Here is a 121,896-nt window from a genome sequence, read left to right as displayed (position 1 = left end):
TGCGTCTGTGCTCTGCTTGTCAAGAGCTGAATTTAATAGTCATGTCGGTGTAAATAAATCCTGAGGCAAAAAAAAAACCCCCAACAAAAACACAAGCTTGTCTCATCAAAGAGTCCTGGATTTGAAGTTATAGATGGTTTATGACACAAATTGTGTATTATAGAGAATGATGTTATGTATGTTAAACCTTCCACTGCACGCTTAATGGAATGTAATCAAAGCCTGTCACAGACTATTATGATTAACTCTCCCATTGTTGCCACACACATTTAATCTGATGATATGGCATGCGGAACAGTAATGGCTCAATTCTGCCCGATCTATAGGACCAATTTCTGAACTCCAATCTGTTGTAGATACGTTTAAATCTCCTGAAGTGGTTTTTTTTTTTTTTTTCACGGTAGGCACAGCAAGAGATGCTATTTCCATGCAGAAAATATGTTGCCAAGGTAACAGAGAAGAGTGTGTGTGTGTGTGTGTGTGTGTGTGTGTGTGTGTGTGTGTGTGTGTGTGTGTGTGTGTGTGTGTGTGTGTGTGTGTGTGTGTGTGTGTGTGTGTGTGTGTGTGTGTGTGTGTGTGTGTGTGTGTGTGTGTGTGTGTGTGTGTGTGTGTGTGTGTGTGTGTGTGTGTGTGTGTGTGTGTGTGTGTGTGTGTGAGGGAGATAAAGGAAGCTGAGATACCCCGTGAATACCAGGACTGCTGCTGCAGACGCTGACCGCCCGGCTCCACCAAGCCAGCATCGCTACAGCTGATTCCCAGCCTTGCCTAAAACACACACACACCCGAAAACATCCTTTAAATGTCAAGACAGTGTTTTTTCTTTTTTTTTTTTTTCTGCCTTTATTTGCTCAAGTGACACAAAGCACGCAGCAGTGTAGGCTGTAATTCACCTCTCAGTTTCCTGTTCTTTCTGCATCTCACCCTCTTTCTCACCCCTGCTGCCCTTATCAGCTCTGCCTCTCTCCGAGTCTGCCTCCGCCTATATATAGACCGCCTTCTCTCGCTTCCCTCTGATTTTTCTGTGTTCCTCAGCCTGCATACACCTGTCTCCCCTCTCATTTCCTCGCTCTGTCTGTCAAGCTCAAATTTACTTTCCTGACATGAACATAATTAACTGCGTTTCCCTGTTGCCAAAGTGGGTTAGACAACATAATGCCAGCAGCACCGCTCCAGTTTGGAGGAAGGCAGCACATTAGCACTTTCCGGCAGCGTACATCCATTCCCAGACACCGCTTCATCCAACTCAGGGTCAGAGCTGATGAGACTAACAGCCACACACACTCAGGTTCACAGCGACATGCGATTTAGCCTCAACGCTTAACCTCAAATGCATGTTTTATCTCCAGTACCTCAAGAATACCCACACATTTTGAACATACGAAGTCCGTACAGACAGGCTCAACCTGGAATCAACCTCGGAAAATACTCACTATATGGCAATGCGGACCATTTTCCTGCACTATATACAATTCGTGTGCAGAGTACATCATATTGATGAAACTCTTTTTTTAACCAATCAAAAATCTTCCATTTCTTCCTCATGGGTGTATTTGTTTGTTTTAGTCATTACATATTTACCATCTCTGGGATTGCAAGTGTTTATTGGACAAAAATGAACAACCTGATGAGAAATGTCGATGATAATTCAATTTTACTGAAATCGAACAGAGAATTATTGGGTTTTCTTAGCTGGAGGGGAAAAAAAAAAAAAGGATGTGAATTTACTCTGAACTGCTTGTACAGGTACTTTGCTTGAAAGCATCTCGGGCTAATTTACACTTTCACTCCGCATGTTTCACTCCACTGAACTCCTCTGGGAGCGTTCACTTATGGTGAGCTTTCGCATTAGGATTTTACATTAAACAGACAGATGATAAGATTAGAAAATACAAAACCGTGTTGAAGATTAAAGCAGTGGCGCCAAGTCTCTGATGTGTGCAGTGGTGAAAGTAGTATTCAGATTTTTTTCGCGGGGTAAAAGTACCAATAATAAACCCATCAGTCACTCTGAGGGATATATCATTTATACATTGCATCAGATGAGCATTAATACCAAGACGTCAGTGTGTAAATAGCATACTTTTGTCAGATGTGTAAAATGAGGAGTTCATTCTTATTTCTTTACATCTGGTTTGATATGTGGTCGATAGAACTGAGGGGCCTTAAGATGATTTATGGGAGAGAAACTATTTATGGATTTTTATTTTCACCCCCCTGGTCTGATCTTTGCTGATACAAACATTTATTATAATAAACCTGTGTGACGAGGCGAGAAGACTCTGTCTGTGCTGTGCTCTGAGAAATCTGAAATTTCTGATTGCACGTCATACTTTATCCTACTTTTATTTCTCTTTTTCAAATTGTGATTGCTTCTCTTCTTTTTTTTTTTTTTTATAAATGAGAGAAAATATTATGGATAGAAATGACATCTCCAAATAGAACATATCGGACGTGGATGTTTTACCGTCCAAGTGTTTCCACGTGTTCATACAAGCTCCAGAGTAGAAATCAGTGTTCCCTCTTGTTTTGGTCACATGGGCTTCGTTCATTTTCACTGTTGACAAATGAATGTCCGTGGCATCAACCTCCCGATTTTGATTGTTCACTGTTATTCTTTCAACTCTGAGTTTACTTTATTTTCTTGCTGCAGTAGTGCAGAGTTTTCAATCTTGTTGTCGGCCTTTCGCTATGAGTTTGTTGGTCCAGATTTGTGTGAGCGCTCAAACAGTCTTCGGTGTCGCTGTTGTTTTTTCCCTTCTCCCCTCTGCCTCAGAATCTCCCTCACATGTCAATCACAGATCGACCTTTATTTGATTAGCGCTGCATTTTAATATCCTCGTCACGTTCTTGCTTCGCTTCACCGGGTCACCGGGGAACCGTCTTCAAAAGAGCGTAGCCATTGCATCTACATATCAAATACTCCAACTGTACCACTTTGCGGAGATGTGAGCGCCCCGAAAGCTCCGCATTGCGAATGTGGTCACAGTCAGATCAAAAGACCTTTAAAGACTTGTTTATGAGGAGCTACCTGACATTCTCTCTGTCCCATCAGCCGCAGCAGATGACGACTGATCAAACAATAGCTGCAGGGCCACTGCACCGCTTCATTTTCCGTCCTTCCCCCATGTGTTTCAGCATGTACAATTTATATGTCCAATTAGCGTAGAATTCGTGTTATATGTGACACTGCGGTTTGATATCTCAACTTTAGCAAGCACGCTTCAATTAGCTCACTGCGAACAATAAATAAGATCAGTGCGTAGAAGCACAGTCAGTCGGTAATCCTGGCGTGAGCTGCTAATGAAGCCATGCAGATTCGAGTGTGAGGATGGAGAAATTATTCAGTAAAATCACAGTCAAATGCAGACATGCATGCAGAAACATGGGACCTCTGTGAGCAAAAAAAAGAAAAGAAAAGAAAAGAAATGTCGCACACGACTCACTGCTCCCCATCCTCTATTACTAGAAGCCCGAGGAGATAACAAGATTAGCATAAGCACTTTTAGTAAGTCACTATGAATGGGACCCTTAAAGAGGCTTAAACTGCCCACTTCACCAGGGGTTGATAGTTGTGGCGCTGACTGCCACATTTACTTGTTTGCTTCGCTGTTCTCTTAGTGATCTTCCCAGCACTGGGCAAGTCAATGTAGGATCCATCACTGGGGAACCTGCGAGCAGAAGAGAAGAGCGGATCACTTCTATAAGTGATAGCAGCTATCAGGCAAATGGGCAGAAAATGGTTCCTAATGGTGCCTGGTATGTCTGGTGTAAACTGCAGCCAGCTTCTTTGTCGTCCATCACCCCAGAGCATATGTAACTGAAGGAGGGGAGGCAGGAGAAGAGGAGAGAAAGAGGAAGAAGCATCTGTTCATTCAGCGTGGGAACCCTTCGGGGGGGACACAACGCGATAATCAGGGTTTACGTCCAACCAAATCTGGTGACGGCGCTGCGGGATGATGCTGTGTCACTCACTCAGTCTGCGTGTCAAACAGTGCAAGTCGCCCAGTCAGCACCCCCAGCGTGTGACCTTCACTCAGCTGACTGCTGCACTTTCTGATGGGATTTCAAAAATGCTTGCTCATTTTCTCTCCCAGCTTTGTCAAAATCCTGTTGGTAATTGAGGCGTCGATGACTCAAAAGCTTAGGGTCATCAAAAATGAATGACTGCAACCCATCCTGAAAAAAAAAAAAACAACCTTTGAACAAGCAAAGTCGGAGACGGGAAAACACTGGTCAAGGCAGGGTGAGATAATAGTTTTTAGGAAGAGCTAACAAACACCATAACGGGACACTTTGACAGCATGAGTTGTCAGCTTTAGTCATGAGTTTGACTTGGTGGTAACAGTTGGTGCTGAGTAAACAAGGAAGTCTTTAGTTTAGATTTGACCATTTCAATTATCTCCCCCTTACCCAGGCTGCTGTTTTCCCCGAAACAGTAATCACATTCACTATTAATGAGCCATGATGTTCATTCTGGACCCATTTACTCCTCTCAATAATGCATACTCTTTGGAATTGCTGGTGCATATTTTACACTTTGCCACCTCCCCAACTGTCTGTCCCTTCCTGACCACCCCCCACCCCCCCACCGCTTCCCCGACCCCCCCTCCTACAGAAGCCTGCCAGGAGTGCTTTGTTTGGATTCGTGATCTCAGCCTGCACCCACTTCATATGTACTCCCAGGAATAGTTGTTGCCGGTGAAATAATGCCTCATGTGTGACTTTGACTAACACCGCCTGCTGCGTGGAGATAATGAAGCACTGAACTGCAGCACGGAGAGCAAAAGGTGCTAAAACACTTGTTGAAGCGCTGCGGTTTTCTTCGATTAGGCACTCCCATCATTTGTTTCTGTGATAGTAATAGGCTCTTCAGTTTGTTCAAACAAGCACAATGATCTCTTTAAATAAGAAAATGGACTATATCAGTGGCCCAATGTGATTTCCACCCACTGCATGATTGGCATAAAAGCAAGCAATTGCGGCATAAGAGGCCATGTTAGTATAAGTGCTCCATAAAGGGATGTGTACTTCAGAATCAACTGAAACTCAAGCTAAGGAATGAAAAGCCTATTAGCAACAAGAGCAGGGAATGAATTCATCTGCAGATTGCGATGCTGTGTCAAAATGGTAATCACAATGTTTTTGACAGTCAGTCATCAGATCAACCCAGATTGATGAGGAACAGGCCTGTCTGCTTGTGGAAGGCAGGCCGGACTCAGAAAGACTGGCTGGTTCAGTTCTTGAGCGAGCCAGCTGGTGGGTGGTGGTGGTGGTGGTGGTCGGGGTTCGGAGGGCTGCTCAGGAGCGTGGCAGGACTCTCGCAGTCGAGAGGAGTGAGTCAGCATGATGCAAGACAGTAGACCAGAGAGGAGGGAGGCACTTGGAGGGAGGCGGGGTGGTGGGTGGTGGGGGGGGACTAGACAAGGATCAGGAAAAACATCACAGCAGTTTGGAAACCGGGTCAAGTTCGTGCAGTTTTGTGAAGGCGAACGTGTGATTCTGGTTGGCCGCAGGACTCACTCCGCTGCTCGTTGCCAGACTTCCAGCCAAGGTCCATCACCCACATTCACCCCACGGCCGCCCTCACCTCGTCCCTCTCCTCCCTTCCCATCTTTGTGAAGGTACAGTGAATACCGAAGAGCCAGAGGCTGCACGGCTGGCTTATACAAAGGATGCTCTTTTCTCTGTCTGCCTGCACTCCTCGTTCTGTTCTGCACTACATTCTCCCTTACGCTCGGCTCGCCGTGCCCTCCTCATCTCTTGTTTCTCTCTCCGTCTCTGAGCTGTCTCGCTTTCTTCTCTGCACCTCTCACTCAAGCTCTCTATTTCTTCATCCTCACCCATGCCTTTTCCGCCTCCCACCCTCCTCGCAGTATTTGTTTCACAAAACCTTCCATCTCACTCCTTCTGCCTCCCCTCATCTCCTCCTAGTTTTCCATCTCTCCCTTCTCTGTCGGTGTCCCTCTAGAAATGCATCTATTATTAACATACACTTCTGGCTCTTGCCAAAGCCTGAACCAACAGTCAGGCCAAGCGCCTCAGCATTTCAATCACCCATAACAAGCACGAAATAATGAATAAATATGCTAGAACACAGCTTGTTTAGGTGACAGCAATTAATTTGTGTGGTACATACTGTATGTGGAGCTCATCTTCGCAAGTTTTCTTTGTATGACACTCCAACCGAAATGTGCCGTAGCTTTGCCTCAGGGATCCTTGCTTTGAGTATCTTTGTATTGTACAAAAAAAAAAATAAAAAATCAATCAACCACCAAAATACTTCTGTTCCAGCGGGTAAAGCATGTCACGTCTGTCCCAAAATCAGGGATCGTTGCAGTGACTGTAGAATTTGTCGTGCACTGGTTCCCACTGTTCAGGTTGTGTTTAACCTCTCCTGCGGCAGGTTTCTGCGGTAGCTGCCGTCCGAAGGCATCGGCCCGGTGCTGTCAGATGAGTGCGGAGATGTGCAGGCGAGAAGCGTCCCTGGTGACTAGCATGGCCTCTTTTCATCATCTGCTTCCCTTCTCTCTTTGAACAAACACAAGAGCTCTGGGCAGGGATCTGTCAGAGGTCCACAACTTGCTGAAATAGAGGAATTATGTTGCTGGTAGACTTCTTAAATCCCAAATTCATTACTTCTTCACAAGGCAGGGCTCACACGACTGAGAGTTGGGGCTTTTGTTTTGTTCTGGAAATACATCACAGATTATTAATGACTGCTCTCTAATTGTGATGGGGGGTGGGGGAGGTGGGGGGTTGGTACTTGAGCAAAATACACAAGGCAAGCTGAAAATGAGATAAATATGAGTGTGTCCCTTTTATCACTGGTTTATTTATACTGGTAAACATCAAACAGAAACAACAGCAAAATCAAGAGCAGACGTCCTCCCATTCTTGTGATTATCGCTTCTTGTACATCGACAAGTTATTTTACAATGGTTGTCACCGGCGTGACATGATAACTTCAGCTTAAGTAAAAAACATGGAAATGAACCGTTCCTCTGGAGCTCACCCACACGTAATACCAGATTACTTCTCGCACCTGTCACGCTGTTGGTGTTGGGTCAATTGTCGCTCAAATCAGCCATGACAGGAATCCTATCGGGGTTGAGTCCTTATGTAATTATGTGATAAAAATGCATCGATTCAAACCGGAGGGCAGTATTAGGCTGAGTCGACTTGTGCCACAAAAATGCTGCATTGTGCTGTGTCTGGGAGTGTGGGGATGAAAACGATGGAGCACTGTCTGTCTACTACATTCTGTTTCTACACCTCTGGGATGTAAAGCACATTCGTAATCTCCCCAAACTGCCGCCAAAGGTAATTAAGACATGTCACCATCTGTGTGTAAAGCTGGAGACAAGAATCGTGTTCAAAGTCTACAGAGATTGTATCACTTTAAGTAACAGGCAATGAGACAGAGAGTATAATAACCCCATCCCCTGTGTGATGGTTTCTTTGTTATAATACAGTATGTCCAGTTTACTGCATTCAATACCACATGAACACTTATGGTTGTACTGAGATATACAGCATCTCACACAACTGTACAGGAAATTGTTTTTATACATTGTTGTGCCTTTCATCAAATTTTGTTCAAATGTTGTCATAAAGAAGACTTTGATAGGTTATAAGGTAGAAAACAAATTCCCATTACCCTGTGTGCCTGCCTCTCCCCAGGTACATGAGAGAGTATCGCAGGTCCCTCAATAAAGAGCTCAAAAGCTCAAAACAAGGCATGAGATCCCTGTCTGCTCCATAACGGCCACAAATCCATTCCAGGTAAACAAGAGGTCTTAAACGTCCGATCATAAAGTGCTCTCCAAAAGCCACTCGGACCTGGAGAGCTTGTCCCTGGCCCGACGAATGTTTGACATGCCCTCGATCTGCGGCAGCTCCCCGCTCATCGACAGGCTGCGTTTGGAGCGCAGACTCGCCCCAGGTTTTGGGTAGGCCACGTAGCAGCGCTCCCTATATGAGTCTGCGTTCAGAGAGTGTCTGCGGTTCACCCTCACGCCCCCTGCGGGCACAGTCATGTACTGTCGAGAGGCCTGGTGTGGCCGCGAACCCCTGGGGACCGCGGTCCATTTGGTGGGCTGCCCGGGCATGGCCAGAGTGATGGCAGTGGCCATTTTAACCTCCGAGGAGTTATTCCGGTTCATGTTATCCAGCTCGACATCCGCCTGAGCTTCAGCCCGGCGAGCCTCTGAGGGTTTTGCTGGGGCGCCGGAGCGTTTCGGCCTCGGGGCGCCCGGGGAGGCCGGGTGCCAGCTGTGACTGCCAGCAGAAGTGGAAACTGTGCAATCAGGAACAGAAGGTTTTGTCGAGGCAACTACGACAGGAGGTCGCTGCTTGGCTGGTTCCGGCGGTGGCAGGGTGACTCGGAGGCAGTCCTTGTCATTCTTCTCTGGACGTAAAACCTGCTTGGAGAGGGACTTGGGAATCCCACAGCCTTGGAGCTGTCCATCACTGCTCAACGAGCGAATATCCCCCATCTCGAGTGCCTGACGTGACGAGAGACAAGTACAGGATGAATGAGCACAATGAAAGTAGACATCCATGTTTCAAAAGGAATGGAAATAACAAACAGAAACGGAACAAAAAAACGGGGAGCGGTGCCAAACTGACCTTATCTGCATCTCCTTGGTTACACACCCGGTAGCGCACAATGAGGAAGATGATAAAAGCGAGCACAGAGGCCACGATAATCCCTCCGATGATAACCACAATGGTGCCGCCGAGAAACTGGGACTGCATGAAATGGCATCTCAGGTATTGTGGCTCCGTAGTGAAGTGAACACAGCCGATCACTCGGGTGGCGGTCAGCGAGGTCACCTGGTCGTCGTAGATGGCCAGCACACACAAGTCATAGTGCGTGCCAGCTGCCAGATTGTTCACCAGGATATTCTTACTGGTTGGGGGTATCATTCTGTAAGAAGACAAAAGCCTCGTGAGGTCTGACACAGATTAGAGAGGGTTAAAATAAAGGAGACTTGAGCAAATCAGATTATCCATGTTATTGTTTTGCAGGGATAAAAATGACATGACAATCATTTATCTCTCAGGGGGCTATTTAACATCTGTCTAGGAATAATCTCCAGTGACATTTGATTTATTCTCTCCAACATGGAAACTGATAAACAGGAGCTTTCAGGAGCTGAGATTCAGGATACTGTCGTTTGCTCACACATCAGGCTTTTGCACACAACCAGTGGCTGTCTCCTGAATTCAGTCGTCGCTGTTCAAACACCAAAATTGGGTACAGACTTCGGAGTTCATGTTTAAAATGATGGGTTTGTGTGATGATCCTATCGCAGCTCTGTGATTAGCACTTAATATGGAGTGAGTGGTGGCAGAGATGAAAGAAGCTGTGTTACCCCGGCTCCTCGGATAGGCATGTGTGAAGCCTCTGATGCTTTTTGTAAAACACTGGAAGACTACTCTTTCATCTTTCTACGAGTCTAAAGCGCAGCGCGTGACATTCTTTTTTCGATTCTGTTGATTAAGCATTATCAAGGTTTTGCACATAGTAAATGATACGTTGCGTTTGGAGCAGATTAAAAAGTCGAAGAATAAGAAGTCAGATACAGTGCGTGAGTATGTTGTCCTCAAGGGATTAATCGTCACATTACAAATAGCCAGGTCCACCACTCAATGGGTACATATCTAAAGAGAAGTAAGAACTAAAAGAAGAGGTAAAATAAAACACATAGAGATGGTTGGTGCTTCACACTATTGTGGCAGGTTTCCTCTGCTTACCTGTATACCAGTGAATCATCATAGGTCCCATTGTACTGGATTTGAAACATGCGGATTCCGGGAATGCTCCTGTGGAAGTTAAACTTGACCAGAGCTGAGGTAGACGTGGCCTCAGCAATGACCACTTTCTTCTCCTGGCTTGTCTTGGCGTTGCCCAGAGGCACTCCGCCTGCCTCCGGCCCTGTCTTGGTCACTGTGGCAATATCTGATGATCCGGGGTCAGGCTCCTGCTCTGCAACTGTATTGTTGATGATATGAGGGAGCTTAGCGATGACCAGCTCCACAGTCTGCTGGGCCTCTCCGGCTGGATTTGAAGCAACGCAGGTAAAAGAACCTGTAAAAAGAAATAATGACTATAAATCTGTTTTTATTATGATATTCAAATAAAGAACATATGTCCCACGTTAATTCAGTCAACTCAATCCTAAATAGTCCGTTTGTACACATTCATCCCAATCCACACAGCCAGGCATGTGTTTCAATGAGATCTGTAGCACTCAGTGCAAAAAAAAACTGCATGCTTTAAATATGCAAAAAAAATTCATGATCATTTCTGTGGGCCACAAGATGTCTCATACTGAATGCATCCTCTCAACGGTGTAAGTACAAGATACTAAATCAGGATTTGCTTCTAAACAGTTTGTGACATTACACATCATCTTCATCATTCCAGACCCATGAAATATGATTGTCAGCAAGCACAGAGTAACGCTTCCCCTCAGCAGTTAGATGTGAAAACACCCTTCTCGTTTTAAATCTGCACAGTGATGCTCAAACAAGAAGAAAAGTACATTTTGTGAATGGAGAGGCACTTGAAGTAGATCATTCTCTGACCTACTGATGGGGATGGAGAGATTCGGGATTTCAAAATGCTTTCAAGTGTGTCTTAGAGCCCAAGGTTGTTCATGTTAGACTCGCAATTTTTCAGGCATAGATTTGAGGAGAAAAAAAAAGAAGTGCTTTTTGGGGTAAGTATCAGCTGCTGACGACACGAGGCACGAGAATGTTATCGATCCTCGTATTTCACAATGGATTTATAAGAACTGTTGTTGATGCACTGTGTTCACCCATATATATGTAAAGATTTATGAACAAATAAGTAACTAAATGCATAGAGAGGAGGTCTTTTTCCTTTTGTTGTGCCTATAATCACAAAACATCTCTTCACTCTGAACTTTGTCACAGAGAGTAGACAGACACTTGAGTCTTAAAGGCTTATGTTTAGACAAGCAAACCACTAATTTTGTTCAGTAAACAAAACACAGCACAGCCACGGGGGGTGTAAACAGACCGGAGTCCTTGACGGTGCTGATGAGGATGTCCAGCGTTCCGTCTGTGTGGACCGCGGCTCTGGAGGAGTTGGACATGAGGCGTCCATCGGGGGCGATCCAGTGGATGATGGGGTCGGGGTCGCCCCGGGCCTTACAGCGCAGAGACACACTCTGACCCTCCAGAGCCCGCAGCTCCTGAGATGGAGGGAGGAACTGCAGTCAGCAAAGAGACTTCTTCATATACAATCACCCACAGAACAAAAATTTGAAAATCTAATTAGAAACCGTAACTGCAATCTTTGCATAGCTATTATAATTATGACTTTTATTGATGTCTGAATCAGGTAAACTGGACTTAGTTGTGTGTCTTAGAAGGCGTTTTTGCCCCAGTTCATGTGAAATGTCTTCCACGACATATGAGCAAGTCCAGTTGACCTAATTCTGTTTGCATTGAGACGCCTCCTACCTGGCCAAATGAGAATATGCATATACTGATGGTGTGTTTTAAAACGTTTTCTTCCTGCAAAATGTAATCAACGGTTGTTTGTCATGATACTGAAGCAGCAGACAGAGGACAAAATTATCAATATGACAGCATATGCTAGAGTCCAAGTGAAAGTTAATTTTGTCTGCAATTATACAGAAGACCTCCGCTGAATATAAATGAGTTACTATAGCTGTGGTTATTCAGGAAGGATGTCATCAGATAATTTTGTTTGGATGCCTGAATCAAGGACTAAATCACTGTAAGCTACTGCTGTGTATTAAGAGCTTCAGTGCGGATCCATCATAAAGCTGCAAAATAGCTTTATTAGGATGATAACTGAAAATCCTACTAAAGAACTCCTCTAAAAGCGCTGCCACAGCTTGATTACACATTTTAAGTAAGTCCCCCTCCCGCCCTTTTTTTTTTAATTCAACAATAATCCGTTAGCTGAGTGGCCTGTGAAACTCCCACAACTCTTGTAACACTCCTCTGGCGCACAGGGCTAATATCTGGTGTAGCAGTCATAAAAAGCTCAAAGTGCCACCTCGGACTAACTAAGGGTGAATTGAATATCTGGCTCAGAGAGGGGAGCAGCAGCGAGTGCCTCGTCTGAACACTGAACAGCTCTGCACAGAAGGGATACCTGCGAGTGCCTGGTGATGAGAGGCGGCTCACACAGGAACTCTTCTTCTGAGACAGTCCAAAAATATCGCCCAGCGAGGTGTTGCGGCGAAGCGCAGGTCTCCAGATCATCCTCCCTCCGCAACCTCCGCAGCCAAAGCAGCTCGCAGTTACACCTCAGCGGGTTCCCTCCGAAGCTCAGAGCGAAAGACGTAGGCCCCATTATCCCAGACGTAGCCAGGACCCCCGCCCTTTGGAAGATAGGGTCCGGAGGAAGCTTCTGGAGTTTATTGGAGGTCACATCCAGTCTCTTTAGCTTCTGCAGCCCAGAGAAGGTCCCCTCTGGGATGTAACTGAGCATGTTGTGGTCCAAATTGAGGGTGTGGAGGTTTGGCATCCTCTGAATAGCCACCCACGGGGCGCCCTCCAAGTTGTTGTAGGATAAGTCGAGCTCCTCCAGCGCTGTGAGGTCATTGAAGGCCCCGATTTGGATGTGGGTGAGCTGGTTGTTGTTGAGGATGAGGTGGTGCAGCTTGGACATGCCGCTGAAGGTGTCGTTGGTGATGCGGGCGAGCCGGTTGCTGTCGAGGTGAAGAGCCCGCAGGTTCTCCAGGTCTTTGAAGGCGTGAGGCGCGATGGAGCCGATGGTGTTGCGAGAAAGGGTCAGGTCAACCAGCTTGGTCATGTTGGCAAAGTCTTTGCGCTTGATGCCGGTCACGAAATTATCCCCGAGACGCATTTCCACCGTGTGCCTGTCGATGTTCGGCGGTACAAACAGAAGCCCCTTCTTGTCGCACAGCGTAGCCAAATTGGGATTAAGCATCTGGCAGACGCAGCGTTTGGGGCAGATTTGAACTTTGTGAGCCTTCACAGCCACACCGAGGACAATCAGATACACCAGAAGTGACTCCATTTGGCTTTCAAGTCAGGTCAAAACACCTAAAAAGATAAATGCAAAGAGTCAGTTTGAGACAGACATTTAAAAAAAATAAATAAATAAATAAAAAATGCAAAGCATGAAATCTGTCATTGAATTTGTATCACCTCATTCATACATTGAGAAATCTCCCCTGCTAAAACAAATAAACTGGGGGCTTCTGCTCTGCAAGGTTAAACCTTTTCCACCAGATTTGAAACACTACCACTGTCAGCTTACAGAGAGTCCAACGTCTGAGCAGAAAGAAAACTCAGTCAAAGCCCAAACAAACACAACATTTTGTGCAATTAGACATGAAGCTATTTAGTAACCTGCAGACTTGAGAGTGAATCATCCAAGGTAATCTTGTATGATTTTTGTGACAGACTCTCTTTAAGCTGGTACTCCCCTGATCATACTTTTTTTTGATATGATAATACCAGGCCTTTTAACTTTGTGTACAGAAGGATGAAAGTCTAGACTGGCAGTCCAGGGCCTCATCAGAATTAGACCGATATCTCCCAGGATCATATCGCCAATAGGAAGGGATGATTGGGCCCAGTGCCTCAGCAAGGATGTGCTATGCCTTTCTATTGATTTTCTCTCTGCTCTCACTGCTGGTACTCTTACTTATGACACGACTGAGATGGGGGATAAGGAGGGATCCATTTGATGAATCCTGAGACATTGTCAGGGATATAGCATGTCATAAAACTGAGACTTTGGAGATCAGATCACAGCTCTGCAGGTGTCCTGTAAAAATGTACTAGAGGAAGCGTGTCATCCGTTTTCAGTATATGTAGAACCAGAAATTGTGTGTAATTTTGGTTGAACGGGCAGTACTCAGCCATCCGGGTGTCCCATTACAGCACACAGAAAGGAACACCAATCCAATGACACCTGGACAACTAGAAATCCAATACCACAACTGTAGTAAAAATACAAAGCCAGCTTTTAAATACAGAAGAGAACAGCTGATTTATGATTATAGCTTTCTGTGGTTTGCTGGTAATGCCCCTGTTGTCGACGTTGGGTCTTGGAGAGTGTGCATAAAAATCTTGCCTCAGCAAAGAGCCTGTCTGACGAGCGTCTTCATGCTTCAAAAGCTTCCATTGCACTCGAGCAGTGACACACAACTCATGTTTTAATAACCTTGACAGTATGAGGAAATCATCATAACGTAAAGAAAACAGCAGCAACGACAGGAGTGACATGTTGCCATGTGGGGGCACTTTTTTTCTTTTTTTTCTTTTTTTCCATGTGAGATTGGAAGTGAAGGAAGCCTGGTGGTATCCGCTGACAACAGTTGCATTGTGACAGCTGGGTGAAATGCATCGCACCCTGACAAGGAGGGAGAATTGAGGTCACTTTAAAAATGGTCCATAATAGCTAGTGGGGGAATGATATTATTGGAGAGAGCATGCAAGCTATGACATTTTTCATGAAAGCAGCAACCAGTAAATGTCTTTTCTCAACTCTTTTTTTTTTTTTTTCTATACGGGGACCTCTTTGCCAAATCACACATAATTTGTGGATTTTATGTTGGGCTGCAGCCTGAGCTGCTGAGAAATGGACTGTGGAATGATTATTAAATGTTTTCATGACTCCCCTAAAGACAGCTGACGACTTCACTGTCGAGCAGTGCTGCAAAGCTATGTGGAGTGTATTCCAAGTACTTGCGAGGATACCTTAATATCTACTTTATACGTCTGCGTGCGAATGTGCGTGTGGGTGCATGTGTGTGTGGCAAGGTAGTCCACTAAGTGCATTTGTGTTGGTGTGCCAACCACCTTCTGCTCTGACTCTGAATGGTACGGCCTCTGGTTGTGCAATGACTCGGACAGGACCGGCTACTTCCAGACTCGGATGGCGTTGAAGACGTGATATTGATTCACTCTGTGGAGATGAGGCTGTTTTTTTGTTATTGTTGTTGTTGTTGTTGTTGTTGCTATAAACTCGGGCCGAACGTGAAGAGAATAGTTGCAATGGTAATCCCAACAAAATCCATCCTGCGAGGACAAAAGGACTGCCCCTCGTTGGGGAGACGGTGCAGGAAATGTCTGTTAATGTCGCCCTAATTTGCATTTAATTATGGGTGTTCCACAGAGATTTGCATAACAGGTTGCAGCCATCAGGTACATGAACAAATAAGTAGATAATCAATCAATGCATTCATCAATCACACACTTCATCTTTAAATGCCACACACACCCCCACACACACAAAATCATTATCTTCCAGGTTGTGCTGCTCATTATACTGATGCGGCTTGGGAGGGCCACCAATAAAACAAATAAACATGAAAACAGATGATCTATTGATGTATTAACAATAATCTCCGTGTTGGTCAATCAAATGTTCGTTTACTACCTCTGAGCTGGTCTCTTCACCCTCAGAGAACGGAGGAGACTGACAGTACACACCCACACATGCACACCAGTGGGTGGATTTGTGCCTAATAGAGGTAGCTCACTACACAACAACCCCCAGCTATAGAGGCAAATTCATGTGCGGCAGCAGCAGCAGCAGCAGCGGCAAACTGTAGGAGAGGATATCTATGGTCTCCCTGGGGTAGCATTCTCCAAGAAAAGCCTTATGCAGCACACTGCATGCCAATCGGCCGGTGAGGTCATGGGGGATATGTTTTCAGATGGTCTAACTCATGCTGGAGCTCATGTGAGAAAGCCTCTGCAATCCACATTTGGGCAGGAAATCAGGGAAAGCAGCCCTGCGAGGGGAAGTTAATGAGATGAAGTCTGCTTTTGCCTTCACGCAGGTCGACACCACGGCACACGACAGCGTCTCAGAGGCATCTCACCTGGGCTGTTTGGGAAAAGGCGGTCGGACGTCTGCAACTGCCAAAATAAAGCTCTGTTGTGTGGAGAGGGGGTAAACTAATGCTGAAACTCAGTGGTGGTGAAAAAAAACCAAAAAGTATCGACGAAGCAGTGAAACAGGTCCTCAGCCCGCCTGCTTTATGAGACCAAATTGAACTGCAGCATCTGCTGAAGTGGATCACATTTTGACTGAGCTGGTAGAAATTCTATTTTGTCGGGTAAATGCTTGTGCAGTCCAAACCCAAACATCCTGACCAAAAACATTGATGCTGTCATTGTCATGGACTGTCTACCTATAACACAGGGGGGGGGGGGGGGGGGGGGGGGGGGGGGGTTTGTTGGGTTTTTTGTGAATGTGGTATGAGCTGTGACATCCTTTTCTTAACAGTGTCTGCCAATGTTAGAATGTGATAGCTCTTGGGTGACAGCCTTGATGCCATGGCAACACAGAAAAACTTCAGTTTTGGGTGAGATGTAATCAGTGGCTGATTTTCAGATAACCTAATAATATTTAGAGTTAAGACTCTTCTCTGGCGGGAAGGACCTTGACAATTCAGCGGTTCTGGTTGAAGGCCAATGCAGGGGCCATTGGATCATTTATGGCACAGTGGTGACGATGGGGAGATTGTACACTCACCTAATTTTGTGTTGTTTGGATTATTACCCTTTTTCCAATCTCGTGCCTAATAAAAAGCTAAGTCACTTGACGTGAAATCAGATGCAGCTGAAATTATCTTTGAGGCAGAAGAGGTTATATATGTGTGTGAATGCGAGTGTGCGAGTGTTTGTGTGTGCGCGCGTGCATGTGCATGTGCGCCGGGGGATAGCATACTAAGCAGACCCCACTGCATCAATAGAAGTGCTGTTCATCAGCATTTACATCTCCCCCCCCTTGTAATTCTCAGTGTGTGTTTTATTTCTTTTTCTATTCACACCGAATCACAAGAAAAGCAGCGTTACCTTGATGTGCTGTTTATCTCGTGGCTCGGGCATCAATATCATAATTTTACTTGTGGCTGAGGACTTGTGCTGAACTAGGTGATAGGGTTAGGGTTAGGGTTAATACTGTAAATTCTGAATACTGTATTTAGATGTGAATTCTTGCACTGTTGTGACGTGACGGCCTTATGACTTGGGATTTTCTTCTGAGAGGAAGAAAGCCAAAGGATCCATCCTTGAATGCCAATACAGCCTTCTTGAGTAATTATTCCGCACTATATTGACCAGCCAGTCATATTCCAATATCTCGGTATGGTAAGTGTAAAACCACATCTAAAACTATAAAGGCACTTTTATTCATCCTATGTGGACCAGATATGTGCATACACAAGTATTGGCCAGCCATATCCGAGTTTTAAAACCCTAATTCAGCGAAATCATGCGCATTTATCTTTGCAAAGGGTAGAAATTTGGGTCACCGAATGTGAAGCTGGCCCGCGGAACCGCCTCAGAGCCCAGGAATCACACATCACTCCTCTGGCATCATGTGAAAGGTAGCCGAGCACCAACAGTGAGTACATTCACACAGCAGCAATGAGCAAATAGAAGCAGCAAAATGAGGCGTGGGCCTGGTTTCACTGGTGTAGCAGTTACAATGGTGCCTCGGGCACTCATGAATAATAAGATATCTGATAACTAATGCTAGACATAAAGACAGGACCATTACACCTCATCCTTCATGAACATCAGCAGGACCACATCGCCACCTATCCTCCTCCATCACCTGGCAACATGCCCCTCTCCAAACAGACACTACCTATTATCATTTTTTACTTAGGTTAATTTACACTCCATCAAGGCTCAATGATTGATGTACAATTTGCATATCGGCCTGGTTTTAAACAGCAGGCTGTCCTATCAGTGGATGCTCTGGGCTGATTATTTAAATAAAGCACAATTAAACACAGATATGTCTCTAGCATCTGAAATCCATTTTTCTCTGCACACATCTGAGAGCTGGCTGAAAAATGAGAACATGAGCCATGATTCTCAGCTTTACCTGTAGGGAGGGGGGGGGGGGGGTAAGCAACACAGGATGCAGCCAAGTATACTAGAAACCAACATTGCTTGCCAATTGGAGAGGGTTTTTTTGACCTTGCGGTGCAGGTCCTGGGCTGGTGGGTTACAGCCACAACCCCTTTCACAAGGGAAAACCTGAGCCCATTCAGATGGGTCCTGCGAGAACTACTTCAAGTCAATATTTTACCTCCTGAAAGCCCCCCTCCCCCCTCCCCCCCTAAAGAGTTCAGGGGCTGCGATTCACACCGATCCCAACCTGTGAAATGTTGAATTTACCTTGCAGATGAAACATCAAGTCAAAGGGAGGTGGGTATGAGCACATTTCCTCCCGGGGGGGCTGAGAGCATACTGACAGACCACCAAAAAAAAAAAAAAAAAAAAAAAAAAAAAAATGGGACCGACGGATCCTCTTGGAGATAATTCAGGTGTCCTGAAAACACGCGTCTTGGTTGTTATAACATGTGAGGGCCTGCGAAACCCGCGATGTCCTTCACGAAATCCATAACCGGCAGATAAAGGACGATCCTTCCTCGATCGCCTCACACCAGCGAAATGTCACGCGCTTCTTCTTTCTTTCTTGTTAAATTCCCGTCGTAAGAAAAGGATGTTGCGATGCAGCCTGGAGGGTCCCGGTGTGGCTGCGAGGAGGCTGCAGCTGTGCGGGATCGCCTCTACTGCGCATCCGCCCGTGTGTGCGCGCGCGTGAGAGATTGTGTGTGTGTGTGTGTGTGTGTGTGTGTGTGTGTGTGTGTGTGTGTGTGTGTGTGTGTGTGTGTGTGTGTGTGTGTGTGTGTGTGTGTGTGTGAGAGAGAGAGAGAGAGAGAGAGAGAGAGTGTGTGTGTGTGAACACCTCCACCAGAGAAAACGCCTTTGTAGCGACAGGCTGCTTTAATATCTCCAGCGCGGTGAGTGACTGCCTGGTGCCGCGCTGAATCCGGCCAGATGTTCGTATCGCTTTCAGGGGGTTGTGCCGGCGACGCAGGGCTCAGTGCGAGTTAATCCAGATTGACTGAAAGGTTGCTGCCATAATATAGCCACCCCACCCCCCTCTCCTGCCCCCGGACTACTGTCAACCACCGACCCGGCTCCATTTCTGACCAGAGGTGCTGTGCTCGGAATGGTAATCGGTGCGCTCGGAGCTGCACAGAGACCATTTGTGTGCACAGACAGATGCAGTGCCTCCCTCCCAGCCTATCTCACGGGCTGGCATCATTTATTCATGTAGATTGAACTCCACTGCACGAAAATGCAGTGGACCAATAATATTCTCCAAGAATGTTTAAAAAAAAAAAAGAAGAAAAATCAGAAAAGCTCAGATCTGGACCGACAGTAACTGAACTGGGCTTTCAGATGCTTGCTATTTGGATCAAAGCTTCTGCAGGTACATCGGGTCTGGGTGAAGCCAAATTTAGCAGCCTATAGCTGAACATTCCTGCATGCATTACATAGATTATTGGCAAGAAAGTGTTGAGTTGGCGAAAAACAGAAATGGCTTGTGTTCCCTCTGGGTCCGCTTGGCACTGGACCCAACCACTATCTGATTCAATGATCCTTTGGTCTTTTGTGCAAGTTGGCGAAGTATCCCATATGTGAACATGTTTATTACAGTATATGGCAATGCCTTTAAGGGGAGGGTGTGTTTTCTTCTCTCTCCTTACTCTTAGGAAAACGGTGGCCCATACCTCCCCCAGGCCACTCAGCACTTTGAAATAGGTGACTATTGTCATCCAGAGAATTACCCCAGCAGATCAATAACTCCATCCAGTTACATCCACTTTAGATCAATATAAATAGTCTAAGTGTTTTAGGCATTCATAGTATTCCAGAGCTGGAAGGACAAAAGCTCTTTGAACAGCTGATCATGTACCAGCTGACAGACACATAAAAAAATAGTTGCAGTCAGTCTGTGTTGTTTCACTCTCTTGGTGTGGAATCACCCAGTAATCACATTTTTCAGCGATTCATCTTTGGAGGAAAGAAGACATGCTTACAGGCGGTGGAATAACAATGCAGAATGTTTATTTGCCAATCACAACAGCGACAAAATACCAGCATTTTGCTGGTGGGATGTGTTAATGTCAAAGCTCCACTGTGTGACCCATTGTGTGAGTGTCCCATCGAAGTCATTATGTACTGACGCTCAGTGACGTGGACCGACGCTGACAGGCCCTGGGTTTCGTTGTGCTCCTTTCCTGGTGTGATTCAGATCGGGTTCTCGCTCTCTCTCGGTCTGACGCATGTCATCCAGAAACTGCTGCCAGGTGAGGTTGTCCGCCTGAACACCCGTGCGACCCTTCCTCTCTAGGAAGAGGCCCATGGTGTCCCGCTGGGGGTCAGCGATGCTGCGACTCCACGGGACCTCTGCCATCCCCAGCAGCTCGCGCACACAAGCAGAGATGACCTGCAGAGTGCACAGCGCGATTCAGTCCCATGATGATAAAGACTGTTCACATTTTCAAACCTTGTTTATTAAGTAAATCCTACTGATAAGTGAGTCTTTCAACAGCTTTCTTGCATAAGAAGCACAAAGAATGAGTCAGACTCCAAAAAGAAACACATGAATGGGCTTAAAGTTTAAAAACAAAATAAACATGAACCAGAGAGAATATGAACACACCTTTACTAAATCAGTCTCCTGACCCTTCATTATCAACTTGCACTCACTAAAGAATCTCGTTTGATGTTGTGACAGAGTGAAGCAGACTGATGCATAAAGGCATTCTTTGCCAATTTAGCTGTGACCTCAGGGAGACGACGAGAGAAAACAGTGACTGTAACTGTAAACAGCATATATGTGATGGAACAGATCTGAAGTGTTTCTGCTGGCAGTGATGCTCGGGTAAAATACACAACTTTAATTGGCTGTGATGCTGAAAATAAATGTGCGAGTGCGAAACACCATGTGCTAAAGTAGAAAAAAAAAAGAACCTATTTTTTTGATTATTGATAAATCTCCACAATAGTGAAGGGCAGTGAACATCTTAGTTTCATCGATTTAAATTGCAAGGTACCCCTTAAAACTCAGGAAGTGCCTCATAGTGTAAATAAAGACAATGCAGAATCAAAGATATATTAACAATTATAAACCAATGACTAACAACCATAGGAATAAAAGTGAGCATTACATAAAGAGGAATTGTGCCTGCACAACATCTCCAGGCAGGGAGTTACATAAAAAACCCTGGTCACCTTCAGTGAAAATGGTTCTGCTATAGGATCTCAAGTGGCAAACAGACTCTATATGGAGCCAGCGGATCGCAGATACAGGCGAGATCCAGACCAATCAAGCCAGTGAAAAACAAGAAGTGACATCTTGAAATCAATTGCATCGCTCCAACGTAACAAGTGAAGGGCGGCAAGGATTGCTATCATGTGGTCACTTCTCCGGCACGTTAAAAGCCTGACAGTGGCGTTTTGACTCATATCCAATCTTTGAACGTGTTCCCTGCTGATACCAGCTTAAAGTACAGTGCAATAGAGTGAAAAGAAAGAAAAAGAGGTGAAAATGTGAGTCGCAAAATGTGACTGATACTTTAGTCACTTACGACATTATAGAAAAACTCAAAGAATTAACATTTTCTCCAAGTACTGTTGGCTGCAGGAATGAATATTCAAGCATTATAGAGGATTGATTAAGGAGCCACAATGATTCCGGCGTACGGGGCCATACTGTATCATCACAGGTCAGAGAAGTTAAAAATATACAGACGAGCAACATTATGATGAAAAGTAATAATGATCTCTACATGAAGCCCCCGGCGAGCTCAGTTGGTAGAGCATGAGACTGGAAACCTCAAGGTAGTGGGTTCATGTCCTTCGCCGGGCACCACCTTCCCGTGGGCTCACCACCTGCAGGAAAGGTTCTTTCGGCCACCCCCGCGACCCGGAAACAGATAAGCGGGAGAAAATGGATTGATGGATCTCTACATGAACAGATTGAGTTACGTTCAAATGAACTGATTGGCATTCATTAAGAAGTAATGGTTGAGTCTTTCATCATAAACTGTTACTAATAAAGCTTTAAAATGAGGGGTCATTAAACCTGAAAGGGTGGGTGGTAGACAGCAAATAACAGCTGACTGTTTTGTGTTTGGACTCTCTGAAATACAGCTTGTTGAAAACCAATAGGGAAAGCAATGTGGAGGATGTTTGGGCAAATATTAAACCACTTACCAAGCAGTAAACAAAATAAAATGAACTGAGGGAAAAAAAGATTGTTTCAGAATCAGATCATAGGATTAGTTTGAGCAATAGGCAAAGCCATCGTTAAGGATGTTCCGGTACCACTCAGCTTGTTGAAACTTCCTTGAACGCTGTGGGAGCGGCTTTTGTTTGATATGTAAACAAGCATACTTAAAAACATAAATCTCCTCTGAAGGTTGGAATAAAAAAAAATAAATAAAAGTAGGAGTTTCTGCCTTGTCTTGATACCTGCATGTCTTTAAAATGTGTGACTCCCAGTCTTGGCAAGGAAGCACAATTGACATAAATGAGCTTTCTCCCAGTGATGTAGTTCTCCGTGAAACATGCCTGCAACAGAAAAGCATAATGAGGAAACGACTTTCTTGCAGGCTGACAGCCACTTATTTTTTGCGTTTTGTTGGAACTGACTTTGTATTGTGGGAATCCTATAGACTCAATCCATCTCGCAACCTCATGACGATCCCACTGAAGGAACTCCATGTTGAACGTAGCCATGTTGCCATGGAAACCCTTACCTGCCACAAAGCGTTAATAAGAATGTCCTTCAAGATCCACAATAACCTTTAGGCCATTTAGAAAATCTACGTATTGAATAATAACTACACAGAAAGCGTCGAGTTTTATTAAGACAATAATTGGACATTTAAGTGCTGAAGTCCACCCAAAAAATTTGATTTTGAGAGATTAGTCAATTTACTGAAGCGACTTCTGTTTTGCTGGACGAGTCAGCCAATCAGCGCCCTGTGATTAAGGGCGGGTGGCTCTATGGGCGTCGTGATTGGTTTCCAAATGAACAAGTTCCACCCATCAGGACCGGAAACAACCAATCGGGACGCGCACAAATAAAGCAGATTAACAAATGATATGGATAGTGGCGTGTTGGTGGTGACCCACGTCTTTACTGTATTGTAAATCGTACAAACGCGCAGCAGCGTGTCCTCTGGAACACTTGCGATAGCTCAACTTCTCTCCACTTTGGTGTGTGTGTGTGGTGGGTCGGTTGAAGGGCTTTGGAGCAGAAAAAACAAAAGACAACTGACACTCCACAATGGCAGCACTTCTCATCCGGTCATTAAGAAGCACAAAGGTAAAACAAGCAACAAACTTTTGTTCTACAAAACTGCTCATTTTACTTCACGCTTATGCAACTCCACACGGCTAACGAGCCGTTAGCTAGCAAAGTGGCTACATGCGCGCTGCACATCGTCCACTCTTTCTTTTTAAGACATTTATTATTCATGTTAAAGTTTCAAAAAAAAAAAAATATCAATAGCAGAGGACGTGCTTGCATCAACAGTAGTGACAGTGGACAAGTGGAGCTGTCACACGTGCCTCCTGGACTGAGTTAGGTGGCGCTTGCTTTGTGTTGAATAGGAATCAGAAGAGATTAATGTTGTGGTGTTTTATTTCTTGCAGCCCCTTCAGCTGGGTCGCGTGTGCTTCTCCTCCTCCTCCTCAGTGGTAAGAGTCGCTCACTCTTGCTTGTGTAACTGAGCTGCGAATGGATGTCACGTGTACAACGCAACGTCTTGTGGTCCTGTTTAAAGTGTCTCACTTAGTCGCATTATCAACTTAACTTGATTGCCACCAATGATACTTGCCTTACACGTCTCTATAAAAAGACCTATGTTGTTTTTACTGGAACAGATGTTCATCTGCCTCGACACTTCAAATGAAGCCAATCACACATTCATTTCTTTGCCTTGCATTTCGTCTCTTTGAATGCTGTGAAATGTCAGAAGTGTTTCTGTTGTTATGTGTTCCTATGTTATTTTTAGCTTAAGGAAAGAACAAGCAATCCATATTGTGTACTGGCACAGTCAGTCTTGCTTGCTGAGAACTGGAGCCTATTTAACATTGAACAAGGTTATAATCTGAATAAGGTTTCTGTATGTCATGTGGCTGATGCAATAAAACAAAATCCATAATGAAATGCCTCGCCAGGAATTGAACCTGAGACCTCCTGCTTTGAATTTAAATAACTATAACCTGCTCCACGACTCCCTTACCTAACAATTACATAATTTCCAGCCTGTGTCTTTTGTAGTTTACCTTCACCAACAATTGTTGGGGTAAAGGTTATGTTTTTGTCCGCATTTCTTTCTTTCTTTATTTGTATGTATTTTACACACTTTGCGCAGAAACTAGTCAACCGAATTGCATGAACTCTTCAGGGATGATTTGTCATCATCCAAGGATCCAATGGATTCGATTTTAGGATCGAACAGCTCCTGGAAAGGTGACTTTTGTTAACACTTCAAACAAATCCCAAAAAGTTGGGTCACCTTGGGCGACTGCGACAAAATGTTCCATACTAAACAGATGGGAGAGGTACCTCATAAAGGTGGTCAAAGGAGATCAGTGTCGGTTGCCATGGAGAATCTGAGTCCATAAATAATCCTTATACTGTATTCTTTACACATTGCATTAAAATAATTTTTTTGTTTTTTTTTATCAGGTTTTGGCCAAATGTTTCATTATTTTTTAAATGGCTGCTGCTTCTTTTGAAGCTGAAAATGAGAGATTACTGTAATGTAGTCGTTAGTACTGATCCAGCATAAGTAGTAGGTCTGGGTTCCTTTCTGTGTGGTCATTTTATTTCATATATATAGTCTGAAAAGCTTCACAGTGTTGTAATGACAGATGTCCCAAATGAACTTAGAATGATGCCAGCAGCCAGTCAGGGATTTGATCATATGCTTTTGTGATCCTCTAGCCCACCACCAAGCTGTTCATTGATGGCAAGTTTGTTGAGTCCAGCACGTCCGAGTGGCTCGACATCCCCAACCCTGTAAGTACTCACAGATAACTGCACTCAGGCTGGAGGAACACGATCTGGCTGGCACTTTGTTGTAGCTGGTGAATATTAGAAAGGAGAAAAGTAAAAAAAAAATTCCCCCTTTCTCATAACCACATGTATACTATAAAGAAATCGGGATAGGCTCCACGGTATTTCTTGTTTTTATGTCCCCTAAAAGCTCTGCCTGGTGTACAGCTATCAAATTTAATGCTGAGTGAGCAATTAAAGCATGGACAACTGTCCATTAACTTTCATCACATCAAATGTCTAACCTGTAAAAGATGAACAAAGCAAATATGTTGGTCATAATGTTAATGGAATAAAGTACATGTCATAATGGGCTCCCTTGCTCTCGGTCTGTCTCCTGCTCCTCAGGCCACCAATGAAGTGGTGGGACGAGTTCCCAAAGCCACCCAGGAGGAGATGCTGGCAGCGGCGGACTCCTGCACCAGAGCCTTCCACTCCTGGTCCGAGACCTCCATCCTCAGCCGGCAGCAGATATTCCTGCGCTACCAGCAGCTCATCAAGGACAACATCGTAGGAAACCTGTTGCTCGCCCACATTCCTTCAGTCACTGATGTTCTTGGACGTGCTCTCATTTTCACCCCTCTGATATTTCAGAAAGAATTGGCGAGGCTGATCACCCTGGAGCAGGGCAAAACCCTCGCCGATGCAGAGGGGGATGTCTTTAGAGGACTGCGTAAGTAACTGCTTGGCTTCTGGTGGTGCTATTAGGTTTTCAGATCCTGATTGGATTAAAGTGCTGCTGAATGCATAGCAGAGAGCAGGAGCCCCTGTTGAAATAATTGTCCACAGTATATTTAAGTGTACTGTTGAACTCATTTTGGAAAATCGACACTTAAATAGTTTCTCATAAGGAAATTTTTTTTTTTTAAGTCTTTAGTCATAAGCAACAAGAACTCCACAGTCGTGATGCTGTGCAGCAATATTCCGTCCTGAAAAAGTAGCTGCCTGGTTTATTCCTCTTCTTTCTGTCTAGTGCTTTCCAGGCTGTGCTTTTAGCTGCATACTATATTAAGATAATTATGCAGTTCCTCTCACTGAGGTGCACTTGTTCACTTTGGCAGCCTCACATCAACAGGAATCATGTTGAGAAATTAAAAGAGCTGCGCACACTCACAAAACGAAAGATGATGTATTTTGCTTATTACTAGATGGAGCTGCCAAATATATGTTTTTTTTGTTTTGTTTTTCCAAATGATTTAATACTTGGTGCAGAGCCCAGTGCTTGGGGTGTTCATATTCCTCGAGCGTGCTCGCTTTTCTTTTCTATTATCAGCTGAAAGACAGGCTACATCTGCAGGTGTACTGCCAGCAGTGGGGATTTCTTACAGCACTGAGGCTAATGATGCTTGAAGTTTTCACAAGTTTTATTACAGAATACACGTGAAATGACACTGATAGGTTTTTCAGATTTTTTTTATTTTTTTTTATTCTTGAGTAAAAGACTCAAGTAGAAACTTTATAATTAAATTGCAATTCAAACACAAAATCGTCTGGTTCTTTAAATAGACAAGATGTTGACAATGGAATGCCAGATGTGTTTATTTAAAGACTCAAATCCCTTGTCCTCCCTTCATGTCTCAGAGGTGGTGGAGCACGCCTGCAGCATTACGTCCCTCATGCTGGGCGAGACCTTGCCCTCCATCACCAAGGACATGGACACTTACACATACCGCCTGCCCATCGGCGTGTGCGCTGGCATCGCCCCGTTCAACTTCCCCGCCATGATTCCTCTCTGGATGTTCCCCATCGGAATGGTGTGTGGCAACACCTACCTGATGAAGCCCTCGGAGCGGGTCCCGGGCTGCACCATGCTTCTGGCCAAATTGCTCCAGGACGCCGGCGCTCCAGATGGCACGCTTAACATCATCCACGGGCAGCACGCAGGTAAGAGAGTGTGTGTGTGCGTGTGTGTCTCTCTCTATATCATTCAGGACTACACAGTCTGTGTGTGTGAGATAAACAGAGAAAAGTCCAAGGAGGTTTTTGAACACTAATCATATACCCCCAGGCAATATGTAGATAGCACATTTCCATATGTGCCGCTGGTATTTGTAAGTCATTTGCAGGTGTTTGAAGCAGAAGGATTCAGATCCGCGGATCAGTGCACTTGTGTTTTCATCCAAAGGTGCCTTTTGTTTTGTTTTGTGACTTTGTTGCAGCGGTGAATTTCATCTGCGACCATCCCACCATCAAAGCCATCAGCTTTGTGGGATCCAACCAGGCTGGAGAGTACATCTACGAGCGCGGCTCCAAGAACGGCAAGAGAGTGCAGTCCAACATGGTACTGCTTGAAACGGCACCAAATACACCGCTCGTACATTTGGGAACTCATTATTCTCATTCCTGTGATGACCTACATATCGAAATCGCTCCTCTTGTTGTGGATGAGAAACGTGCGAGGGCAGATTCTGGCGGTTCAGTGGCTGTCTTGTCAATCTCTGTGAGGTTTTTGGCGTACGCCATTAGCGCTGCGCTGCCTCTGATGTCCTACGGTCTCTTGGAGAGAAATCCTACTGAGTAGTTCTGTCCTACATTTTTCCATTTCAGGGTGCCAAGAACCACGGTGTGGTGATGCCCGATGCCAACAAAGAGAACACCATCAACCAGCTGGTGGGCGCCGCCTTCGGAGCAGCTGGCCAGCGCTGCATGGCTCTCTCCACTGCTATTTTCGTCGGGGAGTCTCGCGATTGGCTGCCAGAGCTGGTGGAGCGCTCCAGGTCTCTGCGCGTTAATGCGGGTAGGTTCATCTATAACTATGTCCACTCTGCAACGACTTTTGTGAGATTTGTTTGTAACACGACGATGAAAAGCATTTATCGTTGTGCTTTAAGGCGATCAGCCCGGAGCGGATGTGGGTCCGTTGATCTCTCCTGAGGCCAAGACCCGGGTGGAGTCTCTGATCCAGGCGGGGGTGGACGAAGGTGCCAAGCTGCTGCTGGATGGGAGAAATGTCAACGTCAAAGGATACGAGAACGGAAACTTTGTGGGGCCCACCATCATCAGCAATGTTTCGGTGAGACGCAGTTTGGAACTTTGACACCGTATTTTTGATAATATGATATTGATTATACAGATTCTCTTTCCGCATTTCGAATCCAGTCATGACGTTCATGAAAGAGGGAAGAAAAAAAAAAGCAATTCAGTATCTATTGAAGCTCGTTGTGAACTCTGTACAAAATGTTAACTTTCGATGCTGTAAAAGAAATTCCCTCTGGGATTCATAAAGTATTTCTATTCTAATTCTCCAATTAGTGTTACAATTTTACAAACATGGCACAAAGTTCAATTATGCTCATTAGAAATATTTTCTCTTATCTTTAGGCAAGTTGTCTGATTTCAACATACCTTTCTTTACACTTTTCGAGTTGGAAGAAGTAATTTGAAACATGCAAAAAAAAGGTAAAAAGGCCAAATTGCCTGAAGAGAAGAAAAGAAAAAATACGTCAGAAAGTTTTCTGGACTCCTTCTTTAAGGGCCTGTTTCTGACATCTGCCACTGGACTCGTCTCTCGACACTTAAAGTTGCTCCGTCCAAATCCAACCTGCCCGGTAGATCCTTGTGTCACGGCTCTGCTGCTCATCCCTCAAATGCATATTCCTTACAAGTGTCCATTAAATAAGGGGGGAAATAAGTAGTGTTTATGACGGTATACTTTGCATTGTCAAAAACATTATTACAGCAAAAATGTTTCCCAAATGTTTTCTGGGAACAAGGAACCCAGCAGAGATGTGTGTGACTTCCTAGATTTGTACGCTTAATAAAAGGCTGTTTGGCTTTGATTCCCCTGCATATAAATCTACAGACATAAACATGGCTGTTAATGTATAAAACCGTGGCCTGGGAAGTGCAGCCTCCCCCACACATGGAGGTTTCTGGTTGTGAGCGCCGAACATTTTTAGCAAAATGTTCGGCGTGTTCTCACCGACATGGATCCAGCGGTCCCCTCTGAACACGGTCCCGTTTTCTTCCTCAGCCCAACATGACCTGTTACAAAGAGGAGATCTTCGGGCCGGTGCTCGTCGTCCTCGAGGCGGACAGTCTCGACGAAGCCATTTCTCTAATCAACAACAACCCTTACGGCAACGGCACCGCCATCTTCACCACCAACGGTGCCACCGCGCGCAAATACACACACGAGGTGGACGTCGGCCAGGTGAGAGGGAGAGCGTTTCAAAAACACCTGATACAAGGGCACGGGGCGTGACTTTGGTGTTATTTTTATCTACTTTTTTCAAATCTCCAGGCAATCAGCTGGGTGAGATGTGGAGTAAACCATTTTGTGTGGGAGGTGTTTTTGTTTCAGAGGGAAGAAAGTTCACGAGAAGTGAGAATATTTATTGGACTGAAGTCAATGGTTCATGCTGCCAGATATCACCTGCCAGTATATTACAGAAAGAGAGTCTCCAGGAGCCAGTTAGTGGTGGATTTATTTTACTCCACATCATACAGTCAAGTCCATGGGTATTTTGACATTGAGGCAATTTTGAGCATTTAAAGAACCTTAAATGTCTTTGGCAGATATCTATTCTGTGTTGTTTTTGTGTATCATCTTGGTTTTTCTCTTCGGTTTTCTGAAAGCTATGTAGGCTATACTTGGATACTTGCTTTGTTGTTTTTTTTTACACCTGCAGACAATAACGTTTCCTCAATGCGTGTTTGCGTTTGTGCAGATTGGCGTGAACGTACCTATCCCTGTTCCACTTCCCATGTTCTCCTTCACCGGCTCCAGAGGTTCATTCAGGGGCGATACCAACTTTTATGGCAAACAGGTGAATAAACATTTACACATCATGTCTCCGGCCACCAGAATAGTCTGTGTTTGAATGTTTAACGTCCACCGGGCTGCTCTTTGAGGCTTCTGTTATCGGTCTGTCCACCAGGGCATCCAGTTCTACACCCAGATCAAGACTGTGACGTCACAGTGGAAGGCCGAGGACGCCACCATAACCAGCCCGGCTGTTACCATGCCGACCATGGGACGCTAAGTTCAGAGCCTCCGTCCTTATCGTCAGTGACTTCTTACATGCCTTAATGAAGCAAAAGGAGGTGTTTGAATGAAGGTCACGTGTCCTTTTCACTGCTGAGAAACAGGATTATTAGTGTAGTTTGTTTAAACTCTCAACACTCTGGACACAAAACTCACTTTACAGCTGAAGGAGATGAACTGGGCTAACTCTGTGATTGGTGCCGAGAATCTCTTTAATGACTTTGCTGTTTGTTTGTTTTTCCTTTTTTTTGTGCCTGTTTTTCTCCAGCTCATTTCCTGTATTGATCCGGGGGATCATGAGTTAATTATGGTCAGTCATTTTCATAATCCACAGAGTGCTCTGGCATCACATTTCTTTAAATCCCACTGGAGAAGCTACAAGGACCAGGGATTTTTTTTTTCCTTCTGCTGAGCATCAGCATCCTCCGTCATCCCTTGAGTTACAGTACAGTTTATTGGATATTAGGTAATATGTGAATGGAAGGAAAGTCACCACAACATGGACACAACCATGTTGTGACTACACTGAAACTATTAATAGTTGTTTCTCTTCCTTTTGAAGGTTTTCTGTATCCTACTGTTAGTATGTTTACGTCTTATGTGTGTGTCTGGTAGAAATTCACAGTTTTGTATTGTCCATGAACGGTATACAAGTTGCTGTGTTTTTAAATGACATGTATGAGACAATTTGATGTTCTCAATTGACCGTTATATTGGAATTTATGAGATGGGGGGGGGGATTTAGTTACAGTATAAAACTGCACATGTTTTTTTTTTTTCCCAAGACTTGGAGCGACATTCAACCTGATCCTCTCGACACTCCTAAGGAACATTTGAGACTGTTACTTGATGCTTGAATAAAAACATTGTGATTTGACTCACTTGAATTGTGAGCTCTGTTAAAGTGGTATTGTGTTCTTCTAACAAGTTTATATTTTCTTCCTCCTACAGTAAGCCAACTGATAGGAGTTCAATGAGGAGATGTAGATATTCTATAGTGGCACATTTAAAAAAAAAAAAAGACTACATTGGAAAAGTTAACTTTCCCCATTAATGTAGTAAAATGTTCATATATATGCTATAGGCTATAGCTTAATCAAAGGACTGTGTGTCTAATTTTGATCAACAGGCATACATTTAATATGTTCTCTTTTAAATATTTAGTGGCTACTCAGGGATTCTATTTTACAATGATTGGCCACAGCAAGTCATTGCAATTTACACTTCACTTTGCTATTAATTTATTTTGATACCCACCCTGCCAAAACCGTGGTCAAGTTCGGGACTTCAATCAAGGGCTAAGACAGGAGGACATTTTCACTTTGAAATAAACAACATTTGGATTGATTTCAAATGAAATCAAGCACAAGTGTGCTCAAAATGACCACAACTATGAAGCCAATTACCTGCACTTATTAATGTTTGGAAACTGAAAAGTGAGACGTCAAGCCTTCACAAACCATTGCGTCTTCATATGTGCATTATGTCTTTGTACATATGTACTGAGCTCCTCAGGGGGAACGTACGTAAACATATAGTTCCTCCTTATGTAATATGAACGCCATAACTTAGTGTTTGTTTTTGTAGCGCGGACTGAACCACGTGTGCTTCACTGGCCCTGTTTGGGTTTGTTCCGACGAGCACGTGCGTACGCGGTCCTGGTGACGTCAGACACGCTGTGGAAGAATTGTGGTGGGGGCTGGGGGGGGGGTTTTTCCGCTGGGATATCATGGTGAGTCCTGGGAGGTTTAATATCCACTTAATGCTCAGGAAAGTTATCGCCGCTTCGTGTACCGTGTGCTTCGTGTTTTTTTTTTAACGAGGTTTTATTATCTGCTAAACTCACGCGCTCGTTGCCTTTAACCGCCGGTGGCACGCGACAGGCTCCAGTTAGCTTACGAACTTCAGTAACATCAGGCTGATTCACTGAAGCTAAGCGGCGATTAAACTAACTCAACTCTGGAAACTAAAGCGATATAACATCAGCTGGAGGTTGGGAAAAGTAAAAGTTTACATCGACACCGTGTCAGTGTTGTTCGCGACGGCGAAGTATTTTTAACAGTATATTAACAAACCACCGTTAATGTGTCTGAATAAGTGAACGACACGTTTAGAATATCAGGTTTTTTTACAGTCGTGAAATTAAAAATGTTTTTAAAATATTGATAAGCGAATATTGGGGCCTCTTGTCAACAATATTGAAAATATCTGGTTATTAGTATTCCACATCATTTCGGCACTTAGAAATGACTGTTGTGTGTGGTACTATATAAATTGAATTGAATTGAATAGATAGTAGTATTCTAGGATACTTAGTACAGTAGTAGTCTAGTGTTAAATATTAGTGTTCAAGAATACCAACATAAAATCGTGAATGTTACCAACAGTGTTGTAGAATACTACTAACACAATATTCTATAATACTAAGCTAGAATACTACTAATAGTATGCTAGAATACTAACATATAATACTAGAATGCTACGAACAGTATTCTAGAATACTCATAATATTAGAATACTACTAACAGTATTCTAGAATTGCACTAACACACACAGTAATCTACATTAGTGCTAATATACATTTCTAGATTACTACCAACACTGTATTCAAGAATACTAACGCAGTATTCTAATATTTGAAATTAAGTAGTTTTGATTTTCATGACTTATACACTAAAATGATTTGGAAAATTTTAATAAAGTGTTGAAATATTATATGAAAGTTTCTCTTTATACATAAACCATATATGTTTTCCATTCTATTGTAATGTTTCGAGCAGCACCTGTAATTTCACGTTTCACCTTTGGTTGTTTCCTTGACTGTTTCTCAGTTTGTGTACGGCTGTGAATGTTATTGACTCACACTATTATCTGCTCTGAAGATAAAAAAAAATAGTACATTATTGAATCTTTGGGCAACTATATTAATCCACCAAACTCCCATACAGCCAGATGAATCCCGCCTCTGGTCAGCGATCGGCTGCTTGTGGATTATTAACTTTATTGGCACTGTAGGAGTTGTAGGTTTTTATGGAAAAAATTGTCCGCTTCGTTTGTGTTAATGCGACGATAAGACTTTGCTCATTTCAGTAATGAAATAGCCGGTGTCACACAGGTCGTGTGTTGGATTGAAAATTAAGCAACTGCTTCAGAAAGTAGCCTAAATCATCCCAAATCACTTGGAAGCTTATCGTGCTCATGCGTCAGTTTTCTTTTTTTTTAAAAGTCTCACAAATCTGGAATTCTGGAGAAACGATTCACAAAGAGATGACCATGAACATGTTCAAACTACTTCAGTTACTTTTCCACTGTGTGAATTATTGTCAAATATTTAGCTTCTCTCGGCCTGACGCAGTCCTTATTTTTCATTCCCAAGGCTTATATCATCTCATAAGAGTTCTGGGTAATATTTTATTGGCAGCAGACATTCATGCCCATGTGTAATATCCAAAGAAAATTAGTGATTGCCTATGATTGCACCAGATCTCCCCCCAGCATTTGGCAGTATCCTGCACACACAGCAGGCTCTGAGATTTACGCAGATTGATGAATTTTGATATTTGGAGTTTTTGTAACATTTTGAATGGGAGTCGGCTTTTAAATGAGTAAACATTCTGGAACATCAATGGAAACGGTCTCATTTAGACAAATGAAACCTGAGGGAGTTAAACTGGAGCTGACGCTCTGTTTTTTTTTTACACGCCGGTTCATCCAAATATAAAATAAACGCAAACACAGTGGCAAAGTTTGCCGTCATGTTGCAGATCCAATTACTCTCGTGTCCAGCTGAGACGTTTGTCACACTAAAGCGAGCGTAAAGTAAAACGCCTGAAATTAGGGGAAAGCTAAATTGGAAATCGCTACGTCCTCAGTCTCTGTAATTCGGGTGTAATCGCTGTGACAAGAGTCCCAGCGGGGGTTTCTCAAAGCAACGCCTCGCTGACCCTTTTATCATTTCATGATTCTGTTGGGACTCGCCTGAGCTGCCGTGCCGTGCCTCGAACATCCAGATCAAAGAGTTTTAAGTTGAGCAGTTTAGGTGCGACATGTGAGGATTGTGTCGGAGCTGATGAGGCAGTTGGAGAAGTGGATCTTTGGGCTTCGCCCCTGCGGTTGGTCGGAGTGCCTGACGGGGGTGTGGTTAAAAAAACAACAACAGCGTAAATGACCTGATCGCTGCTTGTCAGCAGATGTTTGAGCCACCGTCTCAAAGCAGTGCTGTTGTGTGTCTTTATTGTTTATATATTTATCTTCTGGGTGGAACGTTCAGAGAGAAGATGGAGCCCACCGCGACGCTTCCCCTCCTGGTCCTGCTCGTCGTCGCCGGGCTGAGTCGGGCTCAGTTCAGGACCTCTCTCCTGGATTTGTCCGGGATCCTTCCCGGTCTCAGCCGGCCGGCGAACCACAGCCGCATCTTCTACGCCGTGATGTTTGACGCAGGGAGCACGGGGACACGCGTTCACATCTACACCTTCATCCGGAGTGGCTCAGGTAATACTCTCGGGCGCTTCCCCTCTGCTGTTTTCCTCCTTTCGTGCCTGTATTCATGGAGAGCAGCAGTGCAAATAGTGCTGCGTAATGTATGTAAACTAATTGTAAGACACCTGGAGAGAGGTACAGCCGATTAATGGTCTTGTTTTGCAGCACCTGCTGGTAGGTGTTAATTAAAGTGAAATATAGGAGCAAACGCTCTTTCTGTTCTCACAACTCTTTGAATTCAACTTGTTTGTTTTTTTACGTTTTTTTTTACTTAACTTACTCTTTCTGTAATAATCCTATTTTGTGAGACTTAAGTCAACAACCTCCTCCTGAATAAGAGGATGTATTTTGGATACGTATGCTAAGCAGATTAGGCCTCTTAATGCTTTTAATAGCTGCTACATATTTGATGTGTGGGGATGTTTGTATCCCACAGACGAGCTGCCCCTTTTGGACAATGAGATGTTCCACTCCATAAAGCCCGGCCTGTCCGCGTATGCTGACGACCCTGAAACGGTGAGTTCATCGTCAAACCTGATCAATTCTATCGAGTTGGAAGGAAAATGTCTCCCCGACTCCGCGTTGTATTCTCAAACCCTGCTGCTTGGCCTCCCCCTGTGATGTCACACTGCCGATGAAAAGGGAGTGGGTGAAGTGAGAACTGACCAGTCGCCCTGTTGTCAGCAGACCCTTCCGTGCGGCGCTGCTTCCTAGTGAGCACTGTGTTTTGCTTCTAAAGGCCGGGCAGACGGTGAGGATGCTGCTGAAGGTGGCCAAGAAGACGGTGCCTCGTCTGGAGTGGAAACGAACTCCCCTGTTCCTCAGAGCCACGGCCGGACTCCGACTGCTGTCTGCGGAGAAAGCCCGGGCTCTGCTGGAGCAGGTACAGGGGTGTATTGTTTACAAAGCACTGTGACACTGCAAAGCAGTTTGCAGTCCTTTATCACGAGGGACTTGTTAGGTGCAACACTGTCTTGACACATTCAGGAGGAAGAACAACCTCTTAACCAGCAGAGAAGCGGAGCACATGTCCACTGCTATGGCAGGTAGTACGGAGGCAAGAGGGAAAGTATTGTTATCAGAGCTCAGCATGGAAGGCTCTTGTGGAGGGGATAAGATAGTAATGGATAGCCCCGGGACACCTTGGAAGATAAATGATACTTTATTAATCCCCCCCAAGGGAATTAATTAATCCCTTCAAGCGGAGGGCACCGCTGGATGAGCTACCATTACAGTAGATAACATTAGGGTCATTTCACCAACGCTTTCCTTGGCTCCCCGGCGCTATCACTCTCCACTTCCTCCACTCTCTCCCCCCCCCACAGGTCCAACACGTGTTTGACGAGTCTCCCTTTTCAGTCCCAGACAACTGCGTCAGCATAATGAACGGCACAAACGAAGGTAACGTCTGCCCACACTCTGTCCGGAGAAGCAACACATCCGTCAGCCGTCACAGACGCTCCGGTCCTTTCCGCAGGATTTTTGCACCAGCGTTGTTCTGGCACTGTGCAGTTTCCACCTCGTGAAGGCATCAAACTGAATTGCTGTTTTTGATGATGACACTTAAAAGAAAAAGAAAAAAAACAATGAAGTATCTCTTCACCACAAAGTCACTCTAACCCCCTAAGTCTGTAATTATATGCCGAAAAAAATGTTTCCTGTTGTGCTGCGATGTTATTGATTTGTCAGCGTTTCAGCCGTGTTGATAGAATTAAAAGCTCCACCTCACATGTGCACGAGAAGGTGCCGTCAGCTTTTCTAAAAATGATCCTTGTGTTCTAAATATAGGGATCCTGGCTTGGATATCTCTGAACTTTCTGACAGGTATGTGCTGTAAACTCGTGTCCATGCTTATAGCGCTGATTATCTTTCCTAGGTTACACAAAAGTTACCAAGTTTTGTGCGCTTCCAACTCGAGCTTGGCGTCGCCCTGCACACCCATGAACAGCTCTGAATTGGTTGCTCAGAGGGGATTTGTCTGATCGTTATCACACCCAGTGTTGCGATTTTCTACGTCACGCTTGTGTATGGGTGCCAAACAGGCCCTTTGAAGATAACGTCTGAGGTGTAACTGATTAGCTGGTGTGTGTTGTGGCTGGCGGATTAAAGTCGGGAATATTTTCAGGTCACCTTAAAGCGCAAACGAAGAAGACGGTGGGAATATTGGACCTGGGAGGAGGATCCACTCAGATCACTTTCCTGCCCAAACTGAAGGTCGAGTGTTTAGCCTTAACTAGAAAAAAAAAAAAGTTTCCACTTATTACTTATGATTTCCTCTTCTTCTTTTATAGAAAACCATTGAAAGTGTTCCCGTTGCTGATTACATTGCCAAATTTGACTTCTTCAATTCGACATACGAGTTGTACACATACAGGTAATAAACTGAGAAACAGAAGGCAGTCTGTTATTTATTTATTTATTTATTTATTTTTTATTCCCTAATCAAATGTTATATTCAAGTATTTCTCTAGTTGTAAATGGGCCTCTGGTTGTTATACACATGCCGCTGACTCGGTTTAGTTTTTAATGAGTCAAACTTGTAATATCTGTTCAGTCATTAGCGTGTGAAAAATAAGAAGCAGACACCACTTTACGTGCTCAGAGCAAATACAAATAGGCCAGTCTGTCCCTGCTGGCTTCGTAACTGTCTACCAATCTCTCGCCTCCACTCAGTTACCTTGGACGTGGACTAATGGCGGCACGGCTCGCCACGCTGGGCGCTCTGGGTGCAGAAGGTACTGTGCCGTACATGAAGCTTTCTTTTTCTCTCACTGACACACACTCAGTCCAAATGGCCTCTGTGGCATTTCCTTTCATGCCGTCCTCTCTAAATACGGAGAGTTTTGGATAACAAGACAGAAGTGGCGTATTCTTTTTTTTTTGTCACACGTACGTCAACTCTTTCCTTATTTTTATTTTTTATTTTTTTTTAACAATGGCCCTGCTCCGAATCACCAAAGAGCTTTAGAAGAAATTGTGTGAGTGACTGGCTGAGTTCTGAGACGGCGACAACCTTGTGGGAAGATGATTAAACACGTCTGTGCCGTCACAGGGCTGGAGTGGCGGGTTTTCAAAAGTTCCTGCCTGCCAAAGAAGTTCAGGGACGAATGGAGCTTTGGAGGGCTAACCTATCGAGTGAGCGGGGACCCTGATGGTAAGCCGCCTCTTAATTCAAATCTGACACAATACGAGTCGACTTAATTCCAAAGCTACAGTCTTGGGGAGAACTTTGAAAACATCCTCTTCCCCCTCCATTCCCCCCGTGTCAGACCGAAACTTTTAGCTGACAACAAACACAGAGCTTAAATGCTGTGATCATATCGGCGATTGGAGACAAATACATGCCGTAACAGTTTGTGATGTGCAATAAACATGTCAAAACAAGCATAAATTACACTGCAGCCTGTTTTTTTTTTGTTTTTTTTCCCAGGTTATGTGGGATATAAGCTTTGTTATCAGGAAGTACTTAAGGTGGTGAAGGGGATTATTCATCAGCCGTACGAGTTGGAGGACAACAACGTTTTCTATGCATTCTCCTATTACTTTGACAGAGCTGTGGATGCAGGCCTCATCGGTTAGTGTGCGCACACACACACGCGCGCACAAACACACGCACACTCTCTCCGTACACCTTATATAATTATACAGAGCCAGCAGGGTGTTATTATCCATTCCATTACATGCTAGACAGAGGCAGGGAAATGTGAGTCATCTGCACCTGTCTCATAGGATTTGGTGAGATATAGGTGTGTCGGTATTACAGAAATTGCTATCCTCTGCCAGTCTAAGCTGAAAGGCCACATTCTCTGTTATTAGTATTATGGAAATGTGCATGTAAATCCACTCTTGTAATGAATGGTATATCATCTCAAAGTGTGTGCGTGATGACCCCGATCACCCCTCCCGCAGATCGAGTCCAAGGAGGGACGCTGGAGGTCAGAGACTTCAAGAAGCGAGCCAAAGAGGGTGAGATGGGCGAATGAGGAATGCATCATTACCATGACAGATCTGCAGCACCTTGTACTTGAGACACAGCGTGCATCTCAATGGACCCCCGTTTCTATCTGAAATCCTGCCTTCATCCTCTCGGCAGAATACAGATGTCTGATTATCCAACCTAACAGATATGACTTCCTCTCCCTGTGCTCAGTGTGCAATAAGATGAGCAAGAACCCTCCCGTCAGTCCGTTCCTGTGTCTGGACATGACCTACATCACGTGTCTTCTCAAGGATGGCTTCGGCTTCAAGGAGAGCTCCGTGCTACAGGTGAGGTTATGCAATAAAACCTAGTGTTAAGAATGTAGCGTATCGGCTTTTTTGATTTTCAAGCAGCGTTGCTCAGACGGTATGAATAAAAAGGCGGTTTTAAAAAAAGAAATAAAAAGACACAGGTATCGTTAATCTTTCTCCGTCCTTCACTTGATTCTTGTCATTAAAATTGTACGTTAACAGAGTGCAGTCGTCTGTGATTTAGACAAAGACAACCTCAGAGTTCAGAGACATTCTCACTTCATTCAGCTGTTTTATCCCCCCCCCCCCTCCCCCCGATGTCATGTCTGCCAGATGACAGGCATTAACTAGTTTGCAGGCATAATAATGGAGTTTGCCCATAAAATTACAGTTTCGTATTTTGCTTGACGACCGCTTTGAATTTCAATTTCCTTTTTGGCCCAGGTGTAATTTTCTAGCAAATTATCCTTTTTATTCTCAATGACTTTACATGATGAATGAAGTTGCGTCTGCAGTACATTCAACAAATTCACTGTGTACGTACAGATTAGTGGTATTGTTTTATTGTACAGTAGGTTGGCTGGTGTTTGTCTGGGAAGTGACGTCAAAGGAAAATTATAACCCTGCACTTCTATATGTTCATTAGAATTTAAACTTTCCCATTTACCTGCCGTGTTCAAACATTCACTGTACAATTCAAATCTTGACTGAACACATTTTTGTTTAATAAGTAGAAGGATGAATCTTTTGCAGTTGAGTTGTGAAAATGGCACGATACGGCTGAACTGCTTTTAATAACGAGCCAAAGCCAAAAAAAAAAACTAACATCGAAATCATCAGTTATTAATATATATCAAAGCGCTCATCAGCATTAGAAAACATCCAAGTCTGATCCTTTTTTCTTTAAGCTGGCATTCGTTTAAAAAATAATAAAAACAAAAAAAATGTTGACACAGATAGACAGTACTTAAAAGTCGTGAAGCCGTGGAGCTGGATCCTGGTCCTGGGAGCAGCAGTCCTGCATTTCTCAAACACGTTCTGTTCCAACAGACTTTTATTTTTTTTTTTTTAAATGAGCCAAATTTGTTTTATATAATATGTTGTCTTGTGATCTCTTGATTTAGGCTGTTGCGTCATGATGGTAAAGCAACATGATGTTTTCATATATGGCTGTAGGATATTTGACCAAAACGTCCACTAGTGTAGGAAGGTGTTCTCATTAAAAGCAGGTGTGTTGCAGCAGGAAGGTGAAGGTCACACCGTATCAGGCAGGACTACGGCCTCAACTAGGACTTGTCATTTCGTAAATTCTCTCCAACTTGAATCCATGAATCAAAAGAAGCGATAAAACTCAGTTACTTTTTTTATTTAAGTAAATACAAAAGTCATTTGAGAGATTTGGTGTTTTTTTTTTTTTTTTTTTCTAGCTGACAAAGAAAGTGAACAATGTGGAGGCCAGCTGGGCTCTCGGTGCCACGTTGGACCACTTCCATCACCTGAAGATCCGCTGAGGACGAGCGACTAGCGGAGGCGCCGTCTTCACTAACACAAGTAATGTGCACTACTCCTCCGGGGCCACGTTCACACTGCACATTTCAGATTTCTCCGCAGAGCTGCTTTAAATGTTCCTCGGGTGACCCGCATGCACGGAATAAGACATGACACTGAATATGAAACAAGAAGTGTTGTGATATCAATTGCGATCTAAACCAGTACTGCGACGATCCACATCAAATATTCAGGGAGGAAAAGCCACATTTTTAATGTACAGCAGCATTCTGTGTCATGGCTTCATGTCCGCTGTTTGTAAGAAAGCAAAGTACGCAAAGTATTGCAACGGATTTAGGACCATATATGAAAGTGGCCTGGTCATGAGTCACTTTGCGTGCAATGTGAACACCGCCTGAGAACCCTACACGTCTGCTGTTTGTTAACTAACCTCATGAGTACTTCTTAATTTCATTTTGAAAAGCAATTATTCTCAAGTGTTATTATATTGAGCTGAAAAAGAGCAATGTGCTAGTTTACTGAGAGAACAAGTGAAGCACTGGAGGCTAAATGATAGATGTTGCTGCTCAGGCAGCTCTTTGCATTGCTGGATATATAATTAGTTTTAAATAGACGCTGTTTTTTTTTTTTTTTTCTTCCCCCATTTAACAGTGGCTGATAAACAGTGTGACCAGTCTCATGAGGCCGGTTGTGCGAAACCAGTGTTTACATGCAGCACCGTGACATACTCTCTACAGCAGTTTCTAATGACAATGGTTTATAAATAGTATGAGGGACGATATGGTTCATTTAAAATGGGCAGATCAGCCACTCAGATGTCCGGTGCTGATTTTTCTTAAGTGACCACTGACCCATTAGTTTTATAAACTCTTAGAACCCGTCTCAGTATTTCTTTGGGAGTACTACTTTTCAAAAACACGAGGAGAAAAAAAAATGTTTGTACAAACTTTTGCCATTTTCACACTTGTCAAAATAAAACCATCATCGGTTGCTAATTACAAATATCTACAAGAGTTAAGTCGTTTTTTTACAAACGCGTATCTATGTTTAGTCCGCTGGCTGTGGGTGCGACACCGCTGGGAGAGGCAGTGCGTGTGTGTGTGCAGACTACAGCAGAGTGACCACATCTTCTCCATATGCATGGCCCTCCGTTGTCATGGTCACCAGTTCATGAGGCTGCGAGAGAACAACCACGGAATCTTCAGAGCCTGTAAGGAAGGATGCAAACACAGTGAACTGGTCAGAAGCAGAAAGTCAGGAGAAGTGGGAACAAAGGTCACGAGCATAGATGACAACAGATACTAATAGCTCCTGTGTATCTTCACTCATGAGCCAAACTGTTGAGATATTTGAACCAACTATGTTCTCCGATTAATGACTAAATGTTCTCTGCTCGGTGCTGTAACATGAGCTGAAAGTCACAGATCAACGAAGCCAGCAGGGATGTAATCCCCGAGACCACCGAGCTGGAAACGTCCGGCCCAGCAGATCCTCGCCATTAAAATCCAGAGTGGAGTCCTTGATGAATTGTAACACGCACCAGGACAGTGCAGGACTCTATGATGTGTAATAATTAATATCCTCCTCAAAGGGGCGGACAAAGTCAACAGATGAAGTCAAGTTAATTCAAACTGCTCGTCTCCAGACGATCCTGTTTGTGCCTCAATATCTTTTGTCCAAGGCTGAACTAATTATGTATTCACACGTTCACAACAGCATCTCTTTATTTATTTTTTTAAAGGTAGCTGTCAGACCACAACAAGAAAAAAAAAAGGCCTGATCAAAACACTGATGCTGCGTCAGAAAGTCTCGTGTGTTTGCCAAGTTATTTGTTACCTTTAGAGTTGCAAACCTTTCTGGAAACAAAAAAACCTTCAGAAAAGCTGTCGGATGGCTGAGTTATATTTGGTTGTAACTTGGACAGTGACCATTTGAAGATTTTTAAAATGTGATTTTCCACAGTGTAAAATACTGCAAATTACAGAAGAACTGGAAATGAATGTCAAGTGACGTGTTCAAAGATCACAAAGAGGCAAAACAAAATATCCAGGGTGACAAAGAGTAGTGGTGGTTAGAAAAAACACACACAAAAACAACTACTAACGCCACCAGTGGAGTCAGCTTCTGTGAGATTAGCGGCACATTAAGAGCTTTGCGAGATGAGTGTTTACTGCAGAGCTGCTGTGTTGGGATTCTCTCTCGCACGCTGTACGCTGGATCACGTACCTGGAGATCTCAACATGGCGTGATGGAGATTCATGGGTTCCACGGCTGTCGTCATTGTGACCATACCGTCTCCGTTCTCGCCGTCTGCCTCCAGCAGGCTGCTTTGTGTCAGAGCCTCACCTGTCGGGCGCAGACAAGACGTCAAACTTTTACTTTCCCCTCAAAAATATCATCCAACTTCTGACGCACTTCTGAGCGCGTTGGCTGAAAGTGGGGGGGGGGGGGGGGGGGGGGGGGGGGGGGAGAAGTCTGCTCATTATTACTAACTTTACCTTTTGACCGTCGCATGAGAATTGATTTCTTTTACTTTTTTTGTTGATTGTAGCTGTTCCAACACAGCCAATTTAATAATTAATCCACAAACCCTGTTATGTATAAATAACACAGAAACCAGCAGTCTGTTGTGCAACTGCATCTTCCTTTGCTCCGTTTTTACAAAAGACCATCCTCTTTGGGGAGGCTGACCCGAATAAATCTGCTGTTTATAATTAGAGCTTTGGCAGCGTTTCCTCTGCGGTGATTCAGCTGCGGTGCTTCCCTACAGCTCGCAGAAATGTGACAAGGAGGCAAATGTGTCGTCTGCCCGTCATTGTTCTGCGCTGAACATGAATTTGAGCTTATTTGGTCCAATTAGCCCCCAATGTGAAGAGCAAACTGAAGGAAGCTTTTAATCTTGAATGGCTGGGAAAGTGATCCCAAGGACGGAGGTAGTGAACCTGAGTAAACATCCCTCAGCTGCAGTGAGAAGCTTTACAGTAAGCATCCACTCCTGCATCTATTTATCTCAGTTATTGGTGAGGTGGAGGCGAGAAGATGTGAATCTGAGTGAGTGTGTTGCTTTAACTCTGTGATTACGGACTCCTCAGAAGAGTCCGACCCCGTCGCGTGAAGCCTGACAGGAGAGTTTCTGCAGCAGAGTGGTGGCGTCTGCTTTTTCAAAAGATATGTGAAGTCTGAAACAATTCAAGCTGCTGGCCCTGAAGACCAGAAAGAAAAAAATAGGATAAAAATCTGATAAATTTTTTAAGCACAGAAAGTCATTAATAATTCAAGTGATGTTCCTAAATGTAACTTAAACCATCACTATGCACATTTTAAAATGTATGGGCTGATGGAAGCCTCATCATTTGAGGATTAGCATATCCATACCAGAGTCTGTATGTGTGAGAGAGAGAGAGAGAGAGAGAGAGAGAGAGAGACAGAGAGAGAGAGAGAGAGAGAGAGAGAGAGAGAGAGAGACCTGTTTCTCTGCCTTCACTACTGAGCCCCTCCTCTCCGTGCCTCTTCCTCATGTGGACATTCCGGCTGCCGGACTGTGAGAAAGTCTTCCCACAGATCCCACACAGATGAGGCTTCTCACCTGGGGAACACAAACACCAATGAGTCTCCGGCGATGCTTCCCGCCGTGACGCAGTGACGGCCACCGCGATACAGAATATCTATAGCGCGCTAATTGCCACAGAAAGTGCTGTGATGTGCAGCTGCTGGCTCTTTCCCACTCACCAGAATGCACAAGCATGTGTTTTCGTAGACTGGAATACTCTGCAAAGGATCGCCCACAACCATCTGCTTCACACAGAAAAGGCTTCTCTCCTGGAGGAAGAGGCATCCGTACACACTTAGAAAAGGCACAAATGACAGAAATATCCTAAATAGGTCTGCTGTAGCTTATAAAGTGGTACTTCTCCAGCTATATTGGTAAATATAGGGACTGTATAGTGCCAGCTGAGTCTTAGACTGAAGGAGCAGACTGTGGAACAGGCCATCAGAAATCTTAATGTCACTCTAAATAAAATATGACAGAGTAGTGTTACTGATTGCAGCAGTGAAATGGAGGCGCCAGTGCTGCTGACTCCTCAATTCTCCAGCCTCGACTGCACCAAGGAAGCATTAAATGAGCAGAGTCGAGTCGGTTATTGCTTCCAGCGTGTTTGGGCTCCTCTACCTGTGTGTATGCGTCTGTGGTTCTTCAAGTTTCCCGCCGTGGTGAACTTCTTGCCACAGTTCTTCTCCTTGCATATGAAGGGCTTCTCACCGTTGTGCGTCCTCATGTGAACCTGCAGCCTCTGCAGCACGTAGAAACTCTTCCCGCAGCCTTCCGCGCCGCACCGGAACATTCGGTCATTCCTGCCAGCCGAGATAAACACACAAAGAAAAGGCTTGGCTGTGTCCTGCGCGCACGTTTTTTCATTTGCGGCGGCCGGCGAGGTCAGACGGGGTGGCCACAAATAGATCTCCTCCACTGATGCTGCCAGAGCTCCTGTGGCGCACCACCGCACTCCTCTTTCCCCCCCCTGAGCCGTCCTCCGGCACGAACAACCTCGCCACCTGAACCGTGAAGCACCTGGAACGGCTCGAACCCAACATGTCAACCTCTCGCTTCACGTGTGATCGACACTCCCGGTGTTGTTTGGAACACTTGTACCACTGCTGGTTAACTGTCCAGACTGTGGGCACAGGATTTGATGTTACACAGCTGGGCTCCAGTTATAAAACGGCTGTGATTTCTAGACTATGAGTCATCCAGCGTCAGATCAGAAGATTTTACAAACTTCTCCACCAGACTTTGATTCATGTTGTATGGATATTAGTTAATTCATTAGTTTCTGGGACTCGTGGTTCAAACATTTCAGGGATTGTTCTGCACTTTTAGGCTTAAGAGAAAAATTAAAATAGAACAAAATAACTTGCACATTTGTTCCTGGACACGGGCACTTTAAATACATCAAGTATTAAGTGAATCCAAGACGGGAGGAACCTGCTGATTTCACATGAAATGATCCTTGTAGCGACACATTGGTGTTGGCCATGTAGTGGCAGGTTGAAATTGGCAGACATAGAAGCACTCGGGAGGAAAACTGTGTGTGGGCTGACAGAAAGTGGTTGTTTTTTTTAGTTTAGTTTTTTTCTTTCGATGCATGTTTATTTAAAAATCACTGGTGATTTCTCAGATGAATAACTCAACAAATGAGAAAGTGTTCAAATATCTGGTAAACAAGACAATTAATTAGTATTTACACTGATTTGTCTGGCGTTATTGGCAAGATTTTTAATTATGCTTTCTTCTATAAAATGATTTCAATCAGTTCAATTCGGATTTATTTTCTGAGCTTTTGCAGTGTACACTTTTGCTGTTATATAAGCCTTGTATGCACGTATTTTGTGTCACGTTATGAGCGTTGGTTGGAAGTCAGCATTAATGCTTTTTTAATTTGAAGACTCAAAGTTTTATGAAAATGAATGAATCGTACACGCGCTGCATTCGGTTACCCGTCACTTCTGTGCGTTACCTGTGCGTTTTGAGGTGATATTTGAGATGAGCCGGCCAGGTGAACGTCCTGCAGCATCCCTCGAACGAGCAGCGCAGGATCTGCTTGGAGAGGGGGCGGCTGGTCCGAGACGGCAGCTCCCGCTTGTCCCCGTCTGCAACCAAGCTATGTGCGTGGTCACCTAGGCAACCAGAAAGGGAGGGGAAAGAAAAAAAATAAAATAAAAGTGAGCTGGTGAGATGATGCTGAAAACGATCCCAGAGAGTCGGGGGGGCTGGTCTCTGGAGCCTGACTCTATAAAAGCTAATCACTGGCCACTGACTGGGACACGCCGAACAACTGCAGCCAAAAGTAAACAACCCAAAGCTGAATGCAATCACTCCCTTTTTAACCCGTCCAGACTCCCTGCGCTCAACACGTCTTAACAGCACCAATTTTGCTTGTGGAGCGCCGGCAGTAATGCACCTATGACCGACACCCCACCGCCGAAGGAAACATCTCTAATCCAAAGCAGGTTAGCAGAGGTCTCCCGTTACAGCCGCTGAGACAGACGAAGGAGCGGCACACTGAGCCTCAGTAAACTATCTTCATTTAATCACACAAAAGGTTAAATTAGGTTAGAAAAGAATATTTGACAGAATTCACCAAGCGCCAAATCATGAAGTTAATCAAAAATGCCACGAGCATGAACGTTTATTTTTTATTATTGATGAAAATTTCCAGACAAAAAAAATCATGACATTGACGGCGTTATATTTATTTGTCCACCAGAGGCGCAATTTAGCCTGTATTATGTGGTGAATCACTTCAGGTGATCAGTTATTCTGATCATTATATTCCACCTACGTGTGGACAAATATTTTATGCCTCTGAAGATATAAATAATGTAATAAAAATCCACTGTGGCCTGTAGGTTGTTCAGCACACGGTGAAATAGTTGAAATTGCTGTTCTTTTATTCATATTTCAGGTTGCCGTGTGTTGTGAAAAGATTGTTCATTAAATGTGAATTTCTTCATGATACATTAATAACTTTGTTGCACTAAGAGAGATTTAGAGTTCTAGTTATTTATAGATTATACCATTATCTACCATTCCGGCCTGCTTGAGGTCAAATTGTGCTTTTATATGAGGCTAATGAAGTAAAATGAGTACGACACCCCTGACCTAAACTGGTGCTAAATTATTTTAGTCTGTTGACTCAACCTTCAGTAGGTTTTTGAAATGTCAGAACATTATATATGTGGTTGAAAACTTAACTATTTTATGAATTATTTGCACATTTACATACTCCAGTGGGATCTGAGATGTAAAACAGTCTCGAGATCAAATATTTTCAGTCTCTACAGTGGCGTGCAGAGCCATTTCAACCAACATAAATTCTTTATTCTAATGAAGTTGGTGACGGGATCAAGCCGATCTACAAGCCAGAAACATGTCAAAGGTCCTACAACGGGAAAAGTGCTGAAGCAGGATTTTCAACCCAATATGCACATGTAAGATACTTAAACTAAAAGAGTATTGGCAGATTTCAGAAACAAACAGCTGGGTGTTTGTGCAGATAAGCCGTGTAAACTGGGTCCAGGTTGGGACAGGGAAGTAAACTGGCTGAAACATGAAGAAAACTTCCTTTACTCTCAGATCACAGGTTGGGTTTTTTTTTTTTTAGGAAGAACCTCCAGCTGCAATTTGCTTCAGACGGGGTTCAAAGATCAGAGATGTAGCTGCGAGTCAGAGCACCTTGGCTGTCATGGCTGAATTCTTTATCTAAGAGGCAGCCTGTGGAGGGAACTTGAAATGGTTTGTGATGTGGTCCCGGCTCCCGGTGTGGGTTAACAGATTGCTACAGCCGAGTCGGTATTAGATCAGAGTCGGGGCCTTACAGTGAGATAAGATGCTCGGGCCAGATAGCGCCACATAAACAACACATTAAGACATCGTTCTGGCAGGTGAGGACGACGGCGTAAACAGGTCCTGAAAATCAAGGTAAACACCTGGGCAAGGAGCCGGAGGGCTTCCCAAAGATTTCGCAAGGGGAGGCGATTTATCATCTGCAGTCCTTGTAACAGATGGTGCAGAAGGTTAAAGCGGGAGTTCGACATTTAATCTGTTTTAAATAAACCTGCGGGTGATGTTACGTTGTGTTTCATGACCTGATAAGACATTTGTGTTTTACCATCATCCTTCAGATTTTTGTAGTTTTGGTTATTCGAGTGGTAACGAGCAAAGACATGGACACACAACGTCCCCTAAACAGTCTGTTGTTCACTTCAGAAACTACAACTCTTTGGTACGTTTGTTGAAAACACTCAAAATATCTTTCAGAAATATTACAGTGTCAGTTACTCTCTAACCGTATTGTACTGTCAGTGAGACAAAGTACATAGGAAATACACAATGGGCTATTTGTTTTGCAAATACAAAACAGGAATTTCCTCTTTTAAATAAACAAAGACCTTTACGAAACAAACATCCTCGGCGAGAGCCTCGATTAATACATTTTCTAAGAAAGAATATAGCAGGAAGTTGTATTTTTGGGTACTTCTTTAATGTGAGTATTTGTAATCTGTTGCTTCCCACTTAACAGTACGTGATGCCTCTTTATTTTTAACAGAGTAGAGCTGGCTGCTTCTCCTAGTTCCTGTCTTCATGCAGTTCATTTTCACTAACACAGCAGAGTTGCTTCAATCAGCTGCTGACAAATAAGGGGATTCAGGATATTTCAAGCCCAGCGGCCATTGTTTGATTCAGACATTTCGGTGACGCTTGAAGAGATGACCATGTGCGCTCTCCGCCTGGTCGCTGACTCCGACTGCCGTCCCTCAGGCCTGCATCACCCAGATTACTAAAAAGCACACTCAATCATCACAGACGCAGCGGTGCCGTGCGCACCGGGTGATGATCAATGCTTGGCGATGATGTGACATTTACAGCTTGGCTGATATTTGCTGTCAGACTCCATCCGTCTCTACAAAGCCACAAATGCAATTTGATTGGGGGGGGGAACTTCTGATGAGAAATGATGAACACGGTGTTTTTTAGTCAGCTCTGATTACGACACATTCTCATCTCCCCGCCAACCTCGTTTCTTCCCGCGTCGTCTTTGATGCCCGCCGTAAGTAGACCAGCTGATCGCATCAGAAATACGAGCCGCTTCCTGCACGCGGCCTCAACTTCTGCTCATTCTTCTCCAACTTTAGATTTTACGCTGCACACACACGCGAGCAGCTTTGTACAATAACACCGGTTATTAGTGGCATTTATCACACGGCAGGTGAACATTTTGTCCTTAAAATTAAAGTATTAAAAGCAGAAACTGGACAAGGTTTGAGAGTTTGACAAGGACAGAACTGTAACGTCTAGACCAGGGGTGTCGAACTCCAGGCCTCGAGGGCCGCTGCCCTGCACGTTTTCAATGTCTCCCTCCCCTGAATGTCCTGATGGTTCATCACCACATTCAGCACAAAGCCAGATAACGAGCTGCTCATTGCAATCAGCTGTGTTGAAGCTGGGAGACATGCAAAACGTGCAGGGCTGCGGCCCTCGAGGCCTGGAGTTCGACACGTGTGGTCTAGACGACTGTATCAAAGTATCTCCGGCCTGATCAGCAGGTGAAGACAGTAGAAAAGTTGAACCGGTCACTAAAAGCTAAGCGATCGCTGGTCATAATGTTATGGCCGATAGCTGTACCACCTCACAGAGGCCGATTGGCGTTTCACTGCGAGGTGAACGACCCAGAGGAGTGACTTTACCGTTGCCGACGCCGGCAGCTCTGGCGTCCTGGCTGGCCTTGGCGTCCCTCGCCAGCTGGGCCCTGGTGGCGGCGATCAGACTGTCGTGTGCCAGCTCCTGAACCCGCAGGTACCAGGGAGCGCTGCCGTCGATCCCGTAGTCCCCCGACGACACTCCCTCGTCGTCCTCGTCCCCGGCGCCATCCGCCGCGAATATCAGCGACTCTGAGGACGCTGTGATGCCTGAGAGGAAATAGAGAGAAAAAAAACTGAGAATCAGAAACAAGAAAATTGAGATTCTTCTACAAGACCAACGGCCCGAGTCCCTCTGGGTTACATTTCTGATCTCATTACTGTCGTCCCATCACGCTTTGGAATTTGGGATGTTTGGACTTAATTCTAGAAGTATTCCTGCCAACAGACACACAAAAACAATCTTCTGCTCAGCATTTGAATGCACATTAACAATGCAGGAGAGATTCTTCTGCCGAGGTGTCTTTTCTATCCGGCACATCAGTCACCGAGTCGCAGGCAGGATGCAGCGCGCTGCACAAAAGGTAGACGTCAAGAGACCCAAATTAATTTTTTCTCTCTCCTGCCAAGGGCTGATGAAACAGGAGAATGTGCCTGCCAAGGATCATTTCTTGCAGCCAAAATAAATCGGTTTCTTCATGAAAATGTGTCACCCCGTTTCTTTTTAGTGCCGCGTGTTGAATCGGGAGACCAAGTACAGACACAGAACCAGATTTAGACTCTTATTGCACAACTTCTTCTTCTCCATTTGGGTCGCAGCTAAAATTCACTTCTAATTCATCTCATTTGATTTCTTTTTGTTCTTTCAATTATCTGTTTGCGCTGGGGACGTGAATTATCGGGTATTTCACGCGACGCCAATTCTTTCAGCTCTGATTTCTTCGTGTCGAATATCAAACCGTTAAGTGTGAAGGGTTCTGAATGAACGGACGCTGTTGGTTTACCTTTGGCGAGGTTCAGCAGAACGTACGACGTGCTGTCCGACTGCTGCAGGTCGTGCAGAATGGGCGGGGGGCTTGGTGAAGCCCGCGGGTGAGAATGCGCCTGGACCACCAAAGCGCTTTGCTCCGACACGCCGCCGAATTCTGACAGGGAGGGGGCGCTCTCCGGCTCATGGCTCAGGCCTCCATCTGAGGATGGAAACGTTGAATTATACAAGACTTGGAAAAAACTCTACAGAAACTCCGCCTATGATGATTAAACTGTTTACAGGGCTCATGTTCAAACAAACAAACTATTGAGGATCTATTAAAAAAAAAAAAAACATGACACGTCTTTCTAAATAAATGTACTATTTGTGCACAACTATCATCTTGGAGCGGATTTGCCTTTTTGTTTCCATTTTCAATGAAAAGTGGTTCTTGTCTTGGTTTGAATAATCCAGAGCAAAACATAGACTCCCTATGTGTAGGTAGGCCATCGAAATGTTGTGAACATCTTAACAATTTAGTCACCTGAACTGTAAGACCACCACAATTTATTTCTGAACTGATCTGTTTGAGAGACAGATCAGACATTAGTTCAACAGATTCCATTAGTTCAGGAGAGAAGTCCCCCATCACATCATATGTGATCCAAGAACTTTACTCAGTGCGGGTATGAAAGGTGCACGACTCAAGACAAGTCAGAATTAAATCTTTACCACAACATTCAATTCACACACGTGATGTCCAAAACGCTCCTGCAGCCTCGGCGTGGACCTCACCGTGAAGTGACACACATTTTTCCCGACATTACAAAGCTCGAGTGAAAACATGGGAGAGTCCAGGCTTAGTCTATACATTACAAATTAATTCTTTCCCTCGTATCATATAAATTCAACCCCGTTTATGTTGCGCTGTCCTGACAGAGGATGTATATTCTGCGACGTTCTGCTTATATTACAGCAGTAAACTATCCGGCCTGCAGCCAAATGAGGGGGAGCAATATTCCTATACAGTAACCAGAATGACTAATAAGACTGTGTAGTTAGTGTGTGTGTGTGTGTGGGGGGGGGGGGGTGGACAGTGCTGCAGTGAGGATGCTCTGACCTGTGAGCTCCAGGGGGCTGCACAGCTGGCTGTCAGCTGGAGCCAGGAGGGGCAGGCAGGAGTGTTTGGACTCGGAATCCTCCAGACCCTGCACCAAGGGGATGGACGCGTTCTGCACAAACTGCACCAGCAGCTGCAGCAAAGGGCAAGAGGATCATTCGAGATGAGGATAGTTAATAAAGAGATTTCGTTGCTGTGGCACATTGCAAAACACAGCCCAGGAGCAATACCTCTGGTTTGGAGTCAAGCTCATCAGACAGCATGGGTCACCCTGGTGTGGAAACCTGTGGAGGAAAACAACACTGAGCCTTCATCCTTCGCTATATTCCAGCTTTTAGTGGCTCGAAAGGAACCAGACTCACCTCGAATGTGACCTACTGAGAGAGAGAGTCCGTGTCGGTCCCGAGGCTGCAGGTCATCTCCGAGCCGCGTCCATCGCTCGAAGCTCTGCGGACAACAACCGGGGTCAACCTACCGAGACACAAGCTCGGAGACGAGGTCAAACGTGTTCGGGGGGGAAACGCAGCGTCGATTTAAACTGATGCCGGAAGAGAAAATATCCGAACAGCTGATCGTCCCGTTAACTCGGCTAGCAGGTTAGCAGCAGGAAACTAGCTGCCGGGGCTAGTTTGCCAAAGGAAAGCCGACAACAAACACGTCACGGACGGTTCAACCTGCTTCTTTCTGGTTTAGTAAACTCCCAGTAACACAGAGAGAAGTATTTTACCTTGGTACGGTGGTGAAATCGTGGTGGAGTAACTTAACTGGCTGTTTGTGTCTAAACAGAAGCAGGCTGAAGCTACGGAGGCTCGGATGGATCAACGTTAGGACGCTTCCGCGTTTTTCCCCTGATTCATCCCGCTCACCGACGCCATCCAGCGGCCACAATCAGAACTGTTCATTCTCAACAAATATCATTTTGTAAATAAAAGTGATGAAACTTGAACTGCTAAATTTGTGTTTTTACTCCTTTTTATTGTTTTTGCGTGATTAATACCAGGTGGGATATTTCCCCTTGGTCGCATTGTTCCGCCATCAGAACAGGTTTACAATGATAACGTCTCTAAAGTTGAAATCTCAACTTTGAAATGATAAAATATAAACGCCATAAACAGCTTTTTCTTTTCTTTTTTTTTTCACTGAGAGATTTTTCTGTGAACGTTGCATGTTGTCTCTGTACTTGCACCTGTTTCCTCAGCTAAGTTTTCCCCAAAATTCAACACCACCAGCCGAGACATAAGTTGACTTGAATTTTGAATAAATCCAATAATAACCTGCCATTATTACATGCATGATATACTATAATTTTCATTTGTTTCAGGACTTCTCGTGATTAGATTTTGCTGGACGGTGTAATAACTGCCCCGATGAATGTTGAGGAGAAACAACCCGATATTAATGCTGGCAGTGGAAATTGAAGACGCCACATGCAACCTTCCTACAAAGAGAAAGAATTATCTGAGCCAACTGAAGCAGAAGAAAATTATAGATCTGCTAAGAGAAAAATTTAAACTAGCATTTTCCACCTCGTAGGTTGAATAATAAACAGAGACAAATCTCTGGTTTAACTAATGCACATGTGAATTTAACAAAGTCATTTTTAATCGATGTATAAAATATGAATAAATCAGTCACGGAATTTAATCACAAACTTAAAATATTTATGACTTTTTGCTTCTGAATTATTCAGCTTCAGGTGATGCCCTCCTATGTTTTCTTTTAACACGTGTATCTTTACATCTAAACCGTGCTTATTAAATTAATAATTTTCTTTTACTCTTTTCTCTGTGCTGCTCAGGCTGAACTGATTCAGCAGCTGGTGTCTGAATAATGGGGTGGGATTAACTGAGCATTACATCGATCGCAGTCTTTTGCCATTATTCCTGCAGTTATTTTTATTTTATTTTTTTTTTTTTTAAAGAAAAGCTTTATAATCTGCGAAAGCAGGTGACTCCTGTGACCTTCGGCCTCCAGGATGCAGATTAGCGAGGTCGGCGAGTCGGACAGACGCGCCCACCACCCAGCGAGGATAACAAGAGAATGTTTTTTATCTTTCCCGACACACGCCGCGTAAAAAGAGGAAGTCGCGTGCGTCACGAACGCGCCTTGAATTCTCCAGCGACGGGCCTCGCAGGAGCTTCTCGTGAGGTTGCAGTCACCGCGTTTCGCCATCCTGAGACCCAAAGTGAGACGAGAGGTCACGGCGACCTCCGGGCTGCGTTTTCTAATCAGCTCGGCGTCCCGAGCGAGAGTAAACAGCGGCGTGGAAAACTGAGGAACGCTGCTTTTTTTTTTTCCTCCTGCATCACGGCACAAAGAGTGGAAACCCAAATAATCCTGCGATCAGCCTGCAAAATGGAACCTGGCCTAAAGGAAAAGCAAAAGTTTAAATTGGGTATTTTTCTATTTAATACTTTATCCACTTTGTCTAATGAGGTTTATGATTGGAAAAATACCCCAAACATGTTTTTTTTTTGTCCCAAAATCCCTCGAGAACCTTGAAATGATTTGTGAATGTGTATTATGACGTCTGTGATACGCACACCAAGCGCCCCCGCACCATTTACCACATCACACACGGAGCGTCTTTTGTTGGAACGACATTTATTTCACAATGAGTCTCTTAAAAACGTACAAAAAAGAAGAGCGAAGCATCAAAACCCCTTTCTTCATCTTTACTGGTCGTATTTCATGTTCGTGAGGAGTGTCGTCACCCAAGATGTGAGATTGTGTTTTGGAAAAATCCCACAAGGAGTTCTGACACTTTCTTAAAAAAAAAAGAAGAAGAAAAAAGTAGAAAATGAAAAGCAAACAAGCTTTAGTCCGTCTGCAAACGGTCATTAACTGAATCTTTCTGGATAGAACATTCCAAAACAATTGCATGGTCGGTTGATTTTGTGTTGTGGATGTACTACTACTCCATAAAAAAGGAATTTCCCCCAAAAGGGATTCATAAAGCATGATTAGTTTTTTTTTAAATAAATAAACAAACAAAGAGCAGACAGAATGACACAGAGGAAATCAAAGCTGCCAAGACTTGATGGGGAAACAACTGAAGAACGACACTGCGTCTTTTCTCCTCTTGAAATTGACATTTTAGTTTTTAAAAGTTGAACACAGACAACGGCACCGACGAGTCTTTACATGCACGGAGCAAACACAATAGTGGCAAAAAGACTTGGTTCAACCAATAAATAGGAAACATCAACAACGCCGGAGCCGTTTTTCTTTCTTTTGGAACCTCGTCAGATCAGATAGTGTCGTACCACCGACGCTCATGGATTTACATTTTCATTTGTCTGAATTAGACGTTTGTAAAATGTGCGTTTTATAAAAGAAAAGAAAAAAAGTTTACTAAATCTCCATTTGAAATCCAAAGCAAATGATGGCCAGCTCTTTGTGCCGCGATCCGTACCGGCGGCGTCGGATCAGAAAAAAACATCTCTATTAGTATTGTGCTATTTATCGCCTTTTTTTTTGGTAAATTTCAGCATCACGCGAAAGATTTCGACAAGCCTGAACAAGCGAAGCTCTGAGAAAGCAAAAACATCCAGCTCGTCCACGGATCGCGGAGGAACTGCTCGACGTCGGTTTGGTTTGTTTTTTTTGGGTCTAAGAAACAAAGAATTCTGCACCGACTCCAAGAAAAAAAACAAAAAAAAAAACAAGACGGCAACAGTGCAGAAGTCTCAACGTGTCTTAATAAAGACACGCGGTATTCCAGTAAGAGATATGTGGGGGACGGCGAGTCACTCCAAAGCAGCTGCTTTGTATCGAGCAGGAAATCAAATCAAAGCATTGAGAAACGGATTGTGGTTGTTTTTAACATTAACGTCGGCGTTTTTAAAAGTTGCGACGACGGAGGAGCTCGTTTCAGAAACAAGCAGCTGAACGGCGAGAAGCTTCGTCTGGAGGAAACGCGACTCAAAGTCAGCAATCGCTTCAAGACATAATACAGCGAGATATTAAAGTGATTCTATAAAAAAACTAACAAAAAAAAAACACCCCACAGCTTCGATAAGGCCACAATGATGAGATACTGAGGAAAAACCTCACATTTCCTCAGCGAAACCTCAAAACTATCACACACCGACTTTTGGTTTTGGGGGGGATGATCTCAAAAGGAATGCCGACTAAATCTCTGCTTGGGCGAGAGCAACAAAGACGCCCGTCATCTCGACTTAATCCAGAGATAACGACATGCTTTTGACACAAGTATAGTTCTTGAGAGGAATCCAAACAAACAGAGACAGGCGGCAGGTTGTTTTCTCTACAGCCACAGTCCGGTCACACAAACCAGCATCGACACACACCTCCACTGTTTCTTTCCAATCCTGTAAAACTTAAAAAAACAAACAAACTGTGTTCTTGCCGAACGAACAATAGCGTCCCTTATTATTATTTGCCGATGTTTCATTTTAAGCCGTCATGAGCACGCGCACGTCGCGGTATCGTTCCATTCAGCGAGCGCCAATGTTTTTAAAAACAAAGAACATCAGATCTCCTCTTGGTCGAAGACAATCTGAACGGTATCGCGCCGGCGGCGACGACTCACGAGCCGCGCTGAGCGACGGTGCCAGAGCTGCCATTTCATTCTGCCTGGTCGTTGCTTTCAGAGACGCTTTTAGATCATTTTAGTGCAAAAGTTCGGCGACGTACACTGAATTTAGATTTTTTATTTTTTTTTTTTAAGGCCATGATTTACAAAAAACTCATAAAAAAAATAAATTGTGCATCAAAACCAGAAAAAAGGAAAACTCAATTCTATAACTGCTCTTATGTTGGATAGAATAATGTACAAAATAAAAAATAAAAAGCCTTAATAAGCCTGTAATAAATGCACAATAACGTCTCGTTTTAACCAATAACCATTCACACGATGTACATTAAACAAATGTAAACAGGAAGAAACATTAAACAAGCAAAAAAAAAACTTAAATCTGCGTTTGACGTTAGATGACGTCGCCACGTTAAAATCCCACATTAAAGACAAACAGACTCAAACAGGAGTCAGTGATGACTCAGTGAAGCCGCCCTGCACAATCACACGTTGCCTGAAAAGCACATAGTCATTAAGAGCTTTTCCCTGCAGCCCGTCTGCACAGGAACCTCCACCTCCACCACCACCACCACCACCACCGGAATGGAAACAGAAGGTGAACTTTCTTTTCTTTTTTAGCTCTAGGGCCGTTAAACATCTCAGGAATCCAGTTTCTTTGAATGCGGCTCGATAAAACAAATAAACAGTAAGAAAAAAAAAAAGAAAAAGAGACTTTAGGCACTGGTTTCTTTCACGACGGTGGCAGTCGGAGCGACACGGGAAGATCTTTTAACCTGCCGTAATTATACTTTTGATATAATTATACCGGCTGCATGAAGTCTGTTGGTTTATGTTTTCGCTGCGCCGCGCCGACTCAGCGGAGAGAAACGCCGCCACTGAAACGGAGATGTAACCAAATCTTATGTAACCAAACAAATGACGAGGAAACTCGACTTTTGCATTCGATTAAATTCAACATCAACATACCACCATTGTGCAATTCATGATTTAACATGAAAGAAAAAATGCCATCTTGACACATCACAAAGCCTCTCAGAGCTTGTGGATGTGGACCGCCAGTCTCAGTGGAAGCGCTCGGGCTCGTCGTGGCCCGACGGTGAACTGTGGTTCTGGCCTTATTCGGTCCCACACACACACACACGCAGCCAGCGCCGCTTCATTGGGAAGTTTTTCAACGTTTTTCACGGCTCAAATGCAACATTTCTTCCCCCTTGCAGCATGTCCCACACGTTTAGCACCACTCGCTTTTCTCTGAAGCTGCCGTGTCGCCAGCTGAAGTCAGTGAATCTCGCCAGAGTTTAATTTAAACTCTTTTCTCACACCTTATGGCAGAAACCGCCAGGTTTTCTTCGCCTCGCTGTCTTCTTGGATTACGAATACTGGACGCTGCAGAAACCCGTGCCGCCGACAGTTGCACCGTGGTGCGTTCAAGTGCAACTTTAACAGCAGATTTGAGGCCACAAAAGTTCTTTTTTTAGGTTGGCGTGGCGTGTCGGGGACCAAGCAGCCAAAATGTAGGCCACAGCACCCGGCCTGAGTGTAGGGGGGGGTTGTACGTTATAGAGCACATTACTTTCAGTCCATCTGTCTCTGCATGCTCCAAACCCCCGCCCCCTCAGCCCTGACCCTCCGCTCCATCTCACGCTGGAGGATTACTGTCGCACACTCGTCTGGGTCTAATCTGCTTTCACGCTGGTCTGAAGGGCTCGCTCCCTCTCTTTCTCCCGGTCCTCCTCCTGGAGGCTGGCCTGCAGCTTCAAGCAGATGCTGGAGTCTCCGCTCCGCAGAGCCTGCAGGAACAGGTCTGTGTTCTCCTTTAGCCGCTCCAGGTCGCTCTGGGTGCGCCGGTTCTGCCGGAGGAGCTCCTTGGTACGCAGCGTGATGTCCAGCAGGCCAGAATTGCTCAAGATGTTGTAGGTGTTGCAGAAGCGCTTCCTCTTTGAATTGTTGTCGCCGTCGCAGGGGTCAGATTGTCTGGATGCGATGTCGTCCTGGGCGACCGTCCAGAGGGCGGGAAGCGACTGGTTTTTGGAGCCAGCGGTGTGAGTGAAGGACAGGGAGGGCATGAGCTCCGTCTGGCTGACAGCTGATGGGGGTCTCTCTCTCGCAGGGCTGCTGCTACTGCTGCTGCTACTGCTGCTGCTGCTGCTGCTGCTGCTGCTGCTGCTGGGATCCGTTGCAGGCAGAGAAAGCTGACTGAGGAGGTTGGGAGACATGCAGCTCGGGGTACCAGGAAGACTCGGTGTGGTCGAACCAGACGTCGAAGCGCTTCTCTTCAGCTTCTCTCTCTGGCAGTGATCTCGATTGTTGGGCGTCAAAGAGCCCCTCTCTGAGCCCGAAGAAGAGGAAGAGGAGGAGGAGGAAGAGGAGGAAGCGGTTCCTCTACCCGAGGAGCTCGAGCTGTCTCCGGGATGAGGGGCAATCTTAGGGTAGGATTTGAGGATCGGAAGATACTTCTTGGGGCGCCTGTGTCTCGAGGTCACTTCTTTTGAGGAGCGTGAGGCTTGACGAGAGACCACCGGCTGGAGGAAGACCACCTGGGGGTGTTGGACCACCGGCTGCACCACCTCCACCGTGGGGCTGAAGCTCCAGGGCTTCATAGCAGGCGGAGGATCTCCGGACTGCAAAGACAAGAATGGCAAAATTGAGAATTAAAAAAAATAATAATAATCAGATCCACACTACAACTCAGTTTTCCACAACGTGCACAACCACAATGACAAATCTAGACAGAAAGCAGAAGCTAGAAGTTGCAAACAAAACACAATTAACACGAGCATGGAAGCCATATTGATAAATATCTATGCAGATTCTCATTCATCCACGTAGGAAGCGTCGCAAAGCAAACAGAATGTGGCCAACTCCACTTGGAAGATGTTTTGCCCCTTTATCCAAATGGCTGTCTATTCTTTTTACTAAAAACATGTGGAAGAAAGACACTTCATAAAGCACCGTGCACTAAAAGGAATAACCTTGACCACCATGGTATGGTTACATCCAACTGCTGGAAGAGATTTTTGCTCCCGTTTCATAGTTATTTTCATACTGTTTTATGACGCGTGGGTTTGACAAATGTTAAACAAATTAAATTGAATACTTTTTCATGCAAAAAAAAAAATACTCGCTTCATGAGTTGGTTTTCATTGTTTATATATTTTCCTGGTTCTGTGTGCTCATTCAATTGGAGCCTGTACATTGTGTTCACACGGGATCGGTTTAAGTGTTTACCCAATCTTTATGGGGGCACGATCGACTGGTCTGCCACTCGACTGTGAAGACACATTTAGGCTAAACAACGTTCCTGCTGACCCGACTGGCCTGCGCCTGGAGCTATAAAGTTTGAGGGCCTGAACCCTCGAGACAAACAGCCGCAGGAATTCATCCAATGAGTGATTCATTAACTCTGGTCATTTCAGTTAATGTTTAATGAATTCGAATAAAGCGTTTGTTTTACCTGCTTGAGGAGGACGTTGTTCATGATGATCATAGGAGAGAGGCTGGAGTAGGAGCCTCCCACCACAGCGAGCTGAGAGGACTGCTGTCCCGAGCCGGCCGACTGTGGCCGCCGCTGCACACCGGAGTTGGGCGAATCCTCCATGTCCGTGGTGTGCATCGTGCTCATGTGTTCTGAACTTGCATCTATGGGCAGAAATGACGTTCTGATTAAGTTACACCCTATAATCCAAAGCATATTACAGACGGTGGTCAGAGTGCGGCCGAACCTGAGAATCCGGAGTCCCTCTCCGAGTCGGCCCGGGAGCTAGCGGGCTTCATGATGCGTGGTCGGTTGGCTCCCTTGGAGTGAGTCTCCGCCTTCCGTTTAGTGCTCATCACTGTATTGCTGCTGTATTATTAATGTCCTTGTGGCACCGAGAAGTCTCACTAAACTATATCAGCATATCAATGCCGCAGCTGGGGATGAAACAAAACACTTAGAAGAGCCTCTTTCCATTTCTACAGCAGTAATGAACACTCATAAAATAAAATGAAGTGACACGCTCACTACCAGCTGGGCATCACTTTGAGTATTGTATCATGAACAATAGCTTCTTCCTGATTTGGCTGTTTTTCAGTGAATCCACCCTTATTAAACAATGCCGGGCTGAATGCAAGTTTCAGTTCACACAAGGGTATAGTATCAAACACCCTCATTGTAATTTGGGTCAGCTACCGAATGTTATGGCAAAACAATATTAAAACACTCCCATTTCAAACTCTTGGGTAGGTGGCTTTGAGTCAGTACTTTCGACATTTTTGGTACAAAACTGCATTTAAGTTATTATGAAATCGCATAAAATTGTAAAAAAAAATAACATTTCATTTGTTTATGTCGTGAAACCTTCTTTGTCTAAATCTGACATATTATTACAAGTAGCGTTGAATATTTAAAGTACCGACATCAGGACGATGACCAGGCTATCTACACTAACCGAACGATATCTCAAATAGTAAACGTATACAGTTTTAGCGTTTGCTATGAAAGTGTAAACCCTAAAAAACACATTTTAAAACACAAACATCTTTTCAGTTTGGACTGTGGTTAGCCGACCCAAGCTAATGCCTCGGACGGTTCAACGACAGCGACCAACTCGTGCTCGACATACTAAACACTGAGCGATAGACAAGATAAATATTCGTACTTTTGTCCTCGTTGCTGAAATACTCGCGCTTTGCCGTCGCTGCTGTTCCACAGACGTAGAGGTGAGGGTATGCGGTCTCGCATCCGGGACGGGGCTCCGGTGAAGTCTGGGCGGCTGCTTTGCTGTGTGAGAACTCGGTGTTCCACGGTACTGTACACGAGACACGGCGCCCCACCCCCCCGCGCGCTGGCGCTCAGTCACATGCGGAGCACGGTGGCGGCCGACGTTGGTGGTGGCGGCGGCGGCCGACGTTGGTGGTGGCGGCTGAATCGTCCTCTGCGGGAGCCTGACGAGGAAGCGGGCTGTCGCCGGTGGACGGTCCGTCGCTGACCTAATTTACCAATTTTTGGTCGCGGATTCCGAAAACATTAAAGCACGGGATATTCTGTGTTGACACCGTGCCATATTTGGTAGTTGTGGGCGGGGCTACGTCGGGAGCGTAAGGAACGTCACTGTCTGTACGCCGCTGTGCCCGCCCACCGAACTTGTCTCCTGGCTTCTGATTGGTCGGCGCCGCCAGCAGCTGAAAAACGTGACCGCTGCCAAATGTGTGGCAAGTTAAGGACATCGTGTCCGACGTGCTGTTTGGAGGTGTACTGTACAGGGCGGGCGTCTCCAATGTAACGGCGGGGAATCCACTGACGTGAGCGCTGCTGGGCTATTACATAATAGCAAAGAGAGAACGTCTCTGCGGCATGTTCGGAGGAGTAAATAAAACGCCGCTCCTTCAAACAAAACGTTCTCACGTGTCGGCCTGCCGCTCTCAAGTCTGCATGTTCTGTTCCAGCTCCAAAATCTCAATGAGGTTGCAGACACGTTTCCTGCAACAGACCCATTCTGGGACCTTCCTCTCGCCAGAGGCTTCAGAGATAGAGAGTTAATATAAAGGAGACTTAATGTTTAGATACAGCTTTTTTTTCTATATATGTTTCTCTAGAACTTAACTACAAATCAAAATGATCTGTCTCAATATCTAAACTAAACTAGTCATACCTTCTTAATCTTTCTAGAATGCAAGCCGCATAAACGTGCTCTGGGGAGCTGATGGGGGGGGTTTAAAGTCTTGCTCGGGTGACCTGTCCGCTGTGGGATTTAAACCTGCAAACTTCAGAGCCCCAGTCCGCTTCTCTAGCCGCTTGGCCACTAGTGGTGGGCGGATCAATCCAGATATCGATAATAACTATATCTACATTGCAGTTGATATCATATGATACCAGTGCAATGAGATCGACACTGGAGTTTCTATCCTGTTTGTATGCATGCTGCTCCATCCTGAACACGCTACCTGAAAACTATGTTTTGTTCTAATTTATGCTAGAGTTATAGTTTTGTACACTTTGTTTATATAAGAAAAAAAATGCAGACATTACAATGTATGGGAGAAAAAGAGTTGTTACTGTATTCCCTATAAACTTTTCTGTTCTAGGTTTAACTAATGAATAAGCCAAAGGGAAAATCGTAAAAACACTTCAAGGTAATGGAAATTCATCCAGATTTAGCGATTAGATGAATATTGACGATACTAGCCCGGTATTTACTTGGTATTGGGTCGATACCGCTGCTGTCTTTTCATCAACTTGAATAAAGCTTGGATAGATGTGCCTCTTTTATTTTTTTAACATTTCACCCAATAGCAGCACATCAGCGGTATCAGCGATAGCTTACATTGCCTCTGGATACCCACGCCACAAATACATTGACCTTTCACTTTTCTGCAAGCTTTCACAAAATGGATAAGACTGTAATATCCGTTGAAGCCTGAAACTAATCTTTATAAACGTAAGAGCGTCGCCCTATTGAACGGCTGCTGTGGCCCGATCGCTCCTCAGGGCTGTCCGCTGAGCTTGATCACCCTCTTTTGTCCAACACCACGAGGAAGCGGTCCAATTAACTCGAGCAGCACCTCGCTCATCTCACATGTCTCAGGAAGGCCGCGAATTCAATGCCGATCAATGGACAACGGTAACCCCCCCCCTGTGCTCTGCCAACAGTGTGTTTCCATTACCGCAGAGGGTTGCCAGATAAAGAGCTCACAGTGTTCTCACATGTTGCCAAATCTAAACAGTCCGCAAACAGCCGTTTGAGTGGACGGTGCATTTTATTCAACAAACATTTTACACTCAGGCGGTTCATCAAAAAGGCGGAAACTGTAAAAAAAAAAGTGCGACTAACATGCATCAAATACGGTGATTCCTTTTGATCATTGGCTCTGAATTAAAAATCTGTTTCAAAGCGATGAAAGTCAAAACAAACATGGAGTCATGGAGAGGACCTCTGGCCCCGCTTTGAATGTCGAGGCCGATCTGACGGTTAATCAGTTAAAAGTTAATAATGGATGAAGGCTTTAATCCTCTTCTCTGGCAAGAGAAACGCTCGAAGCATTCCAGCTATTATCTCCATGCCTGTGGACCCTCATATCTCCTCTGGATCCTACGTTTTTAAAACTTCACACAAGAACTAGCTAGATTAAACAAAACAAAGCACACTGGTTTTGGTCCAAGGCAAACATCGGCCAGGGGCACAGAAGTACATATGTATATGGTTAGTTGTTTTAATAGTTAATCAAAAAGAAAAGACGAGGTCACAGTCAGTAAAGAAAGTCTTGTCAGGATGTGAAGGGATGTACGAGCAAGACGACGAAGAGTCAGATGTGATGTTCACAGTGCAGTGTCACTTCTCCAACTCCAGTCAGTGAAGATTTATCTTGTTGTGAGGAAACTGACACCTAAAAACAACAACAACAACAAAAAAAAACCACACAATTAATAGTTTTTAAATTGGCACCATGGCGGTTTAATGAGCTGATCCACTCCGGATCACGGCCGAGGGATTTTTTTTCAAACCTCATTCAGACACCGTGAATGAAAAGACAGGTTATTTACTGCGAGTATATTTTGCTCTACTCGACATCACGCCGAGGGGCAATGTCTTGTAGAACACATAAGATGAAAAGAGAGAAGAAGGAAAAAAAGAGTAAGTGAGTAACCAGTATTCTTCACACTTCACAGGACGCCAATAATGTTTGTGGAGCGGAAAAAACATCCGAAGCCCGGTGTTCCGTTCCTCTCCAGCTCTCCACGTTTGGCACCACATTTCTAAAAGTTAAGTTGTATTGTTTCGTCAGAGCATTTAAAGGAGCATGAAATCTATTGCTTTTGTGGCGAGAACATAGAAATCCCAGCGTGTCTGCAGGTTATTAGGCTCAGCGACGTGCGCAATGCAATCCCAGCATGACATTTTGACGCGTCCACGGGTGGAATACAAGAGCAGTTAAGTGGAGCAGAGGGGTCAGGGGTCGCTTCCGATGGACTCGCTGTATGAAGTTACATTAGTCATCGCCGTAGCGGAGCAGGAAAAGGTAAATACTCCAACCCCCAATAAACACAGTCGAGCTGTAACAGGGTAGTGTTTATCCATCCGCAGGATTTAAATGCTATTTGTCTTTCGGCGTCTGATGGGAGGAATCAAACCCCGGCTGCCACTGTGTGGTCCCCTCCCCCCCGCTAAACACGGGGTTATGAGGTTGGGACAGACATCACAGGGTGATTCAGCGTGGTGCATCAGGGTTGTGTGACCCAGCAAGAGCAGGACCACACAAGTTCCTGAAATACTTTTGAAAAGAAAAAAGCTCTAAACATGAGAATCGCCCACAGTGACCTCAAGTCCAAAGTATCATCAGGCCTCATGCTGATTCAGAGGAGGAATATCAATTCAGCGCTCTGAGTCAAGAAGACTTGCCATCTCTCTTTCTGTGTTGGATTACGTCGAGGACGGCACCGTCAGGGTTTCTTTGTGCCTCGTCATGCGAAAGCTCCAAACTCAAAAAGAAAGAGACAGATTATAAATGAAAGTATCGTTCTTTTGCAGAGTCATTCATTCTACACTTCATCACTTTATCACGTGAAGCAATGCAAGATTGCAGCAGGAGCTTTGAGCCAGTCTTTCGTTCTTTCTCGAGATCTTGTGGGACGTAATGGTAAAGTCAAATATTACTTCATTGATCATCCTGTGAGTGCAGTGGAGTTTTGATGAGGACGATGAGGATGCAGACGATCTTCCCTCGGACTGTGGCGTGTCATTAAACTGCACCTTGTAGAGTGTCCCTCCTCTCATTGTGGCCAGTCCATCAGACACACCTGAGCGATAATCCTTCCGTCTAATCGGCATCTTGATACGTCAAACCCGTGAGGTGGATGGATTATAGTGCTCACTAACGCAGATTTAGAGAAATTTCAATATTTGAGAGAAATGGGCATAAAAAAAAAGTGTAAAAAAAAAAAAGAAAGTCTTAGATCCTGGAGTTCAGCTCATGAAAAATGGGAGCAAAAAACAAAAGTGGATTTTTTTTTTCTTTTAGAGTATCAGTCAGTCTGACAGACAGGAATCAGTGCAGCCACAGTACCACAAAAAAAAAGAGAAGTTAAAATTTGTTTATATATATATATATAGCAATGGCTTTTTGCAGTACTGTGACAGAACAGCTATAGGCCCACACGCTGTCAACAATAATAGATAATAATAACCTCCTATCCTTTAAAAAAAAACAAAAAAAAAAACCATTACCAGTATGTTAAAGACACTTCCATTGCTTTACCTGGTCTCTTCAGACCACCAGCCACTCAAAATTACATGGAAATACAAAGTGAGACATCCCGGTTGTGTTAGATCAACAACCTGTGTGGTCTGCCAGGTAAAATTACTGTTTGGTGTTGCCCTGAAGGCAGAAGGCAGGGCTGCGTTTGCTTCTGTTCCTCGTTAGGAAAGAGAAAACTGCCTATCAGCAGTTTATAAACCATGACAATACTCCTGAACACCGCAGGCCTTCTTATTGGGGGGGGGTCAGGAGTAACCGAGTCGCTGAGGCTGGTTGTTAAGTTGCTTTGAATGCCTGTTTATTCAAACTGAGGGTGTGGCGACTTTTTTCTGATGACTGTGCTCATGAGCATCTGATTCCACTTCAAAATACCCAAAGTGTCTTTAATTTGATATTTACTCACGTAAATTTCTTCTTGCATGAATTCGTTTTTATAATGGTCCTGTTGTGTTTCTCTGTTGAATTGTGGGAGTGACACTTTTTTTTTTTTTTTTTTTAATAACAAAGGAGAAAGTGTATGCAGGATCTTACATTACTTTACAAAAGTTTTTTTTTTTTAGGTGTGGTTGCTTTATTGAACAGACCTGATAAGAAAGGTAATTAAATAATTTTATCCAGTGCAAAGAAAAGAACAAATTGCACACAACTCCTGCTAATGCCATGAGTGTATACGTTTTCAACTTCAATCTCGTGCTCATAAGATATAGAAAAACTGATCTGTGTCATGTTTAGATGTTTTAATTCTCGATGGCGACGTCAGACTAGTAACTGGACACGAATTCACAATTAGACAGCGATCTGCATTAAAGAGAAAAAAAGGAAAAAAATAATGTAAAATAAAGTAGAAAAGAACCTGACGTGGCGGCGATTGAACACTTATCCTCTGTCAACAGGCCTCACAATTATGACTTCGACCTAAATTGGACCGGCAGCCTCTGGTTGAGGCATCAGATTATTCTATTATGACCTATTATGATGCACGAGCCCAACTGCAGTTAGAGGCTCAGAGAGGAGAGGTGGAACACTAAGAAAACATGCAGCTGTAATTATCCTGACATTAACCAACTCTGTGTGCGTGTGTGTGTGTGTGTGTGTGTGTGTGTGTGTGTGTGTGTGTGTGTGTGTGTGTGTGTGTGTGTGTGTGTGTGTGTGTGTGTGTGTGTGTGAGAGAGAGACCAATTTCTTACTTTCCACAGCCGTTTGCTGTCTTCTTGTGTTTTCTTCTCCGCGGTCTGTTCTTGATAAACTCTGTGCTGCAGAGCAAAGAGTAATCAGGATACTGATGTGGTCATGCCTCGTAAATAAAGTGTCCATCTACCAACCTCTTACTGTTTGGATGTTTCTGACGAACTCTTGGGGGGGGGGGGGGGGGGGGGGGGGAGAAAATAAAGAACAGCTGGCAGTTAGTTAAACTATTAAACAATAAATAAATCTGGTGTTTACCTGAAAGATCATCATTCCATTTACCTGCATTCACATTTCTGATGCTCGACAAAGCTGATCTCCGCGCTGTGCTTGGACCTCAGCGGAAGTATCTTCATCACCTGGGAAACAGAGCTCAGCATGAGGGAGGGGTGTTTCCTCGTGTTTTGCGACGTCTCTCTCTCTCTCTCTTCCCGCCGGGTGGCGCGTTTCGAGGGAAGGCCTCGTCCCACCTGCAGGGTGACGTTGCGCTCGAGGGTCGGTCGGCACTCCAGGGTCTCATCGCCGCAGCAGCCAGAGCATCGCCAGAGTGGGACACAAGCCGGTATGTAGATGTGCTCCACATCGTCGGGGAGCTCGCGCTCCACGTCCACCAGCTGCTCCATGGGCCGACACATGCTCCTCGCCAGCACCTCCTGGAAGTCCATCACTAAAGAGGCGAGTCGCGTCTGTGAGCCGGAATCATGGTTGGTTTTTTTTTTTCCCCAAAAGGTGGAAACTCACGTGATTAAGAACCTCACCTTTGGAGCGGTCTTCTTCTGCAAACTGGGACGTCTGCAAAATACAAATACTGCAGTATCAGTGGGCTGTTTAGAAGGATGTGGGGGTGGGGTGGGGGGGATCAGGCTGTCAAATGGTTTTATTCTCACTCACTCATTCTTTCTTATCTATCTTTCCTTCAGAACTTAACATCATATGTCTTTACTGTATTCCAGATCGATTGTCAACCACATAGGCAATCTAGAGGATTCGTGTTCCAATCTGATCTCAACTGGGTCAGACTGATACATGCACATAAAAACCACCAACATCTCAAAGGTTGTTTTTTTTTTTTAACCTTCGTTTGAATTCCAAGAATATACAAGTGCATACTGAAAATAATTGCATGTTTATATTTTCAGGTAAACCTGTCATGAACTCCCTTGAGTTATATCAAGAGAACAAGTTTATCCTGAATCTGTCACCGCACGTCTCTTCAGACCAATGTGGCCTTTAGGAAGCCTGTTTTCACAAACTTACTCCTCCTTTGGTACTATTTCACTAGAAACTGCAATTTCAGTAGACAGAATATAAACAGTAGGTACTTTTAATGAGATGAAAACTTAGAATTTACATCTGTTTTTAAATTAGGATAAAACAATCATACTTGTAGAAAGTATTATATGCTTCTGTTTTGAAAATTGTGCCTGGAAAAATGATCAATACGATCCAGAGTATTTTTTCTTCTAAAACTACTATAGAATGTACAGTAACACAAATGGTCTTTGATGGATTAATGAAGTGGTTTAATGTCAATTACAAGGCGCAGAGCTCCCTCTACTGGAGGAAATGAGTAAGTGCAGACTTCATGAATTTGGATGAAATAAGGGCGCCACTGTGTGGCTCTTAGCAAAAAAAAGAAAGAACAGGGACGTCTTAAGTTTTGTAATAGGAGGTATATTATCATAAGAAGCAAAAACCTTCAAACTATGCAAAGAATAACAGTGAACAATAGCTTCTGCCCTCACCGTTGGGACTTTCATGCACCATAAACACAGTTAGAATAAAGGCAGTGGTGAGAAGTATCACAAAAAACAGCATGATTTGGGGGAAGTTCTCATAAGCAGGCCCCCCGAACTCACAATGGAGATTCCTTCCATCCGGCGGGACAGAAACACAAGTGCAGAGTTGATCTTGGCTCCCCCCGTCTTTAAGAAATCAGCTATCTATTTCTGACTCTTCACCTCCCTCCTACCCTGTATGAGTGGGAACGCTGTCTTTTTAAAAAGGTCACACACAGGGACAGCAGGTTTTACAGCAAGCTTTCAATGTTTGCTGTAAATGTGCGCCTGCCAAATACAACAGTCAATGTTTTCAGCTTTCACAGATTCAAATTGTAGTCAGTCACAAATAAAAGCACTGTAAAAAAAGATCAAATTAAAAAAAAAAGTACTTGCATAAAGGTATTGGTTTCTTTTTTTAACCTCACTTATTCACATTACGATATTGATTTATTCAACTTTATAACTAGAAAGTTAGAGAACATTTATCTGAGAAATTAATGAGGATTAAAACTAAGAGCTACAAAAACTGCAAAAACCGTAGCTGCAGATATAGATCCTTTGACCCCCCCCTACCCCCCTCCCCATGCTGCCAGAATTGCAATTAATCATCATCATCATCATCAGGTTACCTGCGCAGGTATAAGTTGCAGCAGAAGCACCAGCCAGAGTCTCGAGGTTCCGGTCAGACTTTGCATGCTGCCGGTGATGAGTTTCCTCCGGTCTGTCAGAGGGAAGTGAAAGCGAGAGAGAGAGAGAGAGAGAGAGAGAGAGAGAGAGAGAGAGAGAGAGAGAGAGAGAGAGAGAGAGAGAGAGAGAGAGAGAGAGAGAGAGAGAGAGAGAGATGGTCGGGGTTTTTTAACGCGCGTCCATCCCAGTGTGAATCCTTCTCCGAGCTCACCACGTGACTTTATACCACTTTTATTATTTCTGGTGAGTCTAATCCAGACCTTTTTGTCTCCGAGGAATCTGAGCCTGAACGAAAATGAAAAAGTTACTGAATTTACACTCATAATAAATCGTCTTACACTCTGAATCAAAGTGCTCCTGAACCGCCACCCCGCTTATTAAAATATATCATTGTCCTTGTAATTTTTGTCTAGTGACAAATACGGAGGGAAGATAGAGAATTTAAGAAAAAAGAATAAAGTCAGAGACGCCAGGTAGACAGTGCCTGGAGGCCTGAACCTGAAGACTGGCTACTGATTCTGAAGTCGAGCAACAATCAGCAGCCAACATGGATGATGTGAAGAAATCGACGCGCTGATCCACACCAGCAGGAATCTACTGTACTGACATGGGGAAGTCGTTCGGGTCGGATGGTATGAAGAAAGTCAACCACAACCAAACACCTCCAGAGAGTGAGGCAAGTCTCACAAAGTCAGTTGAATGGTTAGAAGAACATCAACATTGTATGCGCTGCCCGTCGTCAGACACCCGGCTGAACCCGGATGAGAATGAACAGGTAACATGGCGAGGGTCCACCAGGGTAGACCACATCCCAGGTGCAGGCGGTCCAGCAGAGAGTAGCAGGACGCGAGCAGGATCGGCGTACATGGAGAGACACAACCAAGTACAGAAACATCTGTACCCAGTATGGACTTGGAAAAACCCAAATCCCAGCGCAACGGTTCCTGATTTAAACATGTTTGTGTGCGATTGTCGTCCTAACAGTAGAAGTGTGTGTCTCCTTCACATCATATAAACACACAGGATGTAAACCTGTTTCTATCTCCCTGCTTCTGCTTTCTTGTGCTGATTTGGTGAATTATAGTTCGGGAATATTTCAATTGCGTCACCAACAACAACAACAACAACAAAAAAAGACATGCAGATGCAGGGGTCCTCGCCATGTTGTCACTCTTGTGTAATTGTGCAGGAAACAGAGGAGGCCTCACATTTAATAGGTTGGAGGGCTCAGATGCGTTTCTCCCAGCCGGTTTGATTTACGGGATAATTTGGCTGATGTCTTCTTGAAAGGGAGGAGATAACAAAGATGGACGAGGCCTTCACCTTTCATAACAATTTGATTGATGCCGGGCCAGAAATGTCACGTTACTCTCTCGTTGCTTGTGATAATGTACGAATAATTCATTCTCAGGCTGCAATCAGAGAATTCTGTTCGCAGTGAAACAAACCCTCTGGGGGTTTGGACATCCAGACAGTCTTGCCAAATAAAAAGGATTTGTGTCATGGACAGGGGCTCGCCCACTAGGGAGGAGGAGGAGGGGGGGGGGTCCCCTTCCCAAGTCTGTGTCCAGACGGCCAGGGGTCGGACGGACGGACGGGACAGCTGCTGCTTCCTGTCTCTGGGAACCGGGCGGACACTCTGGTCCCAGTTGCTTTGCAGGGAGGATGGAGTTCCCCTCGGCTGCAGCAGGTGGGCAAAAGTCACGTCTGCCTTTAGTTTTCAGTGGAGTGACATCTGAGGAACTGCTTCTGTTCACACAGTCACCAGAACTTCTCCTAAAACACTTTCAACATCTTCAGCACTGCAGACTCCATTTCTCCCCGACTCAGCGGTTTGGTGCCTATTTTTGTGCCGGCGATTAAAGATCCAAACATCATCCCATTTCCCACACTTGGTTGCCAGTCTGGAGCTGCTGCAGGTGCATTGTGGGTAATGCTACTGGTTCCCAAGCCCACGAGTAGCCGGACGGAGAAAACATTTGAGTGATTAATGTGACCCGAAAGGCCAAACAGATGCAAGAGCTGCCCAGTGCGCACGGACATTAAGGGACATGTCGGGGGGGGGGGGGACGGACTGCAGCTGGACAAGGAAGTAACGCTCGTTCAACTTTTGAGAGAAATCTGACCTGCTGGCCACGAGCTGTTATAGCAACACTTTACCATATAGGGACGTGTGCACGTCTGCCTCCACTGGAAGTCAGAGAGAGAATGACGAACAATCACTTCACATCTGTAGGCTTCCAACTTTTTCGTAGAAACTCGGGTTGTCTTCCAGTCTGAAATCCTGCATTTGAGGTTAATTGGTCACTCTGCAGGCGAGGATCTTCAGAAAATGGATGATCATCGTCATACCTACCATTCAGACGTCACAATTATTATTCAAGAATAACTTTGAAGTGAACTGTTCTTTGTTTGAAATGATCTCACGCACTAATATTCTTTTTTAAACAAGAGGAGAAAAAAAGACCCCAGACAAACTAATCATGTCTCGCTGAAGACGGAGTATTTATTTGTTGTGACGAGCTTTACAGAGCATCATATTATTGTTGAAGAGCTTTCAGATGGTGCAACACTTGATTAACATTAATGGATCCTCTGCAGAACTCTTTCAATCTCATGGACAGGAGGAGTCCTTCGGCTATAAATCTGATATCTACTAACGGGGGAACTCGTGCCTTATTAAAACAACAACGCGACTCTGAGATAGAAAACCGCTCTGATAAGAGGCCGTTGGTTTGAATCGGGTGTGATGAAGCAGAACAGTCATCAGGTGCAGGAAACTGAATTCTTCTCACACTTGTTCACGAGTCACCAAGGTTTGTCGTCTTCCCTCTTCTTGGCGATTGTTACACATCATTCCTGCCAGTAAATTCTAAAAACAGCCTTCGCACTTGCTAAACTAGACACAGAAATGCCAGGAAGGGTGAAGGAGAGGGGGGGGAATGGACTTTTCACACGATATAAATAATCCAATATGTTTTTCTTTTTATGAAATAAGTAACATAACCAACAAACTTCAATTACACATTGAATGACATTATTAAACATTTGTCTCCAATCATCAAAGTTCTATTTCAGTAATTCCAAGGATTTTTGTGTGTGTTTACATATATTTTCTGTATGTTTAAGCACACTTCTAAGCAGTTGTTGTTTTGTTTTTCCAGCCTAACCTCCCACAATAAATGAGGAAATTAAATAAAGGGTGACTTGAGCAGCAGGTGTGACTGCACACAGCACATGGAAATATTACAAATATTTAACACTGTGTCACACGTTGTGCGATGTTACTGCAACGGGGTGGAACCTTCAGAATATCCGATCACCGCGTCGCCCATCTCGCGCCAAAAGAGCAGTGAAATGCAGTTCAAACGGAGTTACAGTAAACGCTACTTCTCAGTGGAGAACGCCCTCTTCATGAGCGGCGGCGGCGTCTTTCCCGCTTCGTAGAGCGACTCGGGAGGAGGGGAGCTCAGGCAGCACCAGTCCGGGATGCGGCCCGTCTGGTTGTAGTAGTCGCGGGAAACCGACCTGCTGCCCAGGATGTCCTGGAGAGCCCCGAAGACGGCGCCTGGAGAGCAGGGCGCAGATGTTTACAAGACGGGGAGGCAACATCAGCAAATATTTAACTGGACTCCTTTACAATGCTGGGAGTGTTTCTCAAGTGTTGAAGAAATAGTGCCATTTTAAAAACCATGCCTGCTCAGTTAGAAGCTTTTATGTTATTATCTTTGAAGTAAAAATCAATGAAGGGAAAAAAAAATGAATGAATGCCTATTGTTGGTAACTTGTCCATCACTTTATCCTTTCTGTTTACACTAACAATGTTCAATTGAAAGAAATCAAAGAAGATAGGAAATAAATAAATTGTGCTGGTTTTTAGTATAGATGTTAACTTTGTAGTATTTGTTATAATAACGTAAAAAGAACCAGTTAATTGATGCATATGCTGTCCTGCATCTCAAAAATATGAAAAGAAACCCTGCATATATATAGTAAACTAGGGAATGCGATGGTATCTATTTTAAACATGCAACCAGTAAGTCTAATAAATCATTCTGTGTTTTTTGTGTGTAAATAACACGTTGGACTGGGGCAGAAGTACACAATAATAAAAAAGTACAGGTGGCTTAAGCTATTTCAGACCATTTCATTAATTAAAAATGGTGAAACTTCAGCAATAGAGGTCAGTTTTATTCCAAATTAGCATCTAATTGTGTATAATTAAACATATATCTATGGTTCAAGGCCAGAAATATCCCTCAGCAACACCGTCAGGTTAAAATGTCTATTTACACACATGTTAGTCTTATAAAGAGTTATGGAGCCTATAACAAGTAAATCTATACGTGTCACATCTGACCTCCAAGCCAGGCGGTGCAGTTGGGTTTGGCCGGAGGGGCGTGGATCCGGAAGCTCTTGCTGGCCAGCACCTCGCTGTACTTGGGTTTCTCCACCAGGAGGCGTATCTCTGCCAGGAGGCGGTGCAGGAAGCCTGGCAGCATGGCTGTGCCTCCGATCACCACCAGGTTCTCTGAGAGCACTTTACGGGTGTCGATGGGACACTGACGGCACACCAAAAGAGATTTTTGACATTTAGGGAAAGAAAAAACTCAATTTAATTGAATTTCTGGTTGTCAGGTGTAGTTAAGACTTTATTCTGCCACGTACGCAGATATTTTTCCGTGTCCTGAAGCAGCCTCTATACTTCAGTACATGCCGAGTGGAGCACAGACTGAAATTTTAATGTTACAGTGAAAATTTAAAGCTGCAGTGCCGTTATTAATTACGTTGTCCTGAGCTGACTGGAGCATTACAGTGAACAGAGAATCGCCAGGCGAAGCCAAACCCTGCACTCGGTTTTACTTCTTCATAATGGGCGGAGACAGAAGGTCAATATAATTCATCCTGGCCAGAGATACTGCAGGATAATTAGGCACAAAACAAGACCGAAGACAACATCTAATGAGGCAAGAATCCAATAAAAACCGTTAAATGTTCTGAAGACACAAGGAGGCGTGAGCTCCAGCACTTTTCTTCGTGTCAAGGTTTTAGATTACATTAGAAACGTGGTCAATAATAGTACACTGCGACTTAGCGAGTGACTTTTAATTTACCTTTACTAGGGCATCAAGTATGAGAGACGCCACGCTCTTCTCTTCATTGTCCTGTTCAAACAAGATCTCCATCACAGAGTCCCTTTAACAAACAGAAATATAAATTGTACAATAGAATATAAAGAAATGGTGAAAATCAACAGTTTTGTTTTTTTGTTGTTGCTGTGGGAGGCCACAAACCAAAAATGAGGTGTTGTACTACCTAATAGCTCCATTGACATGCAGGATTTTCTCGCCATCCAGAGGATAATCCACATCTGGAGGAGGAGCTGGACGCTGCAGACACATTCACAAGAACGAGTCCCTTTAGACGTGACAGTACTGGTTAATCTCAGCGTACATCAGCGTTCAACAGGTCCGGAAGAAACGCAGTAACTCGCATACCAACATCTTCTCACCTCTGCTGTGCCGTCGAGGTTAAACTTGGCCTCCTGGATCTTGAGGCCTCTTTGGAGGTCACTGACAAAGCAGGTTCTGACTGCAGGGAGGAGAAAATCTTCATCATGGACGTCCATACAAAACCATGTTCCTTCACACTTTGAGAACTGAAGCTTGTGGCGATGGCTGAGAAATTACTGACAACGTCTTGCAGCAATAAGACACACTGCGTAGAACTACTAAAAGAAAAAAGAAAAACTACACAGGTCAGCTTTGCTGCAGTAACACTCCAGGGGAGGGTGGAGAAGAAGCAGCTGCACTACTGAGGTGTTAAAATGACCAGTTCTTCATTCGCTTTACTGCCTTTGTGTCCCAATTATAGTTGAAGAAAGAAGAGCGATGGAATAATAAATCTGAAATAAGAGTCAGACTCACCCTTGATGTCCTCCACAATCTCTTCTGGGATGGTGCCTGAGGAGCAGATGACAGAGGAATAAAGGAAATGTTTTCATTTTCTGAATTTTTCTTGATATTGTACTCTCACTTCAGACGTGTAATGAGGCTGAATCAGCAGCCGGAGAGGTGTGAGCTGACTTTGCCAAGGACAACAATTAAGTAAGACTGCTGGGAGTGAAATCAAAGTCAGCTAAGACTCACTCCAGAAAACAACGTCACCGCAAAGTGTTGTTTTCCTGCTCATGGCTGCGAAATATTTTCTATTTGTGCTTACATGGAACTGTAGCCGGTGAAGTGAGTCAGTCTGTTGTCTCTTCTAATTATTCATGCTCATTTTTTACGGCGGGAAAACAACGGCAAAGAAAATGATGCACAATCGGCCTCAGCCGTTCTATCCCCCTGCTCTCCAAAACAAGCTACACAAATGAGTCTGTTTAAAAGACAACGACAGGCAGTGTGAAGCGACGGTGAGTACCGATGACAGCCGGGACGCTCTGCCCGGTGGTGGTGTCTGTGTCCACCGTGCACTGCTCCACAAGAAGTCCATCCAACTCTCTACAATCACAAACACACATGCGGTTATGAAATAAATACACACATCACAGGCTTTTCACTTATACAGAGTTAAACTATTCAGCCTACACTGGGTAGGGCGCCAACATTTCTCAGTCTTAGAGAGACTCACTTATGGATGGCTTTTCCTCCCAGAGGTAAAGCCTCCCAGGTTGGCAGGATAGGAGTGCACTCATAAACCTGATTTGCCAGTTAAGGAAGGCATTGTAAATATCTTACAAACTCTTTAACGTCGCAACACATTCCTGAAATGTCACAAAATAGTAGCCCTCACCATAAAGTATCCAGCAAAAGCCAGAAAACTATGAAAAGGTGGGAAAAGGATACCGGCAGCACCAGTGTCTCCGTGTACCCACAGTCCATCACCAACGCAGAGTTGATACCCAAAGTCATGACGGCCATGAGGTGACTTGGAGCAAACAGTACAGAGGGAACCTGGAGAACACAATCATGGAGATTAATGTGACTTTACTGAGTCATAGAAGCCTCCTTCTCCAAAAGATTTAAAATCAAGATGTTCAGCTTTCATTTTAAACACAGTATTGTTCTGGATTGTTAAAATGTTAAAATCTTCCTAACCCCTACAAGAGATTACATGGAAGTGGCTTTGCAATGTGGCAAATGGACCTGTATATATATTTTTTTTAAGTAATTACAATTATACTTAAACTATTACGCCATGGTGCAAATTACCAATACTGACGTGCGGCTTTCTAAACATATATTTTCCCCCGTTCGTTTGATACCTCAAACTGTTTGAAGAAAACTTTGGTGAGCGTCTCCCTGAAGTGGGATGGGCAGAGGATGGACTCGATGATGACCACTCTTCTGTCGCGAGGGTTCACCAGCAGGTGCCTGAAGAAAAGGAAAGAGTGGAGGACAAAAGTGTGATTGGTCACGTCGGCTGCATCAGTGCGCAAAACTGTAGAGTTCTGTTGTCGGCGGCAGGTGAAGGAGTGAAAAGATATTCCCATCTTAACAATAAACAGTATCCTTAATTTAATCATAACGTAGTGCAAAAGAGGAAAACAATGAATTGAAAACATCCCCACCATCTAATCAGTCTTTGCTGTAAACACATACAGTTCATGAGTTTATATTTCTTGTAGTTAATTCTAGCAGGACTTACCTGAAGTACAGTATGTGGATAAACTCTTTGAGGATGACATAAAGCTCTTCTGTATTGATGTTGTACTGAACCACCTTGATGGCCTGAAAGTGAGACATCACACACTCCATTATTGAACAGCATTTTGCAATTTCACGTTTAGATGTTTCTGTTAACAAAAGCAGTGCAGGGTTTCACCTGTTGCTGTCCCGGTTTCCGGATCTCGCTCGGTATTATGAACCTGGGCCCCGTTTCCCCGGCAAAGCCACATCTGCAAGAAAAGACAGCAGAAAATATTACCCCAACGCAAAAATAAATGACGTTATCATGGCAATCGAGGCCTAAAGTGTTAAATGGAACACATCATAGTTTTAAGTTTGAGAGCCTAAGCTGCAGATGTACACACACACACCAACAGTGCGCCGACTCGTAAGAGCAGACAAAGACTTCATTATATAAAAGGAGGAGACGAAGCCTCTTGACTATCATGTGACTTGCCTGAAATCGGTCTCTCGACGAGCAAGATCCACCAAAATCGCACTGTCTGGGTTCTCATATATTCCCACTAATGTGGTGGCTAAAAATACTTTAACTGTTGTGACACACGTGAGGCACAATGGCACGTGACTTTTAGTGTAAGGCAGCTTGGAGACCAGATGCAGTTGGTAAACTATTTAGGTCACTGAGAAAACAGTCATTGGCAGGTAGTAGTGTAACCTCACAATAAACAGATGGTAGCAGTCCGTATCTCATTTATAAAACACAATTAGATTTGTGCTGCACTGTAAACAATTGCTCCAAATAAGTAATAAATAAGCTTTTTCAAAGCACAAAAAGGCTGCTATGAAATGATCTTCAACAAGGGCTCAGTTTACCATCCTTTAATACAGGGTCTTTAAAAAAGATTAATTCATTTGCAAATAGTGCTTTGTGCATTTTGTTTTTAATCCTGCACAAGTAATGTTTACTTCTGTTTAACATTAGCACTGACAGCTCCTGTAAACCTAGCACAGGCTAACAAGCGTGGATTATACACAACCCCAAATAAGACGTGCGCTCGGAAGGTTTACCCACTCCGTTTATGATTAAATACCTTCAAAAAAATGACACAGTTCAAAAGACAAATCACATTATTGTTGTTAAATCTACATGATATCATGCTAGCTAACGGTTAGCAGGGCGTGCTAACGGTGATACTCACTTTGTGAACGCTGCTCCTAAATCGATAACAATTGCAGTCTTCTCTCCTCCACTTCCCAAACCATCAAATAATGGCATTTTAATGTTTTCCTCTGCCTCTCAGCAGCAGTGAAGTCTCTATTCCGCAACAGCAGCCTCAAACTTGTGAAAAAAATAAAGCTCTGTTGTCTTCCTGCAAGCTTGGGCTGGGGCTTCCGGAAGTGACGTCACGCACAAGCGCCGCCTGTATTAGAATATAATTAAAAGAAATGAAAGAATATAATTTCTTATTCTAGGATTATAATTTATAAAACTATACATATATACATAAATATAAATATATATATATAGTTATATATATATATATATAGTTATATATAGTTATATATATATATAGAACTCTCTCTCTCTCTCTCTCTATATATATATATATAGTTACTGATATCTGTAAACACAATGTTACAATAATCCAGCCTACTGAACTGATTAATGCAGGAACAAGTTTATAATCCTTTATAATCCTGTTCTGTCAGAAATAATTTGATTCCTGCAATATATTTTCAGAAGGTAGTGAGCTGGTTTTGTTATTTTTCCACGTGTTTGTTGACATTGCTGTTATGCTGATATCAGACTGGTTATTTTTGAATAATAATAATTTAGAAAAGCTCATTTTAAATTAATGTCAAGAGTCAAATGTAATCAAAAACTGGTACTCAATTTAAAAAAAAAAAAAGTGTTGTAGTGTTTTACAGTCAGTGAAGTTAACGGATTGGACAAAAGATCAATAACAGTTTCATTGCCTGCTGTGATATACTAGAATTAAAAATCAAAGTTCGATTTGCCCTCTTTTTCAACAACTAGAAAGATCGTCTCATCTCCCCCGGGTCGATCTTTAAGTTGAGGTGAGGGAGCTGTCCATTCAGCACCAGCTGCAGCCTGAGGCGACCCTCCACAGAAACACAGTGTCAGAGCCCAGAAATGAACTGAGGACAGTATCAGAAGGGACAGATCCGCCTCTCATCCATCACAGGCTGGAGTGTCAGTGGGATTGAAGCGTTTGGTGGCAGCACTTGAGAAGCAGGCGGACCCACGCAGAGGAAACTGAGACTTTCTTGCAGTGACGCTCAGCTGCACAACAACAAGCCTCTCCTCTCCTCTCCCCTCCTCTCCTCTCCTCTCCTCTCCTTCAGCATTGCTTCTCGCACTGTGGCACTTTTTTTTTGGTAAATTTGCATCCGGACGAGTTGCAGATTTGCACGCTGCAAAAAGAAGAAGAAGAAGAAGAAACGCTGCGTCCTCCATGCAAAAAGACAAATCCGTCATGAACTCTGCAAGGTAAGGCTGCTTTATTTTTAGCCCTACATATGCGACTCTAATTGTTGCCGTATGCAAATGTGGCTCTCGAGCCCTGGAATGAGGAGCTTGATGTGATTTTAGAGAAGCGCATTGTGTCTGTAAAAGCTGTGATTATCCAACAGCCAGTGGAGATTGTGTGACTCAACACCGCAGTGTGGGCTAAATGTTGTTTACAGTCTAAATGGTGGACTGCATGTGCACACTGGCTGAGTGGATCAGCTGTATTGATCGCAGGGGAAAGTGGGTTGCATTGTAACATCGCTGTTGCTGGGCGATCAGAAGGGTGTCACCCTGAAAACATCAGACGTGTCCAGTCTCCTGTGTTGTCCGTGATTGGTTATTAGTTGGTTTATAGTCGTGACATCATTTGGAGCAACAAATGCGCCACACACACAGTTTGTTGTGGATGCACTGTAGCGTTTGGTTATATATCTCTATATATGTGTGTGTGTGTGTGTGTGCCTTTGAAAGTGCGCGGAATGTGCAAAATGTATCATTCGTGCAGCCTTCCGGCAGAGAATCCTTGAGGACAGAAAACCTGATGCTATTCTTAGGTGTGTGGAGGGGGTACTGAGGATTGCTGTGTCAGATTCCCTCTGTGTGTGTGTGTGTGTGTGTGTGCTTGTGTGTGTGCTGCATGTCCTCCCGTTTCAACAAAACGAACAGGAAAGTCAGAGATGAAAGGGAATTTCATCCGAATTGGAGAGCATGCACCTGCAGCATCAAAGCAGAAATGCTGTTAATCCTCTCCTCTGTGCTTATCAGAGTCTATGGAGCTCTCCAGTGAAGCCCACTTTATATTCTGACCCTTTTAATCTGGAGTTGCACGCCTCTGCAATGTGCCCCGTCACCTGTCACCCCATCCCGAGCACCGCCACCGCTGCTTTGTCTCCCTGTCTGCAGGCCTGCTGGGTAATGCAGCGTGCAAGTTTCAGTCGGTGACTGTTCACACCTGTTAAGCATGTTAGTGTTTATCACTTGTGTTCATTGTCAGCAGGCACTGAGACGAGACCGAGATGTCGATGACCGAGACGCTCCGCGGCCTCCTCCTCGCTGGGACCTGTCTCAGTGTCTGTGGAGCCCCTGTCCTCCTCCAGAGCCTCGGCCCCCGGCAGGACACCGCCGTGACACTCGGCAAGTCAACACGCAGCGCCGATGTAAAGTTTACACCCTCAGACGCAGAGCGTGTGACGGGCCTGATGTTAGATGTAGGTGCAGGAGGAGGGACTGGCCCACATGGACGGCCTGAGGGGATGGATGCAGTGACGCAGACAGAAAACGGGGACAGCTTCGACAGAAGATCCGGGCTGAGTGAGGCTGCTGGAGAGGCGTGGAGCCAAAGGAGTGGGAAGACCAGAAACCGGTCTGAGATGGGAGACTCCGATCCAGAGACAGCTTCGGTGCTGTTAGCTGATGAAGTGGGTGCAAAGGAAGAGGCACCCTTCAACATTGAGCCAACAGGTGGGAGAAAGCAGCTGGACACTGACATGAGCACTGCAAGACTGAGTCCAGGTGGATTCCTGGCTTCTACTGGGGAGCCACCACAGCAGACATCAGGCAGCCAAAAGAGCGACACGACACAGCTGCTTGGTTTGGATTCTTCTCAAGATAAAGATCCAGAAACAAGCCCACTTTCTTCAACTGAAGCGAGAAATCTTTACATCCCCACGACCTCCCACAGTGATAATCCCCCTCTGCTGTTTGTCACCCCTCGGACGTTCACTAATCTGATGAATTGGGGAAGTGATGGGGCTACAATGTCCTCGCTCCCAGACCCTTTTTTAGCTGAAATCAGACAAAACCTGATGCCCAAGGAGGACGGCCCAGAGAGTCTGTGGACAGAGGCGGCAAAACCTGGGGACGGTAAGTCAAACAAACATTAAACACAGACAGTTGGTAACATCAGCGAGACATGCATGGACTATTCCATTGAAGATAACCTTTAGGTCGCAGATTCCACCTCCACAAACGTTTAAACCTCTGCAGTCATTGTCATGCAGTGAGAAATCCTCCCACAACAAGCCACATTTCTCAGCTCGCTGGAGGTTTTTTTTTTTTTTTTTTTTGCAATTTTCCAGGAGGCTTCATTAAAAAGTGTGGCGGAAATGAAAGTGGTACATCTCGTGGCAGAGATTGCCTTTGATGATTGGCAAAGAAGAAGGCACCAGCTTCTGCACGCTCCACTTTGAACCCCAGCTGGGACCCGTGGCAGTCTAATTACTTTCTATTCCTGACTCCAGTCTCAAAAAGTTAAGACAGGACGCACACACAACAGCTAGTAAAGGACTATACTGGCAGGGCGTGTTATACAAATCTTTGGAGGTTTCAGCACCCCCCCCCCCCCCCCCTCCAACCCCTCACACTCCCCCCTCAAGGCTATTGTGAAGAACCAGGCAGGTTATTATTCTGTGAATCAGAAGAGGGAAATTAATTAAAGGAGTTTGTCTGAGCCAACATGTGTCCATATGGGGACTGTCTGTTTGATGAAGCGTCCTCCCAGTAGCAAAGAAATCTGACAAAAAAAACTCAATTCCCAAAATGACATTATATAAAAGGATTGCAGCCTTCATAAGCATTTTTTGGCCTACTTTAGAAACACTGTGGACGAAGAGTAATGAAGCTTCTCCCATGACAACCCCCCCTTGAAGCGAATGTCTTATCAAGAAAGAATTTTTTTTTCCCCCAACAGTCTCCTCTTTGTTGTATCTTAGCTGCACTGAACTTGAGAGAGCGTTGGTGCATTTAATCAGTGAGTTTTCTGTGCAAAGATCTCCGCGTTTTAAAAAGCTGTACTCGGTTATAAATACTGAATAAGCTTCATGCTGCATACAGTTGTGTTTTTTTTCCTTCAGTGAAATGCATACATTTTTCATTTTGGCTGTCAGCAGGAGTGTGTACTTATATAAACTGCAAGACCTCAGCGTGCCGTCGTTGCTTATTCCTTCACTTTGTCGCTGAATTTAATCCCGACTGCGGCATTTCACTGACTTTCACCATCGTGTTTCCATCAGCTCTGCCCTTTGGAGAGCAAATTCCTGTGCCACATTACGACAACCTTCATTGCAGCTCTTTGCTTGTTTTGACACAAATCGCAGCGGACACCGCGGCCCCGCTGTCTCAGGATGAAGCCACAGAGGCCACCATGTCGTCGGAGTCCCTCCCGCTCATTTTTGAGCCTTTTGAAGAAGCCACACCGGAGGGAGCGGCGGAAGCAGTCACCCTCGCCCAGCCTCCCGGGGCTGACATGGCGGCTGAGGGGACGCCGCCGTCAGAGGTGGACATGGAGCAGCTGGTCACCATGGAGACCGACGGTGCCAACGGACCCTCACACGCCGCGCCCGGGCTCATGCAGGAGTGGACACTGACTTGGCAGACATCTGGTGCCGAGCTTCTGGAGCCAATCAGCTCCCCAGGTCCGTCAGAGTCGGAGTGGCAGGTCGGACGTGAGCTGGAGGGTCATCGGGAAAAAGGTGACGGAGGTACTGTGGAAGAATGATGAATGGTTTACGGTTGTTGAACAAATTTACTGTTGGGCCTCTGACCTTGCTGTCGACTGCTTGTTCTGGCACTTCATACATTCAAATGGCAAGCTTCTATCACAACAAACTCCAATACATGTGACAGCTTCCAACACAAGCTTGTGTCTGACCTCTTGGTCACCAAAACCCTTCATACAACGCTGACAACTCAATTTTATTTTTTGAAGGAAACGGTTTGGAAACCATCTCTATTTAAATTTTTCTCAACACTTGCTCAACACTTTCAAGGCCACTGAACTGTTAATAATCCTCACACAGGATTAAAAGTCTTGCTCAGTGTGTGAAACTTCTTTTTTTAAATTTTTATTACATTTTTTTTCCATGACTTGCGATTCCTAGCCGCTGCGAGGACAGAAAACCTTGAGGAGAACGTGCCCACCATCAGGCCCTCCCTCTCCTCCATCCAGCGCGCTCTGACAACGGTTACCATGGCAACCCATCAGCCGGCGCACACATCCAGATCGGGATTAGAGGAGATGGAGTCTGAGGGTAGGGCAAGGAGGGAGATTATTCACCAACAGCAGCTAATTTTTCTTCTACTTCTTTCTGGCTGCCAAGTTGATCGTTTCGTCTCGTTTCTCCACAGAGGAGCCAGACGAGGACGAGGACGACGAGAACTCGGAGGAATCGGTGGAAGAAGACAGCGAGGAGGACCTGACGGAAGTACCGAAAGCATCTTCTACACCGCCTCCGTACAGTCTCATCCCTCCGCCTCCAGTCTGGGTTCAACGCAACCAGGGACTGAGTATGACCACACGATATACTTCATCGGCCCTCAGGATATAATCACATGTATTCAGCGCTCATAAAATAAAGCCAGCAGTCAACACACACACAGGAATACTTATATATATATATATATATATATATATATATAAAGTTGATAAAGTGCTGTATGCTTCAGACTGACGTGTGCCTCTCCTCCTCCAGTGCGAAGCTGGGTAGAGCTGATTAGAGAGAAGGTAAGGCTGCCCTCTGCTGTCCTCATTAAGTCCTTTAAACATATCAAAGCTGGTCCTACTCGTTGATCTTTATCACAGTCAACAAACCTGACAAGTGAAAACCAACAAAAAGTTTTTCCATCCTCAGATCAATTTAAAAAAAACCTTCATAATTCAAGAGAACCTTTTTTCTCATTTAATACTAATGAACAAATGACCTGTTTTTATAAGTCTGTCTGAGTAATATTGGAGAGGAACTACAGTTCTAGCAGAGAAAATAATCACGAAATCTACAGAGACTGTACTAAATTTGTTAGAAATAAAAGTGGCCATCGAGACATCCACAAAGAGTAAAGACATTTGCTGGGATATGCCTTTGCTGTAACAAAGAAAAATATTATTATTGTTGTGGAAGTTAGGATGGGATGCTATCCTGTTCTTCAACAAGGCTTTATCACAAGTCAAGCAAAGGTGGTTGTGTTGACCACCCAGAAGAGTATTGTGTCTGGGGGCAGTGAAGGCGAGGGTTATCATCTGGGGGGGTTAGACTTTGGTCCCACACTGTTTAGATATTGGACTACAACTAGGTTGAGGAATCCTGTGGTGCCAATCAGAACGGACCAAGAGGATCAAAACGAGTCAATATCAACAGCAGGATCAGCCATTATATGTTAGCAGAGCAGATTTCCAAGTGTAATCAATTAATACTTCATGTTTCCATGTGGAAGGGAAGCATGTTTCACAAAAAGTAAACATTGCAACAATCATAATGTTCCTTACTTTGTGTGCTAAGTTGATGTCTCAGTGGTATAAGAACCATTAGACAGACTTAGCTGAGCAGACAACTGATTAAAATTCTGCATTTTCCTCCCCCGGTAGGCGGGGTATGTGTCTGGGATGTTGGCCCCGGTGGGCATCGGGATCACGGGGGCTCTGCTAATAGTCGGCGCCCTCTACAGCATCAGGATGATTCACCGCAAGAGGAGGAAAAGCTTCAAACACCAGAGGAGGAAGGTCAGACAGCCCGAGGTAAAGATTCCACTTGTAATCACAGGTGTCACTTTTCTTCTGCACATTGTAGTGGATGAGTCATGACGCTCTCTCAACCAACTTCAACGAGGAGTTTCTACTTTCTTCCCAGCAACCCCGAGAGCCCAGCACCGGCCGCCAGGATCAGGCCATGCTGCTGGCCGACAGCTCGGAGGACGAGTTCTGAGGAGAGGGCCCCGCGGGCTCGTCTTCGGTTGGTGACCAAATGGCCGACGCTCCTATAATGGAGGCTCGGCCAAAACACTCCCATCGCAACTATAGCGCATCTCCAATCACCCCGGGCTGTTTGGGTATGACTCATCTGATCCACAGAATATGATTGAGTATCGGGCACAATTTGCACAGGCAGCCTCCACCCCCCCACACCCCCACTGCCCCCTCCCAACTTCAGAAAAGAGCCATGTGAGCGCTTTCAAAATGTTGTCAGATGACTTTGATGACTTGGCAGGACTGACTGGTGTGTTGCACTTTGACATGAAGAAAAAAAAACAACAACCCAAAAGAGTAACAACACTGCTGCTCAGAAAAAAAGAAAAGAAAAAAACAAACCTAAATGCATCAGCAGAGCGGTCCAGTCAGGAGGAACTGTTTGTGGAGGACGGCGGGGAAAAGCCAGAGCCAGATTTTCTGTCCCCCCCCCCCACCACCAAAGAAAGGGCTGTAGAAGAGTTACATTACATTAATCATGTAAATAGTTTGTCTAGATCACTTTGGGTCAGTAGTGTTTGTGAAAAGAAAGTTTTATTTCTTGCTAAAGACCTAGGATATTTAAGGAATAATTGTATGTGCATTTCCTCTGAGTTGGATGAGGGGGATCAATGAAGATCATTATTAAGTCATACGCAGTTACCAAAACAAACCATCACTTAAAAGCTCCCGGAGACGTATTCTCAAAGAGTCCGTGTCAAATTGCTGGCTGGTTAGTAAACAAACTGGACACCGGCATCATTGAACGATATAGGCTTTGTTACTTTTAAAGCTCTGCTACTAATTAGAAAGAAGGATTTGTGTTTGTTAAGTGACAGTACATCTGGATGAGCAGCAACACTTTTCTTGAATCTCTGAATCGAGTTGTTTCTCCGCTTTAAGTCTGGATTGGTCATCTACTTACCCTCGGTCCTCCAGGTCAGGTGAAGGCCACAGCCATTCTTCTTCAATCCCCTTCACTGTGGCTTGTCGCAGATCTCCTGCGTCTTGTTGCCTCGACCTGCGGCACCGAGCGAGCATCATGGTGGAGGTTGAAGGCAGTAAAGACCATCTGCTGCTCTTACAGGTGTGGTCAGAACGGATCCACCCGGATCTGGATCTTGCGTTTGTTTTGAGAAGTAGGGCGCGCTCCATCGAGGGGACACACCGTTTTCCAGCCTGCTTGACGTGCGAGTTATTCACAGGGCGTATGGAAGCTCATTTCAGGGACTTTGGAAGCGGCTGTGCAGGGCGTGATTTGAATTATCTCGAAAGTTTATGACAAAAAGCCTTTTGAATTACAGTTTCACTGATTTCAAGAGGTGGATGGGTCTGCTCCAGAACTTTAAATAGTGGGCTGTAGACTGTCGTCAGTGCATACAAGTATCCCCCTTTTGAATGGTTCAAATCCTCCAGCAGTTAATTAAAACTACATTCCTTCAATAATTTGGGATTCTTATTTTTTCATTACTGTCAGAACTTGTGATGAGAACAACGGCTCTCTCCTTCATTGGCCTTTGTGAAAGGCTCAAATTCCTCAAATACAGATTCAAACATTTGCCTAACCCAGCTTAAGCCAGCATATTCAAAAAGGTATCGGCCTCCTCATCCAACTCTGGAACAAGCGACAATAAGAATTTCCAACACTTTTTAGAATTCATTTGAATTAAGGTTTTAAATGTGAAACCTGTGGAAATGTAAATGCTTTATTCAAAGTCATTTGTTCATAGAAATTACCGTGAGAAGCACATACAAAATACCATCGTCCTATTAAAGTATGTAGCATAAAACACACGTCTTTGATGTACAATATAACTCGACATGAACTCGTCCCTACAAAGCATGGTGACCGTCTCCACACACACACACACACACACACACACACACACACACACACACACACACACACACACACACACACACACACACACACACACACACACACACACACACACACACACACACACACACACACAGTTGGCGAATGAGGCGGTTTTTTTTGTCGGCTGGAAAAGCACAAACACTGAGGAGGATGAGGTTCATGTTTTCACAAGTCTGACGTTTGAAACTAGCTCGGTTTGTGCAGCACCGCCTCTTTCCTCTGCCAGTCTGTCCCAGTAGGGCAGGGTTAACGTTGTGGTCAATGTAAGTTTTAAAGAAGTGATGTACCACAAAATGAGAAGAGCGCAAAAGAGAGTTCACAGTAGTTCTTGTAATTTGAGCCATATTTGTAAGGCGTGTTCGGTTTCAGGTTTCATAAACCATCTGACCTGCTTCACGTAAAAAAAACAAAAAACAACCTGCTTGTTTATTCGCAATAATACAAGTTTCAGTGTGATGTAACATAGTGGACACTTTCTTTAGTCTGTGTAGATATGAAACCGGTTGTATTCAATAAACGCTTCTTTCGGACGTCTGACTGCGTCCTTTTCCTTTGTGAACCGTGTTTTGAGAACCACTCCAGACAGCAGACAACATAACCCAGTTTTACGGCATTAAAAAAATCAAATAATTTATTTCTGTGTTCTTTTTTTTTTTTTTTTTTCCACATTAAATAAAAGCTATCGGACATTTCCGGATCAGAATCAAGAGAGGGGACAGGGAAGAGGAACAGAGGGGAACAGACATGCAAAATAAAAAAAACCAACAACTCCTTTTTGCTCTGCTCTTTCGCACACTTGATGGATGGCGGCGGTGCTGGTCGCCTCGGACTGCAGGACGCCCCCGGAGCTGCTTGGTTTGCTGTTGAGTTGTGTTGCAGGGACCTCAGTGGCGAGTGGCAAAGCGGCGCTGCCAATCGAAATGTTATCGGGGATTTTTTTGGGAGGGGGGGGGGGGGGGGGGGGGTCTTGTGATAAATGTGGGGTGGCAGCCGTCCGTGTTCGCGATAGCCCAGCGGATCCCCGGAAAGAGGAAATAAACTACTTCCGACACGTGTGAACACTGAACTGGCACGTCAAGTTCAATTCCTAAAGCGGAGGAGTCGTCTTTGAGAAAAACTGGGTGACGTTATGCAACACCACGAGCCACGAACTGATATCGGTGACGAAGCCCTTCAGTCTGAGATCGAAACGGAGCCACTCAGTTGGCTGCGGCAGGCTGTAATGCCCATTTACCTGAAGGAACTGCTAAGAGTTTCACAGGATCGAGACAGGGGAAAAAAAAAAAGAAAAAAAAAAGATTACAGACTCATTTGATTCAACTTCTGAAACACCTCCTCTTATTGTCCACTGCTTTAAAACACAAGACAGGTTCATTTGTTAAGGTGCAACCTATCCTCGTCCTTTCATCAGCAGTTGGAAGAGAAAGAAAAGCCCAAACAATGACGGAATAAACACGAGAGGGAGAAACAAAGCATCCATCCGAACAGAATACTCAATCGTGGAGGATCAAACCAGAGAAAGTTCTGAACTGGGTCGTAAAAATCTAAACAGTTTCTGATGAGCAGCAAAGGTAACAGTTGGTGTTCAGGGTTTCTGATTGTTTTTCGTATGCTCATTATCATTCTGGGGAAGGAAACCCCTCCGGGTGGGCTGAAGTAGCACAGAAATCCAAAACAAAACCAAAAGAGATATATATATAATCTAATCTGATAAATCAACCCAAGTCGGCCCCAAACACAAAAGATGATTCACCATTTAAAAAAAAAAAGAAGCTCAATATATCCAATGAATAGAACACTCTCATACAAATCTGGAAAAAAATAAAAATAAAAAAATGTAATTTGAACCATTGTTCCAAATGCACACAGATGTACACAGACACACCATTATGCAGGTGGTAACTGTAAACATTTACTCTCCCTTCCAGTCCTCGCCTCCTCGGACGCTAAATCTAAGCTGAACTGCGAAAAGGGAAAATAAACCCCAAAAGATCAACGCGGTCCTGGAGCGTCGCTGATCGAGGTCGCCTCATCTACGATTAAACCCGGCAGAACTTCCGGAGACTTTTTCGTTATTCTATCGTCAAAATTTGTAGCAGAATTTACAGTGCGACAAGGTAGTGTACGACAGTGCTCCTTTACTTTACACACTGTAGGTTTTAAAAAAAAAAAAAAAAAGAGGGGAAAAAAAGCACACAAATGCCCAACTGCATATTTTGAATTTCTACAAGCACAACAAAAATTTGCATTTTCCACCTCGGTTGTGTGATTTAGAGTTTATTCTCCCTTTAAACGTCGCGCCGTCCGGTTCTCCTGCCGTCACCAAAACACTTGAGCACTGACTCGAGTTCGAAATGCTAAAAACAAAGTGTGTGTGTTCTTGTTCCTTTCTGTGGCTGACAAGTCCTGTTGTCCTTATTAGGCCAAAACAAAAACGCAGCACCATGAAAAGCTCCGATTTTCATTGTGGTGTGTGTGTGTGTGTGTGTGTGTGTGTGTGTGTGTGTGTGTGTGTGTGTGTGTGTGTGTGTGTGTGTGTGTGTGTGTGTGTGTGTGTGTGTGTGTGTGTGTGTGTGTGTGTGTGTGTGTGTGTGTGAGGCCTCTGAAAGTAGAGAAATGAAGGTCTAACGGAACAGATCCACACCAGTCAAAACAGGATGCACACTGAAACATTCATTCTGACACAAACACACTGCAGCAATTTTCCAAAGAAGTGCATCTGACCTTTTGTTCATTTTACTTCAATAAGAAAATAAAAACACACACACACACACAAAAAAAAACAACAAAAGCGGTCAAAACAGACTTTCCTTGCCAATTAGTGTGTGTGTGTGTGTGTGTGTGTGTGTGTGTGTGTGAGAACTTCCGGGTGCAGTGGAGTTTGTTCCGGGTTGGAGATCTCAGACTGTTAAGCGAGGTTGCTTGTGCATCGGGTCAGAGCACCAGGGAAGTGCATCGTGGACTCAGCCGCTCGCAGGCGGCGTGAGGTTATACAGGTGTATAGAAGACAACTCCAAAGAAAACTGAAAAACAAACAATAGAATATAATCTGCTAAGAATACTGTTCTACACTCTTTTCTTTTTTCCAAGCGATAACACACACACAGAGACACACACACACACAGAGACACACACACACACAGACAGACACACACACACACACCATACTATCCAGCATTTGCAACACTCTGCCTCGATTTCATCACAGAGGCAGACCAAAGGTGGGCCGAGGCTGCGGGGCGTCGCCCGTTCACCGGGCGGACCGCTGCTGCCGCGGTGGTTAGTGCTGACAGATTGAGTGGCACTTGCAACGAGGAGAATCTGACTAATAATTAGTAAACAGAGGAGATTCAACCAAACCATGATTGGCAAGGAGTCTCTTTAAAAAAAAAAAAAAAAAAAAAAAAAAAAAAAAGACGATTTCCTCCTTTTCTGGGGGATTTTGCAGTGGCTGGCAGTGCATTTTGGGGAAAACGGGTTGAAAGATCTCTTTGACTTAAAACCTGTAGGAGATCGACGAGAGTTATAGTGAAGGACACTGAAGCAAAAAAAAAAAAAGAAAGAAAACGAGAAAGGGGGTGACAGAATTACAAGTTGGGCAAAGTTTGAGGTGCTAATGGAGTGATTTGTTGCAATCATCTGCTCTGCACCAACACGCTCACACTAAATGGGGGGTGGGGGCACTCGGGAGGCTCGGATCGCGTCACACGCTTGTCTTCCCACGCTCACGTCAAAATAAATGCATGCATATCTTTACAGGCTTCAGTCCGCGGGGGGGGGCAGGTGACGGGAGCGTCGGCGGGCAAGTGCAGCGCCCGCCGTAAATGATGGGGAAACAAAAATTAAAAAGACACACGGTACGCGCCAACCTCAACAACCATGCGCTCACACACTCACACAAACATTTGTTTTGCTCACAGTGAATCAAACCACACCTCATACACACAAAAACAAAAGAAAAATACAGCCACTTAAGGCAATATACACAGTCATACTATAGCTTTTTCCACCCCACCCCCCACCCCCGACCCCGCCCACCTAACAAGGTTAAAAAAGAAACACAAAAATAAACTCCACAAATATTTTCTTCCCAGTCTGCGTTTACTGCCCCGCTGCCTTGTTTCACATGTTTGTTTTTTCTTTTCTTTCTCTTTCTTCCTCAGTGTCTGTTCTGCCGGATGGTTTCGGTGTGGCACCTTGTCCTTTAGGGTGTCTGATGAGGCAACCGAGCTTCAAGGTCACACTGTCATCTAGTCCCCCCCCCGCCCTCCCCAGTCAAGGTCATCCCAGAGACCACCCCCTCACTCGCCCCCCTCCTCGTCACAGAAAGTAACGGGGGCCCCTTCATGGTGGGATTTCAGTCCATTTCTGCCTAAACAAGTTGTCCAGAGGTCAAGGATAAAAGGAGGGTGTGTTTCTGTGTCTATGCATATCACTGTGCATACTCCTGGGACACAAGTGTGTGTGTGTGTGTGTGTGTGTATGTATGCATGTATGTGTGTGTGTCGGTGAACATAAGAGCGAAATGACCAGGGCGGAGCTGAGGCTGCGAAGCGGATCGTGTCCGAGGTGAACAGCACCTGCCGTCCCGTCCCGTCCTCCCCCGTCCCCCTCTGCTTTCCTCTAGCGGAGCCACAGTTTGAGCCGCAGTGCGTCCACTCCGTTCAGGTAGTATCTGAACAGCCGCTTGTCTCTGACAAAACCCAAGTTCTCGTACAGCTTCAGGGCTGATTTGTTGGTGATCTCGGTCTCCAATACAACCTGGAGGCGGAGAAAGAGAGCGTCAGACATGCAATGGCCGGTGACTCCGTGGCCACGTCGAGGGATGATGAGCTCCAGGTCATAATCGAAACATGAACGCAATGACTATAGATTGAAGGCTATATAAACCTGTATGGAACCAGGAAACATCTGAGAAGTTTGGCGAAAATTATACCGTTGGGATATGTGATCATGCCAGTCTGTGTATCAAGTATTTAAAACGGATGACAACAGCCGTTTAATCCCATGTGTTTTTATAATCTTCATTCCATGAAATGAAATTCATGTCTTCATCGAGTCGAGTGATTCAAGTAATTCTGTCTTTAAACTTGACAAACGATGCAGTGACAGTCCTTCACATGAGAATAACGGACAACTCCTATTAACGTCCCGCACAACACAAAGTACGCTACTGCTACACTGAAGCTGGAAATAAAGGAACAGAGGGTAATGACTTCAAATACTCTGCGTCTCGTATAATGCTTCAAACTGCAGTATTGAATTCTGGGGCGAATGTAATCGATTACAGACAGATTCCTTCTAGTATCAAGGACGTCCGCCGAGAAATACATAGAAAACTAAACTAACCAGACTGAGAAAAGAAATGTAAAGCAGGAGATGAAACTAACAAAAGAGATGCAAAGCAACCAACATGAAGAGGTGTGACACAGAACTAATAAAGCAAACAAAATGACAATTAAAGCTATGCAAAATATCTTCAGCATGCAAAGCCGGAAAGAGAAGACTCACGCTGCAACATACAACGTTGGATAATGTTATTCAGTACAGTGATAACTAAAAACAGATTAGTGCATAGTGTTGACGCTTTGTGCATTTTTTTTATTTTCCTTGCAAACAACAACGCTCTGTCAGTTGATCATTTGTTTTTTTTCATCAGTTAATCACATAATTTTTGTGGATTAATCACATTTTTCTGTCATATTTAGAAGTCTGTCATTTTGATTTTGCAGAGCATGAATGCAGTGCATGGAAATGTCATTTCTCACCATTTCTCAAGTCTTTCACAACATGTATACTATATGCATGGTGATATCATGAATTTGCAATATATTGTGGAGCCCTAAAGGCAACACACAGATCATACTGCTCTATGTGTTGCTATTCTATCAGTCTGCTGAATGGACGACGCAGCAATAATAAACATAAAGCCCCTTTGCAAGGACTTTCAGCAACAGCTTTGTCCATGTGCCACACGTCTATTTGTCTCTCTGTTTTATTTCAACACCCAACAAATCATGACATCATCGATTAAGGACCTGGTGATAACTTTATGACTCGATCTGTACTGTGACTGGGTTATGGTGGAAAAAGCTGTGTGACGTTACAAGTACACGGTTAAGAAATGAGGTGGAGGCGTGACGGAGCGGATGTTTGAACGCCTGGGGAAAAAGGTCAACGTATAGGTGAGGATTCAGGTTTACAGTGATATTTAAGCAAGTACAAATGTAAAAACATGATTAAGTATGAGACTTTATTATATTCAATGAAAGCAGGTATATATAACTTGGTCTTTATAAAAAAGAAGCTTGAACACTGAGTTTAAGGCAACGGCTTGATGTTGGTAAGAAAAGATGAATTTGGCAAATCTTTTCATACTTCTTGGAGAGAAAAATGGACTGTTTGTCCGTGTTGAGAATTCGGCAGATACACTGAGGCTGTTTTTAGCTTCCAGGACACAAGTAATGCCTTCAGGGATCAAAACAGAAAAAATGCTGATATGCAACTGAATCTGAAATCTATTCTGCTCACGTACAGTCACAGTCTGAGCTCCACTTTTCTTTTAAAGTAAATACAACAACGGTTAATCACAGTGTCTAAGCCAGAAAAGAATCTTATTTCAAAGAATCACATTGAAAAAAATCTGTGTATGAGCGAAGCGATCATGTGGCGAGTAAAAAAGAAGCAGAGGAAGAGGAACAGCTTGTAGCTGAAGAGAAAGTAGTGACGGGATGGGAATCAAACCGAGGTTATGAATGAACCTGGAGCGAAGTGAAGGACAGCTTTGGTTTCTTTTCAGCGTTAAAACCCAAACAAAGAACCGAATTTTGATGGCACAGTGCTAACTTGTGCTACTCGTGTCAGGTATGGCGAATGTTTGATCACAGCGTCTGGGCTGCAGCTCGAGAATGCGACCAAAGTCACGCATTAAATGTTTTGCAAGGGTTAGAGCAACACTGTTGAAACTACTTCGACTTTATTCAGAGATATATTTAAAAAGAACATCTGGATGTGTTTTGAGGCGAATTGACAAACGACATGAACTGAGTGAGGAAATGAGTTTATTTTACTTACTTCGTCACAGTCACCCTCCACCATGGCATAGATGGCCTTTTTCACCAGATTAGTACCTGAAACAGAGACCGCGTCAGTCAAGTAAAGTTTGAGGAGCAGTTGGCTCAGTGTGCATAGTATATCTACATAGTTGAAAAAAGTATTTGGTTTTGGAAGAACTGGACGTGTTGGTGAACTCTGCAGTGCTGGAATCTCACCGATGCTTTTCCTTCTGTGTTTCGAGTCCACAGCCAGCATGGCGATGTATCCACGACGGAACATCTTCTTATGCATGTCAAGCTTACATACGATGGCTCCGACACACTCCTGCTCCACCATGGCCTGCCACAGACAACACACATTTGCAATGACGTTCTCCAAAATTAAATCAGGAGCGAGGCAGAACAGTTGCTTGATAGGCTCTTGTCACCAGGGCTCCCTGGCTGACCTCCGACCTTAATTTCACCGCACTTCCTCTTGTATCACATGCAGCGTTCCTGGAAAAGTGGAACTGGGAAGTTTATGACCTTGAGGCTCAGAGAATAAACAAAGAAAGGGCAGTGTTTCGCAAAGTGGAAATCCAACTGGACAATGCAGGTGGAAGAGGAAGCGACATAAACACTGCAAGTCTTTTTTTCAGCTGTCAGACACCAGACAAGATGTTCCCATATCACCGGGCATTGTTCTGTCAGTTTGACTTTTTATGAATTGACAGCTATTTATACAGACTCTTGTCCACAACACTGACAAGGATCGAGGACGTGTGGCAGCAAGGCAAGAGTTCAGATCCGATTACAACTAAAAAACTCAGAACTGCCAGTGACACATGTCAAGCCTCTTTCAGTGCAGAGGTAGAATATGTGGTTTGCTTCAAGTGACACTGACAGGCGATTCAACCCCACCAACATGCGGTCACACCCACATGGAGACGTCTGTACTCACCAGAAAGCAGAGCTGCGGCCAGTTGTGGATGAAGTACCTGTACGTGTAAATGGAATAAGGCTCAGACAAGTCCTTGGTGATCAGTCTCATGATCCACGGCATCTGCAGCTCGGACTCGTAGCGGACGTAGCGGATGCCGTGGCCGTCCGCCTCCGCTCGGCCGGGGGAGCCGCTAAGGTCGAGCCGGGCCAGCTCCGCGGCCGGCGGCTCTCCGCGGCTCTCGTCCCCGCCGGGCCCGACGCCGTCCGGGGGCTCGTCGCACGGCGGTCTCGCGGGCTGCGTGTGCTCGTACTCCTGTTTGCCGTCGCGGGCCGCCTCAGTCCTCGTGAAGCCCGGCATCCCGTTCATGCTATTGTTAACCGGCGGAGAGTGACTGCCGTTTTTGGAGAAGGGGCTGTGGCCTTCGTGTTGGCAGTCCTCACTATTGTTTCTGGCGGCCGGAGCCCCGTCGTAGCCGCTGCTGCCGCTGCTGTCACAGTTGTCCACGGGCGACGTGGGATTGTCAGGCCGGCTCCCTGCGTGCTGGTGGCTGTCAGCGTCCTCCGAGGGGCTGGCCAAGCCGTTGAGCTGCTGCTGCTCTCGGGCTTGCATTTTGAGGTGCAGCGCCGCCGGGCTAGCTCTGGCTAGCATGCTCGTCTGCTTCTTCTTGACCGAGCGCTTCTCTTGGCTCACCAGTGGCGTCTTCGTCCCTGTACCCGCGGGGACACCGTGCTCTCCGTGGCCGCCCGGCTCCCGGTCTTGCACCGCCGGGTCGGCGCTCCCAGCCGCGGGGAAAGGGGGACTTTCAGCCGGGGATGCAGGCAGTGCGCTAGGCCCAGGCGGCACTGTGGCCATCCCACCGCATTAAGGACGAGATTCGCGCTGGGGAAACGTTGAACACAATTTCATCCGCGAAGCGAGGGGATATGCAGTCAGTGTGGGAGTCGGTTTACCGAATTCCACATGAATTCATCGGGTTTTGAGGCGTTTTCAGCTGGAGACGCTTCTCGCTGCTTTCTCCTCGGTCTCCCCGCTGCCGCAAAGTGCTGTCGCAGCAAACGCCATTGCAACAGCAGTCAGAGACGTTTTACGACAGTGGAGGGACGCATGACAGCCGAGGTTCACACACACACACACACACACACACACACACACACACACACACACACACACACACACACACACACACACACACACACACACACACACACACACACACACACACAATAAATATGCCTTGTTTTCTTGTTTTCCGTTGCCAGAAGCTTATAAATACATACCATAGTAGTATCTGGTCTTAAAGTGTGTATAACACCGGTTTTAGAGGTGAGGGTCTCCTCTAGGGGCCCACAGGGTCAAACTGATGCCTTTTCCCATTATGATCTTCTTGTTTTGATTTTTGAGAATACATTCTGATTTTGAAAATAAAGAATTGGATGGTGAACCTGATGATTCTGTACATTTGTACATTATTGTATAATTTCCCTCTGGGTTTATTAAAGCTATTATATTCTGTTCTATTCTATTCTATGGATTAATTTCTTGTAAATGTAATTAACCATTAAAAAACTTTTGAAAAATTGGTGATAGTGCAAAACCACAATTGTAACAAATATGACAGTTGCAGGCTGTATATAATTAATGACCATCTGGCAGTGAATTGAGAACAAATTCAAGCACAATATCAACAATGATGTGCAAAGAAAATACTAAATTGGCTTTTAAGTTTTACTTAGTGTATTGATATCCTAGGATGTTAGTAACTCCACTTTTGTTGCAGGTTGCCATATTTTTACCAACGGACCAAGAACAACCCGTGAAAAATTAAGAAAAGTAAAGCAGAGATTCATGGCCCATTTTTCAGTCACATGTAGTTTATTTTTCTTAATGCAAAATGGAAACACACAAAGCATGAAGGAAATCAATAACAATCTGATTTTGAAATGTCCCAGTCAAAGAGAGTCTCTCAAAACCTACAAAGCACAACATAGCAGCGAAATCTATTTCATTAAAAAGGAGATTATTACTCAGAAATAGCCATAACTCTCTCAATTCTAACCAGATTGACTTGAACATTTAAAACTAAGTACATTAATTTCTTTATATGGGAAATTGTCTGTCTATCATTGTGATGAATAAAGCCTCATAAATGTCCAGGTGCAAGAGTCTTCTCAATGTAGATTAAGCACTTTTCCAAATGACATTAGATATTCTCTTCTCTATGTCAATATTAGATCAAGGTCAAAAATCATAGCAGATCTACAATGCATTTCTTCCCGTTTACATGTGCTTCCTTAGATGATCGGCAGAGGGCGACAAACCCTCAGTTAATCCAGGGGAAAGAGCAATGCTGCAGCTCCCCCAGCAGATGTCTCTAGCGGATCGTATGTTATTACAGAGGTGGCAGTGTTCTGCTTGCTTTGGTTGGAGTTAGAAAAAGAGGAAAAGGACAGGACAGAAAGCAACCAACAAGTTGACATCAGACAGCGAGCGATTCAACTCACCACAGACGTCATGGGAGCAGCCGAGGCCCCACAGGAAGGTACAGAGACACATGGTGTTAGTGACATCTAAAGGTATTGTGTAAGTATTTGAAGAGTAAACAGCAAAAATACACTCAGTGAACTGAATAAGGTCTTCCAGCAGTCTAAACCGGCAACTTACCTGGTATGATGAGAGTCAATCCAAACTGTACACTTCATCAAAGTTGTGTTTACTTCCCAAACTAAAACTTAAAGCTCGACCCATTACAGTGGAGTCTGGGAGCTGATCAATCTACATCCAATTTAACTTTTTGAAACTTTATGAAGTCCCCAAAACCCTCAGCCTGAGAATAATGTGTGCAGGTGGGCTAATATGGTCGGGATGGCTTTTTAAGATGTGATACAGGCTGGTTGTTAAGAGCTTAAAGAGAAAATTAATTGCAATTTATATAAAGTATTGCAGGACGCCAAAGAGGAAAAAACAATCAAGGAAAAATGGTCTTTCAGTTCCGGTTATTACTCTACCTTTCAGCTTGTTGAATCAGCTGGAAAATGCATTTGGTGTGTGAACAGCAAACTGTAAAGGTAAAAAAAAAACCTCAAACTTCACGCTTCAGATCCCTTCTGCATTTTGTTTTTCATGAATGTGCAAGTGATGACAATCATTTTGATACCATTTGATTCAGTAATTTCTTTTCGCCAAATAACCTTTGCCCTTTTGCTGTGCACCTCGGTCTCCTTCAGGTATTTGGCCTATCCAAGTGTTTGGAGAATTAAACCATACGTACTGCACCATCACTACTAAATCAATCTTTCCCCTAAACTAACAGTCATGAAAATATCAAAAATCATATGAGATAGAATTACTCTGTTTTCTGAATGCAATAAAGAGTACTTAAACACATTTTGACAGCTACCCTTCAAGACTAAAACTTGATTGGTCAGAGTCCATATGCAGGGGGACCTGCTTCATCCTAAGTGGCAGTGTTACTCTATTTCACCCTCAAGTTGGTCCGCGGACCCTTTACACGCTCCTTTTTTCACCTCCATTGCTGCCACCCTTCAGTCGTTGTGGGACAGATTCAACAAGATGGTGAAAACATTCATTCCTCAAAGTTTTTGCACCACGCTGACATGATAGGATTGCCCCATTGCACATTTTCATTTCAGTGCATCCAAATGTACACGGCGACTGTAAAAGCCAGGTGAACACAGCAAAGTCACAGTTAAATAAATAAATAGATAGATAGATAGATAGATAGATAGATAGATAGATAGATAGATAGATAGATAGATAGATCGATAGATAAATAACATTTCATAATGTCACATGGTGTGGTATTTTAGTGTAGCTGGTCAACAGAAAATGGCCTAATTTGACCAATAGGAGAAGAAAATCATAGTCTGGAGTGTTTCATCGACGTATTGAAGTGCCAGGGCTCAACATGTGCCAAGAAATATATATATATTCCCTAGACCACCTTTACATCACCATATCTACCTTTAACTGTTTATACAAGGCAGGATGAATCTATGTTTACATTGAAGTCATACCATTTTCAGCCTTGTACTGTGTGGTTTTGGTGAGGATGTGCAACCCATAGCCTCAGTGTGGTCCCATTCAGATAGATAGATAGATAGATAGATAGATAGATAGATAGATAGATAGATAGATAGATAGATAGATAGATAGATAGATAGATAGATAGATAGATAGATAGATAGATAGATAGATAGATAGATAGATAGATAGATAGATAGATTCTGTTGTCTTCTTTCAGTGTCCTATTCTACGGTTGATAATAAATCAAGGTTTTGCAAATAAAGGAGAAGAGTATTTTGTTTAGAAATATACATTACAGAGACAGAGCGATAGAGGAGGAGAGAGACGGGCCTTTTCAAGTTAAGCCTTGGGGCTGAGAACTCTCTGAAGAGCTGGAATCAGACATGCACAATCAGTTCCCCTCTTCAAATCTCCTTTACAGGCCTATCTACTTGAACAGGCTTCTCTTAATTACTTTCTCTATCACTTAGCGAGCGGTGCCTGAGAGAGCAGCAGTGTCTTGCCAGAGACATTTGGCTGGTTTGAACCCATATTTATATAGGCCTATCTTCTTTCTCACAAGCCGGTCCCATACCTTCTCCCCCTCCACCGACTCCCCTTTTCCCTCCCGCTTTCATTGTATGCTACTCTTGTCTCTCCGTGGTTCTCCCCATGCTGTCTCCAGCCCTTTCCAAATATCTCCAGGGTGTCGGTTGCATCATGTGACTGGTGTGCTTGCGATTACGGCGGTTGGCACACATATTAATCTACGAGGACGAACCCAAAATACCCTGAAAAAAATGACATGATGTAAAAGAGGTGTAGGGTCAGGGAGGAGTTCCACAGGGAGTGGGGATGCAGTCAGGACATCTCAGGCTGAGACTGACACCCAAATTCTCTCCTCCTTCGAATCACTGTGTTTCTTTCTGTCGGTCTGAACTGGTCTCAGGGGCTGGAGGCCAAGCTTTGGACCCCCCCCTCCTCATCTCCTACTCTTGCCTGTCACATTGGCTTGCTCCCCTCACTTCGCTCACTTCCCTATGTCCTCCTCCTCCTCTTTTTTTTTGTCTGGCGTCTGGTCCACTAGAGCTGTATTTAATTAGTTTCTGTTGGGTTAATTAGGGGCTAAAGTTAGGGGGTCGGACCAGAACAAAAGCGGGTCAGGCTGGACGGATGCAGGTGCTCCGGAGAGGTTGCCAGATTCCACCATTCAGAATAAGATGGCTGTAAATTGTCTGGAGTATTTAGGAGAGAGCGAGAGCCACCAGTAATTCACCGGGGAGGAGATTTTTTTTTTTTTTTCCTCCGCCACATATGGGACGGCGGCTCCTTATGCACCCATTTCTGGCATCATTGTTCCTCTCATGTGACGAATTTCAGCAGCCTTTCCTTTTGCGTTTTCCACAAGGAGCCGCCTCGCATTCACTCGATTCACTGCTCACTTTCATGTTTTCCCCGTCTCATATTACACTGGCACACATCACACAGCTGATAATGTATGGTGCGTGCAAGTGATGTCTCTGCCAGTCTGTTTTCCCACTGCCATACAAGGTGCTGTGTTGTATGTTCTCATTCATATCGCTCCCAGCACTCAGTCCCTTGTTTTTCATCTGCGAGAGGCAGCTATACCCTTCCCCTTTGCTTTGGCTGTGCGTAATGAAAAAAAAATAAAAATAAATATGTGAGGGAGACATCAAATGACCGGTCCGAACAAGTGAAGTATACATAAAATGGGCAACCAGTGGCCTATGAAGCCAACATCAGTTGCTCAAACGAAGTGATCATGTAAATGAAACAAATGAAGTTGGAGTGACAAAAGCTTCAGGCTGCAGCACTTTGAAGGTGAACTGTGTGTTTATTGTGCTTTTGGTGTACTTCTGCAGCTCGGATACGGACATAGTATAGACAGCAGAAACAAACAAGTTTGGTTATAGTGCAGAGGAAGTGCAAAAAAGACCCTGTTGAGAAAGTGGGGGACCAGATGAAGTGATGAGGAGAGGAGAGGAGAGACGAGACATCCCTGGCAATGGCTGGAGCCCCTTGGTGTGCGAGGGTCCTGGGGCCCTTTAGACAGGCGCCAGCCCAGCAGGGAACCAGAGACAATCACGCAGCACCAGATTCAACGCGCTGAGATAGAAGGATGGTGGGAGATGAGGAGACGCAGAAGGGGTGGGATAGAGGGGGGGGGGGGGGACAAACAGGACAGCTGAGAACAAGGTGGAGGACACGGCAAGGGGAAGAGCAGAGAAGTTGAGGTGGAAACGGCGAGAGGGTGCTGAGTGAAAGAGTTGAAAAGAGACAGGTGGAGAGGGAGAAAACGACAGTGCACATCAAGGGGAGGTGAGAGGAGAAGGAGTGAAAAGGAAGAAAGAGCAAGCTAAAGAGGAGATAGCATATATTCCCTCTGTAGCAGTCTTTATCAACAGCCCAGATCGTGGCGTATGAACAGTGATCCAAGTCAACCATCTGCTGAGGCTAGATAAGCCTGGGAGAGCTGGGTATTGAGCTGTCACTCAGGGAGGAGCGCAGAAAAAGAAAGAGAGGAGGGGAGAGAGAAACAGAAGAGAAATAAAGAGAGAACGGGAGTGGGCCTCGAGGAGGAGGAGGAGGAGGAGAAGGAGGGAGGGCTTCTGCACAAGGTACGAAAATTGAAAGGCGAAGATTTGCACTGAGTGGAGAGTCTCCGTCTTGTTAGAGAAAGACTTAACGTCAAATAGATGTCCAGCCCCGTCCCGTCTGATCTCAAAAATAATCCCCCAGTTAATAAGAGCAACAATGAAATTGGGTGAATTATTTGTTTTTATTTCCACTCGCCAAAGTCAGGCACGCTGCACTGTCATCACTTCTAATCTCACCAACGACGACGTGAGACTTTGTTGTTCATCTTCTGTCGCCAACGCGACACACATACGCACACGTATTCATCTCGGCAAGTTTTGGGAACAAACCGAGGCTGCTTCCAACAACTCTGCCGCAACTTCCACAATCCCGTGATCACAGCGAAACTGGGAGGTTGTCTCCTCACTATCAGAGCCAATTAGACACCTCGGCTGATGGGGAAGATCCTCTGACTGGGTGACGGCTTGATTAAGCCCATGTGCAGGTGATTAAGTTAAATCCCACTTAAACATATCCCCCTAAACCACTTAGTGAATAACTATGAATGACAGTATTTTGCAGTGTGCATATTTGAAAGGGCGTCACACTAAGAAGACTGCTGCAATCATATTCTGGGTGAATCCCATCATCAGTGGCTTGTTTTTCGTTTTTAAGAAGGAGCGTGTTTGTTCCCGACACTCCGAGCATGGATTTGGGTGTTTATAGTATGATACTGCGCTCGTATAAGGGGGGGGGGGGCGTGAATTATGGCCGAGAGGGGGGTCAGGCCCGGCGGAGTTGGGGGGTTAGGAGGGGATTAGCCGAGGCCAGTTGGATCATTTTACAGCCGGAGGACCCCCCTTCACCCTCTGCAGTCTCCTGGACAATAAGGATTAAACTCCTCTTGTTCCTCAACTTCGAAAAAAACGGCAGGACGACAAAGACACTATTCCTCCTGGGTCCCCAGAGCTGCGGCTGCGAGCTGAGTCGAGGGGAGGAGGATGGGAGGGAGGGAGGCAGGGAGGGAAGGAGGGAAGGAGGGGAGCAGGAAGAAGCAGGGGGTCCATCATAAAATTAATCCCTTCACAGTTTCCTCTGGGTGCAAAGTGAGATATGAGGCAGACATGTCTAATGAAACGCTACAGTCATCTAAGGGCACAGTGATAAAAGCATGTATTAAACTAATGGGCCTCGTCATTAGTGGCTCCATTAAGCGGATCGAGATGGTTGCGCTCTGCTCTGGTGATCTGTGTGGAAGATAAATAATTTCCAAGAAAAGTTCACCTTCCAACAGCCTCTGATGTCAGTGGTCTGAGCGGAGCGTTGTGGCAATATTTAAGTTCGGTCACTGATCATCTGAAACTGGCCTGAGGAAACACTTATCTTATGACCCATGTGAGTTCACTTTCTCTGACATGATTTCTGCTAATTGTGATGCATTGTTTAGTCACGGGTCTTTCAAACAATGTTTTAAACTCTTTGCACCACATTAATGGTGCCATTCAAGCAGTAAGTAAGGTTAAAAAAAAAAAAAAATTATTGTTTTTTTGCTGAGTTCGAGGAGATGAGGGTGTCCTTGGCCCTGAAACCAACTTCCTAAGCTTCATCTAAATCTTGTCAGGACAAAACTAACATCCATCTACAGCTCATTATGAATATCAGATTGTGTAATCTGAGCTCAAATATTTAAAAAAATGTGCAGTAAACTAAAATGTGAAAACGGCGTACTGCACTTGGGTGCTTAACAGACTTAAGCCTTTGTCTGTTAATAACAGGGGAGGATGTAAGAAAAACCAAAAATGCACATTATTGCAATTGGGTAGTAATTATGAGTTCTTTCATGAGTTTCTTCTCATGTCTGTAATTTACTCATGGTGAAGTATTCTAATTTATTTAAAGCATGTAATGTGTTTATACCGCTTCTAAAACCACACCCTGCTATTGAGTACGCCAACATTTAATATTCAAACCATTTGATCTGACTAAATATGTCACCGCAATTTAGTTTTTTTATGAACTTTATTGTCTATCTGAGAATTTTGAACGTAGATATTTTAGTTGGCGGAGTAAATTGGGCGAATTTTGAAAGGAGTACTTTGTACTTTTACTCAAATCATTTTGTCAACCTAACTTTTACTGGTAATTTGATTCCAATTTAGCCCAAAATTGAGTGTACATTGTGTGCACCTCATGATTCACTTAACACATGTAAGTGTTCCTCACACTGCTAATCTAACCCATGGCCAGTAAGTAAATAGCTCTATTATATTAAATAATGTCTATATGTGCCGTCAGGCAGATTTATATCATGAGAGTCCAACTAGACGATGCTCTTCCTTCATCACCGTTCTGGCTGGAGCCCAGTGCTTCAAAACGACTGGTTCAAAATGACATTATAAGACAGAAATCCCATGCGCGTTGTGCTGTTTGTGAACAAAAATGTATCACATGCAAAGTAAATGGCAGGATAAAGCTCGTATAAAAGCCCGATATTGAGCGGTGTGTGATCATAGCCTGAGGCACGGTGCTTAGGGAGCATTATGTGGCAAAGCGTGCGCCCGAGGACTCAGTGTAGGGCTCAGTATGGGGCGCAGTGTCGGGCGTACAGAAGGAGACCGTTTCAGTTGCCCTCTGTGTTTGTGGTTACAATTACTGTAACAGTCACTGCTGATTCTGCTTTAGGGACTCCGGACAAAAGTATTTTTGTGATGTTGTGATGCAGAGGATCAAAATTTACTGGTCAACATCCAAGTGAGAGGGACAATGAAAGAGGAAGACAAAAGGAACAGAAGTCCGTCGGTTTTAATCTGAGAATAAAAAAAAACAACCCAAAAAACTGGGGGAGTCATAGGAATGTAAAGAGAGGAGTGAGAAAGAGACCGCTGAGGAGGAGGAGGAGGGCGAGCAGCACAACAGAGCCAGGGGGAGCTGGAGGAAAGAAGAGAGGAGGGGCATTTCTTACAAAAATAGGGGGCTCCTTTACTTATAGCAGGAAAAAATAAAAGAGCAAAAGAAAAGCCTCTTCTCGCCTCCTGGACGCAGTGTCAGACCCAATCAGTGTCTGGTCTGGCAGTGCCGCTTGTCTCCCAGGCACCGGCTCACAATGGAGGAGAGCCTGGGCCGCCACACCTCTCACTTCCAATCTGCCTCCTCCAGGACAGGCCTGAAAGCCCAGGACCACGGGGAGGCACAACAATGCGCCTCAAAATGTTCAAATTCTCATAAAAAAACAAGTCCCTGTGTGGTGAGAATTGGATTAGCAAGTAAAAGTAAGCTTTAGATGATTTTGTGTTGATTTAGACAGTTAATATCGGGTTTTATTGTCAAAAAGTGGGAATCAGCGTGGCTTAGAATAGCCGGCTGAGAGTAGGTAGGGGTATTGTTCTTGAAGATTTTCCACAGAAGAATGGGACTTAGTGTCAGGGTGCATATACATAAAGCCAAACACAAACATGGATAAACTGCACCACGATTACAACGACCAACAATCCCTGAGCTGCGGAGTCCTGCGCTAATAAACGTGAGCAACAAGGCCTGATCCTTAAAAACCTTGCCACTCCAAAAAAAAAAAAATGTCTATCTTGAATAGACACCCCCCTAAATCGCATTGTTGAGCAAATCCTGTATTAAAAGGAAAGGGTTACTCTGCATTTATACTCTTGAAGACTTTAGTTAAGCCAGTGCCGCTGCCACTTCGCAGCGCGGGCTTCATCGAGCCTGAGTAAATCCGTCTCTCAGCGGCGATTGGCTGGAGCCGAAGGGGCCATCTTTTTTCACACGCTTCATCACTCACAATCACCAACACCAACACCACCGCCACCCCCCTGGCTAGTGTTTACCCGTCACCAAACAATGGCTGGTTACTGGCAATTAAACAGCATTTTCTGAGGAATCCGTGGCACTGGTCTAATGGCATTACTGTTGGATGATTCAATCCTTGAATAGTCAACAGGATTTTTCCTCTCACCAGGAAAATACTGCTTCATCGAATTACCCGTATTACATAGATTTACCCAAAGCTTATGATTCAGGGTTCACAGATTACTGCTCTTCTAAAGATGGTGGGAGAAAAGAGTGATAGGCCGGGAGAGTGATGACTCCTGATGCCTCAAAGCCGGTCGCTGCGGCCAGCGAAACGCTAAAGCAGACTTATCCAAACAGAACCTGTGCAGCTTCAGGGAGATTATAAACTCACCTTGATGCTTTGTAAAAGTGTGCTTTGTTTTTCTGAGCTGAACTTTACTGGATGCTGCAAGCCTCAGTCACACACACACACACACACACACACACACACACACACACACACACACACACACACACACACACACACACACACACACACACACACACACACACACACACACACACACACATGCACACATGGAAATATAGGAGCCAAACTGCACATTGTGCCCTTTGACCTTCCTCAGGTCGAGTCGAGCCGGGCGGCTCGGGGAACCGGGAAGATCGGCCAAGTCCATTATCTCACAATGAAGGGCTAATTACCGGGCCTGCAAGCCTCAAATCACACGGCAGCAGACTGCTTGTCTCTGTCCTCTGCTCACCCAACATCTTAATTGCTCTTTTATTCTCTCTCTGTTTTTACTCTGCCTCTCTCTCCGACTCTCTCCGTCTCTCGCCTCAGCCATTTCGCACATAAAAGCGAGATGCTAATTGCCTGCTATGGAAATATTGGGCCCGTGATTAGCCAGGCAGAGGGTTTGGCTGGCCTGTCTCTGTGAGGGACTCTGTCGCGCCAGCGTGCCCGTTGTCGGAAAAATAGGAACGCGCAAGTCGTCGGTGGAGAAAGAGTTTTTTTTTTTTTTTTTTCCTTTGCCTGTCATTTGCAATGCGGAGCGGGGTTGAAAGCACGAGGGCTGTTATTGTGCTCCAGTGGCAATTTGTCAGACTGCTATGTTGGCAAAATGTTGACAGTAAATCAGCTTGAACAAAATTACAGGAAAATTAGTTCAGTTACTTTCAGGCAGAGTTAGCGGTTTGTTACGGCACTGCCGGCACTGTGAAGCAAATTATTTTTGCCCCTTCATGTTATAAATATCTGGACTACTTTCAGTTAATAACAAACTTAGAATCCAAACATAACTTGGAACATGATTAATTGATAATGTTTTATTCACGTATGTCCTTTTTTTTTTTTTTTTTTAATAACCCTGTTGGTGTTCTCTCCCCTATGACCCTGACTTATTATTTTGATCTGAAGGTAATTCACTAATAATCCACATAATCATCTAACAAGACAACAGGGGATCGTTAATAGACTCAATCTTGAGATTATATGCATATGGGAATAAGACCCAGAGGGGAAATGTGAAGATCCACTGAAGAGCCTCTGCTTCCTCCCAGTGATCTCCTTTTGTGAGAGAGCTGCTACTTTATACTTTTACCTTTATTTTATTGGCGAAATGTGACGCAAAGAACGACTTGTAACTTATAAATCAAACAAAAGCGCTGATCTTCACTCTTTCAGCGCCGTTTTCTATTTTCTGGTAACCTCCGGCTCTTTTCCATGTCCTTCACATGTCAGGCGATTATTTTAGGAACTCTTCTTTAGTGAAAGTCACCTGCCATTTGACCTTGGCTTTGTCTCAGTGCGCAGCCAAAGCCTTTTGAGAACCTTGACGGATATTGAATTGCTCTTTCAGACGAGTTCTCATTGCAATTCGCTTTCCCGAGTGTGTTGTCCAAGATGTTGGAAGAGATGGAGAGGAGAGGGTCTGGTTTTCCCCACAGCGGCCGCAGTGGAGTGGCCGGGCAGCGCGGTGATTGGTGGTGATGGTTGGGGGAGTTCGGAGGGGGACTGAGAGGGGTGCAGGTCGGCTGTTCAAAGGCTGGCTTTTTACATTGTTGGTCAGTTGGGGATTAAGGTCCTCTGTGCGGTAGAATAGCCCCTCTAATTAAAAAGGATAAGAAGGCAGAAAAATAGCGAGAGGCACGGGAGGAAGCAAAGAGAGAGAGAGAGAGAGAGAGAGGAGAGCAAATTTGCAGGGAAAAGAAAGAAAAGAAAAACTGTTTTCAGTGTCACTCCTGCAGCCGGGCCCATCAATTCAGACTGGATTAACTTTACACTCCTCCTCCTCTTCCTTATTTCTCTCTGTCACTTTCTCCCCGGTCTGTTTCTATCTCACAATTTCAGAACTTTTCTCCCCACGTTCACTTTATTCTCTTGAATGTGTTCGTTCAAGGCATTAAGCTGGATAGATGGATTTGAAAAAAAAGAAAAAGAAAAAAAGAAAGAAAGAAAAATATGTATTTTTTTAGGGGTAATTTTTTTTTTGCAGAATTTGATGGGTTGCAACTCGGCTATAGTGTGAAAGAAATGATGGTTTCAGTCGCAACACAGATTGTTATCTTCCTTTTTTTTAGTGTGTGCGTGTGTGTGTGTGTGTGTGTGTGTGTGTGTGTGTGTGTGTGTGTGTGTGTGTGTGTGTGTGTGTGTGTGTGTGTGTGTGTGTGTGTGTGTGTTCCGTCATCAGAATGCGAATAGAGGGCTTGTGTGTGTGCTGTGCCCCAGATGCTGGCTGACAGTAGGTGGGCTGTTTGCCGTAGGGATGCCAGGTTGTGGTTTTGTTTGGGCCTCCTCTGTCCGGCCTGCCTCCCGCCCATCGCCCGCTGGGGGGTCCGGGGCTCCCTGGGGCCGGACCCTGCTGACCGGGACCCAGGTATGAGGTCTCTCACTTTGGCTAACACTATAGCCACAGGCCGTGGGAGGTTAACGAGGTACCAGCAGGCACAAGACACTCAACCCTCCCCTGGGCAAACCACAAGTGGTGGATGTATCTCAATGAAGGGCATGAATGTGATGTAATTAATACAAGTTATAGGGCGATGGGGCACCAAGGGGGTTAACTAAAAATGCTGCACTGCACGAGCAATATGAAAAACAGAACGGACACAAAGCGATCAAAGACAAGTCGTCCGTCGTGGTGATTTACAGGAAAATGTCTCAGCTAAAAAGCTATTATAATGTTTGTGGGAACATTTCTTTTAGTGGATGTATTCATTACAGGATAAAGTAAACCAATCAAACTGTTATTGAGCGTCCTCTGCTCTAAAACAATGAGGCCATGATATCTCAGAAGGTCAGGAGACAGTTTTATCCTGCTAGAAGACTGGTACAGTCACTGATTCTCCGTTTTCAGCAGGGACGTTGAAGATAAAACCTAAAATCAAATGGATATCGTTGTGATGTGTAAAAACAAACTAAAAAAGTTGAACTTATTTTTTAACCATAGTAATGCAGCAGAAAAAGCTTGCCAGCTCATTGTTAGTGAAATAGAGAGAAATCACATTATAGCTGCTCCTTAAGAAATAAGTTTAGAACACACTGTGAAGCTTTTCAGACTGACCAGAGCAAAAGTGTTGAGATGAGATGCTTTTGTTACTTTGTACAGTAGAAGTACGTCTCTTGGATCACGCGTTGCCTCGTTGCGCCGCCGGCCAACGTGCACGCCAAATGACAGCATGCCACAGAGCACATTATCCAAACTAAAGCAAATGTACGAAAATATTCCACTTGGGAATTGTATTAGCGAGGATCATAGAACCCTGGACACCGTGATGATGCAAGGATCCACTCAAGTCCACACGATGTTGTATTTGCCGCGACATAAAATTGGACATGTACATTTCAGCCTTTTTGCGCCTGTACTGATTTGTATTCACACCAATGCATTCTCCCGAAAATGATTTTTAAATTAAGATTTGTGCTTCTCCCAGTGAAGGACAATGTCAACATCCTTTTAAATGCTCACTCAAGGTGGTTGTTTGATTCAATTTGAAAAATGAAGACATACGTGTCTTGGATGAAGAATCAAATTAAATCAAGCTGAAATATGCTCACATTTCTCGCAGCCAAAAAAAAGAAGGATTTCCTTTGACCTACTGTATACTATAGAGATCAGTAAACCTCTCACAGCTCCAAAACATGAACAGATCATTTCCCAGCAACAAGGACAGAGCTCTATGGACCAGAAGAACATGTGTCGGTAAACGTGTCCTCCAAACACACCACAGTTAAATCTAAATCTGGGGTCTATGCTGTTTACCGTTGTTACAGTTAGTAGTGCTTGCCATTTTGCCAAGCAGCATCCTCAGGCTGATATTACTATTAGTAGCAGTAATAATAGAAGTAGTAGTATTAGTGGTATTTCTCCAGCTATGTGTCAATTGTTATCAGTTTTTGGTAATATATTGGCAACTTGCAAGCTATACACTCTGAACTGAATGAATTCTTTAAATATAAAGCAGCAATTCTGATCCTGAACAAACTTGATAATCGGCAACATAAGAACCGTGAAACGTTTACATGTATATTTAATGGTGTGAGACACTGCCAGAAAACAAACAAAGAAACAAAATACATACCTAACTTGTTTTTTGGGGGGAAAAACAAATGAAACTTTATCAAGACAGGACAAAATCTGTGCACCCAACTGTTAATATGCTTCTTCTAAAGAAAGAAGACTTAATCACTACTTCTACTGCATTATTTGCAATGCGGTTTCAGCCGGACCGCTTCATCCATGTTGTTTTCCTCTGAAGCACCTGCCGTCTAAAGCCCTCACAGACATCTCCCATAAAGCTGCAGTTCAATATTCATAGACGCTCATTTTGGATTCTTGCAATTTTCAATACTCCACCACAGCCTATCAATAAATCCATGAATATTAGGTGCAGATGGCAGAGAAAAATCACAGATTTCTGTCAGTGTGTGACATATGGTGATTGGTGTAGTGGGCCAAGTCATTGATTTGACCTTGATATGGACAAGGGGGTTGGGGTTGTGCAGTGAGCGTCAAGAAATGTGAACTAATACAGTGATGCACGTGGACGAAGGGGAAGCGGCTCCTGTGTGGATGTGGAGCAGCTTTTGTGGAGGATGTTTTTGGTTGTTGTTTTTTTTTTTGTTGTTTTTTAATTCGCATGATGCCAGCCAGCGTTACGCACACCGTGAGAGCGCGTCTCAGTCCCACGATTCTTAGCCTCCGATTCGTCTCCCTAACAGCAGGAGAAACCGTGACTTGGTCGATTCGCCGGGAGACAGGGGGAGGGCATATTGCCACAGACATTAACAAGCGACTTCACCTTTTAACAACCGCGGCTCCGTTTAGCCGAAACGCTCCCCAGGGCTATTAGATATTTTCCGATGAATTATATATCAGAGCTGAAGATGAAAGGCCTCTGCGTGCGCCAAGAACATCGCTGTGGGACAACAAGGGGAGCAGATATTTAAGCCCCGTTAGGCTGTTTGTTTTAGTCTGATCGTTGAAGGAGGGGAATAGGAAAACTCCACTTACAGTAAATCTGCATATAAGGAGGAGGAAAAAAAAACAACGCACTACTATTAGAATTTGATCACGTTAATAAATAGTTTCATAATCATATTCTCATATTATCTCATATTATCATGTTTGTCATAGATATTCTGATGCAATAAAATGATGTAACTCTTCATGATGAGTTGGAGAAAAAAAAAATCACATAAATGCTATGAAGGATTGGAGTGCATGGGTCGTATTGATTTTCCCATCAGCCTCACAGTCTGTTCATCTGGCACATAGACTCCTAATTAGTTCTCTAACCTGCTGCTTGTTTGGGAGCATCAATCACCAACCCATCATCCACTGCTGCCAAAGTTTGGTATATTAAAAAAAAAAGAAAAGAAAAAAAAAAAGCTAATAAATATATATAAATTCCCACTGGTCTGGATTTGAATGAGAGCTGTAGATCGGCTAAAAGAGCAGGGCAGGATTAACTCCATTGATAATCCAAGCAGAGGTTTCTGTAATCTTGAAATGCAAGTCCAATCATCTCAGATGAAAACACAACATGGTCCATATGAAAAAAACATATATATAACATGTCCAAGCGGTGCAACTGTGGATGCACAAATGCAAAGTCACTAGTTTAAAGGCCTTTTTTACATCTCCTGCTACACAGATAAAACCGTAACAGGTCTACTAAAAGGTATTTTCACCAAATGCAACCATAACATGTGCTTGATCATTTTGTTTTGACTAAAACATGCAGCTGTGATTTAATTTTAATGATATACTTTTTGTACAGAAAATAACTGCTACTGTATTGTATTTCTTTAATTCCATTTTTAAGCAATTGCCTTTTGTCTGAATGGTGTAATATTAATAAAATACCCTTGCCCACTGCACTGAAAGCTCTTTATAAAACAAATAAATAAATAATACCCTTGGTTATTTCTGATTGGTTCTTCCTTGCAGTTCAGTTCTCCATATTAGATCTCAGAATCAGTGCACACACATTCATTATTGTTGCAGGGAATTCCTTTTTCATTTGTTATCAAATATATGTATTCACACACTGGCTTTATATAATCAGAGGTGCCCCAGATGTTGTTTAATTCCAGCTGCAGCCTATGACACCTCTGCCATCGTTGTTTCTCTCATTTCCATTGGCTGCAAAAAATTTCTCACCCTCTAGCTCTCTCTCTCTCTCTCTTTGTCAAACACACACACACACACACACACACACACACACACACACACACACACACACACACACACACACACACACACACACACACACACACACACACACACACACACACACACACACACACACACACACACCATAAATACCCGAGCATCTCTTACTATTCTCCAAATCCAGCGGGTTTTACCGGGAGGAGACTAATCAAGGCATTTTAAACCTGACGACTCCAGTAAGTGTCTTTTTCAACTTTCTCTTTATATTTGTGTTCTCTTCTCAGATTGGAGATTGACTTTTAAAATATGTGAGGGACTGTGCAGAGAGGAGGGGGTGGGGGGGGGGGGGGGGGGGGGGGGGTCTGCAGGGGGATCATTGGGGAGGCGTGTTTGGAAAGAAACTTTTCTTTCCTCTGTTGCCCCTGTGGGCGCGGAGCAAAAGGAGCATTCATCCGATTAATAGCGGGACAGTAGACCAATCCACAACTTCGGATAATACACTGACTACTGGAGTGACTTATGGGAAGACACCCACCGAAAGACCCGATTCTTTAAGGCTTTTGTGGATTAATCTTTATTTTTCATTGTGCACGTCGAATTGCATCCGACCTGAAGTACTTAGCAATATCAACAGTGTAGGTAACACAACAATCATGTGTGTACATGATTTTCCATAAGGGATGATGCAATATGCACTTTGATGCATAAAAAATAATGATAATTTGATGTATACACCATGGGCAGTAATAAAATGCTTATAACAATAGGAGATTAAACACATATAATCAACCGAATGGAGCAAACAGAAGTCATTGGGACACAGCACCCTAAAATAAAAAAATACAATAGGCCATTTAATATTAAACTATTTGACTATAATAATAATAATAATAATAATAATAATAATAATAATAATAATAATAATAATAATAATAATAATAATAATAATAATAATAATAATAATGTGAGCGTGTCCGTTTGGGAAAGTGAGTTGCAGGGTTGCTGGCGGTGTGGTTTTGGGGGAAATGGGTTCTGGTGGTGTGTGTGTGTGTGTGTGTGTGTGTGTGTGTGTGTGTGTGTGTGTGTGTGTGTGTGTGTGTGTGTGTGTGTGTGTGTGTGGTGGTGGTGGTGGGGGGTGGGGGGGGGGGGGGGGGGGGTTGTCTGGCAGTCAGCTGGTCTGATAAATACAATGCCAGGCTTTGTTTTATTTTCGTGACGCAGAAAATTGAGGAGGCCTGAATGCGGAGTCGTGGCTGGCGTCCTGTAATCAGGCCAGCGCGTGCCATCCGGATTATCTCGTTAATTTCTTACAGAAAAAAAAAAACAAAAAAAACTCGAGTAGCCAATAATAATTAATAGCTGGGCTGGGTATTTATTATTGAACGGATGTGGAGCAACCGGTAGCCGGGGGTGCAAGAAGTGACAGATTGAGTAGAGGAGTGGCCGTTATTGGCAGTATAAAGGCTTGTTGGGGTCCGGGCCGCACACAGGAGCGCACCGGGGGCCTGGGAACTCACTCTACAGGTAGGAGACACTGGAAAACCAAGGACTGGCCTCGCCATAAAATTTTTACAAAATTACCTGATTTAAAATAAGAAAAATAATGTAAACATTGTTTATTTTTTTTACTCTTTGTAGGTTATTAGTTTGACCAAAAATAAACCAAATGAATTCCGAATTTTGACGTTGTAATATCGGAATTTATTATGACAATACAAATAATTGAACTCATACGGTGACCCGAATATTCAGACACAACTAAAAACAATATATGTTTTGTGTTTTTTTCTTTTAACTTCTTGTAAATCGTCCTAAACGTTTCACTTTAAACACGCTCTTTTTATTTTAACAAATGAGGCGTAATTTATTGATCAATTGTTTTCCTGTAAACTGTCTTTCGGTGCCTGGAGATAAATATCCATTCGTGGGTCCCTCTCCTCGTTTGTTTTGATTAAGTGCTCCTCTCGAGTCAACACTTCTCACCTTCCAAATCTAATTACCGGGAGCGATTCATTAGTGGAGGTGTGCTAATCACACCAGAGACCCGATAAGACTGCGCAGTTAGTCCCCACTTTGGGGGGAATGTCGAATAATTTGGCAAAATGTCCCTTCTTATTTTAATTATGTTACATTTGAATGTACAAGGAATTAGGTTGAACCCAACAATAGGCACGATATATAGAAATGAAGGTGGTTGGGGTGTCTTTGAATGAGTGCTCAGTTTGCAGGATTGGCTTCTTTGTTTGCGCCCTAAAGTCTTTTGTTATCAGCATTACTTATCGGTCAACACTGGGCTTTGTTTCTGCAAATGCCCCCCCACCCCCCCAAATCAGCTGTCTATTTAGTTTCGCCCAACCTGTGGGTATATGCTAATTGAGAGCCCGGTTGGGGCGCTGAGAGTGTGCGCATTTGAACGACAATGGTTTGTTTTGGGGCACTAGAAGAGGAGGAGCAGAGTGTTGTGAGTTGGGGGGGCTTATGTGGGGGCGGAGTTATCGTAGTGTGTGTACGTGTGTGTGTGCGTGTGTGTTTGGTGGCGTAAACGCCTGTCAACTACACAGAGCATCTTCAGTCCAGCAGGGACAGCTGGGGGTCTCCACTTGGCTTTAAGAGCTCGGCGAGTTCGAGGACGCCCACTTCTTTATACCCGCCGCTGTGCGTAAAGGCTGTGCGTAAAAACCCGGTGGACCGGCAGACTTATTTACACTCTTCAAAAAAAAAAGAAAAAAAGACCAATATCTTTTCCCCGTGTCTTTTTTTAGGATCTGGGCGAACGGACAAGAGGATTATTTTTCTTTCCATTTTTTTTTTTTTTTTTTTGTTTCTCCATCAACCGATCGCAAACATGATGTCCTATTTGAAACAACCACCGTACACGGTGAACGGACTGAGTTTGTCTGCCTCGGGAGTGGACCTGCTGCACCCGTCAGTTGGATACCAAGGTATATATAAATATGTATATAAAAACATTTCAATCTTAAATAACCTAATAAACAAAGAATAGTTACCTTTTGCATCAAGTAAATCCTAAATCTGTACTCCTGTAATTGTACATTATCAGGAATAAATTAATTAGCTTGTTCAAATTCAAACCAACAGAGTGAGGCTGTTAAATTTCGCTATGGCCCTAACAATTGTTGTTCTGTTGTTATCAGGGACCCCCCGGAAACAGAGGAGGGAGAGGACGACCTTCACCCGGGCCCAACTCGACCTACTGGAGAATATGTTCGCCAAGACTCGGTATCCTGACATCTTCATGAGGGAGGAGGTCGCCTTGAAGATCAACCTGCCTGAATCCAGAGTCCAAGTGAGTGACCGAAAAAATAAAATAAAATAAAAATGATGATCCTTAATCACATAGTTTTTACAAGTTGATTAAGGACGTGTGATGAGCAAAAACAATAAATGCAGGCCTTATAATTTGGATGGACGTTTTATATCAACATGTTTTTCGTTCTTTCCTAAAAGTTACGTAAGATGGTATTAATGGTTAAAATGTACTTAATTTTTGGACAACCACAAATCCAGTTGGGGAAGAATTAAGTAAAACTGTGGATTGGATCGCACCTCATCTTTACATAGGAAACAAATACCACGATAAAGTCCTTTTTTCATTTAATTTATATGGTGTGTTTTTTTTCCCCCTCCAGGTATGGTTCAAAAACAGACGAGCCAAACACCGCCAGCAGGCCCAGCAGACTCAGACCGGAGCGCAGAACAAGGCGGTCAGCAGGCCGGTGAAGAAGAAGGGTTCCCCGGTCCGAGAGGCGAGCTCGGAGAGCGGAGCCAGCGGCCAGTTCACCCCGCCCTCCAGCACCTCGCTCCCGGCTGTGAGTAGCAGCAGCAGCGGCAGCAGCAGCGCCGCACCGGTGTCTATCTGGAGCCCGGCCTCCATCTCCCCCCTGTCGGACCCGCTGTCTACCTCCTCCTCCTCCTGCATGCAGCGCTCCTACCCCATGACCTACACCCAGGCGACGGGCTACAACCAGGGCTACACGGGCTCCTCGTCCTACTTCACGGGGATGGACTGCGGCTCCTACCTCTCGCCCATGCACCACCAACTGTCCGCGGCGGGCCCCGCCATGAGCCCCATGGGCGGCAGCGGGGTGTCCAGCCACCTCAGCCCCGCGTCGGGCCTCACGTCGTCGGCGTACGGAGCGGCGGGGCTCGGCTTCAGCGGCGCGGCGGACTGCCTGGACTATAAGGACCAAACGGCCTCCTCGTGGAAGCTCAACTTCAACGCGGACTGTCTGGATTACAAAGACCAAGCAGCGTGGAAATTTCAAGTGTTGTGAGTTGACAATTTTGACAAAAAAACAGAAACTGCAAAATTACAGGAGGCCAATTGAAGCGTCACGTCCGCAGGCCCTGACTTCTACCTCGGGCAGAGCGGAGCTGGACTAACTTATTGAGAAACAACTTTGATCAAGGGCACGGAACAAATGTGTTGACCAAAAGAGGGGGGGAAAGGATCAAGAGAGCGAGAGATCCCAGCCTGACTCGGTTAAGTTTGAGGGATAGGTCAGGTTTTTCTTCTTTAAGCTCCTTAAGGACTCCTCTCTCTTTTTTTTTTTTTTAATTTTGTTGGCACGCTGGAGTCCCTTTGATCAAAGCTGTGGTGTGTGCGTGTGTGTGTGTGTGTGTGTGTGTGTGTGTGTGTGTGCGTGCGCGTGTAGCCCTGGCATGAATCTCGATGCACTATTTAATTTATGAGGAAAATATGTTGCAGATTAGTTATGAGACAATCAGTCTGTTTGCGTGTGAGGATAAATGCTTCTTTAATGTGTTTTTGAACCCCCCACCCCCTCCTTTGTAATATCTTTTCTTTCAAAGTTGTAATTATTTTTTGTAAGTTGTATGCAATTTCTTTTTCCCTTTTTGCTCGATTTTTTTTTTCCTCTGCCACAAGCAAGTTGTGAATTTGATAGATTTTATTTCCATGTCTCCAGTGTTAAATGATAAATTATTATGAGGACAGACTAGCTGAGAGAGAATAGGGAGAGCAGGGTGTATCAAGCCAGCAGTAAAAAAGCAGGGTTACATTTGTAAAGTGTGGTGGGGGGAGCCACAAACACTAAATATAACAATAAAGGCAATTTGACCTGATCTAACTCGACTGCATGTGTAAATCCATCTAATTCTGTCTTATTGTTTCAGAGTACAACACCACAACATGTCAACAAGATGCAAGGGAGGGGTCTGGGGTTGTTATAAATTGGACTGATTTACAGTATAAACGTGTGGAGTGTCATTTTTCTTCGCTCTCTACTGTGCTGCCTCTTTCACAACGAAACAACTATTTCCGCCTGCCTGGACAGGAATGTGAATTATGAGAGAGCTATGTTAATCCCGTCTCATAAAGCGGATAATCCAACATTTTTATTGACGGCTTTGGGTCCGTGACCCTAACTTTGGCCAGTTCACACAAATGTGCGACACTCTGTTGGAAGAGTCCAACGGTACACAGGAGTTTAACACCAAAACCACACAGAAGGTGACACAAACACGACTTTTAAACAGATAAAACCAGTGTAAACAAACAAAAACCGGCCTTTTCTGCAGTAAAATATGGTTAAAACTGGATTAACAGAAAGATTAAAGCCAGGAAAAGTTCAATTTGCAGATTTTTTTTTTCAAAGTTATTCTTTTCTCTCGAACAAGCAAGAACGATTTGATCAGATTGAGAGATTGAGATTAGCCCTGCTGAACATAAGGGTGTCTGAATCCTGGGAGGCCTCCTCAAGAGAGTCCTGGGACTTGTGCATGGATTAAAGCATTTGCTCTAATTAGGATGTGACAAGAGACGTCAAAGACAGTGTCTTTACAAGTCTGCTTTGACTTTTTGCTGCAGTTAAAGGGCTTTGTGTTTCCTATTGGACCTGGGAACTCTGGACTGCTTTATCACAGAGAAATAAAAATAACCTTGGCTATTTGGAATAAATTCAACCTTTAATTTAAGTTGAAAGAAAGACAGAAACCTAATTAATATTTCACATAACCAAGAAATATTAATCTTTAAGTTATTGAGGAAAAATAAATCCATCCCTGTGCTTCTTAACAATTCACAACTTCAACAGTTTTTTTCATAAATGTCGCTAAAAAGCAGAAAGTTAGGGGGTGGGGGTGTGTGTTTGTGTGTATGTGTGTGTGTGTGTGTGTGTGTGTGTGTGTGTGTGTGTGTGTGTGTGTGTGTGTGTGTGTGTGTGTGTGTGTGTGTGTGGGGGGGGGGGGGGGGGGGGGTAACCGCAGTAGCCATTCGGTTTTAATTACGCACAAACGCCACTAAAGAGGACATATGGGCCATGCAGACGCGCTTCATTAATCCTCTCGTCGCATTTAAGGATGTTAAACAAAAAGAAAAAGAGGAGAGACCGCACATTTTGTCGCCCGGCGCCCCGAGGCAGGGCTTACCCGGCCCGGCAGCACCGCACCGTGGCCCGGGGTCACCGCCGACCCCCACCCTCCCACCCTCCCAACGGGAGAGGGGCGCAGGCCAATACTGCACTTTATCCAGGATTTACGGGTCATAAAGGAGAGCTTTGTCAATATAGAAAAATAATTGACAGGATATATTAATATACATGCAATTTATTTTCACTATTATAAAACACAATATCTATCTATCTATCTATCTATCTATCTATCTATCTATCTATCTATCTATCTATGAATAATCGAATGCGTTTAAAAAGAAATTAAAATCCTACTTGAAGTTGTTTTTTTAACTGTTAAGTTTTACTCTAGTATTTTAAACAACCATTCTCTTATCTGTAGTTGAGTAAAATTCAGTTTGGAGTCTTTCCAGATTACTTTACTCATGCTTCCTAAACAATATAATCTTTTTTTTTTTTTTTTTCATTTTAAAATATATGTTGCCATCGAATACATTCATTGTTTTAATTCATGTAAAAAATTTTTTAACATATTTGGAGCCAATAACTTTATTGTTATAAATAGAGAACATTTGTGTGTATTTACATTTATGAAACAAACTGCAGCCTATTTATTTTTAAACATAAGTCTCAGATGATTTGTCTTTTGATCACTGATATTTTATAAACAGTGAATGTAATGAGTGCCACTGCTAATGCAATTAAATAAAAACATCTCCTTTGAGTAGTTTTTGAGGACTACTCTACTTAAATATTATCAACAACAGCATTTTTACTTATAACCGACAACAACTTGAGCGGTTTAACATTTGATTGCAAATTTGCAGAATTTTTCTTTTAAATCTTTAAAATTTTTATCTATTCATATCATCCGCTTATCATCCATCATACACCCACCCATATCTAGTCATGCTTCGCATATAGTTCCTATATAGTTCTTGAAACTGTACTTTTTAAAAGCTCACTGATTTATTACATTAGTTAAGTGCAGAATGATAATTAAAAAAAAAGGATCCTGAAAGTTCATCAACAATAAATACTTCCAGATGATATTTCAAGAAAGCCGACATTCATTTTCGCTGATGGTCATGTGACTGTGTGCCATTTTCAAAGGATGAAGAGATATTAGTGAAAGTATTGGGGCGACGCCCCACATGGATAAGGCAACCGCCACTTTGAGAAAGTGGCCCAGCATTTCTCAACAGCAGCTGTAAAACACATACAGTATGCACAAGATAAACTGAACAGACTTTCTCTTATAAAGACAACAACATTCGAGATAAACAATTGGTGAGAATATAACTGAAGACTATTGTTATGCATAACTATGTGTCCTACATTCCCAGGGAGGCAATTTGTCTATCACATATCCACACAGCAACACATACATAATTCATCTGCAACAACAGCAGTTGTGGAATCTCATTTAAATGAATGAAACAATAGTGTTTCTGTGCTCTCATCAGACTGACAGTTGAGGAATATGGTAAATGGTTAAAAGTGGCGTTAACACTTCATGACCCTTTCCATCCCCGTTAAGCCACGTAATGTGCAGGATGATTTCATCTCATGGATTATACAATTTGATGAGATTAAACTAAATTCTATGGGATGCACCCACTAAATGCTGACATGTGATGTTTTAATGGGACTAAAAATATCCCTTTAATTGCTCCCAACACTGAACTCGAATTTGACTTTACACCCGACGTAGCTGAGCTCATTTTAAATTTGCTTTCACTTGCACCGCCCTCATTCTGGTGTTAATGGCGGCAGCGCCTGTTGAGCTGTTGAAACTGTTAGTGCTGCTGTTGTTTTTGTTAGAATAGCTCAGCAGTGGCGCATCGACGTGGTAAATATACCAACAGGACAATGGGGGACTTTATCAGGAGGACTGTTGAGAGTATTTCTGTCGCTATAGTTACTGGAGTGCGATTAAAGGATGATAAATCTCAGCTTCTCTTGCTGTGACACTTCACTTCATTAAAGTGGCTGATATACGTATGTCAACTCAATTGACATATTTAGCTGTGCTGATCAGTCAAGAGCTCCAGCTATCGTAATGTTTTCATTTCCTCTCATGACGTGCAAGCGAAATGGAATTAAAAGACATAATTGTTAAACAATTGTCAAAACCTGAGAAACAATACTTATTATATAAGTACCATTATAATGAATGGCTTGATGATGATCTAATTCACATAACCGCTGACAGTTCAGAGGCTATTGATGCTTTAGCTGTAGATGACCATTGTTTTACGATTTTAGCAAAACTTCTACGTAATGGTTTTGGTTCTACTGCTTTGACGTGATCGTGAAGTAATTTTTCAGATTACAGCAGGTTTAGCTGTATGGGACTGTCTCCAGATAGCAGGGGCCTTGAGTGTGGTGTTCCACAAGGCAGTTACCTGGAACCTGTTACTTTTTCCATTATTATCCACAAATAATCTTTAACCTTGGACTACAGAGCTTCCACAACTAACACTCTATGCAGATGATTCTATCCTGTGTTGTACTGCTTCATCACACATAGGAGTGAATGATGTTGTAGTCTAGTCTAAACTCAGTTTCATTATCATTTATTATACATACATCTGTTTCTGAATGTGCTCTCTCTCTGGCTTTGTAAAATATTGCATATAGCATCATAATTAAGCACATTCATCCAATAACGTGTGAAAAAAGAAATGAAAATAAACTGATGTGCATGTTTTATATCAGAGCTTATGTCATGGGGCCGTGTCTTTCAAATATCGTATATGTGTGTGTATGGGGAGTACACGTGTTTTATGTTGACTGCACAATATCTCGGTCAATTAAATTGTGACTTTTCCAAACTCTTTTTAACCGCGTTGTGGGTAAAGCTAAAAACCTGACAGAGTACCTATTTATTAATCTATTTAAAACGCTTGGTAAATAATGCTGAGATTCCAAATGTTTTTATGATCAAAAGGTGCTGTTCATTTTTAGTCAAAGGAAGATAACAGCTAGAAAAATGGACTTCTGTATGGGGTCACACAACGAGCCCATCTATTGACGCCGTCCGGGGGAATCATTTCCCTGCACGAAATCCCATTCTTGAGTACATGTACTAGGAGAAGGGCACATGGGGGGGCAGATAACGATTAAGGGCTTTGATTGAGGGTCCCAGAGGCAGCGGGGTTCAAATCCAGACCCTCAGGTGATGAAGCCACTAACCTTCCTCAAACAAACACGTCACATCACAGGTGAGCGTTCTTCCTGCAAGATCCCAGAGGGAAATTTGATTTGCTCATCATGTGCATTTCAATTGCAAAAAACTTAAATCACAATAACACTGAGTGTGAAAGTGAGAGTCAGGCTTATCACTAGAAGGTCACTAGTTTGAATCCCAATGCTGACACATTGTTTGGCCCTTACATTATGCAAACAAATATACAAACATTATACATTATACAAACAACGCAGAGAGCTGGAACACAACATTATAATACACATTATGAATAAAAGCGACAGTAAAATTAGTAATATTATTATTAACATGGGCAATAACCACTAAAATTAATCAACTGGATTCCTAAAATGTATACAGAATACTAAAATACATTATACAACAATGCAATGGAAAAGTTAAATAGACTAATGCTGACACAGCAAATTGTACATAAAGTGGTTTGTTTAGGTTTCAGGAAAAACATGATGTGTTTATGGCAAACATAAAGGACAGACGTGGAGCACTGTGCAACAACCTTTTGGTTCAAATTGAATTAATCTGTTGACTGTCATGAGGATGTTTGGTGTAA

At 44.1% G+C, this 121,896-nt stretch overlaps 10 protein-coding genes across 20 annotated transcripts; 4 read left to right on the top strand and 6 right to left on the bottom strand.

Annotated features, from left to right (window-relative positions):
* Positions 1 to 6,805: 6,805 nt before the first annotated feature.
* lrfn5b (leucine rich repeat and fibronectin type III domain containing 5b) lies at positions 6,806 to 18,291 on the bottom strand (the record flags this gene model as incomplete). Of its 2 annotated transcripts, XM_080490904.1 has the most annotated exons (6): positions 18,187 to 18,291; positions 12,161 to 13,077; positions 11,051 to 11,225; positions 9,760 to 10,093; positions 8,629 to 8,929; positions 6,806 to 8,504 (listed from the first exon to the last, which is right to left on the bottom strand). In XM_080490904.1, the coding sequence occupies exons 2-6, from the start codon at positions 13,049 to 13,051 to the stop codon at positions 7,809 to 7,811; spliced, it is 2,397 nt and encodes a 798-aa protein (XP_080347030.1). In that variant the 5' UTR covers positions 13,052 to 13,077; positions 18,187 to 18,291. The 2 variants fall into 2 exon arrangements, with proteins under 2 accessions (XP_080347030.1, XP_080347031.1); XM_080490905.1 differs by lacking the exons at positions 6,806 to 8,504; positions 8,629 to 8,929 and having other exon boundaries at positions 9,756 to 10,093; positions 18,187 to 18,271.
* A 4,716-nt stretch (positions 18,292 to 23,007) lies between these two features.
* Positions 23,008 to 30,804, top strand: LOC308126177 (methylmalonate-semialdehyde/malonate-semialdehyde dehydrogenase [acylating], mitochondrial-like). The gene is made up of 12 exons (XM_080490358.1): positions 23,008 to 23,200; positions 23,530 to 23,574; positions 24,830 to 24,904; positions 25,289 to 25,450; positions 25,535 to 25,613; positions 26,522 to 26,824; positions 27,100 to 27,221; positions 27,488 to 27,677; positions 27,772 to 27,953; positions 28,914 to 29,093; positions 29,611 to 29,709; positions 29,821 to 30,804. Exons 1-12 carry the CDS (start codon positions 23,162 to 23,164, stop codon positions 29,923 to 29,925), a joined length of 1,581 nt encoding a protein of 526 aa, XP_080346484.1. The 5' UTR covers positions 23,008 to 23,161; the 3' UTR covers positions 29,926 to 30,804.
* Positions 30,805 to 31,551: 747 nt separating this feature from the next.
* On the top strand, positions 31,552 to 52,384 carry entpd5b (ectonucleoside triphosphate diphosphohydrolase 5b). 4 transcript variants are annotated; one of them, XM_080490355.1, is made up of 15 exons: positions 31,552 to 31,659; positions 34,198 to 34,418; positions 34,843 to 34,922; positions 35,146 to 35,289; positions 35,732 to 35,807; positions 36,195 to 36,230; positions 36,532 to 36,620; positions 36,698 to 36,780; positions 37,080 to 37,141; positions 37,459 to 37,560; positions 37,837 to 37,980; positions 38,316 to 38,372; positions 38,557 to 38,672; positions 40,064 to 40,187; positions 52,220 to 52,384. In XM_080490355.1, the coding sequence occupies exons 2-14, from the start codon at positions 34,205 to 34,207 to the stop codon at positions 40,145 to 40,147; spliced, it is 1,287 nt and encodes a 428-aa protein (XP_080346481.1). In that variant the 5' UTR covers positions 31,552 to 31,659; positions 34,198 to 34,204; the 3' UTR covers positions 40,148 to 40,187; positions 52,220 to 52,384. The 4 variants fall into 4 exon arrangements, with proteins under 4 accessions (XP_080346481.1, XP_080346483.1, XP_080346482.1 ...); XM_080490357.1 differs by lacking the exon at positions 52,220 to 52,384 and adding an exon at positions 49,974 to 50,044; XM_080490356.1 differs by lacking the exon at positions 52,220 to 52,384 and adding an exon at positions 40,797 to 41,144.
* On the bottom strand, positions 39,983 to 52,283 carry znf410 (zinc finger protein 410). Of its 2 annotated transcripts, none has more exons than XM_080490352.1 (12): positions 52,161 to 52,283; positions 51,796 to 51,880; positions 51,664 to 51,717; positions 51,434 to 51,566; positions 50,348 to 50,533; positions 49,392 to 49,613; positions 45,662 to 45,821; positions 44,317 to 44,498; positions 43,875 to 43,964; positions 43,612 to 43,731; positions 42,372 to 42,491; positions 39,983 to 41,353 (listed from the first exon to the last, which is right to left on the bottom strand). In XM_080490352.1, exons 3-12 carry the CDS (start codon positions 51,694 to 51,696, stop codon positions 41,253 to 41,255), a joined length of 1,347 nt encoding a protein of 448 aa, XP_080346478.1. In that variant the 5' UTR covers positions 51,697 to 51,717; positions 51,796 to 51,880; positions 52,161 to 52,283; the 3' UTR covers positions 39,983 to 41,252. The 2 variants fall into 2 exon arrangements, with proteins under 2 accessions (XP_080346478.1, XP_080346479.1); XM_080490353.1 differs by having other exon boundaries at positions 51,812 to 51,880; positions 52,161 to 52,253.
* A 3,671-nt stretch (positions 52,385 to 56,055) lies between the features above and the next one.
* Positions 56,056 to 61,058, bottom strand: cipcb (CLOCK-interacting pacemaker b). Its single transcript, XM_080491004.1, has 4 exons — positions 60,635 to 61,058; positions 59,717 to 59,906; positions 59,449 to 59,633; positions 56,056 to 58,615 (listed from the first exon to the last, which is right to left on the bottom strand). Exons 2-4 carry the CDS (start codon positions 59,823 to 59,825, stop codon positions 57,671 to 57,673), a joined length of 1,239 nt encoding a protein of 412 aa, XP_080347130.1. The 5' UTR covers positions 59,826 to 59,906; positions 60,635 to 61,058; the 3' UTR covers positions 56,056 to 57,670.
* Positions 61,059 to 62,716: 1,658 nt separating this feature from the next.
* On the bottom strand, positions 62,717 to 68,911 carry LOC308126666 (vascular endothelial growth factor A-like). Its single transcript, XM_080491208.1, has 7 exons — positions 68,824 to 68,911; positions 67,172 to 67,205; positions 66,884 to 67,080; positions 66,696 to 66,772; positions 66,551 to 66,580; positions 66,416 to 66,481; positions 62,717 to 63,359 (listed from the first exon to the last, which is right to left on the bottom strand). The coding sequence occupies exons 1-7, from the start codon at positions 68,887 to 68,889 to the stop codon at positions 63,323 to 63,325; spliced, it is 507 nt and encodes a 168-aa protein (XP_080347334.1). The 5' UTR covers positions 68,890 to 68,911; the 3' UTR covers positions 62,717 to 63,322.
* A 2,451-nt stretch (positions 68,912 to 71,362) lies between these two features.
* actr10 (actin related protein 10) lies at positions 71,363 to 77,940 on the bottom strand. The gene is made up of 13 exons (XM_080491273.1): positions 77,712 to 77,940; positions 76,709 to 76,781; positions 76,532 to 76,614; positions 76,149 to 76,257; positions 75,730 to 75,837; positions 75,515 to 75,582; positions 75,305 to 75,384; positions 74,809 to 74,844; positions 74,394 to 74,473; positions 74,198 to 74,271; positions 73,996 to 74,077; positions 73,242 to 73,443; positions 71,363 to 72,449 (listed from the first exon to the last, which is right to left on the bottom strand). The coding sequence occupies exons 1-13, from the start codon at positions 77,786 to 77,788 to the stop codon at positions 72,268 to 72,270; spliced, it is 1,254 nt and encodes a 417-aa protein (XP_080347399.1). The 5' UTR covers positions 77,789 to 77,940; the 3' UTR covers positions 71,363 to 72,267.
* A 723-nt stretch (positions 77,941 to 78,663) lies between these two features.
* Positions 78,664 to 85,099, top strand: armh4 (armadillo like helical domain containing 4). Of its 5 annotated transcripts, none has more exons than XM_080490535.1 (8): positions 78,664 to 79,024; positions 80,043 to 80,908; positions 82,141 to 82,524; positions 82,924 to 83,073; positions 83,171 to 83,329; positions 83,515 to 83,546; positions 84,405 to 84,554; positions 84,667 to 85,099. In XM_080490535.1, exons 2-8 carry the CDS (start codon positions 80,062 to 80,064, stop codon positions 84,739 to 84,741), a joined length of 1,797 nt encoding a protein of 598 aa, XP_080346661.1. In that variant the 5' UTR covers positions 78,664 to 79,024; positions 80,043 to 80,061; the 3' UTR covers positions 84,742 to 85,099. The 5 variants fall into 5 exon arrangements, with proteins under 5 accessions (XP_080346661.1, XP_080346665.1, XP_080346664.1 ...); XM_080490539.1 differs by having other exon boundaries at positions 78,694 to 79,024; positions 82,141 to 82,515; XM_080490538.1 differs by having other exon boundaries at positions 78,734 to 79,024; positions 80,040 to 80,908; positions 82,141 to 82,515.
* Positions 85,100 to 90,732: 5,633 nt separating this feature from the next.
* Positions 90,733 to 95,714, bottom strand: naa30 (N-alpha-acetyltransferase 30, NatC catalytic subunit). The gene is made up of 4 exons (XM_080490066.1): positions 94,639 to 95,714; positions 93,915 to 94,038; positions 93,718 to 93,773; positions 90,733 to 91,404 (listed from the first exon to the last, which is right to left on the bottom strand). Exons 1-4 carry the CDS (start codon positions 95,470 to 95,472, stop codon positions 91,267 to 91,269), a joined length of 1,152 nt encoding a protein of 383 aa, XP_080346192.1. The 5' UTR covers positions 95,473 to 95,714; the 3' UTR covers positions 90,733 to 91,266.
* A 17,413-nt stretch (positions 95,715 to 113,127) lies between these two features.
* LOC308126675 (homeobox protein OTX2-A-like) lies at positions 113,128 to 116,956 on the top strand. Of its 2 annotated transcripts, XM_080491226.1 has the most exons (4): positions 113,128 to 113,246; positions 114,485 to 114,664; positions 114,878 to 115,029; positions 115,373 to 116,954. In XM_080491226.1, exons 2-4 carry the CDS (start codon positions 114,568 to 114,570, stop codon positions 116,015 to 116,017), a joined length of 894 nt encoding a protein of 297 aa, XP_080347352.1. In that variant the 5' UTR covers positions 113,128 to 113,246; positions 114,485 to 114,567; the 3' UTR covers positions 116,018 to 116,954. The 2 variants fall into 2 exon arrangements, with proteins under 2 accessions (XP_080347352.1, XP_080347351.1); XM_080491225.1 differs by lacking the exon at positions 113,128 to 113,246 and having other exon boundaries at positions 114,255 to 114,664; positions 115,373 to 116,956.
* Positions 116,957 to 121,896: the final 4,940 nt, after the last annotated feature.

Source organism: Lipophrys pholis, assembly GCF_963383615.2.
Source record: "Lipophrys pholis genome assembly, chromosome: 21".
NCBI classification, from domain to species: Eukaryota; Metazoa; Chordata; class Actinopteri; order Blenniiformes; family Blenniidae; genus Lipophrys; species Lipophrys pholis.
Note: the sequence above shows the minus strand (reverse complement) of the source record. Positions and strands in the feature narration are given on the sequence as shown.

Coding starts and splice junctions, on each gene's coding strand:
- LOC308126177 (XM_080490358.1), top strand. CDS start 23,162: ATGGCAGCACTTCTCATCCGGTCATTAAGAAGCACAAAG. Junction 25,614..26,521: donor GGATGTCTTTAGAGGACTGC/GTAAGTAACTGC, acceptor TTCATGTCTCAG/AGGTGGTGGAGCACGCCTGC. Junction 29,710..29,820: donor CCAACTTTTATGGCAAACAG/GTGAATAAACAT, acceptor TCTGTCCACCAG/GGCATCCAGTTCTACACCCA.
- entpd5b (XM_080490355.1), top strand. CDS start 34,205: ATGGAGCCCACCGCGACGCTTCCCCTCCTGGTCCTGCTCGTCGTCGCC. Junction 34,923..35,145: donor ATGCTGACGACCCTGAAACG/GTGAGTTCATCG, acceptor TTGCTTCTAAAG/GCCGGGCAGACGGTGAGGAT. Junction 37,142..37,458: donor GGGCGCTCTGGGTGCAGAAG/GTACTGTGCCGT, acceptor GTGCCGTCACAG/GGCTGGAGTGGCGGGTTTTC.
- znf410 (XM_080490352.1), bottom strand. CDS start 51,696: ATGCTGTCTGATGAGCTTGACTCCAAACCAGAG. Junction 51,567..51,663: donor AGCTTGACTCCAAACCAGAG/GTATTGCTCCTG, acceptor CCTTTGCTGCAG/CTGCTGGTGCAGTTTGTGCA. Junction 41,354..42,371: donor CGCCATGTTGAGATCTCCAG/GTACGTGATCCA, acceptor CCTTCCTTACAG/GCTCTGAAGATTCCGTGGTT.
- cipcb (XM_080491004.1), bottom strand. CDS start 59,825: ATGAGCACTAAACGGAAGGCGGAGACTCACTCCAAGGGAGCCAACCGA. Junction 59,634..59,716: donor GAGGGACTCCGGATTCTCAG/GTTCGGCCGCAC, acceptor TTCTGCCCATAG/ATGCAAGTTCAGAACACATG. Junction 58,616..59,448: donor ACAACGTCCTCCTCAAGCAG/GTAAAACAAACG, acceptor TTGTCTTTGCAG/TCCGGAGATCCTCCGCCTGC.
- LOC308126666 (XM_080491208.1), bottom strand. CDS start 68,889: ATGCAAAGTCTGACCGGAACCTCGAGACTCTGGCTGGTGCTTCTGCTG. Junction 66,581..66,695: donor CATCAGAAATGTGAATGCAG/GTAAATGGAATG, acceptor CCCCCCCCCAAG/AGTTCGTCAGAAACATCCAA. Junction 63,360..66,415: donor ACAGCAAACGGCTGTGGAAA/GTAAGAAATTGG, acceptor TGTTGTTTTTAG/GTGTCAGTTTCCTCACAACA.
- actr10 (XM_080491273.1), bottom strand. CDS start 77,788: ATGCCATTATTTGATGGTTTGGGAAGTGGAGGAGAGAAGACTGCAATT. Junction 75,385..75,514: donor GGAGGAAAAGCCATCCATAA/GTGAGTCTCTCT, acceptor TTGTGATTGTAG/AGAGTTGGATGGACTTCTTG. Junction 74,474..74,808: donor GATTGTGGAGGACATCAAGG/GTGAGTCTGACT, acceptor TCCTCCCTGCAG/TCAGAACCTGCTTTGTCAGT.
- armh4 (XM_080490535.1), top strand. CDS start 80,062: ATGTCGATGACCGAGACGCTCCGCGGCCTCCTCCTCGCTGGGACCTGT. Junction 80,909..82,140: donor GGCGGCAAAACCTGGGGACG/GTAAGTCAAACA, acceptor CACAAATCGCAG/CGGACACCGCGGCCCCGCTG. Junction 82,525..82,923: donor TCGGGAAAAAGGTGACGGAG/GTACTGTGGAAG, acceptor TGCGATTCCTAG/CCGCTGCGAGGACAGAAAAC.
- naa30 (XM_080490066.1), bottom strand. CDS start 95,472: ATGGCCACAGTGCCGCCTGGGCCTAGCGCACTGCCTGCATCCCCGGCT. Junction 94,039..94,638: donor GGCCGCAGCTCTGCTTTCTG/GTGAGTACAGAC, acceptor TGTCTGTGGCAG/GCCATGGTGGAGCAGGAGTG. Junction 93,774..93,914: donor ACACAGAAGGAAAAGCATCG/GTGAGATTCCAG, acceptor TCTCTGTTTCAG/GTACTAATCTGGTGAAAAAG.
- LOC308126675 (XM_080491225.1), top strand. CDS start 114,568: ATGATGTCCTATTTGAAACAACCACCGTACACGGTGAACGGACTGAGT. Junction 114,665..114,877: donor CCCGTCAGTTGGATACCAAG/GTATATATAAAT, acceptor TGTTGTTATCAG/GGACCCCCCGGAAACAGAGG. Junction 115,030..115,372: donor TGCCTGAATCCAGAGTCCAA/GTGAGTGACCGA, acceptor TTCCCCCTCCAG/GTATGGTTCAAAAACAGACG.